General features: G+C 35.0%; 2 protein-coding genes across 8 annotated transcripts; one reads left to right on the top strand and one right to left on the bottom strand.

Moving 5' to 3' along the window:
- Positions 1–6126: 6126 nt before the first annotated feature.
- On the bottom strand, positions 6127–93008 carry LOC106087293 (histone deacetylase 4). 6 transcript variants are annotated; one of them, XM_059366548.1, is made up of 14 exons: positions 92290–93008; positions 77922–77979; positions 54490–54602; positions 24978–25085; positions 20149–20289; positions 20001–20074; positions 19796–19929; positions 17445–17594; positions 13123–13958; positions 11749–13053; positions 11562–11681; positions 10093–10527; positions 9892–10025; positions 6127–9127 (listed from the first exon to the last, which is right to left on the bottom strand). In XM_059366548.1, the coding sequence occupies exons 2-14, from the start codon at positions 77953–77955 to the stop codon at positions 9073–9075; spliced, it is 3639 nt and encodes a 1212-aa protein (XP_059222531.1). In that variant the 5' UTR covers positions 77956–77979; positions 92290–93008; the 3' UTR covers positions 6127–9072. The 6 variants fall into 6 exon arrangements, with proteins under 6 accessions (XP_059222531.1, XP_059222529.1, XP_059222530.1 ...); XM_059366546.1 differs by having other exon boundaries at positions 20149–20319; positions 77922–77980; positions 92292–93008; XM_059366547.1 differs by lacking the exon at positions 92290–93008 and adding an exon at positions 78057–78306 and having other exon boundaries at positions 20149–20319.
- Positions 93009–95391: 2383 nt separating this feature from the next.
- On the top strand, positions 95392–100753 carry LOC106087634 (protein ILRUN). Of its 2 annotated transcripts, none has more exons than XM_013252752.1 (3): positions 95392–95595; positions 95832–96195; positions 100227–100753. In XM_013252752.1, the coding sequence occupies exons 2-3, from the start codon at positions 95837–95839 to the stop codon at positions 100657–100659; spliced, it is 792 nt and encodes a 263-aa protein (XP_013108206.1). In that variant the 5' UTR covers positions 95392–95595; positions 95832–95836; the 3' UTR covers positions 100660–100753. The 2 variants fall into 2 exon arrangements, with proteins under 2 accessions (XP_013108206.1, XP_013108210.1); XM_013252756.2 differs by lacking the exon at positions 95392–95595 and adding an exon at positions 95668–95745.
- Positions 100754–106864: the final 6111 nt, after the last annotated feature.

The raw sequence follows: 106864 nt of genomic DNA, 5'->3' as shown, positions 1-106864 counted from the left end.
CCTTGTCATATCGAGTATCGTAGGCACTCAGTATTTGTGCAAGTTGCCGTTGCCGCCCAACCTCTCACTGCGACTCTCCGCTCGATACCGCTGATTGTCCACGTGTGCCGTTGCAGCTACTCCGTATGGAGCATTCCACTATCCGCAATCTGTGGACGCTCGCAGCTAAGCTTCTCGTCACAGCAGTGAACACCACATAGATCGAACCTCAATGTTCCAGCCTGTGTGGTGCTCACAGCTATCCCGTGCCGGGGATAGTACTGCACTGCACTGTATAGTACTACACTGCACTATAGTACATGTATTCAATATAGCCTTTATATTGAATAAATGTATGTGTAATTAAGATTCACGAATGCTCTTGTGCAATGTGGTACTTGAGTATACTATTAAAGTATGAACTGCAAATTTGCAAAGTGAACTTTTGTTACACGTATTTTATAATAATAAAGGTAGATACTCACCTGTCCATTATAATAGCTTTTTTTAGGTTAAGCATATTTTACCTATTTTACAGTAAGTAAGACAAAAATGTCTATGTCTAAGAAAAGTTAATGAAACACAAGTGTTTCCATTTTATGCCACTTTACTGTCGCCTACACCAAAAAGGTTGTTGTCCTAACTTCAAAGGTTTTATTAATACAAAAGATAAAGAACTGGGTCCGAATTACCGCATATGTGATCGGGTTATTTTCGTATCGAATAAACCTTAATTTCTTATTTAGCAGATGTTTTACCACTTTTATATACATTTTAATATCAAAATTTTTACAAATTATGATCGATTTAAACAAATGCGCTTTTTAATTAGAAAAATCCTCGTTCAATATAGAAATGCATAATTCATAATAGGGAGATTTCGAACGAGTTTACTCGTTCACGTATGTGGTTATTCGGTCCCTGAATTTAAAAATGCTCAATGTTCAAACCGAGGGAACATTCATTTGGTGTAAGACAGTAGTGCACAAAATTAAAATTGATGCTAAATTCACATGTATTCTTATTCTCTTGCGTTCATTCGTTGCTGTCTCAGCAACGCATCGTTTTTGTGTTTTCATTTAAAAATCAATATTTTTTCTTATTAAACGCTAGATTTAAAAGGAAAATGTATGTTTCTTCATTCACTTCAATTCTTTTGTGAGATAGATTAACTTTCATCCATCGAGAGAATTATAAAATTTTATGGAGAGTTACTCACGCATATAATCTGGGGCCGAATTACCGCATACATGAACGAGTAAAATCGTTCGAAATATCTCTTTTGTGAATGATGTATCTCTTTAATGAAAGGGAATTTTTGAAATTTAAGAACGCGAACGTTTAAATCCAGACTTCTTTATAAAAAGTTGGACACACAAATGTATATGCAAGTCGTATAAGACCCATTAAATACGAGATGAAATTTCATTCGATACGAAAGCGCACACGATTGCGTATGCGGTAATTCGGCCCCTGATTTCTAATTTTGTGCACCACTGTTGTAAGATATTCAATTTGATATTAAGGAATTTTTATCCTAAGTGGTAGCTAATTGTTACATTCGACCAAGGAAACAATTGCTGTGTTTTATTGTAGTACTGATACACAAATCGTGAATGATAAAAATAAAAAGGAAAAACTGTATCTATTGCAAGTATGTTTGTTTGACATCAGATGGCTACACCGATTGGCAACGTGTCAAACCACACGAGGTAAAAAGTGCAAATATGTGCAAAATTAATTATGAAATCTAACAAAGCCAAATAAAATTTATAAAAATTTGTGCACGTTATTTTAAAAATTTTGTCATTCACAATTGAGATATTTCTGCAGGTGGCCAAACTTAAAGCCTAGAACTGACTTCGAGTTTTCGCCCGACTATCAACTGTCAAAACGCATTACAAAAAAAATGAACAAAATAGTAACGACATGTCGCTGCGCCAATACAAATTTCGATTCAATTAATTGGCAGAGTAATTAAAAACTCATGAAATGGGCACCAATCAACTCTTTTTCAGTGAAATTGTCTTTGTTGTGTGTTGTTGTTTGACTTTTGTGTTCTAGCAAAGAATAGAGTCCGTGGGATTTCGCAATAATTTAATAGGCATTATTCGCAGCGAATGAAGTCAGTACTAGGCTTAAATGTGAAAAAAAACATATAATGACAATGCTGAATACAGATGTTCTTCATAAGCCTGCACTGGTAATTTATCCAGAGCATCGTTTTACTGGATAGATGGCATTAAATAAAACAGAGCTAATGTTTAAGAGTTCGTTTTACTGTTATTAAATTCCCAATACCGTTGCTATTGTAGCCACATTTGTATGTGGCTATGCAAATGTATATATATACCATGTAAACATTTACTATTTAGATTTTTCTCTGGCAAGATTGTAGAAAAAATGTAAATATCTTTAATATTACCAATAAAAATTCCATTTTCTTTAAATCCAAAAACATTTAGACTCCAATCCTTTGAACAGATTTCAGCTTCTAATAATTGTTATAGATTTAAATAAGTGTTTTTGTTTTCGTACAAAATATGCTTGAATTTGCATTGCATTGTTTCCAGTTTTATTATTTTATATAAAATATATAAGGTAATGGAGGGTTTTGTGTATTATGTGTTTTTGTGGAGATTCCACACATCCAATATTAGCCTTTTCACGTATAAAGATGATGATGATACATAACGATAACAATTTTGAATTACTAAAGAAAATACACATTGAGTTTGTTTAAAAAATTTTTGTTTTCACGTTACAAGTTTTGTGTGTTTTTTAGTTTTTTTCTTGTTTCAATTTCGTTTGTTCAGCCACAATAAAAAATAAACAATACTTTTTGTTTTTGTGTTTAAAATCAAACTTCTTTTTCTTCTTTAAAAGCCAAACAAAAAAAATAATAACAAGAAAATTTACCTAAACAAAAGTTACTTTGTAAAAAAATTTTGTTTATTATAATATAACAAAATTATATTTACTTGCATAAGTGTGTATAAATTAAAGTTCAATTGTGAATGTAGAGAAATATTTGGTTCATCAAAATACAGGTATTCAATTTTATTGAATTTCCTTAAAACCAGTTTTGGTACTCAATTGCCAAAGGAACATTGTTTTACAAACCAACAAATACTTATTAAACATTTACACCGGCTTGTGAATGCTTTAAAGTAGCTTTGAAATAGGATTATTTGACACCTATTTTGAGACTTCATTTAGTTGTGTGAATATGACCGTTTATTTTAAGAGTCCAAAGTAAAACTGCAAACAAAATCTGGGGCCGAATTACCGCATACGTGAACGAGTAAAATAGTTCGAAATCTCTCTATTGTGAATTATGAATTTCTTTATTGAAAGAGAATTTTTGAAATTTAAGAACGCAAATGTTTAAGTTGATCAATTTATAAAAGGGGTATAACATCCATTTAATACGAAATGAAATTTCATCCGATTCGAAAGCGTACTCGATCACGCATGCGGTAATTCGGCCCCTGTTCATAAAATGATGGCATAACCCACAATCTCTATTATACGAACAGATGATATTCATGTCAGATTTTCTAGAAGACTCAAAAAAGCAATATCGACACATTTTGTCCACTCGTCGACTACAAAGCAGAGTATTCTGTTCAGCTTTCGGAATAGTTGCGAAAAATTTTAACAAAATATCATAATTTTTTTAAACATGAAATGTTTTTTACCATCTCAATCTTACTTTTCTATTACACTAGGATTAATTGTTATTAGGTGCTCACTTGAAGCCATTAGCGTAACAAAGGCATTTATTTATTTCCCATGTTTTTAGCTTGTACGTTTTTTATATGGAGTTTGACAGTTGTTCACATGAAAAGTCGAATAGAATACCAGCCCTAAGGCAAGACTTTTGACAGCCCCATACGTTCAAAGCTATCTGTCACCATGGCGAAACAATTTAAGGTGGCCTCATTTGTACAACAACCACAAATCACATGATGCAATCTGCCATCAAGCTGATCGACGTTTTGCCAACACACACAAAGAAATTTGTGTGCGTACATAAGCAGAGAATATGAGAGAAAGAAGGTGACAACAAAGAGAATGTAAACAAAAATCGGACATCTTAATACCGTCGAACTAGGTTGGCTGTTAACAGCTCTGATCTGTCACGAGGATTGCCAAGTCATGTTTTTACAGTTAAGGGTAGTATGCACCTATTGCGAAATTTTCGTTACCATAAGAAATGCAAGACATATCCTAAGCTCAATTTTCCTATACCGTTACCTAAAATTTCGCATGCAGGTACGCAGCTCAAATGATTTTTTTTTTGCGTAACTGGGTGGCATAATAAGCATTGCAGAATTTTTTCTCGCAGTTACGAATGTAAATGTATGTTTTGAAATAAAATTATTTGCAAATAAATATATTCAATTGGAGTATATATTAGCAAAAAATGATTAAAAATCGGGCTAAATTGTAGTCTATATACAGCTATTTTCCAGTGAAGACATAAATATCTTGACTGCAACCATGACATAATTACCAGGTAATGTACCGTAAACAGCTGAGTACAATTTGGTTGCACTATCTGTCAACAAGTTTTGGCTGTGTGTGAGTATTATTAGTGACATACACAAAATCAGGGTTGCTCTAATCATTGATTTTGACAGATAGTGCACTCAATATTTTGTTGTTAGGTAACTGCCACTACCTGTAAATGAATGTCTTGGCTGCAACCGAAAATTTCGTTTGAGGTACGTACTCCATTTTAAGTGTGTCCAAGTCAACCATTGTGAATGGCAGGACAAAATTGCCGTCTTAACAAATTTCATTCAATTGTAGGCCACGCATGTTTTGCAAGCTAAATTTAAAAGTCTTACAAAAACTTTAAATTTTTTTTGAAATTGTTTTGGCAGATTGACAAACAGTCATATTCATTTTATGACTCGTGTATTTAGTGCAAAAAGAAAGCAGCACTAGAGTGGGTTTCTCCACGGCTGCCATATAATTGAAATGGCGCTTCATTATACATCGCATTTTTAAGACATTTCCATAGAGGCAAAGCAATTCAAAAATTTTAACTTCTTTGGTTTTATTCATGATACCTTATAATAAAAATTTATGAACTTTTGACACTTCTGTCGTGTGATAATAACAAGTTGTTTCAAGGAGGTGAAATTTTCCCATCAATTATTTACGATATGCGTTGATATTTTGCGTATATGCGTGCAGAGTCGAAGTTCTGTAGTCGATATATGATTACAAAATACCACCGCGTTTGGAAAATATTAGATGCAAAAATTTCGATTTTCCATAAAACTGCGGACCCTATTAATGAAATACTGACTGTCAAAGGCGATTGATCATGGACCGCCACCTAAGTGCATGTTTCTAAGTGAAAATCGATGTTTTTTTTATTCATTAGTTATTACGAAATGTAAATAAAAGAATTTTGTTTAATGATAGTGTTTGTATTAAAAATGTTCACCAAAACCCCAAAAAATCCTAATGCGAATTTGTTTTAAATATTTAACCATTTGATTATAAATATAGGTCCAAAACTATTAAGAAAAAATAATTTTTTTCATAAAAAATTGGTCCTCTTTGAAATTTTGTCAAAAATTCTCCATAATTCCTAGTTTTCGAAAAGTGAATGTAAGGTGAAACACAGAACACATACGGTCTGCCATTATTTCTATAGTTGACCACACAATTGTGAAAATGTATCATGGCGATGAAGTGGTAATTTATCCCGGGGCCCATACGTAAACGAGCAAAATCATTTGAAATCTCTCTATTGTGAATTATGTATTTTTTTTGAACGAGAATTTTTGAAATGTAAGTACGCAAATGTGTGAATCGATCACAATTTATAAAAACTTTGACATTAAAATGTGTATAAAAGTATTATAACATCCATTAAATCATGTTTTAATTTTTCCAACGGAAATTCGAAAAATTGCCTTTCCCCGCTATTACAGAACAGCTAATTTTGGCAGTGGGAAAGTGAAGTTTTCGAAAAGTGAAAATAAGGTGAAACACAGAGAACACCCGGTCTGTCATTATTTCTATAGTTGGCCACACAATTGTGAAAAATGTATCATGGCGATGAACTGGTAATTTGTGCAAGGGCCCATACGTAAACGAGCAGAATCATTTAATATCTCTCTATTGTGAATTACGTATTTTTTATTGAATGAGAATTTTTGAAATGTTTGAATCGTGCATAATTCATAAAAAATTGTACATTAAAATGTGTATAAAAGCATTTTAACATCCATTAAATAACAAATGAAATTTCAGTCGATACGAAAGCGCACTCTATGAAGTATGCGGTAATTCGTTCCAAGAACTTCGTTGTACTGGACAATTATTTCCATACAATTTTCAGCGCACTTTACTGTACAGTACTTACATAAAACAGGGCTGTTATGGTTCACAAAGTTGTTGAATTTCAAATGTGTCGTGTATTCAAAAAAGTTTACCAATATTATTCATATATAGGATAAATAAGAGAACAAAATCCGTTTGACGGAGTAACTGTTTTAATTAACTGCCTCACTAACTGCCCTCACTATGTCTAAAAGTTGGAATAGTTGCTGTATTTTATTTTAGTACTGGACATACAAGCCGTGAAGGACAAAATTAAAACGCAAAAACCATGGTAACGTGACAAAACCATACGAGGTCTAGGTTTAATTTTTATTTTGCCATTCACAATAGACGTATTTCTGCCACATGTTCTACAAAAGCCTGCACTGGTAATTTATCCAAAACTTCTTTGTACTGGCGAGATATCACCATATAGTACTAAAATAAAATTGGGCTATAGTTTCTTATCTTCACTGTTCTCGTTTTATGTTAGAGAATTTTTCAACACATTCTAGCGAGCTTAAACATAATTTTGTCTATGGTGTTCTATTAAATTTTTCGCATAGAGGAGAGATAGAACAACCTTCACTTTCCTGTTAATTATTTGTATAGAGCGGCAAGTTTTCATGGAGCTACTGTCCATGATTTGTGTGAATAAAACAGCTGGGTTTCAAAAAACATCCGTTCGATGCTGCAAATTGCTGCTGGGAGGAAAAACTTCCAGCGGAAATTTGGAAGCTCTCAATTACCAAACTCAAAATGTTGTTTGCTCTCACGCACTCTCCCGCTCGCTTCTGCTGGCAAATAAAGTACGGGAATGACTTGTAGTAAAAATTTGTGCAAATTTGCACAAATTTTTGCGTACACAAACACACTTAATGTACGCGAAAGACTTGCAGTAAAATGTTTGACCGTTTGCACAAACTGGAAGCAAATTGCGTCATCGAACAGATGTTTATGAAAACCAGCTGTTTTATTCAAACAAATAACAATAAAAAAGTAAAAGCTGGAATCGAATTACCGCATACGTGAATGAGTAAAACCGTTCGAAACTCTCTCTATTGTGATTGATATATTTCTTTATTGAAAGAGAATTTTTGATATTTAAGAACGCAAAATTTTAAATCGATACTTTATAAAAAAATTTACATATAAATGTGTATAAAAGTTGTATAACATCCCTTAAATACGAAAGATGAAATTTCATTCGATGTGAAGCGAACTCGATCACGTATGCGGTAATTTGGCCCCTATTCTTACTTTCCTACAAATTTTTACTGGCAAATTTTTACTTGAATATTTTTTTTATCGAGAGAAAATACAGGTGATTCCATTTAACCAAACGATTTATTTGAGCCTGAGTTTGGTCAATACACTTTAAACTCCATGACTGCCACAATGGAGGCCAAATTTAAACAAACATTTGATGATATTCAGCCTTGTATCTCATGTCGACGTTTTGATAGCTTTTACAAAATATTTTCTAATTTCGTTTTCACAAACAGTTCTTTTGGCAATTGATTGAAAAAATCACAAATGATCAAAAATAGATTTTGTTAAATGGACGTGTTTTTGTTTGTGTGTGGCCTTTATGAGAAAATAAAAGTATTAAATTAAATTAGTTTTAAAGCAAAAAATTCTAAGAAAAATCTCATTTTGAACGTTTGCAAGTAGACGTAAATTTTTTTTTTTTGAATTTTTATTTCCTCTAAGGGATGCAATTTTTTTTATCATTTTGTTTCCTTCGACCAGCGGTACAGCCGTTGGCCCTAGATTCGTTTAAAACACATATTGATCTAAATGTGGTATATGACATACTTAAAATCTAAAACTAAAAATTAACATATAGAGTAATAAAATTAACTTAAAATTTAAGGCATTTAAATTAGATTTAAATGCGTTATACGTATAATTAAACTAAAAATGGTAAAAGTTAGAAAAAACAAGGGTTAAAGTTAAGTGGCACAGCCACTTTTATTACATACCCAATACATATATATACAACATGTATGTACGTACGCTAGGGGCAGTGTATTCATACATACATCTTCATTGTTTAGTTTTGCAATGTTTTAACTAAGTAAAAATCAAACAAAAATCTTTATAAGAATATAGAAAATAATAATAATATACATACAAATCTCTAGGTTAAGATTCAAAATTACATTTCAATCTTTTTGATGCCCTCTGCGCATTTTTCGTTAATATTTACAAAAGTAAGAGCAACTACTAAATTGTGATTTTCGTACCATTATCTGGCCGTTTTGTACAAACTTTAGACTTGATGAGATAATGTGTATATGGGTGCGAGTGTTTATATCAAAATATATATAATAACAACAATACAAAAACCACATAAATGCCGCATAAAAATCATATGCAGTTCCAATACGTAAAAGAAAAACATAAAAACAATGAAAGTGCTTGACTCTTCATCAGCAGAGTGGCTGTGTTGTGGAAATCTTTCCTTCAGTGTGCCATTCATTCTCCTTTCGTTAATTTGAGGAATTCGAAAAGTTAACTTTTGTAAGTTTTTGTGTGTAAGCGCATTATCTTTGTCAGCTTTAATGTTTTCCCAACAATAAAAATCGATGACATCCTGCAACAGGCTACAGGTTTGTAGTTTCCAAATGTTTTACTCGGTGAAACTGGCACCGAATTTTGGCAGTATTTTTTTAAAATACGAAAAAGACTGCCTGCCAAATGTAATAACAACAATTTTTTTGCTCAATAGCAGCATTTCATCTATTTCGATTCGTCTTGATCCATTGGCTCTTCGGAATCATCACAAGAAAGTGTTCTAAAAACAAGAGAAATAAAAAAAATCAAGAAATTAAATTGCAACAGTTGCAACAGTTAATAATGTTAAGTATATCAGTTCTAGCGCTATTAGCACAAATAATATAACTCATATAGATGTTGCGTCCTTCTCAGCAAAAAAAAGTTTTAAAAGGCAACGATTAGAAATTTGACCTCATATTTTATTTCTTTTTAAAAGAAGAATCAGTCACGATAACAAATAAGAAAGGGGGGAAATGAAAAATTTGGAAAATCAAAAGTATATTAAAAAAAACTTTGCAACAATGTTTAAAAACGATATCTAAAAATAGTTTGAAGCTTAAAAGTAAAAAACGACAAAATGGGTTAAAATTACATGTTTTTCAATCGATGTTGACCCTTTCAATGTTCATTCACAAATTCAAAACTTTGAGCAACAGGATGATTGTAAATGATCACACATATTGTGAATAAACAATGCAGAAAGTTTAACAAAATTTCAACAGATTATGTAAATTTTTTCTCTATCCGATTACTAATCCTTGCAACTCATAGTAATTTTTTGCTAAAGGACACAGCTAGAAGGACAAAGTGGGAAAAGGACATGGAAAATGTCGAATATTGTGAATTATGATCTTCCTAAAGATCGGATGTCTCTTGTATTGTCCATACATTGTGATTGCAAGCATTTGTAAACGATGGATCATGGGTTAGCTCCACATCCATTGATTAACCAGTTTGTTCCATTGTATAAAATATATATATTGTATAATAAATTTTGCTTACTTGTTCAAAGATTGCATTGATAAGCCCGCCATGGCCTTAACTGTATCCGATGCATCATGCTCGATTTTCAATGCCTCCAAAGCAGACATGGCCACTGTATGCGCTAAGCGTCTAACACAAGGCCAATGTTGCAACTAAAAATATAGTTGTTTGAAAAAATAATGCAAAATTCCCTAGGAAATAATTAAAAGATCTACATACCTGTATGGCTATTGTCTTTTGCAATGTATCTATAGCATTCTGACACGGCTGACGTTTCAATTCACTCTCTGCTATGGGCGATAGGGGATCACCCAACAACGCTCGTACACATTCTTGTGCCGAATCACAAATGGCTGGTAAATCGTATCCACCTTCGAGAGCTAATACCACTTTACCTTTGGCTAGTTGCATAAGCTCGCGTGTCATATATCCAAAACAGGCGGGTGATACAAGATAGCCTCCCAGGGGAGCTGGATGTCCAGCGGCAGCATCAAAACCAGCGGATACAAGTACAAGATCAGGATTAAAATATCGTGCTATGGGCATCACAATCGTACGGAATGCAGCAATGTATTCAGCATCACCCAAAGGTGGGTTCAATGCTCCAGACCAGGAAATGTTGACGTTATAGCCTAAACCAGGGCCCGTACCACACTGTAATATAAGAATTAAAGTAATTGATATAAGTTTTTACTCAACATATAATTTATATTGTGAAAACAAAATCAAGTAGCAGTAATTATAACGGTTTTCAACAAAGTTGCGTACTTCTCTAGTAAAATCTTGCAAAAAAATCCATAAAACTTGAACATGTAATGTGTTGGAAAACAATAAAGTTAGCAAATTTCTGATATTAAAAGATTGATTTTTAACATCCGTGAAAGAGTTTATTTATGGGGTTTTAGTGAAGTGATTGGCAATTGTCACAAACCATCAGCTGTTCAACAATAATTCACAATAGAGCGTTTGTGATACTAACCGGAAGCATAAATATAGCTTATGCTGCTGTTTTATATTTACATAAAAATGCATTTGTTTTAAACTAAACAAGGACTCGTACATTCGCCAGTAAAATATGAACTTTTAGTAATTGATATAAGTTTTTACTCAACATATAATTTATATTGTGAAAACAAAATCAAGTAGCAGTAATTATAACGGTTTTCAACAAAGTTGCGTACTTCTCTAGTAAAATCTTGCAAAAAAAATCCATAAAACTTGAACATGTAATGTGTTGGAAAACAATAAAGTTAGCAAATTTCTGATATTAAAAGATTGATTTTTAACATCCGTGAAAGAGTTTATTTATGGGGTTTTAGTGAAGTGATTGGCAATTGTCACAAACCATCAGCTGTTCAACAATAATTCACAATAGAGCGTTTGTGATACTAACCGGAAGCATAAATATAGCTTATGCTGCTGTTTTATATTTACATAAAAAATGCATTTGTTTTAAACTAAACAAGGACTAGTACATTCGACAGTAAAATATGAACTATAGGTGTTTTTAAGAAATTGCCACAGCTGCATCGACATGTATATATGATGATGATGATTTATTCAAGCTTTTATTTTAGTCAATATACAACGTCTGACAAGAAGTAAAAAATTACCAATTCTACGTACCCCAAGCTTTTATTTTAGGCGAAATAATATAAAGGCGACTAGAACTCACTACTTCTACTTACCTCTGTTGGTCCACCAGTACCAGGAAAAAAGTTTCCATCGTCATGACGATGTATGGATAAATATAAAATATCTGGATTTCCATAGAGCGCCTGCTGTGTGCCATTTCCATGGTGAACATCCTAAATAGGTAAAAAAAACATAAAATTGTAAACAATCTCTCTCCTCGGCTCGTCTCCATAAACTTACCCAATCCACCACTAAAATTTTCTTAACTTCTGGAACACGTTGCCGCACTATCTTAGCTGCTATCGCTATTGAATTAAAGAAACAAAAACCCATGGCTAGATTTGCTTCCGCATGATGACCTGGTGGTCTGACCACAGCAAATCCATTCTTCAAATCACCCTTTGCTGTTTTCATTGCTAAATCTAAAACGCAACCGGCTGCCATGCGAGCTGCCAGAGCTGTATGGTGCTCATTCCACGTTGTATCCAGATCGACACCAACACCTCCACATGAAAGTCTCACAAAGCTAGCCGAAGGCGCTGCAGATTCCAGCTTCTGACGATTCGCCGCTAATTGGCATTGATTTGAACCGAAGAGCATGGCATGCGCCTCGGTGTGTACACTCTGAATTTCTTCCAGTGTGGCTTTGGGAGATCTTAAACGATGACAACGTTTAGCCAAATCGGTTTCATTCAAACGGGCCCATACACTCTGTAAGCGACCGCTGTGTTCGGGATGTATACTATTATTGCCACAAATACAGGCGTGTTTGAGCATGAGATTATCGTAAGCTAGCCCCGTGGTTATTTTGTGCGGACTCTGTGGTAAATTATTTACGCTACCAGCTGCTGGCATTGTTCCTTGGGATTGTGGTGACTGAGAGAGTTCATTTGCGACTGCAATGTGCTGTTGTGATGAGGATGCGGCAGCGGCAGCGGCGGCTGCAGCCGCATATCTATTCGAAAGATCTATTAAATGTCGCCCATGCATTGGATGGACAGACAAATTAACTGGCGGTATATGATCTGCGGAGGAGGATGTCACAATGGGGCCGGCATGCGGCACGTGAGTAGCTTGACCCGTATCGGGTATCTGACTTAAACCGTGTGGACCCAAATGGACCAAAGGGGAGGATAACGTCCGCGAAAGCGGTCTTATCATGCCACGAACCACTGAATCATCCATTTGCAGCGATTGCATGTACAACAGCTGACGTTGCTGTTCCAGGTACTCTTTGTTGCGCATCAGCTTGTTGGGTTTATTTGGTATACAAACGGGTGGTGGACCAGCGTAGGCGGGAGCTGCAGTTGCGTTTGGGAGATTTTGTGAGGTACTCGTTACCACGGTACTGGTAAGAACCGTTTTTGGAGGTTTCTTTTTGTCGGTGAGATCCATTACTTCGGCGGCATCTTCTTCTTTGAGTAGTTGTTGTTGGTGTTGATGCTGTTGCTGCTGAGTATCACGTACCGCGCCACTGCGGGTAAGAACAGTTTGTCGTATTTTCTGAGTAAGCAGCATATGTTGTTCGTACGCCTGTCGTTCAGCCTGAGAACATTGGATTTTTTTAAGGTTTTGGTATGGATGTGGTGTTTCGCAAAGATTAGGTATACTTACATCACTATTCTCATAATGGGTTTGGGCTATATTTATCTGATGACTGCTGCCCGTCAGCATTGGATGGCCCAATGGCAAGGGGGCCGATTGTGTTCGACCCAAAGGTCGATGACCCTGTTTATTGAGATGAGCTTGTGCAACCTGGGCATCTGTAATGGGTTGCCCATATATGCTGTTGGACGATGATTGTGGTGAATGGGCTGCTACTGCGTGTATGCCACCTGTGGAAGCCACGTGCATGAGGGCTGTGGCACTGCCAGCAGAGGCGGCATGAGCCAAGGGCGGAGCAACATCACCAACCAATGAAGCCTGTGACGATGAAGTGGATGTGGCCGAAGCTGAACGAACCACCGGCGATTGGGGTGGAGCTGCTGATACCGCATTCGCCGAGGCATTAGCTGCTGCTACAGTTTGTGACGGAATCATGGTATTGGGAGCTCCAGACATAGCTGCTGGCCTGCCAAATGGCACTCCCATAGGATTATAATATGTTGGTGGCTGATGGCCGCCGGATGGAGCCCCCACTGGAGGCATACCAGCCGCATGTTGGCGTAGAGCAGCAAACATGGCATAATTAGCTGCTACCGAGTTATGGGCATTTGGTAAATGGGGACGGCCCAATGATATATTCGGCATTGAGGGTGAACTAAATAGAGACAAATCGTTGATGCTGCTTCGTTGACCAGGATGATAATGACTGCCGTCTTCGTTCTCTTCTTGAATGGGAGCACTTGTGGGCGAGCCGCGACTGTGGCCCACAATGCTGCCCGTTGATGCATTCGACATACATGAGGATGGAGGTGAGTTTGGACCAGAATCCGGTGTGCTATTGCAATCTAATGGGAGATAATAATAAGCGAAGCACATAAAGTTAACAGCGGCCTTAAGACAGTCGAGACAGTATATGAAAAACTAGAATGAAACTGAATGCACCACCTGTGTACTAAAATCATACAAAGTTCCAAAGGCATTATTGTTATTTATGGAAATTGATTGAAATCTCATCTGTAGACAGTTGTCGTTGCTGGTAAACTAATATAACTCAATGTGAGAGCATCAATTAAAGGGCAAATTTTATATATTAGCATAGACAAATCAAATTATAGACTCTCTTTTTGGTAGTTGAACAACAACTTCAATAGACGTGGGTCAACTCAAAAATATTTATACGAGAATGCGCCAAATATACGGATGACAAGTAGAATCATTTTCCAGCAATTGAATTAACGAGTTTATCAACGTCAAACTTGAGTGACTCTTATTTTGAGTTTATGTACTAGACGTATAATTTTTTTATTTTGTTTTTTGTAGATCTGTTTTTTATGAGAAAAGTTCAGTCGTTAGTTCCGTGGTATTTGAGATATGCAAGCAATACAAATACAAAACCAATTTTTTTTAATTTTATTCTTTTCTCAAAACAATTTGAGATAAAAAGTGAAAATACTTATGCAATTTATAAATAAAACTTGCAAACAATGTGTGGCATTGTAATTCACTATAATTTATTAAGATTTGTTCACGCAGTTTTATAAATAATTGGTTAAAGCGTCACTTTGCCATTCACAATAGATGTATTGTTTTTAGTTGGCCACACTTATTTGTGATAAAAATAGCATGGCAATTCTAAAGGTATAAGTACTGCGGCTCTGGATACCTACCCAGAACAGAACTCTGTTGTACAGGATGTCATTTTGATACAAACCCAAACGCTCTACCCTGGTTAACTGAGCACACTACAAAATCAGTTATCTGGGAGCTGTGTTCGCTCTTATTCTTTTTTACTGAAAAGTATGTGAACGAAAATAAAATGCCCGTTTATAGTGAACGGTGTCAGATTTTTTATTTCTATCCGCATCATTAAACTTCGCGAAACTGTGTCGAAAGCATGCCCGAAGCCGCTGAATAAAAGTTATAGGTGTGTATTAATTTCTGCAGACTGTTCAATGATTATACGCAAGGCGTAAATGTGGTCGGCACAAGAACGTCCTGGCCGAAAACCAGCTTGTTCATTCCTCAAAATGCTGTCAAGTGCAGGCGAAATACGCTGCAGAAGAAGACTTGCCTTGCTAAACGCAATAAATAAAGTGATTCCGGGGAAACAGCGTTTGTATCCCAGGTCTCTCTAAATATTGGGGTAATCGCTTGAGCTGTGGTATGTGCCCAATACCACGACAGTTTGGCAGGTACAATGTTAGGACCGGTTGAGTTGCCGTTTTTTATTGAGACCAGAACGGCGTCAATATCTTAGCAGATGGGTGGGGCTGTAAATATATTCCTGCGTGAGTTTCGGCGCATAGGGAGATTAAGAGGAGCTGCAAAATTCACGCCATCGCTCTAATTGCTGTTTGGGTGTTGGTATTTCCGATTCGTGCTCATCGCCGATTTGCGCTCATCTTTTATTATTGCCGTTGGCCTTATATTGTTGCCGCTCATTTGTTTATTTGACTCGTAAACACCACATATGTTTCCAATATTAGGTGAATTTTCGGATCCGCTAGCATATTAAAATATAATCGCTTATCTCTGTAAACTAGGCGTTTGGCCAGCGAGGCGAAGGGGCGATATTCAGTCCTGGCTGCGCTTTTTGTTACACTTGATTTTGACCGTAGCAGAGCGTTGCGTAGACGTTTCCGGTGTTTTATTTCCTCTATGGTTTCGTTGCTTATCCATATGATGGAGGCGACTCCGTAAAAGCTGTTGTTATGTCGGCCCATGTTTGGTGTATTCGGGCGCGGTTTCGGGGATTTTTAGGCGAAAGAGATTGAAATTTGCCTTTATTGTTTGTGCGCTTTTCACAACGGCTGGGCGTAGACGTAATGTGGCCACTATAAGAGCATGTTTTTACATCTATCAGCGAACCCAAAAAGAGTTTGCTGATAATTACGATTGGTCGATTTGATTACGGGTGTTTCCATCGAGTGATTCCCAAGTATATTTTTAGAGAGAGAGAATTTTGTGCCTCCAATAAAGAGCTGGATTCTTGTGCAGAAATCAACCAACCTGTCGCCATTGTCATTCCTGGTATCGCACAGTCCTTGCATTCTCATGATTGATAGATTATTGTTGTTATTGTCCACCTTGGCATAGAAATCCCCATAACAAGTTTAATGTCTCCCTTTCTCAGAGAGAGTTTGGAGCAGAATTGATCCTTTGTTTCGTCGTCATCGGATTCGGTTGGCGCATAGCATTGCACAATAGATATTTTTTGGAATTTTGAATTCAATCCTGCCGTCATGATGCGTTCAGATATGACATTGTATGATAGAAGAGCTCGCTTTGCTTTTTGCGACAATTAAAAATGAAGTGGAAGTCACCTTGAAGATCCATAGTCCCGGATTTCGGCCACCGTACTTCACTTAAACCGAGGGTGTCTAGGTTGAAGTTTGAAATATCGTTTTGGACTTGGTAAAGTCTCAATGATTTTGAGAGAGTTCTAACGTTCCATGTTCGATTTGAGAATACAAATATGTTTCATTTGAAGTGGAAACATTTGTTTCCATAAAATAAGTGATCGAAAATGTGTGGGCCTTAGCCTTTACTATGTGGAAACATAAATAATATATTACATCAGTCATGCTTAATAAACGACCTACATCTATTGTGAATAACAGAGAAAGAGCTTAAACTTATTATTCACTTCATTCAATCCCCACTGCAGGGTTTACGTACCGGAATCGATTCAGGATAACTTCTGGCCAGAACTGCTTTCTCTCCGCAAATCTGCGGCTACAACAACATTCCGTCCATTAAATACACAATTTTACACGTTTTACTCATCGTTTTGACAATGAGTAATGCAAACGTCATTACCAATTGAAGTCAAATGATCTTACTTGCTCTGCATATCTTTTTGGGTCTTCTCTATGCCCTTAGTAGACTATCATATCGTATTTATCACAGTAATTATGTATATGAAAAATTACCTAAGTTTAAAATACCATGTAAAAATTTTATAATAAATTTAAAAGATATTAGTAATTAGAGTTAATACAAAGCGCAACACTTAAACAATGTAATAAAGGAAATAAAGAAGGAAAATAAAAACGAAACAAAACAACATTTAAAACAATAACTATTTTAAAACGAAATTTAAAACACAGCAGAAATAAAAGCTTTAAGAAAAATTAAGAAAACCAAACCTTTTTAGTTTTTGGAAAATTTTGAAAAAATTTTCATTTGTATTAACTCTGAACTTTGAAATGGAAATTTTTGCGGTATACGACTTATATGCATGTTTGTTTTATGGGAGTTTGGATGGATGTGGGTAACAAAGATATATGAGAGTAGAGGAGGGAAAGTATTCATAGTTATTTTATACGTACTTGTCAAAGTTGAATTCTGTTTCTGTTGCCTTCTATGGGCGGCCTGCAACAGACGCTCATGTCTCCTTAAGCCAGCTGGTCCACTTACGCGAGCCTTGCGCTCTATAACGCTTTGTTTTAGGCGCATCTTTAGTAAATTTGGTTCGGATGCTGCATGTAAATATTGTAGTATATACAGACATAGAATTTTATATTATGTAGTGTGTATACAACAATTATAGGATTTTAATTACAAAACTACATGGGAACTCTAAAACAAATAAAGATTATCATATACAAGGGATGTCTGATTTTCGAATCGTTTTATACGCGTTGAGATTTTAGAATGGACTTTGCAAAGACATGTTTCCGGTACTAACAATATGTAAAAATTCCCAAAAGTATGGGGTAAAGTTTGGGCGGGCAGAATCGCTCTGGAGTTCTATAGCATATAAGAAAAAAAACGGATTCCTCTTGAAAGATCGGTATATATGAAACAATAACGATCAAACTTGGCACTTGATCCCTGGTACGATAACAATTTAAGCTGAATCTAATAAGAGAAGTTGGACCTAGAGACTCATAAAACCAAATCTTAAATAAGGAAAATTTATGAGATTTGCGATATCTAAACATGAACATTTATAATTCCATTCGATTCCTCACAATAGTTCAGCTGTACGTATGGATACCACGTTCAGTAAAACAATTGTGGCTCTACCGAATTAAAATCGTGCACTCAAAATTGAGTGCAAATTTTTACTGGAAGTCGTTCGCTTAATGAGGACAGTCTGATTCAAGTCGTTCGCTTCTATGAGGACAACCGTATGCGGTAATTCGGTCCAAGCTCTTACCCTCCTGCAAATGTTTACTGGAAAAGTATGCAACATATACAAACTTGCCCATGAAAATTCCATTAAGGAACCTAATATTGTGTGTCCATTATAAGCTGGGTATTAAGTTTAGATTTCACAGTAAGACTCCATCAAAAACAAAACGTTTTTCAAAAAAAGGAATTTTCGTTGCATCTTCATTCAATGTCTTTTAAATAATTTACAATTGTTGGCAAATATAGCACTTTCACTTTTACTTTTTACCAAAATGAAACTGGTTGTAAAACATATGGGGGGGTTGCCAAATAGTATTTTGCTTATAAATAGCGCTTTTTTGAGATCAAGATCAGAATTGAGAGTAGACTTCACTGAACATTTACAATTAGTGAAACAACGTTTTGTGAAATATTCCATTGGTGAACGAACTTAATACCCACCTATAAGCAAAAATAGCTCAGTTGGCATCTACCAATTGATGGTGGTAGCCCGGCACGTGGTAATTATGAGCAACGCACAGGCTGGAACTTTCAGCTCCAATATGTGTGGTATTCTTCGTTAAACCGAGAATCGTAGCTACCAGACGCGTCCATAAGTTGCGGATAGTGGAATGCTCCATACTAAGTAGCTGCAACTGCAGTCGCGGAATCAGCGGTATCGAGTGGAGAGTCTCGGTGAGAGGCCGGATGGCACCGGTACCGGAACAGACATGATCGACACCGGATATTGGCGCCTTTAAATAACCTATGGTCATCATGTTCCCGCGACAATCGGTCCTATAGACCGAAACAAGCTTGCTCGCCTATAAAAGCTTGACGAGGATCGCCATCTTTACATGCAAATATGGCTACCATCGCCTATCCGGTGAGCGAAAGGAGACGTAAATGGTTCACCAAAAGAACTGACCTAGTGTACTAACTGAATTAATTAAGCCAGTGAGTTTAAGTGAATGATTACTTCAGTAAATGACATCGTGAAACACTATTTTCGTTGAGTTTTGTACAAATAAAGTAAGTAGGCATAATCCCTAAACTCTGATGGAGAATATTAAAGTATATGTAGGTATTTACAACATAAAAATTCAATGTTTCCAAAAAAATTAGCTCTACAATATTGTCATAGCTCAAATTGTTCTTTCATATGGCCTAATTAGGTAGTAGATGAAATCTTCATTTACAGGTCATTTACACTTTAAACCCTTCACGTGTTTTACCGGTTTTTTATACTTTAAATTGTTTTTAAGTTCGCCTATAAGAAGTAAAGGTAGTGGTTTTTATTTCTTATTGGTCTTCTCTATAATTTTTTCGAACGAACTAAAAGGTGTTAATAAGCATTTTATTAAAAACAACGAAAAAACGATCGATTTTGGCTTGCAAACATGCAATAGGAACAGCAGCAGCAGCGACAAAACAACACAACCAGATCTGATCAACAGATCAGGCGATCATCAGAAATTTTATTAGAAAAATTATTATATTGCTAAATTGAACACAACATTCGCGCGAGTAGTATAAAGAAAAACAAAATATAGCAAGTTCTTACCAGTTTTCCGTAGGGGAAAATCTGCTTCATATTTCAGTAATGATGATGGTGGGGGTTGGGGAATTTTGTAAGGATGAGAACTTGTAACAGCACCCGCGGGTAGAGATTCGCCTGAAGAGCTTTTAACAACACTTCTGAAATTTTAAATATTGGAAAATATGTAGTAAAAATTTGCTACAAAAAAAACTTTATCTTTTCTAAATACCTGTTGCGATAGGGCGATGAGGTTTGCATGCCATTAGGTGATGATGCCGCTTGTTTGCGATTCAAAATGAAACACTAAAACAAAGTTTAGAAAAAAAAACATTTTGGTTCATGTTTAGCTAATTCTTTTTGTTTGTTTTATGACTTACATTTAGTATTTGCTTCACTTCGGGACTAGCATTTGCACTATTCTCTTTGCGTTTGACCACAGCCTCCCTTTCTCGTTCCCGTCGCTCCCTTTGCTGTTGCTCCTCCACTGCAGCCGTGACAATCCTTCGCTCATGCAGTTCCTGGAAAGCGCCATGTGAATGCACCGCAAACTAAATTAATAAAGTACGAAAATGTTTGCATTTTTTTTGGGCTTTTATGCAGAAGTAATCACAACTTAAACATCAATAATATAATTGTATACAAGACTTCAAATGGAGAAAATATTTTGGTTCATCTGTTTTAAAAACAATTTGGAATATTGTACGAATAATCAGAAAATGTCAACGGCCCATTAACATAGATGTCAGCTTTAAATAGTGGAAACCGTGTACTAAACAAATGCAAATACAAATTTGCCCATGAAAATTCCATTAAGGATCTGCACGCAAAAACTAATACGTTTGAGACATTTTTACGAGAAACAAAATAATATTATTAAGAAGTTTTTCCTTTTCGCTTCAACATATCAAACGTTTGCCCTAAACGTAGTATTATCAAATGTTATTTACTTTGTTTATTGTAAAACCTTAAGCAACTTCGCCTATGGTAAAAGTATCTCCTTTCTTGTTGTAAAACCAAAAACTCTTTAATGGCAAAAGTGTTTTGATAGCCGCAAACGATTATTCGTTTACCGGACCAATAATTATTTTCTTGTGTCTTTACTACTAGACAGAGAGAGATAGTAAGTAAGCGTATAGACCAGTGATGTATAAAAAGTGATGGACGGATGGTAAACTCGGAAATTGACATTTTTTATAGCTTCACCATAGCTACGTTCAATGACAAAAATTATTAGAGCAATATGGAAGGCTTTAAATATAATGGTGTGTCATAACATCGAAATAAATCCAAACATATATTGTGAAAAAGTTTGAATTCCCAACTTAAAATTTGGGTTAGAATTGTGTTACAACATTACATTGAAGTTGGTAGGCTTTTCAATATGGACAATCTATTATAAAATTAAAAAGAATGTATATAAGCATGATGTTAAATTAATTTTAAAGTAAAAAAATAGTTAAAACCCATTTTTTATATCAAAAATTTATCGCAAAAAACGTGCTTTTATCGTAAACAAAATCCAAAGTTTTTCAGAAAAGAAGTTTATTTGGCGAAAATTTCTTTTATGTGAAACGAATTTGTTTTGCGTGTGGGGCAAACTTCTCACATGTCACAGAGTGATGTCCGATTCAAGATTCAAACTTAATGATAAGGGGCATCCTTTTTATAACCGAGTCCGAACGGCGTACCGTAGCGCGACACCTCTTTGGGGAGAAGTTTTTACATGGGATGGTGTCTCACGAATGTCGTCAGCATTAGGAGGCGATAACCATCGATGAAATTTTATACCTTCCATCATAGGATGGGGGTATACTAATTTCGTCATTTCGTTGGTAACACCTTCGAAATTTTGATCTGAGACCCAACAAAGAATATATATTTTTGATCGCCTTGACATTCTAAGTCGATTTAGCCCACGATAACTTTCGAAGGAATAAAGCTAGGCGCAAGAAATATTGCACGAAGACTTCCTATTAGTGTAGGTCGGTTGGATTTGTAAATGGACTATTTCGGTCCATGTTTTGTTATAGCTGCCATATAAACCGATCCTGGATCATGACATCTTGAGCCTCTAGAGGGTGCAGTTCTTATTAGATTTAACTGAAATTTTGAATGAAGTGTTTTGTTTAAACTTCCAAAAACTGTGCTAAGTAGGATCCAAATCGGGTCATTATTTGATATTTTGTGGGGTTTTTATTCACTCTAACAAAATGCACCACATTCACAAACCTATTTGATGATTATCGCCTCTGTTATGAGAATATTCACAATAGTGATTAGAAGGATCATATGAATTTTCAATCAGTGTGGTCAACATAAGTATAACAAGAGTGTCCACATTACATAATGGTATTTGCAGGGTCTCCCCTTTCGGCAGAAACTAAAAAAGGATAATGGGAGGCCATAACAAAAAATTGCAATGGGTTTTATATTTGCTTGAATAAGAATTGCTTTCTATAAGATGCCAAAACGAGAGACGGTTTTATACAGGACCTACTTAAGGTTATGGACCGATTTGGCCCGTATCTGGTTTATATATTAGAGGAAATTTCAAATTTTAGCAAATCGGATGAGAATTACACACTTTCGAGTCTCAAAGCGTAAAATCGGGGATCGTTTTATATTTTAGCTAAATCGAATAGGAATTCCACAATCTAGAGGCTCAAAGTATATTCGTATATTCGGTTTACATAGGAGTATTATCAGCTTTTGAACGTATACGGACCATCTCTTGGAGGTCATAAGAAGTCATCGTGCAACAAAATGTTAGCCAAATCGGAGAGGAATTACGCCCTCTAGAGGCCCAAGATGTCAAATCGGGATATCAGTATATATGGTAGCTGTACCAAAACGTGGATCCATTTAGAATATCAAGATTATCAAGAATATATATACTTTGTTGGGTCTCAGATCAATATTTCGATGAGTTGCAAACGGAATGACGAATTTAGGGTACCCCCCATTTCATGGTGGAGGTTGGCAAAACTAGGGAAAGCAAATGTCGGGCAGTGTCGTTGTGTACTAGATTATACTAAAAAAGTTCCTTACGAGAATATCGGACTAAATAGGGATTTACATCCAAATTTATGAAATTCAGCAACAACTTTAAGCATCTTTAATGAATTTTATGTACAAAAATGTTTGATTAATATTTGTTCAAACCGATCAATTGGCTAAAGACTCAAAAATATCCCGTGAAAGGATGCAACATTTGCTAAACGAGCTTAAGTTAAAGCTTTACATGCTTCAACCGGCACACGATTTAACGTTCTCTTATATCAATTCTTATATGCTATTCAAATTTTAGGTCAATGATACGGAGCCGCCTTGTTCTGCCGATTCCGATCGGCATGCCGTTTAGCGACACCAATTGTTAGAAACGTTTAATATGGCTGGATACCTTTTTAATGCCGCCAGCATTTTGTAAGGGGATAACAACCGCCAAACATTTTTTTCTGATGCATACGCCAGAATTTGAACCCAGGCGTTCGGCGCCATAGACGGACATGCTAGCCTCTGCGCCACGGTGGCCTTCAAAACTCAGCACAATAGTCTAGGCAAACGATGGTCATATCGAGCAAAAGTGAATGGAGTTATGAAATTTAGATTACTTCCACACATTTTTGCCATTTAAATCAATAACAAATATTTTCACACAAAAACATTGGTCGCCAAATTGGTAACACTTCGTGTAGTTTGATGATCATTCACAATAGTGTAAAAAGTTGCATTATTTGAATGAACTATCAGTCAGTGCGGCAAATGTAAATGTTATTGTTCAAAAAAGAACCCTCACATAAAATACTTTCAAAAACTATGGGGAATTCCGGATTGTGAGAAAATGAGGCTTTTACTGAAAGGATGTAGCTTTCGGTATCTTGACGGGAAAAATAGGACTACAATCTCACTTATGTATAATCGGAGCAGCAAGTGATAGCATGTGTAGGACATGTGGGCAAGATGATGAGACGTTGAAGCATTTTCTATGTCATTGCCCCGCTTTCGCGGATATGTTGGGACACAATACCAGACATGAACCTTAGAGGCTTGTGTATGGCAAACAATTAGGGATTTTGTAAGTAGAACGGAGTTTCTGACTTAGATTTTATTTTTCGTGATTACTTTTGTATTAAGAGCACACAACAAGCCGATTACTTGCTTAAGTGTTTGTGCATAATGTCATGAGACAGAGTAATATCTGCACCCTCTTTCAACCTAACCTAACCTTATAAAAGTTAATTTATTGACATTTTTTGGTATTCGACTAAAATACAATATATAATGTCTTTAAATAGTTTTTTACTACAGATTTGCTAGTTTCTAACGTGAACATAAAACGTCTTAACGAGGGCCTAATACAAACAAATATTCAAGAACAAATTTTGAATGATCTAATTAACAGCATCATGTTTACAGATGGTAAGTCCCTTCTTAGCAAAAAAAGTGTAACGATTAAAAATCTGGGACCGAATTACCGCATACGTGAGTGCGCTTTCATATTGAATGCAATATCATCTCGTATTAAATGAAAAATATACCAGTTTTATACACATTTTAATTTGAATTTGTTTAAAAATTATAACCGATTTAAATATTCCCGGTCCTAAATTTCAAAAAAATTTGGTTCAATAAAGAAATACATAATTCACAATAGATGAATTTCGAACGATTTTACTCGTTCACGTATGCGATAATTCGGCCCTGGCGTTATTTATTGTTTTTTTTTTTTTGTAAGAGCGAAAATAAGTCATGATAAGAAAGGAGAATAAGGAAAGAGAAAGACATAAGAAACGAGGAAATTAACAAAAAAAGCTATTTACAAAGTTCAAAAATGTGGTGTGGATTTGACTAAAGTGACAGACCATAGTCCTCTGTTTTGTTTGTAAAATTAATTTAAAGATAAAAAAAATCAAAATCATTTGAAAATTAGCTGAATCATTATCATAGTTCATTCACAACATCTGATTTCTTCAGTCACAATATGCTTAAAGTTTTCCCTTTTATGGCACTTTAGCAAAGAGTCCAAGCGCACTTCTTTATGTTTTATCATCTGTGATCAAGGTATGTATAATACAGATTTTTTTGTTCTTGAGCTTGGACCCTATCTTTCAGTTAATGTACATTATATTGATCATTTAAAAAGCGAAGCAATGCAATTTTGATGCAGAACTTTGGTAGTTATATATGTTATTTGTTTTTAACTTACATGGAATTTATTCTCCAGCTGGATTTTGTGTTGTAGTTCCAATTCCTTGGTTTTCTCTTGAAATGTATGAAATAACATTTGTTTTTGTAGTTCTTGTTCCTGTTTTAACTGCAAAAGAAATAGAGAAAATGTGTAAATAATTTGTGATATGTAATTTTTAGTTATTTTATACACATTATTATGAATTCTTCATCGTCGAAGACGATTTAGCTGCCTGTCCGGCAGGCAGGCAGCTAAATGCTACATAAACTAATATTCCGATTTGACTTCTACTATGATTTTTGTTATAACTATAAGCACGTTCTTCTATAAACCGCTTTCCTTATTAAAAAGTCATTGAAAAAACCGGTCAAATGCGAGCATCGTACAGGGAAGAAGATTCGTCCAGTTCACAATTATCACGCTTTTATTTGTGTTATATTTCTTAAATTTCTTTCAGTTTTGTAATTCGGTATTCATTCATCACCCTGACCTTTAGTTGAAATTCCATATTAAATCACTCAAATTGTTGTTTGCTATATGCACAAAGGAATTTTTCCAAATTACTTTTTCTACTCATGCGAAAATAGAACAAATAATTTATTATTTAATAGAATAGGCAGCATTAAGTTAAATAAAAAATGTATACAATTTCACGCAATTTAATAATAAAAGAAAATTAAAATAACATTTTCTTGCGTATCCTACTAAAAAATATTCACAAACATTTCTACACACATACAAATCCGTCTTTCGTCGTCTATATGTCAAGACAGACATAAATGTCTATTTTGCAGTTGAAAAAAAAAAGAATAACATTTCGCTTAGCGTTGGCCATTTAGTGGCCAAAAACGCTCTAGGAGGTGGTTTGTATGAATGGACAGACGAACGACCATTTGACGGTGATATATGCAGATTTTCCTTTATTTTGAGTAGATTTTTTTTCGTTTTTTTTTAAATTTATTTTCAAGTGCTACATCGTGGATATGTTTCGTTGTTTCGTTGGTTCGTTTGTTGATATTAAAGGAATACAATAAAATACTATAAAATATAATATAAATACAAGCAATAACATATAATTTAAATTGTCTATTTCGAAAATTTCAACGTTAAATTAATAAAAATACCCAAGAGTTATTTATCGCAAACTAAAAATGGCCTCTAATAAAATAGGCATTTTTATTTGCAGACTTATCTTTGAAACATATTTTTAAAATAAAAATATAACAAATATGCCTTTTCATCAAACTAGATTTAACAAAATATTTTGAATCGAATGGATTCATTCCATACTTTCTTTGATGGCTATGGTAGACTCTAGGTACGAAGCGTTATATTTGGCTGAAAACCCAAAACCTGTTATTTTCTAATTTTATTTGCCTGTTAATCCTAGTACTGACCTCATTTGAAGCGAAAATGCCTATTAAGTTATTGCGAAATTCAACGGACTTTTCTTTGCATACACACAAACAAAATTAGTGCCCATTTTGTGAGCATTTAATTTCATCGGCAATTAATTGAAACGAAATTTGTATTGGCGTAGCGACATGTCCCTACTATTTTGCTTATAGAACCCAGTACCACTTCGACGGAATGTGTTCGCATTTTCTTCGTAACCATTTTTTATAATGCGTTTTGACAGTTGTTCAGGCGAAAAGTCAAAGTCAGTACAAGGCTTTAGGACGAAGATCATTTTTACAATGTGTTAATTTCTCTTTTTTTGAGACGGGCTTAATGATCGGAAATTCAATACAATGGAAAAATGAGAGACACAGGAGATACACCACACCAACCATGATTTCGACCCCTTGGTAAGGGGGTCATCATCAGAAATCTTTAGGTGCGAGGCCTTTAAAGGTCGTACATTGGTAGGATATATTAATCTTGAAGAACATACAATACACTCACTAATCCCGACACTTTGTCCTACTTGCTGTGTCACTTGTCCAATGCATGTGTGTTTGTCTTATTGCAGCGTGGATTTCTTTTCTACACCCTAAAATTTTTCTCCAGGGCATACACAGGGTTCTGTGCACCGTTTGGAAGTTTTGTTGATGGCTCAGAACGCCAAGTCGACGGCAGCTGTTCATTGTTGCCCCGACGTTGTGATTTTATGACACTTTGTCCTACTGGATATGTCACTTTTCCAATACATGTGTGTTTGTGTCGAGATCTCCTGTGGCTATCATTTTTTCCATTGTATAAAATTTTCGATCTTAAGGTTCATCTCGAAAGAGGAATTAACACACAACTGGCTATTGTTGGCGAACTCGAACCCCTCAAAGTGAACAAAATATTTGTGTATCGCGCCATAACTGTTTATAATGATACTGGTAGCACCATGGTGGTGGTAAAAAAAAACTGCGACTACACCTACACCTGAAATGGTTCGGAGAGTGTAGGCTCGTATTCAACGAAATCCTTGCCGCATAACTCTTTATAATGATACTGGTAGCACCATGGTGGTGGTAAAAAAAAACTGCAACTACACCTACACCTGAAAGGGTTCGGAGAGTGTAGGCTCGTATTCAACGAAATCCTTGCCGCAGTGTCAATAAAATTACACTGAAAATATCCCGTGAAAGGATGCAACATATATTGACAAACGAGCTCAAGGTAAAGACTAACTAGTTCCAAAAGGCACACGATCTTACAACGAAGAAATAAAGTTAAGTCTCAAAAGAGCAAAGCACTTGCACAAACTTGTTTAATTTTCGAACGCCGTTTTCTCTGAAGTGATAGTCGCTCTTTTAACGATTTCATCAAGCTTGTCCCCAAAGTAAATGCAACTTATTATCAGGAAACATTCTGAAAACGGCTCTGTAGTCGTGAACACGCAACCATTTCAAGGGGCCTCTTTTTTATAGCCGAGCCCGAACACCGTGCCGCAGTGCAACACCTCTTAGGGGAGAAGTTTTCTATACCTCACAAATGTCGCCACCATAAGGAGAAGAAAATCACAGCTGAAATTTTTTTCTCATGTTCAGACGTCATAGGCGGACATGCTAACCTCTGTGCTGCGGTGGCCTCCATTCAAGAATGGCTCAAAAAATATGTTCTATACTTCATTTTATCCACACAGTAGTTGCCAATTTTTAGAGAGCAAGGTAAGGACTAAAAGCTATGCTAAAATACAGGCAGATTGCATTCGTGCAGCTGCAACTCGTTTTTTGACCGACTCAGAGCACAAGTCAAGGTAAAAGGTTGTAATATCAAGCCAAAAAAAGTCTTGGCATTTGAATTCATAACACCTCCTGGCAGCAATTCTGTAATAGCCAATAGACTGTTCTTTAATATATATTTGTTAATGCAGTACCATGGTAGACTGTATCTACGTTGCTATTTCAAAGTTCAAAGTTAGTTATCAGTTCAATTCAGTGTTTTCTTCGACTTGTTCTCGGCCTTTGCTGGGGCCTGCCTTGTGCCTTGAACGTTGAGTGTCACATTACTACCCGACTAACTATAGCAGATTCATTCTCCATTAATAATCTAGTCATTGCACGCTTTTATCGACTCGTGATGCCGATAAAGCAATACCTAAAGACTACGTTGACCATTTGCATGGCTGTATTTGTTAACGACTTATTTTTATCGCATGATATCTAAATGTTTGAATTCATAAGAGAGACTTAAGGGAGGGAAGATAAGCTTCTCTCACATGCCATAAAGTAAATGGCAGTCTCATACACTTTGACTCTTTAATTGCTTTAGATCTGTTTGTACACATTTTATATATTATACATTTATATATTATATAATTTTATTAATAACTTTTTATGATTTGTAATCTGACAACACAAATATATGTCAGATAATGGGATATTTTGTAGGGTATCTCTTGGGCCATTATTACGTGTGTTATGTTCTTGTTTTTGAATATAATAGAAATTAAATTCAATATACGAGTGTAAATATATTCAACGACGCAATCGGGCGGGAAAACAAAAGAAATTTCATAAGAAATAACGCACGAGTAGCACGCTTTCTTATTTGTTGTATTTGTTTTTTACAATTAGTTTTTTGTCTGAAGTAAAAAAAAATATTGGGAGAAAAGAAAAAAAAAACCAAACGAATCGAGTCTTCAAGGCACCAACCATCCATCCACCAAGCAGTCAACAAAAGCCAATTCAAATTCAAACGTCTAAACTAATCACCTAAATGTGCTTCACAGGAGACCAAAGCAGCGAAAATAGAAGGAGCTGAACGCCAAAGGCCAGCCACACAATGATGAAAACTACAATATAATAAAATTAAATTGTACATATAACAAAATAAAATCCATAAATTTTACAAATGTGTGTCTTGGAGTTGTCAGGTCAGGTGTCTATGAATAGCTAAACTCAATACATACAATAGGCACAAATAGCATGGTGAAGTGTGAAATTACACTGAATGAGGGAAAACCCCAATTTGACAAATATTAGTATGACAAAAAAAACGTAGTGTTATGGATAAATTGGTGATTAGAAGAATACAAACTTTAAAATGCAAAACAATATACTACATATGTACATTACCAAAACTCAAAATAATCCATATTTGAAATTAAATTTTTAATTAGGTCAAGTTATCGAAAGTTTGACATCTACAGTTTTCTGTTTAACCAGGTTCGTCGCTTTTAAAGCCCAATAGTTTGCGTATATTTACATGTACCAATACGTACGTACAAATCTCTACAGATATACATATCCATATATATAATCGCATATATCCAATATAACTCATTGTGTCCCGAACAAATCTCTACAGATATACATATCCAAATATATATTCTCATATATCCAATAAAACTCATCGTGTCCCTTTGGAAGCTATCAAAGTCCTGATTTACTATCTAGTGCAGGCTTATGTGATACATCTGCATCTAGAGTTGTCAAGATATGTTATCCTGGCTCAATAGAGAAATACCTCTATTGTGAATGGCAGAGTAGAGCTTATTACAATCCTATTTATTCATTTATGACATGCTCACGCATGTTTTACAAGTTTTATACACCACTTTTACACTGGTTTCCAAAATAACTTTGTCCGAGGGCGCGGAGGCGAGCACAACTTAAGAAACTTCAGGGGCCGAATTACGGCATACGTGAACGAGTGAAGTCGTTCGAAAACTCTCTATTGTGAATTGTGTATCTTTTAATTGAACGGGGATTTTTGAAATTTAAGAAAGCGAGTATTTAAATCGTTCATTATTTATAAAAACTTTGACATAAAAATGTATATACAAGTGGCGTAACTTCCATTAAATACGAGTTGAAATTTCTTTTGATACGAAAACGCACTCGATCACGTATGCGGTAATTCGTCCGCAGGCCTATGGATCGCGGTACATGATTGAGAATGTTTTAGTGTGTTGTACACCGAGGCTGCAGCCCTTGCCGATAAAGGATTCCATCGGGTCAATCCGGTACATACAGGTGGCTACCATTGGGTTGAGAATGAACCACATTAGGCCAGCAGTCTTTCTGCGACTTAATTTGAAACCAATGCCATCACACTACTCCGCAGTGTGCCGCATAACTTTTGACCAAAGAATCGGACATCGTATATGTTGTAGCATAACATGTTATAGCAAACCTTTAACTGCAATTCGATTCAGTTTTTTGATTAGGAATGTAGCAACAAATGGAGGCTACCGTGGCGCAGAGGTTAGCATGTCCGCCTATGATGCCGAATGCCTGAGCTAAAATCCCGTGAACATCAGAAAAATCTTCAGTGGTGGTTATCCCCTTAATAATGCTGCCTACACTTGTAAGGTATCCTGCCATGTTAAAACTTCTGTACCAATTGATGTCGGTGTGCGGCACCCCGTTTGGACTCGATATAAAAAAGGAGGCCCCTTACCATTGAGCTTTAATCGGACTACACTCATTGATTTGAGAGAAGTATCCCCTATTCCTTAGTGGAATGTTCATGGGAAATTTAGTAGTAGTAGTATGTAGCCACAAATAATTTCGCAAAGGCGTGCCCAGGATTCACTCAACAAGGTGTATTTGGAAAAGATGTGCAATAAAAAGGGAAATAAACGGACGGATGCGCAATATGCAGAATTTTGTAAGAGAAAAAAAATTTTACTGGCATTTTTTAAAATTCACACTAGGCAAATTTTGACAATCTTAATAATGTTGATGGGGCCTATCCACTTTATGTTTTTGTAAGTGACTTAACCTTCTATTAGTGAATCCTAAGACATTCCCAGTAATATTTTGAGGTGTTTAGTTGGGTTACTATACATTTTTAAAAACAGTAGAAAAATTGGAAGCTCAGTTCAAATAAAACAGCTGTTATCAACAGACTCACACTAAGCTTTGCCCTACAAAGTTTTCAACATAATGGTGGGTACAACATTGGAATTTCATTTATACACTGGCACTATACATAGGCACATATACCTCAAATGTAAAATATAATTAACGTTACATCCCATTATTTCTCTAAGTGTGATGAGATGCGAATAATGACGATGTAGGTAGCAAATGATCACTGTGATGATGATGATGGTGCATGTAAGCTATTTTTACCGTTTTAATGTTATTTGCGTTTCGCTAAAGTTTATTTTCTTCTACGTTTGCATGTGTGTGTTGTATTTCCACACACATACACAATACATTTCCTTCGAATGTTTCTCATATGTTAAATTTATTGTGCGTATTTATATTTATAAAGACATTGTTGTTGTACAAATGTTATTTTTATACAGCAAAAAAAAAATACAACTAAAATGTAAAAGAGTATCCTCTACATATCTATTCAAACACAAAAGAAGAAACATGAACTGGTGGTTTTCTTTTGCGTATCGTATTTTACAGTGTTGTAAAATATCATAGCTCTTAAAATACATATATTTATATCCCTTTTTAGATGTGTTTTATGACCTTATCATGTGTATGTTTGTAGGTGGGTGGAAAGCTTGTAAATCGTATACAGGGACTTATGAATGTTTGAGTTAACAAATGGTTTAAATAATATAATGTATGAACATTACAAGCATAGAATTGAATATGGAAGCGGCACGTGTCTTTTGTACAAGAATTAAAATGGCCAGAGTTGCCAATTAATAATTGTTGAAGCGACATATGTACTTCAACAGCAGACTTTACTCCACATCGGCTTAGTACTTACAGGGCTCTTAAAGACATATAATACGACATTTGAAAAAGTCGATTAAGAATAATTTTGAACGCGTAGATGGCATTGTATTCATTGAGATGGAACCACTTTCACATAATATATAAAAAATACACATATATTAGCCCAATGCATATGTGGATTAATTTAGTCGATAAATATATTTATTTAAGGGCTCACAGACGCAAATTTTAAGAAAATCGCAAAAAAATTGGGTTAATTTTGACCAAAAACAACTGTTGACCACTACGTGTAACTAAAATATAACTGAAAGATGGGGCCTATTTTAATTAGCGACATCTGGCGCAATTGAAATAAAGGGTGATTTTTTTGAGGTTAGGATTTTCATGCATTAGTATTTGACAGATCACGTGGGATTTCAGACATGGTGTCAAAGAGAAAGATGCTCAGTATGCTTTGACATTTCATCATGAATAGACTTACTAACGAGCAACGCTTGCAAATCATTGAATTTTATTACCAAAATCAGTGTTCGGTTCGAAATGTGTTCATTCACCGTAACGTTGCGTCCAACAGCATCTTTGAAAAAATACGGTCCAATGATTCCACCAGCGTACAAACCACACCAAACAGTGCATTTTTCGGGATGCATGGGCAGTTCTTGAACGGCTTCTGGTTGCTCTTCACTCCAAATGCGGCAATTTTGCTTATTTACGTAGCCATTCAACCAGAAATGAGCCTCATCGCTGAACAAAATTTGTCAAAATTTGAACACATTTCGAACCGAACACTGATTTTGGTAATAAAATTCAATGATTTGCAAGCGTTGCTCGTTAGTAAGTCTATTCATGATGAAATGTCAAAGCATACTGAGCATCTTTCTCTTTGACACTATGTCTGAAATCCCACGTGATCTGTCAAATACTAATGCATGAAAATCCTAACCTCAAAAAAATCACCCTTTACAATATCTTTACGTATTGTATGTCTTTGCTTCATCTCTCTCGCAGTAGGTGGCAACGACACAGCTGTGGAGAGTGGCCATCTATATGATCGACATCACTCATGGGGATCACGTACGTCTATCAACTTCGCAAATAAAGTTTAACATAAAATTAAAAAATTGGGTGGTTTTCTCACACTAGGGCAAACTTAAACAGTAATAGCAAAATATAGATCCCTAAAAATCACATATTGATGAAATTTAAATGAAAATCAGGGAACTTTTCTTAAAAAATGTAAATTACAAAAATTAAATTAAAAATGGAATTTTTACAAAATTAACCAAGAACATCGAATTCCAATGAAAATTTTCAATGGAAATCAAGTTTCAAAAGAATATCTATTAAAATCAAATCCGACAAAATTTTCTATAAAAATCAAATATCGACAACATTTTCTTTGAAAATTAAATATTGAAAGAATTTTCTTGAGATTCCATTGCAGGATATTTCCATTGCTGAATTGGCATTGTTGGAAGTTGGATCTGATTAAGGGAAGTATAAAACTTTACTTATTTTCTATTGCGCTTGTGAATCAAGTCGTCTTTAAGAGCCCTGTTCAAATTCAGATGTGTGCTTTGCAAATTATTCTAGTTGGGTTGGTGTGTAAAGCACCATGATCCATTTGACAAATTCTGTTGATAAAGATTCTTGGCTAATCAGAAATCGCGATACAGATAGCCGGTCAAATGCTTTCAAGCAACATTACATATTTTGCACTAATTTTGAAAGTTCTTTGCTGTGCTATTCTTTGAATAGAAAGCATTGAACGAAATGGTCTATAGCCGGACAATATCCTGCAATAAAATCTAAATAAGATTTTAAGACCAAAAAACAAAAAAAAGAAGCGTTAACAGACAAAATTAAATGTCGACAAAATTTTGTTTGAAAATCAAATTTTTTATGAGAATCAAATGTTGTGTTTGTGTATTATTGACCTATTGTGATTTCTGCAAGTTGTTTTATTCTGATCGTCTTGTCGTACATCTTTTCTTTCGACGCAATGGAAAGAATTGTGAACGATTTTTGAAAAGTTTGTTCCGACAGTTCTGAAAGAATTCTGAACGTCCAATTGTATGGTTTTTATTTACTCTTTCTTCCGACAGATCGTTAGAAATTCTGAACGATGTCTGAACTCTGTGTTGGATGTTTTTTTTTCTTTTTGTGCTTGCCTTCTCACATATCTATTTGTTTGAACCGTTAGGAATTTTTGTTCCGACACTTCTGGTGGAATTCGAAACGAACTCTAAACTCTGCATCGGATTTTTTTTGTGCTTTTTTTCCCGGCAGTTCGGAAGGAATACTGAATAATGTCTGAACTCGTGGCGAATGTTTTTTTCTTTTTTTGTGCTAGCTTGTTTGTGAATCATTAGGTGCTACCATAGTACAGAAGTTAGCATGCTCGCCTATGACGCTGAGTGGCTGGGTTCGAAACCTGGTGGGAACATCAGAAAAAAATTTCAATCGTGATAATTCCATGCTGGTGACATTTGTGAGAAACTATGCCATGTATAAACTTCCCCCGTTCCGACCCGCCTATAAAAAGGAGATTCTTAATGGAATGTTCAAGAGCAATTTTGCAATTTGAACTATCGGGAAACACATTCGAATACTGTAAGAATTCATCCAGAATTGGTTAGTATTTGATAAGACAAGTCGGAAAGTACATCCGAATTTTACAAATTTTTATTCCAGAATTCGGTCAGAAATTGATACAACGAGAAAAAACATTCGAATTCTTAAGGAATTCTAATACATTTTCGCTTAGAAATCGATAGGACAAGTATATAACGACTCAATATCAGAATACGGTCAGAAGTCTTAACGACAACTCGAATTTCCCTTCTGAATTTACCCTAAATTTTGGTTTAGAATTCTGTCAGAAACAGCAGATTTCCCTCCGACATTTCGTTCCGAAGTCGTGTCAACCGACCACTCCAAATATTTGTTGTTAGACAGACTTCGGATCCAAGTTTCGTACAGACTTGAATCAGACAGCACTCATTGTGAGAAGTTTGCCCCTGTTCCTAAATCAAATGTTTATGGGCAAATTTGCATTTGCAAATATTCCTCTAGATATGAATTGTCTTTATACTTAAATATTGACTGCAAAGTTACCCCTTCTTCTGTATGATATCAAAAAATCCTATTATTTTTAGTGTTTATAAAATTTTAATGTAAAAAAACGGAGCTATTAGATTACCAACACTATTGAAATAATCTTGTTAATCTGCTAGAATAAACGTCGTCATTTACATGGCTCAACCTTTGCCATGAGCACTTTATTTACATACCTAATAATCTAAATTTAGAGTATACAATCGCTTCTATACATCTCTATAATTCTAAAATTATTTTTTTTCATTGTTATCAGCAGTTGGCTTTACATGTTGATTGGTTGCTTACATCAATTTTTGTATATCATCAGGTTTTTGATATTCCATTCAATATAGGCTTTTACAGTGTCGTTTCACTGGTTTATATAAAGCATCAAGTTTATGAGCTATTTCATATTCCCTACCGATAGCAGAAATATTATATTTTATATACGCTCCATATTTTTGCGTACTATTAATAATACAAAATTATAAAAAAGAAGAAAAAAAACAACAACCATAAAAATACTACTCAAGCGATTTAAATTGTTTCTGTGGTAGAGCCGAGCCGCACACTGCTCCGCTATGATCCATTAGTTCAAGTTAACTGTTGTCTTGTTGATGTTTTTGTTATTGTGGTCGTTTTAAAAATAAAAATCCCACTACAATAAAAAACGACCAGTGAACAACGAAACTTACATTTTGCTAATATAATAATATATTGCTCATAAATAAATACTTCTGTGGATAAAAAATATCGTGGAAGAAATCTTAAACGAAAAACTAAAATGGCTTCAAATAATATTTGCAAGAACATTAAATTTGTAGTTACTTTCTATAGATTAATAAAAACTAAAAACAAAAATGAAATCTTTGTTTTACCTTCAATGCTTCTTAAGCTGTTAAGATGTAGCAGCAATGAAATCTGTACATCTAAACGACCCTCCAATGTTTTTTGGAGCCCCCTATATTAGACAATTACAAACGTCATTTGTCTTCCAATTTTCTTTAACTCTCAATAGGTCTGTTCGCGTACTTTTCCAATAAAAAGCAGTAAGGAACGGCAAAAGTCGGGCGGTGCCGACTCTATAATACCCTACACTTACCCTATAAGTACAATGTGGGAGCTGTACCCATTTCTGAACCAATTTTGATGGACCTCGGCGGGCAAATATGTTCAAACTGTAATAACTACGGTTGACAAATGACAACATTATTGCAAATTACCCAAAAGCTGACGACCTAGGGACAAATGGGAGCTATATCTAATTCTGAACCAATTTCGAGCAAACTTCTCAGATAATGTGGTAGTCGTCGAGGAAAGCGTTTTGCAAAATTTTATCAAGATTGGCCAAACAATGCGCTTGCAGTGGCTCCAGAAGTGAAAATCTGGCGATATACATATATGACAGCTATATCTAAATCGGGGCCGATTTCTATGAAAATCACCAGTAACATCGAGAGTCGAGTAAGGAAATCCTTCCTTACAAATTATGAGAGAATCGGTTTAAAAAATGAGCATTTTCTTGCAATATTTCTCAAAATCGGACGAACGTATATATGAGAGTTATACCTAAATGTTCGTATTTCCAGCAAATTTCTCATATGATGTGGCCGTCGACGAAAAAAGGGTTTTGCAAAATTTTGGAAAGATGGGTCAATAAATGCGCTTGCCGTGACTCTAGAATCTGAACCGATTTTCATAAAATTCACCAGTAATGTCGAAAGTCAAGAAATCTAAATCTGAACCGATTTCGAGCAAGCTTTAAAGATATTGTGGAAGTCGTTGAGGAAATCGTTGTACAAAGTTTTGGAAAGATTGGTCAATAAATGCGCTTGCAGTGGCTCAAGGAGTAAAAATCAGGCGATATATATATATGAGAGCTATATCTAAATCTGAACCGATTTTCATGAAATTCACCAGTAATGTCGAAAGTCTCAAGAAAATCCTTCGTGCCGAATTTCGAGAGAATCGGTTAACAAAAAACCATTTTATTGCAATATTACTGCAAATCGGACGAACATATATATGGGAACTATATCTGACTCTGAGCCGATTTCGAGCAAAATTCTCAGATACTGTGACAGTCATCGAGGAAAGTGTTGTACGCATTTTTGGGACGATTGGTCAATAAATGCGCTTGCAGTGGCTCTAGAAGTGAAAATCTGGCGATATGCATATATGACAGCTATATCTAGATATGAACCGATTCCATGACATTCACCAGTAATCACCAGTTAACAAATGACTATTTTATTGCATTATTACTGAAAATCGGGCGAACATATATATGGGAGCTATATCCAAATCTGAACCGATTTTTTCCAATTTCAATAGGTTTCGTTTCTAGGCCGAAAAACATGCCTGTACCAAATTTGAAGACGATCGGATGAAAACTGCGACCTGTACTTTGTACACAAATTAACATGGACAGACAGACAGACGGACATAGGTAAATCGTATCCGAATGTGATCGATATACTTATTAATGGGTCTATCTCTCTTCCTTCTGGGTGTTACAAACAAATGCACTAAGTTATAATACCCTGTACCACAGTAGTGGTGTAGTACGCGAACACAGACAATATTCCAAAAGTGTTTTTGCCCGTTATATGATTTCTTTCAACCGTTATAATGAGACAATTACTAATTTTCACTAATACTCACTCTCATCTCTATAGGGCATCCCAAAAGAGTTTTTGCCGGCTATTTGTTTTTACTATAAATATTTAAATATAAAAATAACGTTCAGTTAAGTCAAAAAGAATATAATTAAACAGAAATAATTTAGGAGGAGAACTCAAAAAGCATATACTAAGTAATTTCTGGCAATTTATTCCGTTTGTTTTGATTTTTTATTTATTTTTTTTTTTTTTGGCAGCAATATATGATGGCTGGGGGGCGTTGGTTTTTGTTAACATCGACTCGAGAAGGTATTGATATCATCATCTAAAATATTTTATGAATGTACATATATACTTCTACTTCCGCCAATTTGCTTTTGCTGATTTTATCGTCATAGAAGAAGTAGTAACAAATAAATATGTAAAAATATTTTTTTAATCCGTTCGATTAGTTATCATTATTATAATTTTCTTTTTGGAATTTCGTTGTATCTTTGTAGTAAGTTTATTTTAATTGGTTGACATTTTGTTTCTAAAGAACACAAATGTTCTTAATTTAACAACAAATAAAGGGTGAACATTTTTTTCTGATGGTCTCGCCAGGATTCGAACCCATGCGGTCAGCGTCATAGGCAAATGATTAACGCTTGCAAAGTATTTAATTTTATTATCAAAATTCGTGCTCTATTAAGAAAGTTCATTGAGTGCTTTTTCCATTTTATGGTCAGTTTAATCAACCCGACGTAATCGACGTAAATAAGCAGAATTGTTGATGTTGGAGTGAAGATCAACCAGAAGCATTGCAAGAGCTAGCAATTCATCCATTAACAGTTTGGTGCGGTTTATGGGCAGGTGGCCTCTTTAGACCGTACTTCTTCAAAGAAGATGCGAATCATAATGTAACAGTGTAAGTGCTACAGTGAGACGATATAAAACTTTTTTTTGCCCAAAATGCAAGAGCTTGTCTTTCATGACATGTGGTTTCAACAACGCAGCACGCGTAACAATGGGCTTATTGAGAGGCGAGTTCGGTGAACATTTTATTTATATTTATTTATATTTAGATCGTGTGATTTAACGCTTTTAGACTATTTTTTGTAAGGCTATGTTAAAGCTCATGTCTATACAGACAAGCCCGCTTCAACTGACGCATTGGAAGACAACATTGAAGCATTCATTCGTGAGATACCAGCCGAAATTTTCCAAAGAGTATGCCAAAATTGAACTATTTAAAGCGCAGTTACGGATCAACATTTGCATGAAATAATCTTCAAACCATTGAATTATATGGACCTTAATATCGATTCAAATAAAGATTTCATGCATTTTTCTGAATTGTACGTGTTTTTTTTTAACATGCCTAGCTCCTAAAAAATCACCATTCATAAATATTTTAGGATTTTATGCAGGCAAATCGAAACGAAAATATATGTCGATACTGCAACTAAACTGACAGACGGACCGACATGGCTACATCAATTTAGAATGTCAAGACGATCAAGAATATATACGAGGTCTAATAAAAAAACAACCGTTATTTGACATTTTTTCAAAAAGTATTTATTTATTCATCAATAATAATCTTGTCCCCTTCAAAGTAATTCCCCTCCAAAATTTTTTCCAACCATTGAAACATTTCTGAAATGAGCTTTTTGGATACACGCATACGGTTATGACCCCTGTCAAAGCACACCAAAACACGACTAAACCTTTTATCTGTCAAAAACGAACTGACAATCCGAAATGGTTGTTATTACCAACATATGTAACAGACATGTGTACCAACATAACGGAAAAAGAAAAATTCGAAAATCGAACATTCGCAACCGACAAAATTTTAAAATAACGGTTATTTCAAAGATTTACACTTAACTACGGTTCACTGTTGTCTTGACCCAAGGTCCATATCCTAACTTTCAACGATATTTTGGCCTTCATTTTAGATTCTCTTCGATAACAAGACGCAAAGTTAAGGATTTATTAACCTGCAATTTAAAATAAAAAATCCTTAATATAAAGGAAACCATTTTTCATCAAAAGTAATGTTTCCTTAAAAAGTTGGAAAATTTATCATTTTTAAATTAAGTTTGCTAATCTTTGACTCGAATCTTTCAAATTAGAACAATCATGTTTAGTGTACAATCCGAATGACCATATAAGTACGAGGACTGCTTTATTATTTTTTTCCTAATCATGTAAATGCAAATTTTAATGTCAAAAACGGTTTTATTGTTTTCAAAGCATGATTTATAATCTTTTGCATGCGTTCAAACCAATTGTCGAAGCACTTTTTCCAACTCCAGAACATGGTTATTGAACGCTTCAACAGCATTTTCTGGTGACGAAAATCATTGACCACGCATTTTTATCTTAATGTGCTGGAATAAAAAGAAGTCAATGGACGACAAGTTAGTGCTGTACGGCCATCAATTCGACGCTGGTTTGAGCATTGCCAACAGGCGACCTTTTGCGTCGAAGTACTTCTTCCACGAACAAATTTCGTAGGATGTGGCTCGACTTCCAAGATCCACAGGGTCGCATGCTGTATTGTTTCGAGCTCAAGAGCATAGATCCACAATTCACCTCTTGTGTCTTTTGAAGCAACACGATCGTATTTTTTCAACATTTCTTCGACACCACGAGCCTCTTTTGAGCAATTGTCAAAGTGTTCGGAATCCAACGAGAATAAACCTTTTTTTAGGGCAAGTTGTTCATGTCATACCGAATGTATGCTAGAGCAAGAAATGCCCAATGATATCTCTATCTTTTTAAAAAATAAATATAAAAATGAGGTATTATATAATTATAATTAGGTAAAAATTATTTTTAAGTGGTCGTTTTAAAAGTTTGCGAAAAAAATTATTTAAATTCCGACAAAAAATCAAAATCTTCAAAAAATTATTGAAGCAAAAATTTGAAAAATATTTTCGAAACATTAAAAATTTAACTCTTCGCATATCCTTCTATATATTTCTCCGATCTTTGTGGTGTTCATTGTTATCCCGAGAAGCTAAGCTGGAGATACCGGGCGCGTCCATAGGCTGCGGATGGTGGAATGCTCCAAACGGAGTAGCAGCAACTACAGTCAGCGTTATCGTCTCTTGCTTATATACTGATTGCCAATGATGCTCAATATGACGTTGAGTTGAGTTATTGGCGCCTTTAAATAACTAATGGACATCACGTTCGCGCGGCAACCGGCTTTAGGGACCAGAACGATATTTCTCACCTATAGTTTATAGAGTTTGACGGGGATTGCCACCTCCACATGCAAATAAAGCTACAAAAACAACAACAACATACTTCTGTGTCACTCCAAAAAATGTCTAGACTTTATCAAACATTTAGTTTTCCATTATGAAATCAGCTGGTTTTGTCACGCAATCAAAGATTTGAGGAATTGTACAAGATTTTCAAACTGCTTGGTCTACTTTGCTAGTAACCCCTACAGTTTAGGATCATGCATGTGTGAAACTGCCGTTTTTGATTACGGTATAATGTTTACATTTTTCAATTTTTTCATTAAATAAAAAATAATTGTTTAATTTTGACATAACGATAGCAAAAGATTAAAAACATTTTTTTATTTTACAAATTTTTTTCAATGCAATTGAACGTATAGAAATGTTTAAATTTTTCCAGAAGTCCCATAAGATAACCCTGTACGCTACTAACGATTGCAAGTTCTTCGGCAGTGATAGCGGAATCATGTAAGTGACAGAGAGAAATTTAACGAATCCCAGAGAGCCATCCTTTCGGTACTCATAGTCATGTTAACAAGATAATTTTTTATTTAATTTAACCTTCAATTTAAAATTTTTATAGTGACAAAATTTGTGTAAATATTTAATGATATAATATTTAATATGGAACAAAATTTCATAAATAAAGTATGTCCTGTACACATATATGGCAATAAGTTTATTACAAAACACTCTCTAGAGTTTGTTCAATTATTTCACGAGCGAAATTTGACAGCAATAATTTGTTTGTTTCCATACCAAAATACGTTTTTTTTATCTGATAGTTTAATATTTTTTTCGCAAATAAATAATATATCGAAAAGAAACAAAGCATTAAAATCAATAAAACAAACAAAAATAATGATGGAAACAAGCGTTGCCAATTTATTTTGTTTGCCATTTTCAAAGACCTCGAAAACAATAAGATATGGCATTTGCAAAAGTCGATTAGGGATAATTTTGAACGCATAGATGGCATTGTATTCATTGAGATGGCACCATCACATATTCTAAAAAAAGAACATATATGCTAGCCCAGTGAGTGTGCGGATTAATTTAATCCGTGAATATATTTCTTTAAGGGCTCACTGATGCAAATTTACAGTTAAAATATCCAATTTTATAAAAACCTTAAAAGAAGTTTAAGAAAATGGACCAAATTTTTTTAAGCGACCAACGACATTTTACCGAACACTGAAAGATTGGGTAAATTTTAACTAACGACATCTGGCATCTAAAAGGCGCAATTGAAATACTGTATCTTTACATATTGGATGTCTGCCATTTTGCTCAATATATGCAGACTACAACTGTTTCGCCTATTTTGTTTAACAGCATTCCGCGTGAAAAAAAGAACAGACTTCAACTTAAAGTTTTCTAACAATGGGACAATCTATTTTTTTTATTCTCCTATGTTTCATTAAACAAATCTTTGTTCTACATGTAACGGCAAATATGAAAATGTACCAGATAAGTCAAGTGTGTTTGCACATATGTTAGTCGCTCAATATTATAAATTTGTCATTGGTATTGCTATTCTGTCGATTGTTCATTGTATTTTCTAAAAATACAACATTTCAGTTTATTCTAGGCTTCTTGTGGTATTTTTGTTCACCACCAATTGCTACACACAAACATCCATACATAGTAGCTGCACACTCAAACAAATCCGCAGATGGTTATATTGAAGTAAACCAACAGATTCTATTCTTAGCCTGAAGCACTTGCGGTTACAGATTATTTTATTTTTATATTCTATTGTAGTTTAAAAATTAAAAAACAAATGTTTATAATAAATGGTTTAGAATGAGGTTTTTATAGTTTCTCAGCAATGATTATGCAATTGATAATAACCATATTTATTTTTAACTATTTTTTTATTCTATATTAACATAGTGTTTACTTGCACTTTCAACTCTTGGAAACTTTAGTGGAATTACGTTTACGTTGCCTTACGTTCGACTATTTCAACTTTAAGATATTTATTGGGCAATCATGATGTAAGTAAAAACAAACACAAGTCTCGCATGACGAACTAAGTTATATTTTTATTGGATTCTTCGTGTGTTGTAAGTTTTCTAAAAATAAATACACAAAAAAAACTAACTAACAACATTCTTTTGCCTACAAGTAACAACAATTGCAAGATAGCTGCAATATAAACAAAACAAACTGCGGGAATAATAACAAACAGAAGCAAAGTAGCCACGACAGTCGACTGACTGACTGATGGCATACTCGGCAACAGCTACGACAACTTTATCGACATTCTCATCATCATCATCAGCAATAAGAAGCAAGCAAAACTAAATATAAACTAGAAACTAATGAAGGAGATTGCAGGGAGGAAAGGTAATTGCTAATGTAACAGCTTTTTTGTTGGATCATACTATAATAATAATCACAAGAAAAAATGGAATTTCGAAAACAATAACAACAAAGAAAACAAACTACTTGAGTTAATAACAGAACTACTGAGAGAGGTTAGGAGCAGAGAAGCAGAAAAGTCACAACAAATGTAGCAGAAGTAATTCTGCAACAAATGGCAGCGATTTATAGCAACACATTTACTTTGTGTAGGTGGCGTGGTTGTGGTGCTGGTGTCATTTATTAATACAATGCATTGTTCTATTTATAAACCGGCAGCATTAGTATTCTCAACTGATTGAGCATGGCGCGCAGAACACACTTTTTCTCTTCCAACAGACCCATACTACGTAGATTCATACATGTAGGGATCAATCCGAAGTAGGCCACTCCTCAAATTAAAAAAAAATGGCCAAAGTAATATCTAAAAGATTATCATATTAAACGATTTGGCAACACTAGGCTAACATGTGTTAAGTTTTAATGTTTTCTTTTCAGCTATTTTAAAAGATTAATATGTCATAATTGAACATGTGAATGTATGTGTGTACATACAATTCATTGTGTTATGTCTATAATGTATTTTCTAATTTGTTAAATATTTAGATACGTGATAAATGTCATCTTTTTTTTTAATGGAATGCCAGATCCTACTTTTTGGGAAGATTTGGCCCAGAATTCAAGGGGACTAATATAACGCACGTTTTGTGAGAACAAGAAATCCGGAGATCGGTCTATTGGGTTGCCCAAAAAGTAATTGCGGATTTTTTTTAAAAGAAAGTAAATGCATTTTTAATAAAACTTAGAATGAACTTAAATCAAATATATTTTTTTATACTTTTTTTCTAAAGCAAGCTAAAAGTAACAGCTGATAACTGACAGAAGAAAGAATGCAATTACAGAGTCACAAGCTGTGAAAAACGTTTGTCAACGCCGACTATATGAAAAATCCGCAATTACTTTTTGGGCAACCCAATATATTGCAGATGTACCTAAATATGATCCGATCTGGATTATACACGACACGGCATATCGAGGAATTTAATGCAACTCAATGCACCCAATTTTTGGGAAATCGAGTAATAAATATCCTTTTATGGGTTTAAGACCTTTAATCGGGAGATCTGTATGGCAGCTGTATCCAAATTTAGTGCCAGCTATACCATACTCAACACTGATGTCAATGAGCTAAACATGCGACTTTATAAGATCCCTACGCTGGAGTTCGGTCTATATGGGGGCAATGTCAAGATATTGTCCGACATAGCTCATCTTCCAACAAAGCCTGACTATGGAAAATTCAGCTAAACCTAAATTTTTAGAGACTGTTTGTTTAGGTATTTTCCTCATTCAACATTATATTGCGATATCAGTTTGATAGGTTTTAGAATAACACAAGTTTGTCATGATTTGTTTGTTTACTAGCATTTTGGCCCAAAGCAGCGATCTTCGTTTGAATCGCCAATAGTAATGACAAAGAAATTGTAATCAATTGCCTGTCAAACAGTAAACCAGCAACAACGCTCTCTCTCTTTCTATTGGTAGTGGCGAATGTGAATTCTGTTAATATTGGCCAGTTTTTGAGACTGTTGCTATTTATAGAGAAACGACCGCAGCGTCGGTGTAGTACAAGGAAAACTAAAATATAAACTGCATTAAATTGTTTTATTTTAAAAATAACAAACAAACAAGCAAAAAATGCTTGCATTCGCTAATTCTTTTGACATTTGTCCGTCAGTTCATCGGTACGTTTGTACGTCCGTCAGTCCATTCATTTAATCCACGTGTGTGCAAGTATGCAATTAAATGTTTATTTTCTTTCTTATTTTCAAGAGGAAAACTATAAAACACAATATAACATTTTCCGATGTGCTCTCAATAATTTTGTATATATACATTGGTATATGTTAATATAAATATATATATATATATATATATATATATATATATATATATATATATACATATGCACATACCACAATCATCTATTTTTAAAATTGTATACATGTGCATGTGGCTATTTTTTGTTCAGCTAGTTAGCCTTCCATTCTTTTGTTTGGCAAATATAGTACAGCAGATGCTTGATTTAACGAACAAAAACATGGGCTTCTAATTAAATATTTAGAAACAAGAAAAATAGAACACAGAGAAACTGATTTATTTCTGTCCACAAATAATGTTATTGAACTCGAAGGGCACAGTGAACACATGTAACACTCTGGCAACTTTACAATGCAATGTTATATGTATAATAACAACAAAACAGCTGTTACCAACACCTGTTAAGCCGCTTAAGTACATTGTAGTGTAGGGTAAAAGTATAATATTGAAGGTGTTAACATAAAATAGTTCGGAATTGTATGAGAATGGTTTATGTTAATGTAAATGTTACTGATAACAATAATGCAACAAAAATAAGTGTAAATTATATGAGAATGTCATTGATCAAGTACAGCGTAGCTCTGGGTAGGTCTTTAATGCAGGCTTAATCATAGTACTAAGCTCATTCGCAACAAAATTGCGGAGTCCGACGAAATCCATTCGACTGCATAACATAAACAAAAGTCAAACCAGACACATTAAAAGGCAATTACATTAGAACATCGTGGCCCACTTGAGCCTAGTTTTGAGTTGAATTTTTCGACCGAATAACTGCCAAAACGCACTAGGTGCAAAATATTACCATAAAATGTATGTGCCTTAGAAAATTTTGTCGTGTTTTCTTGTACCCAACAGCCATTTTTCTGTTGTTCTAATGTTTTTGGCATTGGACATACCAGCATTTTCGTTCCTAAGGCGAAGCTTTGAAAATATTCACTTTCCGATTAACCACTTGCACTCAACCGATCTGCTCAATATACTGCCCATCACTGGGCAAAAATTCACCTTTTCTCTCTAGTAGGATAGACACAAGAGAATAATAATTGGTTCGGCAAACGAATTTTCTTTTGCGGCTAACGAAACATTTTTGCGATCAAAGAGTTTTTGGTTTTACAACAAAAGAAATGTCCTTTTACTGTAGGCGAAACTGCTCGTTTATGGCTAACGTTTGATATGTGAAGAAAAACGTTACACGGCTACAATAAAAGAAAAACTTCGTGCTTAAAGTATTTTTTGATTTTCTAGTGTTTGGCATTAAATTTTACAATTTTTGTATGTTTCTCTTTCGAGACGAGCTCAATGATCGGATATTTTCTTTACAAATGGAAAAGGAAAGCCAGAGATCACATCACACTCCAACCACAATGGGACGCTTTTCGCCTTTGGTTAGAAGACTTTTCAACCATATTAGGCGTTGCGGATTCAAGGGCCATACGTTGGTATGTTCCATTTGTATCATATTTATTGCGAAAACGCCTCTATGATAAAAATACCACATTAACCAAGCTAGACAACCCTGTCTGTTAGCTGTACTTTTCCCAATTCCCATAGGGGTTGTGTGTATTGCGATCTATGGCTTTCCTTTTCAATTTGCAATTTGTCTCGAAAGAGAAACAAAAAATAAAAGTATTTTGTTTGTCGTAAAAAAGTTCCAAACGTTTTATTTTTTTTTGCGTGTGCCAAATCGGTTAAGAATCGCGCTCTTTCTAGGCTCAATAAGTATAATCGGGAGATCAGTTTATATGGGAGCTATTGTATATCAAAACAGGGACCAATGTGAGCCATCGTAAATATTACTCAAAAATCAAAATACGGCCAGCAATCATTTTATACTCATCAGAAAAACACAATAGCTTAAAGAATTTAAAGAAGTATTTTATGTTTTGGTCGTTGAGTCGTAAGCGTCAACAAATATTGCTAGTATAAAGTGTGAGCTTGCCATTCGCTACATGTCTACCATGTGCACTTATTTTTAAGGTGATTGCTGCTGTTTTCTGGTACCCACAATGGTTTTCTAGGGTTGCCAATATAATTTGTTGCCATTTTCCTTACTTTAAGCAGAGTACTACTTTTCGCCTATTTTTCTCCAACTTTTTCCGCGGACGTTTTTTTAAATGGAGTTTGACAGCATTACACGCGAAAAGCTGAACACTAATGAAAGGCTACGTCACTTTTTGAAAGCAAAAAAATGGAAAGGCCCCATGAACAACAACATAAATGTGTGAAAATGTGTCAGTTGAAAATGACACAAATAAGAGAAAACGTGAACAAAGAATGAATGTAATAAAGGTATTTTAGAGCATGTCGGCTGATGGTTTTCTGCAAAGTGACCGGTTATAACGCTCACTTTTTTCTTAGGCTTTGTGACTTGTGTTACTTAAATGCAAGTCAAAATCTGGAGTGGTAGTGGACTTTTTTGCCCAATAAGATTTTTTTCTTGCCACACTAATCGCCCACCCTAATGTACATATGTATTTACAAAAAAGGTATCTGTGTATAAAAACCCCACAAAAACTCTAGATAAAACTAAACCAATTCATTTTGATTTGATGATAATTTTGCTTTTCAAGTTTCAAACATGAATATTAATGAAAAAGTAGAAAAAACAAAGAACCAAATCATTAAACCTCATCGTCTGTTATACATTCGTTGTGAGGTACAAAATTTTCAAATTAGAAATTTGATCAACAGCTGTTGATCGGTTTAATCATAAACGAAGACATTTTGATTTCCCGATTATTAGGCATATGATAATAAAAGTAAAATTGAAATGCGAACACAATAAAAACCGTATCGAAGGGAAAGTGGGTTGGTTAAACGAAAGAGAACGGTTCTATATTGCAACTGATTGCGATTAAAATGATGACCTTGAAAGAAATCGTACAGCAAAAATTAGGGGGGAGAAAGTAATTTAGATTGACGTTGTTGTCGAAAATGAGCAGTGGTATGATTTACCCCATAAATGCAATGGCGATGATTGGCTAAACGACTTAAAGTTCAAGGTGTTCGTGATACTTCTAAATCTGTTTCAAATACACGTATGGTATGTACACATTTAGTTATGTTTTTGTTTCCAAAGATAACGGCTTTTAAGTGGTTTATTTATAAATTAAAACGCCATACTTGAGATAATGGTCATTTCCTTGACATTTTGTATCACACAATACTTTTATAGGCTGGTAACAAAGAGTTCTTTGGTATACTTTTATTATATGTGTACGCTTCATAAAACAAATTATCAACACTCACAGTTTGATGTTAAAACATACACTCTAAATCTAAAATATTTATAGAAGAAGAACCAAAGAAAATGTTTCTCAATTAGGTATTAATGGGTTGGCTTGCATGGGCTATTGTTAATCGCATGTCTCTGTGGGCTACTTTATTAATAATGAACAAAATTTATTTCTATGAATAGAACAATGTTGTAATAAATAAATGTACATTGTTAATGCCCATCTTAAATGAGAGTAATTATTGAAAATTCAATAAAAAAAATACAATAATCAAAATGTTTCCTACTCACATGTATAGTGTAAACTACATTGATATTTATCGATTACTGGAAATATATCTACCAAGCAAGCAATCATAAATCTATATACAATTCAATAATAAAATACAACTTATATATAATAATATTTGTACGCAGAAGGTAATCTTATGTATTATACGACCAATAAATACGTTACCATTCTTAAACCTCGTTTACACTGCCCATTAAATCCGGATTTAAGGCTCTCGTCAGCTGATTTTATAAAGGAAAAACAAATGATCGAGCCATTAAATCCGGATTTAAAGAGTAGTGTAAACGGGGTTTTAACTATTTACCTCAATTACAACTACCTCCAATAACGTTGACGTTGTAATTAATTAATCATGGTATTGGCGATTAATCATGGTATTGGCTTATAAAATCTTTTCAACAAATGTATTTATAAAGACCCTATGGCTTAATGATTGTGAATAAATTTAAATTAATTTAATTGAAATGAAAAATGTCTTATAAATACTTTTAACCAATTTATTTCATGTTTTGTTCGCAAAATCCAATGCAATGCAATAAAAAGTTTTTTATTTATGTGTCAATAAACTTGGTTAACCCGAAGCCTTTAGGGTCGACGCAGTGGGCGACGAATGCGCATGCATAATTGTGGAACAGTGAAACGGTCGGTAGGACGGCGAAAATCCTATAGGGCTATTACTGCTATTACTGAAAGGAAGCAAGAAGGAGGTCAGTATAGCTATTTGTATCATAACGGGACACATAGCACTACCAGCTCACTTATGTAAAATCGGTGCGGCAAGTGATAGCATGTGTAGGGCATGCGTGGAAGATGCTAAAACGTTGGAGCATTTCCTTTGTCCGGCTTTAGCGTCTAACAGATACCGGCACTTAGGTGGAGACACAATACCAGACATGAACCCACTTAGGGGAGTGGTATTGAAAACAATTCAGGATTTTGTAAGTAGCTCGGAATTCCTAACTTAAAATTTTTTTTATAGAGGTTACTTTATAGTTTTTAGAGCGCCCAACAAGCCGATTACTGCCTTAGGTGTATGTCCATAGTGACACGGGGCGGATTAATATCTGCACCCTCTTTTAAACCTAACCTAACCTAACCATGTGTAAAATATCAATTATTTATTTTTATTAAAACAGTAAAAATGTTATTTAATAGAAATGACAAATTTCAAATGAATAGTTTATTGAGTTAATAACCACATTAATTGAATTTTTGAGTTTATCATAAATCCAAATTACAAAATTGTTAATCAATAATACAAATTCCTTTATAGGCCCGATTTCAGCAAATTTTTTAATTGAATGTACAAATTTCTTAATTGAACATAGTTTTTAATTTTTTCTGTGTTACAACAAGTTCAGACCTTTTATTTGTACCTTTTTAATACCTTAATTTGTTATGATATTCAATTTTGTAAAATGAAATAAATAAATATATATTTCAACATTTTGGACATTATATTTTATACGAAACGTTACTTAAATCATCAATCTTGTGGAGTTGTAACTATAAAAACTGTGCTTCTTCTGGAAGGCGATTGAACTAGGGAGTTCTAGAAGATGCCAACGGTTGTGTCGGAATCACGGGATAGTATTCAAGCTATTTAGGTCTATATTCGGAAATGTGCCGCCAAGGCTGCGCTTAAGCTGAAGGAGCTCGGCATGCTAAAGGAGGATGAGCCAAATTTTCATTCTGGGTTTTCTGGATGCAGAGGATACACCGAGGCAGGACTCCTACCTGACAACAAGCTCTATTCGGAATATAAACTTGGGATACGTATGCTGCGTTTGAGAACGATGAGGCCTCTGTTTGATGGCTCCAAGATGGAGTCAAGGACGGGATTTGATGTCCACTCTGAGTCGGAGTAGACGGTACTTTGCTGAGACAATTGTGCTGGTTTTCAGCAAAAGGTCTCTGGCATTACGATAGCCCGGAGATTCGAAACTAAAGTTTTATGCGATTAATATGGCGGCACTCAAGGCCTTAGACTTGAGAACAGTACAGAGATTAAAGTGCGTGGCGGAATGATGGATTTCCCAAGTTAATCATGGCATAGCGCTTACTTGGTTTACCGGATGTGATGGTGTCCCATGCAATGAGAAGGTGGCCACAGTAGTGCAAAGGTTACTATGTCCGCCTATGTCGCTAAACGCCTAGGTTCGAATCCTAGCGAGAACTCCAGAAAAAATTATCAGCGGTTGGTTATCCCCTCCTAATGCCCCCAAAGAGATGTCCCACTGCGACATTCCGTTCAGACTCGGCAATTAAACGTGGGTCTACTTTCATGGCGCTTAAACTTAAATCGGACATCACTCATTGGTTTATGAGAAGTTTGCTACTATACCATTATGCAATGTTAATGGGCAAATTTAACCAATTCTTTACACATAATTAAAATTAAATTTAATTTCAAGCGCAACAAAAAAGCCTACCTACAATCTAGCAAATAATAAGGCAAATGAGTAATACAATTTATTTCCCTTAATATCAATAATACACAAAAAAACGGTTTCAATCACAAAATTAATTGATCCAATTAATTTTTTAATTGAAAGTGCTTCAACGACGTTTTGAAACAGGTGATTGAAAAAATTGCATATTCAATTAAAAACATGATTGAAATTTTTTTAAATTTCCAATTAATTTTTTTTTTTTTGATTGATGCAATTAAAAAAAAATTATTGAAATTTTCAAAATATCCAATTAATTTTTTAATTGGATCAATTAAAAATGTAATTGAAAATATTCAAATGTTGAATTAAAATTTTTGAGAAAAGCGCGCTGTTTAGCTTTCATAATCACTGCATAGAAACAAAACACATTCGGTGGTTTTCTAAAAATGAAAAGGAAAATATTCTTTTCCGAATTATAAAAAAGAAGCGAGGCAGTATCTTTATGAATTGCAAGCATTAGGGAAGTAAACCCAACAGAAAAACGTTTACCTAGAATATGTTTTAATTAAATCAATGCCAAAGTAGCCGTTATGCCATATATGCGCATGTGTTGATCTTTAATAAGATTAGAATTGCGTCTAGAAATTTTAAAAGCTAGTCGAAAGACAGTTTTGTATGGTTTTATCTGCTATATATATAGAGTTTTTAAAGAACGGAAGTCATAAATAACAGTGCTGTCGGATAGTTTCCGATTCCATTAAAACATGATTGAATTAAATGTTATTCTTTTTGCCCCTCGATTCGTTTGCTCATTCAATAAAAACAGCTGTTTTTCCAATCTAAAATCAGCTGTTTTCAATGAATTGGCGAATTGGTCATATTGTTTAAAAAAATTAAATTTCAATCACAATTTATATATAAAATTGTTTACGATTCAATTAAAAAGTTGTTTGAATCAACTAAATTTTTAATTGAAAATGACAAACAATTCAATCACGATCGTATTTATATTTAATTAACACAATGATTGATTCAATTAATTTTTTAATTGAAAATTTCAAAAAAATCTATCACGATTGTAACTGAAAAAAGTTCAGATTCAATTAATACTATGATTGATTCAATTAACTTTTTAATTGGAAAAGTTTTATTTTTAATTACAAAAATTTTTGTGATATTTTTTTTCTGTGTATGCTCTAACAAGATCAAGAGTATTTCTAGTAGGCCAATACTCCAAATAATCGTCTAAAAAGGAATTTTTGGGAAAAACTTGAAAAATCCGCCAAAAGACTTGAAAAATCAATTTTGCGTAGGCCACTGTGCAAAAATGAAAAAGTTAATACGTTGGAACCGGTCTCAAACGACAGCTTATGAAGTCTAGTTTCTAATCCAAACAGGCCTATAATCCAAATAATCGTCTATCGAATTTTTGGGGAAAATTTCAATATTGGCCTATTTAGGTTAGAAACTATTGGGTTGCCTAAAAAGTAATTGCGGATTTTTCATATAGTCGGCGTTGAAAAATTTTTTCACAGCTTGTGACTCTGTATTTGCATTCTTTCTTCTGTCAGTTATCAGCTGTTACTTTTAGCTTGCTTTAAAAAAAGTTTAAAAAAAGTATATTTGATTAAAGTTCATTCTAAGTTTTATTAAAAATGCAATTACTTTCTTTTAAAAAATCCGCAATTACTTTTTGGGCAACCCAATAGATTTCATAAGATGTCGTTTGAGGCCGGTTTCAACGTATCAACTTTTTTCTTTTTTACATATTAGTTCATGCAAAATAGATTTTTCAAGTCTTGTAGCGGATTTTTTCAAGTTTTCCACAAGTAAGCCTATCGGCGCATCGGATAAGCCGATACTAAATGGGAATGCAAATGTATATAAGCGTAACAAATAGGCGCTTGCTACCTAATCTCTTCTTACATCTCCTCATCTTCTAATATTGCTCGCTAGGGTATGAACCGATACTGAACACTTAGGTGGGAGTAGGTCGTCGCTCCTTTCGGAATGCACTCGCATAAAGGCGTGTCGGATAGGTAAGAAGCTTCTTGATTGCTTCTTATATCTCTTCCTCTCTTTCTACTTTTTTCTAGGTTTGATCCTGTGGGCCTCACACTTTTTCATTAGCTTCTCATCTATACTTCTTTCACGATAGGGCATATCACTAGGCCGATACTGACCTGCGAGTGAATTGACCTTTGTGGTGGGCTAAGCATTCACCACAACTACTCACCTAATGAATACACTGGTTCAACATCGACTGAGCAAGGCCTTCATAATCCTATAATAATTTTTAATGTGTCCTAAACAATAAGATATTATTTCCAAATGCTTCTATGCATATTTCATTTAATATGCAGATCCACACATTTTTCGTGAAAAAAATTTTTACGAAGAATGCGGTGATCATTCTTTGTAAAATCTCTTTAGGCATTCAACAGGATTTGAAAACAGACCTCAAGCTTATAGACGGGTAAGCTAATCTATGCACCAAGCTGACTTCTATGAATTACCATAAGACATTTTCTTCTTACAAAAAAGTCGATAGCGCGAATGATAAAAATATCATATTTTCAATTATGTTTTTTTCTTCTTTCGTGCCAAAATAGAAATGCTTTGTGGGAAAACTGAATTTCAATGACAAAGACAAAAACGATTTGCCACGCCCTTAATTTGTTGAATATGTAAAAATAACAACTTTGACATATATATAATGTCTTTGTGTAATATTTGGCACAAAGCCCAAACGACTGGCCGCGAACCCACCAAAAAGCAGAAAAGAAAACAAAAAACACAAAACTTTAAGAAATAGATTGAGTTATCCCATCGTCAACACCTGCATGCATGCAAACAAACATAAATGCATGCCTCTTAGGGGTTTAATATTTAACGGTTTAGGAAGTATCCTAGGAGAATAAATGAACATACCGACTTTTTTTGGCAAATATTGGCAGCCCCTTTAATTTAACAAATCCCTCCCATTTTCACTATGTTTGTATCTTTCAGCATTAGATCAATTCTTGAGAACTTCCGTTTATTAATTGTGTGAGCTTGATAAGCAAAAAGACTACATTTGAATATTTATTAAGCATGGAAAAAAACTTAAAATCCAGTTTTCAAAAAGCGCTCAATGAAATATTAAGCTGAACCAAGAGATTATACGTCAAACAATAACTAAAAGCTTAATCTGTTTTATTTGCTACTTTTCCTCTAAGGGAGAGGCCGAAGCTAAAGTGCGAGAGAGAGAGAGAGACAGTTTAAACCCAGTATATTATACTAAAAGTCAATGAGTATGGTATATTTACTCACCTCTAAAATTTCTTTACCCAAATCGGTTGCACTTGGTGCTTGTACACGACTGAAATCCAAAGTACCCGGTGTTATGTGCAATCTTTCTGTAGGACCAGAATCGCGGGAAAGATCTGAAAAACAAAAACAACAAGCATATTCTAATTACTCAAATAGACACAATGCATATATGTATGTACGACTATATAATTGTATATGTATATGTATTGCTCAAAAACGAAAAAAAAGAATAAACAAAGAATATTTCTTATTATAAACATGACAATCTTAAGTTTAGTGCAGATATAGCGCAACATCAGCATTTTGGCTTAATGAGAAGTCTTGTCGGAGGGGAGGGAGAAGCGCCGCTGAGAGCGTCTGACATAACAGTTATAGAGAGTGTTTAGAAACAAACGAAAGTGAGTGCGGAAAATATGGCTTTTGAATGAAATACACATTTTTTCTTAGCATTTTGAAATTACCAATACCTATTATAAACAACATCAGCAAAACTAAAATAAGATCCAAATGAAATCATAAACAAACACAGCAAATGTATAAACATTTAAAAATACATGCTCGAAATTTTGTTTCCTTCATCTTTTTGTTTTTGTTATTGTTTTTGCAAATGTGTATTGTAAACAGTTTATAATTTAAAACAATGAATGAATTAATTCTTTATTGACACTGTAGTTTATGGGATATAGAAAAATCCCAACCCAAAAAAAAACAAATGTTTACAGATTTTTAGAAAATTTCGTTAAAATTTCCTCAGAATTTCCTATAAAATCGTTAGGTTTAATTTGAACTGAAAATTTTAATAAATGTTTTGCCTTTTAGAAGATATTGAAGACCTTTTAAACATGATAGTATGGAAGACTAGTCAGGAAAACCACTTTTTCCCTGCCAGTTCTCCTCCTACAAGGCCAATGGGCATGGATAGTGTAAGCATTGATGATATAAAGGGTGATTTTTTTGAGGTTAGGATTTTCATGCATTAGTATTTGACAGATCACGTGGGATTTCAGACATGGTGTCAAAGAGAAAGATGCTCAGTATGCTTTGACATTTCATCATGAATAGACTTACTAACGAGCAACGCTTGCAAATCATTGAATTTTATTACCAAAATCAGTGTTCGGTTCGAAATGTGTTCAAATTTTGACAAATTTTGTTCAGCAATGAGGCTCATTTCTGGTTGAATGGCTACGTAAATAAGCAAAATTGCCGCATTTGGTGTGAAGAGCAACCAGAAGCCGTTCAAGAACTGCCCATGCAGCCCGAAAAATGCACTGTTTGGTGTGGTTTGTACGCTGGTGGAATCATTGGACCGTATTTTTTCAAAGATGCTGTTGGACGCAACGTTACGGTGAATGAACACATTTCGAACCGAACACTGATTTTGGTAATAAAATTAATGATTTGCAAGCGTTGCTCGTTAGTAAGTCTATTCATGATGAAATGTCAAAGCATACTGAGCATTTTCTCTTTGACACCATGTCTGAAATCCCACGTGATCTGTCAAATACTAATGCATGAAAATCCTAACCTCAAAAAAATCACCCTTTACTAGTAACAACAACAACAGATGAATTAATATTTCGGATACAAAGCTGACATACTCGTACGAAATTTTACATGCTTCTCCAAAAGCCGCAAATCAAACTTTACATGATCTCTCCCAAGCCGGAGCAACCTTCTGATGAGACCTCCTCGGTTTTGATTTTGGTTGAGAGTCGCCGATCCACGTGTACTACTCGGTGTGCAAATCGGTTGGGCTATGCGTGTATAGATGTCCCCTAGCAAACCTATCCCAACATTTTTGTGTATCTGAGAAGACCTCCTTAAGGTAAATTGCAAATTGAACATGGGCATGCTTCTCACATATCAATGAGTGCGGTCCGATTCAAGTTTTAAGCTTAATGATAAGGGGCCTCCTTTTTATAGCCGATTCCGATCGGCGTGCCGCAGTTCGACACCTCTTTGGAGAGAAGTTTTACATGGCATAGTACCTCACAAATGTTGCAAACATAGGGAGGGGAAAATCACAATTGAAAAATTTTCTGATGGTCTCGCCAGGATTCGAAACGCGGCGCTCAGCGTCATAGGCGGACATGCTAACCTCTGCGCTACGGTGGCCTCCTTAAGATACAACAGGAAAATCATCAAGGTAGGAAAAAAATCGCCTCCCCAACATGTGCTTCTATAGACCGGGACAACAACAAATCAATTGCTCGATTACCTTCTCCTAATCAAGATATCTTCTGAAGTAGTTAATCATTACGGGATTACTTTGTGGGCCGCCATATGACCTATCACGCAGTAGGTGTGGATCTCAAATCTTCTATGTTTCCAATGCAGGCCAGTCTTTGCATATGTTATACGGAAGCTAAGTATGAGGCCGGACACTAGACACTAAAAGGCCGAAAGAAATACCTACAAAAATGGTGACAGATGAGAAGAGCGACAGATGGAAAGGCGCGAAAAATAAAACAAGTACACACCAAGGCTTCTACTAAAAACTCATCGAAATAAATTCAGTTTGCACTTGAATTGTTTTGAAGAAATCAAATGGGATAATGATTTAGGCGTACAGGGTCCCAATAAGTCATATCGGGGGATAGGTTCATATAGAGGCCGCATCCTTATGATGCAAAGATTCACTTTACATTGAGGTCTTCAGGGCCTTAAAAATGCATGCCAAAGGACCACTTCATATAGGAGCCATTTCTGAATATCAACCAAGTTGACCCATTTTCAATAATCAACAACCTGCATCAATAAGAAGTAATGCAGATGGCTTCACTCGTCCGAATGATTTTGGCAGACGAACTAGAACCATTTATATTAAAATGTTATTACAACCAGGAATATAGGTACGTACAAAATTTAAGCCAAATCGGATAACGTAAAATCTTGATATCGAATAAAATGGCAGCCTTATCAGGTTATACATCGATTCAGACTATATTTGTCGCGAGCTATATTTAAATCTGAACCGCTGTGGCCCATTTTCAAGAGCCAACAACTTACATCAAGTTCCAAATTTCAAGCGGATATCTTTATTCGTTCGACTGCTATCGTGATTGTGACAGACGGACGGACGGACGGGCATAGCTACAATAGATCGACTTGAAATGTCAAGACGATCGATAAAATATACACTTTATGAGGTCGCAGATTAATATTTTGTGAGTTTTACCCCATCTTATTGTGGTGGAAATGTTTGTTCTTTGAAAGACCAAGAAATAACTATTTTCATATAGATTTTTGCACATTTTTCTTGTCAATTTTATATCTGATTATACAGAAGCGCACTAAAATTATGTAATAAAATTATATTATATAAACGATTCCAAAAATAACCAGACACATGCAGATTCGCACCATACTGTCGAATCGTTACAATTTTATAGTTAGATAATTGCAAACACGCTACACCAGTTTTGTGTTGCCATATGGCAACCCTAGGACGCTTCGTATTGTGAATGCAATAAATAAAGGATTTTCTCTCCCTCTCTTTCGGAAGCGATACATAGTAATTCATAACACATTGAAATTTATAACACATATATTTATTTGACTTTGACTTACATTATAAAGTGAATTGTCTCAAAAATCATACGATTTTATAGCAAAATTTATACTATTTAGCACCACTGTGCAAAAACCCATATCCCGGGCTGGCAATTATGGCATCGCCACGGAAAGCAAAATCATTGCCTGTGTACGCCAATATGCGGAATTACAAAAGGAACAACAAATCACCACAAATATTTTTAGAATTCTAAGAAAATATTCAAATCAAATACGATTTTGCAAATCATCTTAGGATTATTAATGAACGGAAGAGGAATCTATTAATACAGTTTGTGGGCTGGTTAGATTGGTTTGTTGGTCGATAATACCGCCGCTGGCACACAAAACCCTCCGATATGTTGAAAAGCGCTAAAATAATAAATTGATATGTAGAACGGGGTGGTGCTGGTGGGTATCGGTTAGGGTATAAGTGGAAACAATGTACGACACCAGAAACGCGCCAAAGACGTAAGTGGTTATATTATATATAAATGTACATATAGGTAGATACGTAATATGGACTATGCACATACGTAAGTACGTACGTATTTATGTTTGTACGTGTACTTAGTCAAATATTTCATATAAAAACAGTAAATCGCCGCTGTTTTTCATTTGTTATTGTTGTTGTTTTTGCGAATAAATGAAATGAAAATTCGTTTTGTATGAATTGTTGTTGTCTTTCATTCTAGCTTGAAGTGATATGAAATGTATGACGACGACTATGCAGAAACACCAACAAAAGCGTATTTATTTTTAAATAGACGTATGGTGAACACTACAGTAAGGAACAAAAGTTAGAGCAATTTGGAACTGATTTACACACTTTTCTGGTAAAGAAAATATAAAAAAATATTTATATAATATTTTCATTTTGGAAAGTTTCTGTATACATTTCATTTCAATATTATCATTTCATTTAGGCAGCATTTCTTTTTACAGTACAACTTATAGGTCTATACCATGTCAAAATATTCAAAAGAAGTTTGATATATGAAAAAATTACCATTATAATTGAATATTCAACAACACAGGATGACACCACTTTGAAATACCAGGGTGTTGAACTTTTATTACTCACTGTATATTTTGTTCGTTAGTATTACAAACGTACATATGTATATATGAATGTAAATATGTTTATATATAATTCTGATATAATGTTATTTTAAAAAGATTTGTTTGAAGTACGCACCATTTACTATCTTAATGGGATATATGAATGACGTTGCCACTGTTAAATAAATTGTCAATACAATTTTATCGTTGTTAATACAAAGAAAACATAATTTTATGTTATTTAACCACTTGTGTTGTTAGCAATATTTTATTACTTGGGACAAATTACCACAGTATAAGAAAATATAAATGAATTTTCGTTTTTTAAGCTACGAAATTCCATTTCTACCAAATCGTGCAAAAATTTAACATCTAGGATTTTAGAAGTCTAATTGGGTGTTGTTGTTTTTTTTTTTTGAAGCTTTATTAAATTATATACCGATTTGGACAATATTTACCAGGAAGGTTGGAGATAAGTATATATGGGAGTTTAACCAAGTTATTAACCGATAGAAACCGTACTAGGCATTGTAGTTATAAGTCGTAACATAACACTACGTGCGCCATTTCAGCCAAATCGGATAACAATTGTGCCTTACAGAGCCTCAAGAAATAAACTCAAGAGATCGGTTTATATTGGAGCTATATCAGGTTATAAACCGATTTTGACAATGCAAATGCATATTTTGATCATAAACATTCCATTCCAAGGAAAAAGGGGCAAACTTCTCACATATAAATGAGTGCTATTCGTTTCAAGTTTAAGCTTAATGATAAGGGACCTCCTTTTTATAGCCTAGTGCAACACCTCTTTGAGGAGAATTTAGTACATGACATAGCACCTTGCCAGCACATGAAGGGAATAACCACCACTGAAATAGTTTTTTTCTGATGTTCTCGCCAGGACTTGAACCCAGTCGTTTAGCGTCATAGGCGGAACTCCGATTTGGACAATACTCAAAATAAAGGTTGAAAATCATAGTAGACCGCCACGTGTAAATTTTCAGTTTTATTTGAGAGCTGTAGCAGGCTGTACGATTATTTGGACCATACTTAGCACGGATACTTAAATTTCCGCAAAAAATTAGACTTCTAGGCGCTCAAGAAGACAAATCAAAGGACCACTTAATATGAGAGCTATATCCAAATCCGAGCCGACATGACCCATTTGGAATCCTCCAACGGCCTACATTAATAAGAAGTATCTGTGCAAAATTTCAATCAGATATCACTGCTAATTTGGCCGCTTTAGTGATTTCGGCAGGTGGAGAGACGAAAATTTCTAGATATACTTGGGTTGTCAAGACGATCAAAAATATATGCATATACTTTATGGGATCGCAGATCAATATTTCGAGGTGTAACAAACGAATGACTAAATGTATATAGCCCTATCCTACGGTGATGGTTATAACAAGTTTTTATAATACCTTACTGCCGTATTATGTCAGTTTTTTAAAAAAAATTTCCACGATCGTTCATTAAGACATAGCGGGTATACTTCTCTCGCATCAATCCTGCCTGTTAAAGTTTAGCAAGTATTTCACAAGTTTCAAAGCCGAACATTTTTTTGTTCTCGTCGGGATTCAACTAAAGGCTATCAGTGTCAAAAGGGGCATGGTAAGCTAGGCACCACGGGGGCTCCTTTTTTTAATTATCAAAATAAAAATACTTTTAAATTATTTTTTAGGCAATCTTTTTATTTTGTGTATAATTCACTTGCCCGCTCACTGAACTAATTAGTTCACTTAGCTAAATAGATCAGTGTGCTATTTTTCGTATATTTTTGGTGAAGGGTCAGTTTTTTTTTCGTTTTACATGTTGTGTGAATCACTCATGTTGGCATCACAATTGAAATAAACTATATTTTCTTAAACTATTTTTAACTATTAGCAGCACTAACAGAATCGTATTGCCATCACACATTAATGTGGCAACCTTGCGTATAACAGAAGCGTGGCAAACGAATAAGCGAATGAAGCCAAATTCAGCTGACAGAGCCTTTCTTGCGAAAAGCACCCACCTCACTGATAGTCGCAAATCAAATAGAAAGTTTCAAAAAGTTTCCCACATCATCTGTCAAAATCCTAAAAAATAAAACAATGCGTTTAATACTTAGTGGTGGAAAAAATAATAGTGACAAAAGTTACTACGAAAAATATTGAACAAAAAGAGTATGAAAACATGGTTACTTCTGTTAAAGGCTAAACCTGGTTAGTCGTACAACTGTTGAGTTTTTAACGGTGAACTTAAATAGAAATTAAATCCCATTTAATTCACGGATGATGCTCGTTATGGTGATGTTTTCGGTAAATTTACTCGGAGATTACTTATGAATTGCCTTTTTATTCGTAACTTTAAATGTAAGAGGAGAGAATAACGAGTGGTTTCTACACATTGATATACCTTATTGCAATATTTATTTCTTAAATTAAAGCATTAGCACCCAAAAATGGTTCTCGGAGTTCACACAACCGAAGAAGAGAAAAAATTGATTAAAAACTTAAAAAAAAACCATTTAAATTTTTGTTTTTGTATGCCCCAGAGGTTTTTAATAAGGTTTAGGTCCCAAGATTGCGGTAGGCCTTCCAAACTCGGTACAGAAAGCTGTTAGAACTATAATTTCGCTAGTCTGAAAGAGAGCTTTGAGTCGTTAACTTATTAACTGTCACTTGTGTGGCATTTTTTCAACAGTAAATAGAAGCATTTTATTCCTTAGGACATTCCTTAGGGTCGACGGACGTAAGTTTTCCCGTCTGATAAAGGAAGCAACAAGTACCAGGACCAAAGAATGTAATCGTAAGCACTCCTAGAAGGCCGTGAAACACGGTGGCTTCTCATGGATAATTTGTAAAATGTGTGTTATGTATTACAACGATGTCTTGGGGAATAAGATGCTTTCATTTACCTATGAAAAATGTCCCTCAAGTGACAGTAATGTAATTTAACGACTTAAAACACTCTTCCAGACCAGCGAAATTCTAGTTTCAAAAGCTTTCTGTACAGAGTTTGGAATTCCTATCGCAATCATGGGAACTTAACCTTTTTGAAAACCTTTAAGGCATACAAAAACAAATATTTGAAACTTTCCTAACGGTTTTTATATGTTTTTTTCTTACATTTTTATTCACTTTTTTCTCTTCTTCAGTTGTGTGAACTCCAGGAACCATTTTTAAGATGCTAATGCTTTAATTTTCTAAACAAATATTGCAGTAGTAGTAACCACTCGTTATTCTCTTCTCTGAAAGCCAAAACAGAACATCCGTGAATAAAATGATATTTAGTTTCTAATTTAAGTTCACCGTTAAAAACTTAACACGTTTTGGTAAATGTCCCTAGGTAAATATTATTTTTTCCAAGTAAATTTGCCGAAAAAATCACCATAACGAACATCCGTAAATTAAATGATATATAATTTCTAATTTAAGTTCACTGTTAAAAACTCAACAAGTCTACGAATAACCAGGTTCAGCCTTTAACAGAAGTAGCCATGTTTTCTTACTCTTTTTGTTCAATATTGTTCTTAGCAACTGCTGCCCACCACTGTATGTGTAAACGGTATTATAAAATATGTAGTACAGAAAATGACAATTGAAATAAATTTATTATAAATGCTTTATATCTACCTAACAAAAATATCATCAGGTGGAGAGAAATTTTAATGAATTTCCCTGTCAATGCTTGAACACCTTTCATTTACTCATATTTTCTCTCAGTGTATTATTAGTGACATATTTGTATGTTTATGTCCGTCAACACATATGGGGTATGAGTGTTTTGCGACACTGTTTGCTGTATTTTATTATTATTATTTCATTCATCTTTATCAATGGAAAACCCATACTTAAACACATGGCTCTCACATACATATGTACTGTTGTATGACCGATTAACGTCAACGGCATGACTGTTATCGCAAGCGAATAAACATTGTCATATTTGTTCCCCCGTTCTAAAAACCCAGCAATTCACACGACAAAAATTCTACTTCAGGAGGGTAGAAGCGGAGGTAACAAATTTAATGAGACTTCAAATACAAAAACGGTAAAGATGATCGCAAAAACAGAAGGTTTGAGGGGAAAAACTGTTTCCATACCACTTGCACTGTTGTGAAATAAATAGATACATGATTTTCAAAGAATTTGCAATAAGTTCTATTATATCTAGGTTTATAGTCAAGTAATATCAGTATTAGTTGATTTATATTATTCAATCAGGGTTTTGAAATGTTTACACTCTCTCTCACTCTCTCTTATGCGATCTTTTGTTATTCTTGAATGTATGAAAGTACTCCAGCAAATTTTTCACATATGAAAATAACTGCAGTGAATAAATTGTACGTAGTACGTTGAATAAATAGCATTTGTAAAATTTTTATACCAAAATCAAGATGCTATTTTTATATTAAAAAATGTTATAATCGTCACCAACTACCCCAGCATATTTGTAATGTGGTGGAAAAGTTTTTTGTATTCAATTCAAAAAAATTGATCACATCTTCTCACATGCAATGACAACAGAGCTGCCACCTTTTTTCTATCTACACCACTTAACTACTGCGATTAGGGTTTGTGACATTCACTGGTTGCATGTTCCACAAATTGACAATGTGGTGCCATAAATAATAATAGAATGATGAAATAGCCAGCCAAGCAAGCAGTCCGTCAGTCTAAGCTTTTTTGTTTTTTTTTTTTTTTTTTTGAAAAACTAAACTCACACAATTTCACTCACTATTATTGTTACTGTTTTTTCGTTTTTTTTCTATTTTGTTATAAACGTTAATGGAAATTATATTTATAACAAAGTCCACACCTCCATCCATCATCCCAAAAAAAAAAAAAAAAAAAAAAAACAATAACAATTGCTTTTATAATAACATTGCCTCGTCATAATTAAACCCTTGCACCAGTAAAGGGAAATGGGGGGTTAGCAGTACAAATGGAATGGTGCTATATGTAGTCAATATCATTTCATAACGGCTTTGTTATTATTGTGTTTCGATTATCATTGCTGTAAATCACAAGCAATAGAAATTCTTAAATTATACAAGTATATTTCTATTTGTTGTTGGTTTTGTTGTTTCTTGTACGTTCACAGTTATTTTTGTTTATACAAACAATCTATCGTTTGGCATTTACGTGTAGATTAGAGTGCTCAATCTGAGTGTTTCCAAGAAATTAAGGCTATATATAAATTTTGAACGAATATAAAAAGTTAATTTAAAATTAATATTCTGAAAATATGACACTATTAAAAAATGTATTTACTGGTAATTTGGATAATGTTAATTCACAAAACCACAACAGCTGTGAAAATATCATTCACAATATATCATTCGTTATATTTTTCAACAGCTTTAATGCATAGGTATGACTCATTGTGCTGTTTAAAGGAAAGTCGCTTGTTCGCCTTGCACCAGGCCAACATATTTTTAATGGATGTAAAATAGAAATGATAGTGCACATTTAAAGTTTGTGACATAGCGCCAATTATGTGGATAAGTCAACTTGTGCAGCCCAACTATAATAAACCACCCTGTAACGGACTGATTGTTTTTACCTTTTGTTTCCTGTCTTCTAAAAGACTTAAGACGAAAGGCGATGTGAACATAGAAGAACGAGATGGAATTGCAGAGTTTTCAGATTGAAACCTGAGAAGACAATTGATATTGAGTCTAAAACACCATTCCCAGGTATGTAGGAATGAACGTAAGGACCCCTAGCACAAAACCCAACTAGAAGGTGTTGCTTCACAGATGGCTTGTAGCTGGGGGAGAAAACGGCAATGGATGTATACATTCTGCGAGGGATTGAGAAATACTCTACCAAATGTTTAAGAACTTTTGCAGGATAGCCGGCATGAAGTGTTACCATGTTCATTCTGCTATGTCTGGCAACCGGCATCGGTAATCTGTATATTTGTAGCTGAAACCACTTTGTTTCTGCGTTAATTTGTGATGGAGTTCAATCTGGCTTTTGTTGGCGAACTCAAACTTCTCAAAGTGCACAAAATGTTTGTGTGCCGCAATATAAAACGTTATAATGATACTAGTAGCGTTGCCAAATACCATGGTGGTGGTTCAAAGAAAACTGCGAAAACACTTGAAATGTTAGGGCAAGTGAAGGCTCGAATTAAACTCAATCCTCGCTGTAGTGGCAATCGAATGCCTAAAGTTCTAAAAATATCCCATGATAGTATGCATCATATATGGAATAACAAGCTCTTTGGAAATTCCAAAAGATACACGATCTTATCAAAAAAGAAAAAAAAATAGACTCGAAAAAGCAAAGGATTTGCTGCGCTTGCACGAACTTGACGAATTTCCCAAAATCGTGTTCTCCGACAAGATTGAATAATTCGTTAACTCCCAAAATTATCGGGTTTAGTCAACAGAGTGTTTGTACAAGAATTTGAGCCTGTACGATAGTCAACGCAAAGTGTTCATATAGAGCAATGTGAATTGATTCTGAAAGTTAGATTGCAAATGCAATGAAAATTTTGCCCATGAACTAAGGAACAGGGGCAAAATTCTCACATATAAGGGGTCTCCTTTTTATTGCCGAGTCCGAACGGCGTGCCGCAGTGCGCGACACCTCTTTGGAGAGAAGTTTTACATGACATTGTACCTCACAAATGTCGCCACCATTAGGAGGAAAAAACCACCGCCGGAAATTTTTTCTGATGACCTCGCCAGGATTTGAACCCAGGCGTTCAGCGTTATAGGCGGACTTGCTTACCTCTGCGCTACGGTGGCCTCCTAAAGTTAGATTACTTTCACACATTTTTGTCACTTGAATCAATAAAAAATATTTTCACAAAGAAAAATTTAGATCGTTTGTCTTATTTACACATCGTGTTGCAGTGGTTTTTACTACCGCGCTGAATTGTCATATTTTAAAATAGAGAGAACTTTACTATATCTAAACTATGTCCTATGTTTCACCAACACGATTAACATCCTCCTCTGCTCTATGAAAATTTTTAATTTGCATACATATATCTAGCAATAAAATGGTTGGCTGTTCAAATAACCCAGTTGAAGTCAAATTTCTAGAGGTTTCAATTAAGTTTAAAATCGTTAGTTATCCACTTTCCTTGCGATTGAAAATGTTTTGCAGCGGGGAAAAGAAACGAAGCATTATTTTAAAATCAAAAATTGTACAACAAAATGTATGAAATTTTGAAAAGATTTAAAATGTTCTTCATATTCCTAAGGCACACCCTATGGTTAAAATATGGCACAACGTTTTATTTCTCAAAATCCCATGTTTTGTTAATGTTGCTGTCTCTCACCATTTAGTTGCTACTGTACAGATTTTACGTCGCAATAGTGTTGCTAGCAGGGGTCCGTCCTTCCATACATACATAGTTGTTGTCAATGTTGTTACTGCTACTGCTCCTATTGTATGTTAGTTATTTTGGTGTTGTTGTAAATTCTAAATATACCCTCAATAGTGAGGATAGTATGCAAGACATTTTATAAATTTTTTTCTCATACAAATCTAAAAATAAAACACCAGGTCATGGCCTATACTTGAAACTTGGAAGCTCTGAGCAAGGCAACCATAACAAAAAACCACCAGCAACAACAACAGCAATAACGACTACAAATAGCTGTAATAACGACATAGAACGAATCAGCAACACTTTTTTTCAGCCGGTGGTTGATTTTGTGTGTGTATGTCTATAGGTTAAGATACGAGTTGTTTGTTTGTAGTTATTTTTGCAGAATAAGAGTAGGTAATGTCAAAATTCGTGTGGTGCAAATATTATCACTGTTTTATTTTAGTGCTATACAGTGCAGTGCAGCGAAAATAAAATTGTATAGAAATTATATCTATTCAGTACAACGGAGTTGTGGATAAATTACCAGTGCAGAAATTCCTCTATTTCGAATGGTAAAATTTAAAATTGTAAATTTATGTGCACAAAGATTAATAAAAAATTATTTGACTTCAATGCCCTCACAGGATTCATTGAATAACGTTAAGCCAAGCGATCAGCCGACATATAATTTTTTAATTTTTGGCGGTACTTGTTTTTTTACATTCATTCTTTCTTTACGTTTTCTCCTATTTGATGACATTTTCAATCGGCAGATTTGACATTCTTAATGATGTTCATGGGGCCTGTCCATTTTATATTTTCGCAAGTGACCTAACCTTCTATTTGTGAATCCTGATGCCCGCACACGTTTTGCAACTTTTATTTTAAAATTTTACAAATGTTTTCTATTTTTACCTCATATTGTTTTCAAAGGTTGACAAACGGTGTTACCACCTGATGTCAAACGAACAGACTTGCATTTGATATATTTTTTAAATTTTCTGCTCTAAAGGGCTTCTGTACTAACAAAAAACACAGCAATTGTTAGTAAACTAGCCTCTCGGTTTGTGTGTGTGTATGGTTATACGATGACAACTTGGTTGATCGATAGGCTAAGGGTATGAATAAAAAAAAAACAAGGTGTTGCCAGATATCAAAGACAGCAGCTAATGGGTAATAACTAAGCCGGGGAATTTAATCGAACTATACAATATAATGCTTGTGTACGTGACCTACACTTTTGACTAGGAAATGCAATACAGTAAGAGTTTGATGGTCACAACCAATTATTACGTAACATTAATTATAAAGATAAGAATTGCACCAGCGTTTTTCATTTTGGGCTACTTTAATTTAATTTTGTAAGTTAAGGACAAATGAACTTAAAGCTGTTTGAATTTTGTTTTTTATAATGTTCTTTTATTTTATTTGAGAACTTCTATTCTTCGAAAGATATATGCTACAATAGACACCAGGTCTTGTTATGGCTGTATACTTTGTTTTTTTTATTAAAGTGGAGGGTTTAATAATGAATGTTTTCATATAGCTGCCATATAAACCGATCTTGGAGCTTGATTTCTTGAGCCAATAGAGGGCACAATTCTTATCCAATTTGGCTGAAATTTTGCACGAGGTATTTTATTTTGACTTTCAACAACTGCGCTGAGCATGGTTGAAAACGGTCCATAACCTGATATGGCTGTCATATAAATCTATATATTGGGTTGCACAAAAAGTAATTGATTTTTTTAAAGAAAGTAAATGCATTTTTAATAAAACTTAGAATGAACTTTAATCAAATATACTTTTTTACACTTTTTTTCTAAAGCAAGCTAAAAGTAACAACTGATAACTGACAGAAGAAAGAATGCAATTACAGAGTCACAAGCTGTGAAAAAATTTGTCAACGCCGACTATATGAAAAATCCGCAATTACTTTTTGGGCAACCCAATAATATAGCTGTCATATAAATCTATATATGTCATATATGGTCCGAATCGGTCTATAGCCTGATACAGCTCCCACATGAACGATTTCTCTACAATACTTCTTGAGCCCCTAAAGGGCGTAATTCTTGCTTGAATTGGCTGAAATTTTACACAATGACTTCTGCTATGGTCTCCAATTCAATTTTGGTCTGAATCGGACCATAACTCGATATAGCTCCAATATTACAGCAATTTTTTTTTTATCCTTTGTTTGCCTTAAAAGAGATTTCAGGGAAAGAACTCGACAAATACGATCTATGGTGGAGGGAATATAAGATTCGGCCCGGCCGAACTTAGCACGCTTTCATTTATATTTCATTTTTGATCGATCCACATTCGTAATTTATCTAAAAATTATCTGCTTAACACATTAATACATACATAAATGCAAATGCATCACGTGTCTAACATTAAAACATATAATTAAGAACAGAGCAGCCATTAAAAACAGGTGAGTTAAAAAGAGTTCCGACAAAACGATGATCATTCGCATGGCGGAGCATTCTTACACGAATCTAGTTACATATCACTGTATTTGTGAGAAAAAGAGCTTTAAAGAAGGAGTGAGATATCCATCTCCCGCTGTTATTTGCGTTGTTGTATAACAGTTTATAACAATGTAATTTGATACCGCGAAATACATTTAACATAACATACATAAACATTTATAAATTGCCAATAACTTTGTTAAGTGGTGCTGCTGCAATTTAAAATTTTTAATAAAATTTTTTATTATTGTTTAAAGTATAAATAATTTCTAGTAATAGTTCTCATTTGCTGACAACATCAACATCTGTATCTGATGTTGAGATAATTATAGAAAAAAGAAAATTGCAGCCACAAGTTAAACTGCATATCTTACATATTTTTATAGGATTAAGAAAAAGAAATACATTTTTAAATCACCGCAAATGAATGCCTGACAAGAATAAACACAATCTATGTTTAAGTACACTGTTGCTGTTTTTGTTTTTAAATTCAAGGTTAACATCTGAAATTAGTAACGTATATTCTACGGTGAATGACAGCAAATGATAGTGATAAAGCTGTCGGTCGCTTGCTCGCTTGTTTCATATTGCACTTTAATCATTCTGAGAATTATCAGTGGTGGCTAATGCTATATTTTAAGATTTTAAAAATACCATCGCATCGGACAAACGACTTTAGTACATCAATAAAAATAAATAAACAGCAGCTATAATAACTTTATAGTCATCTTAGGGTTTTTCTATTATTCTTATTTATCTTTCAAGAAAAAATATTTTTGATCATTATTCGATGTAAACTGACTTATAGATTAACCTTTAGGTCAAACATGAAAATTTGCCCATGAATATTCCATTAAGGAACATGGCAAACTTTTCACAACTTTTAAGCTCAACGATAAGGGGCTTCCTTTTTATTGCCGAGTCCGAACGGCGTGCCGCAATGCAACACCTCACAAATATCGCCGGCATTAGGAGGGTATAACCACCGCAGAACATTTTTTATGATATTAACACCACGATTCGAACCCTGGAGTTCGCCGTCATGGGCGGACATGTTAAACTTTGAGCTACAGTGGCCTCCAACCTTTAAGCTTTAGTCTGTTAAGATTTTCAAGCGGAATGCTGTTAAACTCCATATGAAAAAAAAGTCGGTGAAACGTTGGTTACATATAGGCCGAAAAGTAGTACTCTGCTTATAGTGAGTAAAATTGACAAAAACAAATCCAAGTGGCAACGCTGAAACCATTGCCGGCATTATTTTTGTTTGTTTCATTGGTTTCGATGGTTCGCTTTTCTTTATTTATTTGCGAAAAATAAATTAAAAAGAGAACACAATAAGTGCAGATAAAAAAACGTATTTTGGTATGGTAACAAAAACATTTGATTCCGCTCGCGGAACAATTAAAAATTTCAGCGACTATTTCGAAAACAGAATAAGATACCAACCCTTAGGTCGGGAATTACAAATATGTTCACTACATTGGAAAAACATTTTTCCTAATAAAGGCGATGAAGTTACTGTTGCCAATTAAAGGCCCATGATTTTATTTCAACCATTATCGCGTTAATATATAACATTTACTATTAACAATTCAGTAGGGCTATTATTTACGGCATTTAAAAAAAAACTCTTCTCTAGTTAATAACCTTTGTTTTATGACAACTCATATTTTAATAAACTTTTATCTACATAGTTAATAAACTTTGTTTTATGACATTTTTAATTTTAACATTATACAATTTGAAATGCATAGGTGGCAACTCCATGTTGTGAAAATAAGGGCCCTACCTTAATTATGAAGCAAGGCATTTATTGTCCGACAAATTTACGCAAAAATATCAACTTTAAAATTTGATGGTAATAGTAGAATAGAGAATAGAAAATCACTACACAGCCGCTGTGGTGAAAAGATATTCAGACATGTTAAACATCGCCTGCGGAACGCCGTTTTGACTCGTGTAAAAAAACTTAAATTTCACCCAAATCGGATGAAAGAGCATACACACCCTATATATACTAAGTATATAAAAGTTTAAAAACTCACATCCAAACTAAAAGTCGAATTTTTTACATTGCTATGCGAGTCTATGGCATGCATGAACATAATTTTAAACAGAGAAACAACAAAATAATCAAACAGGAATGTTTTTATTTCATGAAGTAAAACCAAAGTAAATATATATAATTTTTTATAATAGAAAAAAACTACAAGTATTACATTATTACGTCCCTTCTCACCAAAGGAAGACTAAGCACAACCGCACGTGTAACTCAAACTCAGACATACACAGACACAGGTTACATTAACAGCCATCAGAGATGGGAAGTGTTTTCAAAGCATTGCAGACAAATAAAAAAATGTATCAGAATCGTCTATGTATAAGAACAGAAGGAATCAAACAAAACAAAAAAGGATCTTTTAATAGGGGAAAAATAAAAAATAAAGTATTTATTTGTGCTCACATAAACTTAATATTTATTTAAGTTTAAAACAAATTAAGTTATACTCTGTTATAAACTGTAATAGATTTTGTTATTAATTTTTGCTATTATGTGAAAAATGTACATATTAGTTTTGTACACATTGGCAAATCTCAACAAGCAATCGATGGATACACGTTTTCCAAGAAAAACTCCGCCCCTTCCCAAATAACTTCTTCTACGATGTCATTACTCTTCCTCCCAAACTACTCACTCAAAAAACCCGCATACTCACAAAGCCTATTTCTTTCTTGTACAAGAAAATCCAATACAAACATTGAATTTTAAGAACAGACTAAAGAAAAGTTTTTCAACAAAGGAAAAAAGATATTGGAAAGGAAGTAGAAAGCGAAATGGAAAATAATACCAAGTAACCAAGTTCAAGAAATTAAACTAAGGACTGTCCCATGCAGAATCTATCAAAAACAAAATACTTAAAACTTTTTGTCAAGAAAACTATATGTACTATTTAGTACTTTACAGTGCCGTGAAAATTTTGAATAATTTAAAGTTTTGAATAACTATCCAATGCAGGCTTATGTATTGAGTTGCCCAAAAAGTAATTGCGGATTTTTCATATAGTCGGCGTTGACAAATTTTTTCACAGCTTGTGACTCTGCAATTGCATTCTTTCTTCTGTCAGTTATCAGCTGCTACTTTTAGCTTGCTTTAGAAAAAAAGTGTAAAAAAAGTATATTTGATTAAAGTTCATTCTAAGTTTTATTAAAAATGCATTTACTTTCTTTTAAAAAATCCGCAATTACTTTTTGGGCAACCCAATAGAACATCTGTCTTCAGGATAGCCATGCAATTTTTTTACGACAAAGTGTGGTCACCTTAAGAAATATCTCCATTGTGAATGGCAGAATAAAATTTTTATCAATTATTTAAAAAATTATGTGCCCAAATACTAATAAAATTTATTGCGGATTATGCCCGCGTCTTTTTGCAACTTTTATTTATAAATTTTATAATTTCTTTCATCTTTTTTCCCTCATTTTGTTTTGCCCGTTTTGCAAATGGTGATACCACCTGATCTCTAACAAACAGATTTACACTGGAATTATTTGTTGTGCTTTATTCTTGTCCTTCACAGCTTGGGTGTCCAGTACTTAAATGAAACACAGTAAACTTGTAGTATTTTAGTTCAATAAAGTGTAGTGCGGAGAAAATTATAGGAAAATGACATCTGTTCAACTGATAAAAATACTTTTATTATGAAACACAGAGTAATGACAAAACCAATTTTCTACAAAACTGCGCGAAAAACTATATATGTTTTTAACAATTGCTATGCCGCACATATTTTTCCAAGTGTTATTTGTAAAATTTACAACACGGTTCATTACTTTCTTCGAATTATTTCTATAGCCTGGCAAACACCATACCAACGCATGTCAAATAACCACATTTGTACTGTATAAATTTTTCTTAGGTTTTATTTTCGTCCTTCACAGCTTGCGTATCCAGTTCTTAATTAAAACGGGACTGTAAAAATATTCACAAATAAAAATTTTAAAACTTTTCATACTTAAATTGTTCCTTTTATTTTGATGAAGGACAGTTCTTAAATCTTGGGTCACAAAAGTTTGAGTTTGAGCTGCAACGAAGGCCACTGGTAGCCATGGTCAGACAGCCAAACAACCATTACAACAGACCTACAACCCATTCAGTGAAACTCAGACAAAAAAAACACCACACCATCTATACAACAAACCTATTGAGGTGACATAAAACAATGAAGTGAGTAGAGGAGGAGACAAACACGAGTTTGCAGGATAGTAAAATCTATACAAGACATACTAAAAAACAAAAACATCAAATATATATGTATGTACATATATATGTACATAAGTATTGACTTTTAGTTAGATTTTGGACATAAATATACAAGGCCACTAACGAATTACAAAAAGCCCTTTGAAGGGAATTAGTTGTGTTCTAACCCTCCCCACCTCTAAAACAAGACATGGGCAGAGGGGGTAAAGTAAGAGTCCTCAAATCATACATATTGAATGCTTTTATATATGAGAGAAAATGTAATTTGTTTCTGCTTAAATTGAGGCTTTATGTAAAATTTATATTTGTATTAATTTCAGGCAATCGATTGTAACAAACAAGAGATAAAAGTTCATCAAGAAGCAAACACAGACAAACAAATACAAAGGTGTATAGTGCCACTGACGATGGCGGCCAATGAAAGTATGCTTGTTGGCTTGCTTGATGCTGGGTTATGTATCACAAAATTTCATTTGAAATTGGCATTAAAGGCTCAAACAGATGTTGAGTTTCCTTCCGTTCTAATGGATTCTAAGAACAATCTAAGAAGAAAAAACATTGAAAATACAATAAATACCCTTGTTGTTGTTGTGCAGATAAAAGCATTCGTCAGGAAAATAAGAGCAAAAAAAATTAAAAAAACATTCATAGCGTTTTGAGATAAAATATTTCTTTAAAAAATTTTTTAACGTTTAAATTTATGTATGTATATGTTCCTTCGGAGCTTATGTGGAACGTAGATATAAAATGCATCATACGACCCGGTGTCTTCAAAGGCGTTGAGGAATAAAATACATTTATCATACGCAACCAGGTATATGTTCAAAGGATGGTCCGATGTTGATTTTGAATAACTTCAACGCGTTGCTCTATTGTGAATCTATCCATGGTTCAAATTGAGTTAGTCTGAAAATTAGAATTGTCAATTGAAATGCAGAAAAAATTGGACGTTTAGGTGTGGTTCACATTCAACAAAGGCCCTAAAAATTTAACCATCCTTTAGAACTCTTACTTTACATAATATTGTTCAAATTTGCACAAATTGTTACTGGAAGTCGTTGGCGTTTTTGCCAGCAGAAAAGAGCGGGAAGAGTGCGTGATTGAGAGCATGCAAATTTCTACTGGAGGTTTTTTTCTAGGAAGAATTTGCAGCGGTTTCATGAAACCAGCTGTTTAAATCAAACAGCTGTAAATTTTTACTGGAAAAATATGCGAACAGACCTTTTGAATATGTGATATGTTGTAACCGGGATGTGTGTACCAATTATAGCGTGTATACAGCATGCATTTAAACGAAGATGCAAGATATTTTTGTTGTCAAATTAAATAATGGGGATACGTAAAGGACCATTGACCTTTAAAATCATGATTGTAATACTCTTTCAAAATATTAAGAAAAATATCCATTTTTAAAAAGCCTGAACAACCGAAATACTTTTGCAGCGGACGGTAATTTAGTTCATTACCTCAGAGTTATTAAATATTTTAGCAAAACGCCACAAAGGTTTGAGTTTTTCTTATTTTTGTTTTAGCGGCTTTTATGTGAATTCTTATAATCGCCCAAATAACAACAGCTGTACATAAACCATTCACAATAGAGCATTTATTGATACTGTGAACAGCTAGGTTGTGACGTGGAAGTTTGGTTGTTGGTTGTAATTAAATTTCGTTCAAAAATGTTGCTGAAACTTCTTGGCTGAATATTCTGGTTTGGTAATTGGTGAATATAGAAAAAATTATGGATTAAATGAGCCAATTACTCGCGCATTGATTGAATATAACAATATCTCCAATCAAGATTTAGACATTTTTGATAAATTTGTTCGTGATTTTTCGAACATCTTCCAGCTCGACATCATATTCAATGGTTTCTATACAAAGAATAGCAATAGAAATAATATAGAAGAAATTATAAAAATTGTGTGTTATTATTCAAAACACTGGCTAGTGTATCATGGTTTCGGTTACGCCATGTTTTGTTTTGGAACAGGGCTCAATAAGTGCTTCAACACTTTAGTGCAGCAAGAGAGAAGAAAGCCTTACTTTCCACTACTGCTATACAAACTAATCAATAATACTAAGTACAACCAACACATCAGAATAGCCAAAATCTCTTTTGTTTTGCACTTGAACTTGAAAAAATTGTTGATTAATTTAATAAATTTATAGATATACTAGATTTAGTATATCTTAAATTTTAAGTTTATAGTCTGTAAGGAATGTTTGTACTTGCCATAGACTCATATAAACAAATAAATAAAATCATTGCAGAAGTTTTATTGACATATTATCTGGATGAAGTAAAGTTCGTAAAACAGGTTACCACATAGTGATCATAATGTCCGATAGAAGTTAAGACCAATGCTATTGGTCTCAATACAGAAACTCGTGAAGCTATGCGCGTGTAGCATATATTTTGATTAAAGGCAGATTAGTTAAAAGTGATGATAAAAAATGGAGACCACTGTAGCGCATAGGTTAGCATGTCAGTCTATGACGCTGAACGCATCAGAAAAAAAGAACAGAGCCGGTCTTCCCCTCCAATTCTGATGACATTCGCAGGTACTATGCGGTGCATAGAAGCCATGTTAAAACTTCTACCAAAAGAGGTGTGGCTTTAAAAAAGAGGTCCCTTATCATTGAGCTTAAAACTTGAATCGAACAACTTCATCCTTAATGGAACGTTTATGAACCAAATGGCAAAAAAAAATTATATATCTTTGTATAATAATTATTAAAAATTATACCTCTAGTTTTCTATAAAAATTACAAAGTCCAATGTTGTTGGCAACCCTAACAAATGTAAACTTGATACCCATTCATACAAACATACTCATTTATATAGATATGTATACATGATTTTTGTATACGTTTAAAAACCACACTTTGTTTTCTAACAAGAAAGGACAATAACAACTATGAAGGACAATATAAAAATAAAACTTCAACCACACTTACACACACACACACACACACACATATATATATATATATATATGCATATATATAGCATGAGTGTTTGGAATGTACCAATCATAATTATCATCAACAACATCATCGGCAATTGTTATACATTAACCTAACATTGAAAAATATTTTCCTTCTTCCTTTTTACCAGGCTAGCAGGCGCAAAGACGCCATTGTTTTCATTATTGCTGTCGCTGTTGCCGTCGTCTTTGGGGCTGTAGGCTGTTTGACTGACTACCCCACTAACGACCCGAATTGCCTTAACCTACAACAATGAAAAAACATGAGACGAAAGCACGAGAGCGGCAACAAAATAAGCATTAGAGGGAGAAAGTTACAAAACACAAAAACAAACAAATATGTATTGGGAAAGTACCGTAAAAACAAAAGCAAAAAAAAAGGGAAACAAAAACAAAGCAACTCACGGTTGTTAGCTGAAATAAAAGGTAGCAGAGCAATTCGAAGTTGAGGGCAAAAAAAAATTGGCGCTGCAAAGGATGTCAACGTCGACGACGACAACGACAACAACAACGGCAGAAAGCAAAGCTCAAAAAGCAGTATGATGATGGACGCGCCGCCTTTATTGCTTTTGTTTATGTTAAGGATAAAAACGCGCAAACAATATAAAATTGAAAGCGAAGCTTGATATTGTACAAACGATAGGAGAAAAGAGGGTGGAATTGTAAAAGGATTTGAAGGATAGCCGCATGTAGGTATATACATATTTTATTTTGTGGTTTGTGTATAAACATCTTTGAGAAGTGGGTATACAATACAAAGCGTAATATATCTCTACTACCATCTTTATAAACATGAATTTACTCGATAATAAATTGTAGAAAAAAGGAAGGAAGAAAACGTGCACACTAATACATCTTTAAAGACGGCAGCTGCCTTGCTGTTTTGTATGTGTAAGCCAATGGACTTACATACATATATGTATGTCTGTGTATGTTTTTATTATTTTTCATGGCATTCAAGTGCGCTTTCTGAAGGCAAAAGTAATATTCTAAAAATAGCTCAAAAATCAATAAACGAACGAATGAATGTCGGTTGGTTGGTTGGTTGTTTGCTTTTCTTCTCTGTTTTCCTTGGGGTAGACAAATTTGTTGTTTGGTTGTGAACTTTTGTGCATATTATGTGTGTATGGATATGTATGTTTACAGATATATATACTACATTGAAAGATATGTATGTATGTGGACATAAATATAGTATAATCATACTCTACCATTTATGCATATATTATTGTATGTACCTATGTAACAATAATATCCGTATACTAATATCACAATGTTGCCTGTCTTTGAGCTCTTTCTATCTCTACCTGTCTCTGGAAATAGCTGAACATTTAGAGCTGATCAACTTTATCTTAAAGGTAAAGTTCGTATATTGCTTCTCAGGATACATGCCAGACAGAGAGAGGGGGAAAATGTTTTACATTTTCTTCCTTCATTATCGTATCTTTCCGATCTTTTACTTTGAGTTTTAAACTACTTGCTAACACAAGCAACTCAGGATTCACTACTATTAGGTTGCGTCACTTTCGAAAACATAAAGTGGATAGACCCCATGAACATTATTAAGATTCTTAAAATCTGGCAATATGCAGCACATCGCATAATAATAGACAGTGGTATGCTGAACGAAGATTTGAAGAGTTGTTAGGAAGAAATATATAACTACATAAGGACTGAATATGAACCACACCTAAACGTCAAATTTTTTTCTGCATTTCATTTGACATAGTTTCATCATACTTAGTTTTCTTATCCGAAACTTACCATGCGTTGGTATTCGTTCTTCTGGTGAAGTCATGTTTTGATCCTATTTAAAAAAAAACCTGAAAAGAAAAAAAACTTAGTTGAATAGGCAAAAGATAATAAATAATTAATTTAATAAGCAAGAAGAATTACAGAACTTTGTTCATATCCGTTATATTTTTATGTCCCTTCTTACACTAAGCGAAAATTCACTTAACAATGTTAAGCCAAACAGTCAGCCTACATACAATATTTAGAATTTTCGTTATTAAGCTAGTCAAAATTGTCAATCTCAATGTGCGTCTGTTAACATTCAAGTTTAAATTGAATCAATAAAATATACTCGTATAAAATTTAAGTATTTTCAGCCGAATTTTATAAAGATGTTAAATAAAAAGAAAAAATAATGGGTAGATGTGCAATATGCTGCATGTTGCCAGAGAAAATCATTTTTACTGACATTTGTTAACATTCACAATAGGCAGATTTTGACAAGTTCAGTTATGCTTATGGGGCCTATGCACTTTATGTTTTTGCAAGTGACCTAAAGCTGCCATTAGACGATAAGACATGTCATATGAGCTGTTACTTTCTGTATTCATAAGACTTGTCTTACGTCGAATACGAATAGAGCGCGCTCTAATCGGCATATTTTCTCATTTGTATTATAATTTTTTTAATAGACACGTACATGTACATAAATGTGTAAGTGAGTGTTCACCAACTAAAAAACAAATATTGATTTTTGTATAAAAATATTTCGTTTTTTCAGTTGTTTGTACGCAAGATTAATTATTAAACATTTTCCTAAATTTTATAACATGGATGCCACTGTGGCGCAGACGTTAACATGTCAACCTTTGACGCCGAACACCTGGGTTCCAAACCAGCTGTTAAAATTTTCAGCGGTGGTAATCTCCTTACTAATGCTGGCTACATTTGCCTTACCAAATGGTAAATCTTCTCTATCAAATGGTATTGATATGCGGCACGCCGTTCAGATTCACGCCTTTTATCATTGAGCTTAAACTTTAATCGGACTGCACTTCTTGATAGAGAGAAGAGTCCACTGTTCCTTAATGGAATGTTCATGGCAAATTTAGTATTAGTAAATAATGTAATAAAAGCTACAATAACTTAAAATATATCAATGAATAAATTTTGTTCCAAAAATGTTCTGTTCAAAATAATAGGAATATAGATAATTAATTCAAAAATTTTAAAGCAAATGGCACAAAATTTGACTAAGTCGTCAAATCTAAAATTTACTTAAATTTGATATGTAGAATTTGGATCAAAATCCGTATATATTGTAGGAGCCATAGAGTAAATCGTTTTGCAAATTTTTGAGAAGATCAATTGATAAATACGTAAGCTTAAAATTGAAAATCGGGAGATACATATATATGAGAGCTATATCAGAAGAGTTATAAGAGAAACCTTCGTGCCAAATTTTGTGAAGATAGGTTAAAAAATTTCTAAATTATTGAGTATTATTCAAGATCGGTCGAAAATTATATGGGGGCCATATCTACATCTGAAACAATTTCTATTAAATTCAATAGCAATACAGCGAGTCGTAAGGGAATTCTTTGTGCCAAGTTTCGTGTGAATCGCTTAACAAATTACCAAATTATTGCAATACCAGTCCAAATTGGACGAACATATATGTGGGAGCTTAATCTAAATCTGAACCGATTTCTATGAAATTCGCCAATAATATCAAGACTTTTAAGAGAATCCATGATAATCGGTTTACAACTGACGATATAATTGCAATTTTAGTCCAAATCGGACGAACATATATCTATCTATCTTCCTTCTATCTATCTCTCTTCCTTGTGGGTGTTACAAACGAATTCATTAAGTAATAATTCTGTGTACCAAAGTAGTGGTGTAAGGTATAAATAGTGTTATACACATTTTAGGAAAATTCCCAAGATGTAGATTAAATACTCATGTACATAGATATATACATACATACTATAATATCACCTTGTAAAATTACAATTCATTATGATAACCACAACCAAAGTTGTTCTTTATTATTATTTATTTATTTCTTACAATGCTTATTAACACATGTGCACGTGCGTGCATATATTTGTATGTATTTGTGTATACATCGCAACACGCACATAGAACAATAAAATGCTAGATATTTGTGATAAAATTAATACCAAAAACAATGACTAAGCTATGCGTTTTTTTCTTTCATTTTATTCAAACAAATGCCGCCAACAAAACACCAAAGTCTTCAAAATGTCAAGAAAAAAGAGCTGGACTGGGAATGAGGGAGGCAGGGTCAGCTCTAATTGCCGTACATACTTGGTGGTCGATGTTAATGTCTTTAACAAATTAAGTGATGACATCTGTGATTCTTTTCTATTTGTTTAAGATTTTTATTTGACCGAATGTCGACAAAAAATATTGTGTTTACATATCACACACCCCTGTGATTTGGAGTAATGATGGTTTGATGTATATATGGGACAGTTTTTTTTATATATATCAGTCTACATTATAATACATTTATAAAGTGAAGAACACACACACCTGAAGTTTTAAAGGTAATATATTGATTATGTTGTTTATAAAGTTGTTTTTATTCTAGCATACGTAAGTCCGCTGACAACTCTAGCGATGAGAACTGCAAATTCCAAAGTTACTTATGACCATTCCATTGGGGACAGGGTGGCAAATTTCTCACATATCAACGAGTCTTTTCCGATTCAAGTTTAAGATCATTACTGCTTTTTATATCCGCGTACAAGTGGCGTGCCGCAGGGCTACACTTCTGTGGGAAGAAGTTTTTAAACGGCAAAGTACCGCGCAAATGTTGCCAACACTGGGGAAGAATAACCACCACTGAAAAATTTTTACAAGTTTCGTCAGGATTTACTAACCACGAAAAGCTTTTGCTTCTTGGTTATTCACTGAAAAATCACAACCGGCTTTTATTGGTGGAAGTGATAACGCAACACTTTTGTTAAAGTAGTAGTGAGAGAATGTTCAACTGAATCGTCGCAAAAGGCGAAAATAGTACCAAATTTCATGTGCTATGTCTCCAGGATTGCCATGGTATGATTTTTTCAAAATTAAGTGTGGCTAACCTCAGAGAAACATATATTGTGAACGACATAGAAAAGTATTCATCAATTATTTATAAAATTACTTGCATAAATCTTAATAAATTTTTGTGAACTTTTTCTTGAAGACTTGCGTACCCTGTGCAAAACTAAACAGGGCTAATGTCTAGAGACGGATATCTACCAGTTAAATACCCAACGCTTGGGTATTTATTCCCGATATCTTTGACATAAAAATATTTTCCAAACAATTTTTGATGATTTCGTATCCTTTGTATATAAACCTGATCTTCAGATCTCGATAATAGGAGCATTTTTCATCCGATTTGGATGCAATTTGGCGCAGCGAGTTCTGGTACTCCTCTCAATCTTTTCGTTGATTGTCGTCCAGATCGGACCAAATTTGGATATAGCTGCCATATAGACCGGTCTCCCGATATGGAGTATTGATCTCATACAAATATTTTTATACTCAAGATATCTGAAAAAATATAAAAACCCATCTTGTGGGTATAAATGGGTAAATATCCAGGTATTTACCCAATTTACCGGGTATATACCTTTTGGGTATTTACCCATCGGCCATCTCTACTTATGTCATTTGATGTTCTGCTATTTATTTGGAATTTCAAAAACAAAATTTTAAATTTGCCCATGAACATTCCATTAAGGAACAGGAGCAAACTTCTTACATATCAACGAATGCTGTGCGATTCATGTATAAGTTCAATGCTAAGGGACCTCCTTTTTATAGTTGAGCCCGAATGGCGTGCCACAATGCGTCACCTCTTTTGGGAGAAGTTATTACAAGGCAGCATTAGGAGGGGATAAACATCGCTGAAAAGTTCTTTTTGATGTTCTCGCCAGGATTCGAACCCAGGCGTTCAATGCCATAACTCTACGTGCAAAATTTCTGGCCAATCAGATGACAATTGAGACCTCTAGTCAATGGGAGCTATGGCAACATCTGAACCGCTATGGCCCATTTGCAATTCCCAGCGACCGGCATCAATAAGAGTTATATTTGACAAATTTCGAGCGGCTTGCTTTAAGCATTCAATCGCTATCGTGATTTTGACAGACGGACATGGCAAGATCGACTCAGAATTTGTGAGTATAAAAAGCACGCATCGACATCCCTACTAAATTCCTAGGCTTTACCCCAAACATAACAATCTTAAAGCACACACTCACACACATTTTGTATCATAAAACAAGCCCACTTTCTGATGCCTGATATACATACAGGGTGGCTGATGAAAGCCGCTACCAAAAAAAAATGTAATAACTTTTTTTCTATTTAATAATAATAATTTAATAATTAATTTAATTAATTAATTAATTAATTTAATTAATAATAATTTAATAATTAATTTAATAATTTAATTTAACATGAATAAAAGAAAAATGTATTCCATACACCGAAAAAAAAATGTAGCAATATTCATCATTGTAGCAATATTCATCAGCCACCCTGTACATATATTTCTACTTCATTGTTTGGTTCTCTTCTTTGCCTAATCGTCTACAATTGGCAACTTTGTGCAGATAAAGTAGTCCGTCTGTATGTACACACATAGATGTGTACTATGTATACAACTATGCTTTATGCATATATACATAGGTGTTAGTGTAATTTCTATTGTTGCTATTTGTGTTTGTTTTTGTTATTGCTTCTGCTGTAGTTAGTTACTATTATTGCTAGTGGAACAGATCAACAAGTTCATTGTTGCTATAGGCACATACACACGCACCATACATAAACATTTTTGTGCGCACATCTTCTGCAAGTGAGATGTAGTCAGCCGTCAGTGGCTGCTCTGGTGTCGTCTTCGTCGTCGGCAGTGCAATTTATGATGTTCCAGTGAGTTCGGCTTTTCACCAGAATCCTCATCTTCTTTGGACCAGTAGTGACTAAAACTCCGTTAGCGATAAGGTTGTTGTGTACATGCCGTTAATTTCTTCTACTTCTTCGTTTTCTTCATCTTCCACTGCGGTCAGCAGCTTGAGAGAGAGCATACCATTTTGTTTATTTATTTTGAGTGACTTTATATTGATTATAAACCCACCACTCAGTCTCCATTGAAAATATGTTATCATCGGTTTTATTTTTTCTTTTGTGAAATTCATCTGAATTTCTTTTTCATTGTTTTTAATTAATCAGCACATTTTTCTATACCCACCTACCTACCTTCCAGCAAAAAAAAAAACACTTTTAAATTAAAAATACCTATAGGTACATATTTTTTAAGTGGCAAATCAATGCATAATTTCTTAAATTTCCATACACCAAAGCCATTGATTCATCATTGTTGTTTTTGTTTTTAATCGTTTTAATAACAAAACGCCTACTGAAACGAAAAAAGAATACAATAATGCCTTCCTTGTTGTTTATGGCTGGCCGTCGTACTATTTATATTTGCCAGGGAGCAAAAAAAAAACGAACGAACGCAAAGAACAAAAAAAAAAGAATGAAAAGAAATAAATGTTTATTTTGCGTATTTAGTATTCATCTCACACAACCTCTATCTCTCACACTCTCTGTCGCTCTCCCTATACTCATATGCCAAACAACATTCCTTTCGCATGAATCCACCAAACGCATTTCCTAGAAATGGAAGACAATATAGTTAACCACCTAACCAATACCCTCGAATTGTAAGTCGAAAAACAATAATCACACAAACAAATTTCAGCATAGATAAAAAGCGGGAATGCATCCAATAAAAACGATGAATCGACATCCTGTGAACTTTACTTTGATTGTGAGTTTAGTTAAGTGCTCCAAACTACTTAAAGTGCAGCCTAATTAAAAAGTGTGCGATCACAGTAGCGCCAAAGAAATATTGTGTAAGATATTTACGAATTTCAAAAACAATCCGAAATAGATAAATTAAATTATAAATAGTTTAATGCGGATTTTGTAAGATTATTTTAGAAATTATTCTATCAATTTATATAGAGAAATGCCTATTTAAAAAAAAAAATAACTTTCCAACCCCCATTGCAGCAGTTCTTCTTAAATGTTAGCCATAAATAAGTTATCTATACAATTGTTTTTTTTTTTTTTCAATTAAGAGAAATAAATTAAGAAACCCATATATCGACCAAAACCTAAGCACCCCCTCGGAACATTTAAATGGTTATTTTTTTTTTTTTGAAAATAAAGTTATCAATTTTTTATGTTTTTTTATTTATCTATTTCTTTATTATTAAAAAAAGAAAAACTGATGGAATTTAGAATTTTTTTAAAAAAAGTTGAAATTCAAAAATCATTTTAAGTCGCCGATCTAAGCGGACGAAATGAAATCAATATTTCGTTGCGAATCCTTTATTCTGGAGGACATATGTACATCGTTTAGGCATGAAAGTTATTAAATTATTAAAAATAACAGGTGACATTGTTTCCCAGGCTATTTTTCCAGCTTCAAATAAACCTTCTTTGGATTTGCAATTTTCTTGGTTAATTTTTCCAATTTTCCAAGGGCATCAATTGGATAAAAGTAAACGCCTTAGGATGCCCTGGGGCCTTCAAATTGACTCCTACAAAAATTGTTCGGGCTGCGAAAAGCGGATTTGTGGTCCGATTTTTATATTCGATACCATTTTTGAAAGTTATAAAGTGCAAAAATCGCAACGAAATATTGACTTCAATATATTTTTTTGGTGCTTAAATTGGATATGCTTTAGTTTTGTCCGCTTACATTTGCGACTTGAAACGGTTTCTGAATCTTAACTTTTTTATTTAATATTGAACTACTTAACTTTTTGTTTTTCAACGATAAAGTTTTGCATAAATAAAAAAATTTAAATGAAAAATTTGATAACTTTGTTTTCTTAAAAAAATATAATCATTTCAAAAAAATGTACTGGGGGATGCTTAGGTTTTTGCCAATACTGTAGGTATGTAGTTAGGAAATGAATGTCCTGATATTTCAGCAGAATGTATTTTGTTGCGTATTTGGGGTACTGCATTTTAATACAAATATAAAAATCTGAAGTTCAAGTTTGGGGTCATTGCTCTGGGAAGAACTCTCTATCTCAAACACCAAATATACCATTATGGCACTTGAAGCGAAAGCTACGTATACCTAATTTTACAGCTAAAAATGTGTTTGTAGATTACATTACAAAAAAATTCATAAGGGCGCCGCTAGCTGATTTGATTGCTAGCTGAAATTAACATTGCTCGAGTCGTGGGTTCGATACCCACTTTGGTATCGCAATGGACTGAAAATTGTCTGCGTCTATAACGGAATACAACAACACAAAGTTGCCTAAAATATTCCATTAAAAAACAGGGGCAGACTTCTTACATTTCAATGCGTGCTGTCCAAATCAATTTAAAGCTCAATGACAAGCGACCTTCTTTGAGAAGAAGTTTTTATGCATATGGCTGGTACCTCGCAATTTTGCCAACACTAGGAGGGGTTAACCACAGCTGAACTATTTTTTTTATGTTCTCGCCAGGATTCGAAAGCTGGGGTTCAGCGTCATAAGCGAACATGCTAACATCTGCACTACGGAGGATTCCATATAACACAGCGACCTCCTACAACAGACTCACAACAGGTTTGATCAAAAAATTACCGTTAATTTAAATTTTTCCAAAAAATATTTATTTATTCATCAATAACTATCTTGTCCCCTTCAAAGTAATCCCCTCAGATAGTTTCCCTTTTTTCTAATCCTCAAAACATTTCTGAAACGTGCTTTTTGGTTACACAAAACTAATACAGCTTCTCTGAACCATTTTTTCGAATAGTAAAAAATCGAAGAGCCCACCAAAACACGACTAACATTTTTATCTTTCAAAATCGAATGGACAATCCCAAATGTCTAATATTAGAAATGTTTACGCACATAACAGAAAAAAAGCGACAATCGAACATACGTTACTCAAGAAATTTGAAAATAAGCTTTTTTGCAGGGGCCGAATTACCGCATACATGATGCTTTCGAGCTTTCGTATCGAATGAAAATTCATCTCGTATTTTATGAATATTACACCACTTTTAAACACATTTTAATTTAATTTTTTTATAAATTTCAAAAATTTACGTTCAATAAAGAAGTGCGTAAATCACAAAAGAGATTTTTCGAAAGTTTTTACTCAGTGTTCACTAAAGAAGGTTAAGTCACTTGCCCAGTTAATGAAATATTGCAATTTCAGAGTTGTATCCAAATACACTCTTATGTCAAATTTTTTTTTTAGATTTTTAAGTTTTTTCAACATGTTGTTTATTTTTCCAAATTTTTAGTGTTTTAATTTATACATTAATAATCACAAATCTTTTAATCTGCACGTGGCAATACAGAAGTTCGACAGAAGAGAGGGATTTTCTACCCCCATCCCACAGGGTTGTATCGTTGATTTCGTTGTTGTTGGGCAAGTGACGCTACCTTCTATAATTGTACAATGATTTTACTCGTTAACGTATACGGTAATTCTGCCCCAGACCTCGTATATATTCATTGTGAATGACAATGTTACATTTAAATCAATTATTCCTTCCATTACTGCTATTTATTTTAGTTCTATCTATTGCAATGCTATACGGGATATTTATCGATATCATGGCCGATTAATAGGCAGTTTTAGTGTATACGTAATACCAAAATAAAACACACCATAACGTACGTACTATCTGCAAGCGATTATAAGTTTTGTTTAGTCACAATAACACTCAAGTTACGGTAGTTCTTTTCAAAATTCGTGATAATTATGTTCATTTCTTTCCCGTATTATTCTCGCCGCCAACAGTGTTTATCGGGATTCTTTCCCCATTACTTTAGCATCTTCCTTTTGAAACCTTTTAATATTTTTTATGTATTGAAGTTAAAGTATTATTTTCGTTTTGTTTCTTTTTTTTTTGTTTTGTTTCTACGCAGGTATATACATATATGGGCTCCATAAAATGTTCACAATTTCTTGGAAGAAAGTAAGAAAACATAAAGAAATAACAACAAGTATTGCGTATTTGATAGTAGAGTTTATATTTCTATATGTTGTTTTTTTATTCTTCTTAATGTTCTCGTACATGCACACACATTCATAAGCAGAATGAGCAGTATGTGTTTTGTTGTTCTTGTTGTATTCGTTGGTATATCCGCACTCAGTTGCTACGAGTATAGATTAATAATTAGCACAGTTGGCATTGCCAAAGTTTGAAAAGTGCTTCGATCTTTATTTAATTAAATAATATTGAACAAACACCAAAATGTTTATTTCACATAGTAGAATCGTTTAAACTCGTTCGATAGACTTAAAAGATATACGAATGTGTGAGAGAGAAACCCAAAGAGGCAGTTAGAGGAAGGAGAGAGAGAGAGGTAAGGGAGACCGTTGAACTCGAATATGTCATCACAATCTGAGTTTTGAGTCATCAGCTGCTATGCTGAATAGTTTTAAAGCTGCATTAAATGCTTCAAAACAAAAGGCAATAGGTGCAATCAATTATATACATATTTATGTACATTGTACATACATACATATATGTATATGTGTGCTTAAAAGCTAGTATTATTGTGTATGTATATGTGTGCTTAAAAGTTAGTATTATTGTGTATGTATATGTGTGATTTAAAGTTAGTATTATTGTGTATGGACTTCGGCAGATGTATTAAAATAAGTAATAGTGGGTGACCAGTATCACATTTTGTGTAAAAAATTGAGTTCCGCCTTAAGCAGGGTTCTCTGTTTTTAGTTGGGAAAAACTTCAACAAAATGCCTATCTTAATTTACTTAAATATATTAACGCCAAATTTTTTGCACCAAAACAATTGTGCCAATCAATTATTTGCAAAGTTACGTACAAAAATAGCAATAAATTTTGTAGTTTGATATATATTACATGTTGACAGGGTGGCAAATGGTGTTACCACCTGATGTCAAACAGATTTGCACTTTTTGCATTTTATTTTTCTTCTTCATAGTCTGTGTATCCGGTACCAATATATGCAGTATATTAAAAAAAATTGTATATGGCCTAGTCATACCTAGGGACAAATAATTTGTAGCCGGTCATTTCGTCGGTTTAAACACTGGTCATTTCTCCAAGGTAAAAAATCGGTATTTTCCCGGTTTGAAAACAAAACAATTTTTCAATAATTGTTTATTATGTTAACTTATTTTTTAGAATTTTCGTTTTAAACATAACAATTGCTATTTATAAGTACCACCAAAACTATAGTAAATCTCCCAAACAAATATGCAGACAAAGCGAGGGGGTAGTGGGAAATGAGAACAGATATGTAGTGGATACGTAGTCACGAATATATTGCAAAAAGTTTTTACTGAATAGCGAAGTAAAATGCAAAAAAAAAACTAACAATGTATATAGATTTGTATGTTAATAACAGTAATAATGAATAGAAATCATGGTGATTTGTGTTTTTCTTTCTTGTGTTTCTTCCGAAATAAAATAAGAAAAAAAACTAACAAATGAAATGCCTGGAGCCATTCCATGAGTTTGCAAATCAGTGAAGGGGATTCACCAAAAATTATTACTGCGGTGATGATTAAACTATCTTTGTATAAATATGGATTGATGGATATACATATATATGTTGTATGTACATACATAAATATGTTCGCAATAATAAAGTGGAATTTTGTAAAATAGTTTTCCTTTGTTGTTATTTGGCTGAGTGTTTCCAAGAAATTCATTATGAGAAAAAAAATCAAACAAAACAATAATTTCTGATGCTACAGTGGTAGCGGCACAACTGTATTTTAAGTAATCTAACCCAGAATGCAGGTGAACTGATTAGAAACTAACATAGTGCCTGCTATATTGCATAACAAGTTACTAAGCTCTTAGACTTGTTAGCTCATGTTGAATAAGAGGAAAACAAGAAAAAACCTGGAATAGACTATGAATACGGCAGAATATAGAACACGTGTGTCAGAGAACTGCAAGCGGTGTTATTTTTCTGATTTTCGATATACTCATTTAAATGAGGTATAAGTCACTATAGTAATGCAGAGGTGTTATGCTTTGAACTCTGATAAGAGTGGTGATCATATGAATTTTCGTACAAATATATGCTTCGTGTACCAATGCTTTTAACATTGGCCCTCTTCATGGTGATATTAGTTTTAAAACGCTTCAAACATCACCAATTGAGTTTTTTTTTTTTCCCAAACTAGCGGATTCGCTAGCTTATGAGTAAATAAAACTCTATTCCCGCTAAATGCATTGCATTTAAACGTTGGCAAAACCAACAAACATACCAAATATCAACAAAAAAATAATGAGTCATTTTAATTTTAAATAAATGTTTCTCGGCCCCTACGAAATTTTATTGGATCTCAAGAGATGGCGTGAAAATAATCGCATCTGAGGACTACGTCGTACTACGGAGCAAGGCTCAGACGACTATAAGCGTGGAAGTCACTAGGAAGACAGTCGAGATGGGCTTTGAAAAATGAGTTCAGGATGACCCCAGGATAGAAAGAGGTGGTTCTCTTCACTCCGAGATATATGTTATCGGACTTTAGACTCCAGTTGCCAATGAAGACGAAATATCTGGGTGTAGTATTCTATGGGAAACTGTCTTGAAAAAGGAATACGTATAAAAGGAGCCACCGGTTGCTTAATATATGACGTAGTCTTTCGTAGTTAGAGTAGTCAGGTTGTTTAATATGCTTCCTAGCTCTCTCAAAGTCTTTAATAACTTCAATCACATTGCATTGCTATTGCTGCATCTTGGTACCGTATAATTATATTTAAATCTATATCTTTTCCTTCTTCATTTACGGTATATTTACGAGAGCCTAAAAACTTATATTCGGAGTTTTGAATAGAATGTGTCGATAACGAATGCCATAATCATAAAATGCTAAACTCGATCGTAATAAGTAAATTACGGATGCGGGAATTATGAAACAGGTTTGTTTTTCCCGAATAGGTAAGGCCAAAATGCACGCAATTTTCTAAAGTAAGTATTTGGCGAATTATTGGACATGTTGTTGTTGTTGTTCGCTTTATAATAAAGGGTAATTTTTTTGAGGTTAGGATTTTCATGCATTAGTATTTGACAGATCACGTGGGATTTCAGACATGGTGTCAAAGAGAAAGATGCTCAGTATGCTTTGACATTTCATCATGAATAGACTTACTAACGAGCAACGCTTGCAAATCATTGAATTTTATTACCAAAATCAGTGTTCGGTTCGAAATGTGTTCAAATTTTGACAAATTTTGTTCAGCGATGAGGCTCATTTCTGGTTGAATGGCTACGTAAATAAGCAAAATTGCCGCATTTGGAGTGAAGAGCAACCAGAAGCCGTTCAAGAACTGCCCATGCATCCCGAAAAATGCACTGTTTGGTGTGGTTTGTACGCTGGTGGAATCATTGGACCGTATTTTTTCAAAGATGCTGTTGGACGCAACGTTACGGTGAATGAACACATTTCGAACCGAACACTGATTTTGGTAATAAAATTCAATGATTTGCAAACGTTGCTCGTTAGTAAGTCTATTCATGATGAAATGTCAAAGCATACTGAGCATCTTTCTCTTTGACACCATGTCTGAAATCCCACGTGATCTGTCAAATACTAATGCATGAAAATCCTAACCTCAAAAAAATCACCCTTTAGTATTGTAAATGGAGTTACAGATCTTTGTCAAACTCATATATGCAAGATCATTCCGGTCCGTGGGAAAAAGATGGCCATTAGGATCGAATTTCCGCATACGTGATCAAGTGCGCTTTCGTATCGAATGAAATTTCAACTTCAACGGAAGTTATACCGCTTGTATATAAATTTTAAGTCAATGTTTTTATAGATAAAGATCGATTCAAAAGTCGTGTTTTTAAATTGTAAAAATTCCCGTCCATTAAAAAAGTACATAATTCACAATAGGGAGATTTGGAACGATTTTACTCATTCATGTAATTACTCATGCGGTAATTCGGCCGCTGCATAAATGTTCCTATTGTGAATGGCAAATTAAAGTTAAAAAGAAGTGTTTACTTTCAAATTTGTGAAAACAATTTTTTTAAAAATAATACTTATGACCACCACACGATAGTAAGTGTACAAAATTCAGTCCCATTTTAACAAACCAAAAAATTGTTCTGCGGCTCTATGAAGTATGACAACTGTGCAGTTGACGGGGAAACCCATAGACAGTAGATTCATATAGATATTCCACACCCAAAATAATGGCTTCTAGGTGCAACGATTAGAAATTTGACGTTTTCTTTTGTTTTTTTTCGCAAGAGTTAACTCAAGAGCGAAAAATAAAATGAGTGAGGCTGCGGGTAACCGGCTGACAACAGCTCGGCTTCGTTCCCTGAAAGTGACCCAAGGAGCACGAAAATGGAGATCTTTTTTGGGGCTCGAACCAAGTAAATTTCTGTTTATTTGGAATACCACATTTCCTTTATTCGTTTCCATATTCCATAATCTTATGCAAAAAAATAAAAATTTTTTTGCGATTTTCCTGTAAAGCACTCTCTATTGTGAATTTAGTATAATTTTATTGAAGGAGAATTTTCGACATTTCATTTCAGAACGCGAATGATTAAATCAATTATTATTCATAAACAGTTTTACATTAAAATGTGTATAAAAGTGGTAACATCCATTGAAATATCATTCGATACGTAAACGATACTCAACGATCACGTATGCTGTAATTAGGCCCCAGATAAAATTTACATTTTGCATCCATTTATATTTATCGCCCAATTCTGTTCAAATGGATTAATGTAACTAATTATGAGAATTTCTACCAAAGATGTTGTGCATGGAACTCTCTTACGGCCTTCCTTTCAACAATTTAAACACTTTAAATTAAAATTTAATTGTCAATTACGGGTTACTCAAGAGAATCTTAATAAATAAACACTCAGTAAAGACTTTCATAACACCAAAAAAATATGCTTAAGAATTGTTTTTACCAACTTCGTTTAAATTATATATTTATCTTCAGTTATGTCCAGTGTAATAGGGTAACAATAGGTTCGATTAAGCGATAGGCACAGATTCGACTTGAATCTGTGCCTATTCTTTTTTATTTTGAATTCCACTAAAAAATTCCATAAATGATCAGAAAGAAGAGAAATAAAAATTTGTCAAAAAAAAAAATATATAATGCCACCTGTTTTACGAAGTCTCTCTTTCTATCCCTCTCTCTCTCTCTCGGCATATTCTATGTCCGATAACCGAATTGTTTGTTTCGACTTTGTCACGGTAGGTTTATCTTTCGCTCCTTTTGTTTGTTTACTATTCTAATGCAAATTATGGTTTAATCAATGAGTAAAAAATAAAATTGTATTTACTTACAACAATAAATCCACTATGGACTATCAACAACAATGAAGAAAAAAATATTATAGAGGGCCTCCTCTCATTCCGTGCGACGTTTGTTTGTTGCTGTTGTTATTTAGGATGAAACTGTATATGTATCAATCAATGTGGGTGGAGAGGGTGGGTTGGAAATACCCAACTCTTGCTTACTCTCTTCTTACTTCTTTATTTGTATTATTTTCGATTTTAATTCTTTGTCGTTTTTTATTTTATTCTTATACCACGCTTTTTTCAATTAATTACTAACACAAGCACACACACTATCGTACGCGCGTCTTCGTTTCGTTTTGTGGTTCTCTAAAAATGTCGTCGTCGTAGTCGTACACGTTGAACGTTGCAGCGCAGTCAACGTTTTCAAAACAACAAAAATCACATACGTACAAACACACACACACGAGCGAGAAAATAAATTCCACTACGACGAACGACCAACAAAACACCAATTGGAATTTTACTTGTTATTCTTTCTTTCCTTGATAATTCTTTTTTACCACACTCATAATTTTCGTTGTCGTTGTCTCACATTATTATTTATAATTCTATTCTTTGCTTGTATATATTTTCGCAATCATTTTATCGCTTATATTTTTAATTTATTTTCCGGAATATTTCCCGAAATCCCGACGAATTCTGAAATCGTTGGACCCCGTGGACTTGTTGTTGACGCGTGAAAAAGCTGAAAAAGTCTCTCGGCTGGGTGGTTTTGCTTTTGATACACATAAGAAATAAAAACTAAGCCGATTGATAGCTAGGTCGACGCCGTCCAATAATTTTCAACCAGCGATAGAGTATTAGCCCAATGAAAGTGTTTCGAGTCAGCGCCTAATTGCTGAGATAAATGTCCTATCATTTTATTCAGATTATATTCTGTGTTCGCGTACTCAAAAATGTGTGCAAATTTGCACAAATTATTACTGGCAGTCGTTCGCGAACTTTATTTGCCAGCAGAAGAGAGCGGGAGAGTACATGAGAGCGTTTTGTAATTGAGGGCTTGCAAATTTCTACTGAAAGTTTTTTTCCCAGCAGAAATTTGCAGCATCGAACAGCTGTTTTATGAAATTCAGCTGTTTAATACAAATAAAAAGCATAAGAGTGTACTTACTCTCCTGACAATTTTTACTGAAAAAGTACGCGAATAGACCTATTGATAGCTTCCTGGTGTTTAATTGCGGAGTGATGAGTTTGATTCACATCATAACTTCTTTACCACTTTAAACTAATCTAACATTGTATGCATTTTTATCAATTTTACCACAATTTTGTTCGGGTGCTTTTCAACCAAAAATTATCGAATCTTATAGTTGGTACTATTTTCGATTGTCGCGATATGTTTTCTCGACTACTTTTGTTAGATAAAAGATTTTGAAGCAAAAATATTGCTGATTTCAGTCTCCCAAATCTTATAAACAAATTTTAATAAAAGTATTATGTTATCCAAGGCGGTTTCAAAAAGGTGATCTCACGCGAACAGCTGTTAACAGCTGACCAGGTTTGACGGTATTAAGATGTCAGATTTTTGTTTGCATTCTCTTTGTTGTCATCTCCTCAGCTCATGTATGCACACGTATTCACACACGCACACAAATTTCTTTGTGTGTGTTGGTTAAACGTCGATCAGCTTGATGGCAAGATGGAGGATTGCACCATATGATTTGTGGTTGTCGTACAAATGAGACCACCTTTAATTGTTTCGCCATGTATGTTATCATTGAAATTTTTATAGTACTTCAAAAAAGTATTCGGGAAAAAAAAAATTGTTTTAAACTTTGAAAAACGAACATAGTTCCCAAGATATATTCATTTAGTGGCAGTTTCCCAACAACAAAAATCAGTGATTAGTGCAACTTCGATTTTGAGCATGTTACGAATTCGCGCTTTTTTTCGTTGTTATGATAGTGCACTTCGCTAGAAAAATTTTACTTAGCTGTTTACGGTACACTACCTGCTAATTATGTCATGCTTAAATCCTCAAAAATGCGGGGTAAACGACAGGATTTGTTTCTGGATTTAGTAAAATCCAAATCAATGTAAACGAGCTATTACAGTCCTATCCAGTGCAAGTCAGATTTTCTGGATATTATTTCAGTGGAAAGTTATCGATAACATGCAATAAACGACATTAATATAGAGCTGGCAAAATATCGATGGCACTATCGATATTTAATTTTTTGACTGAGTATCGATTGATATTTTTCCGAAGGATACTATCACAAAAGTCATTTTTTTTGCAAAACTAAACAAAAATAATCAATATGACATTAAATGTGTCCTTTAAGACGCATTGCACCTATAGATGGGGCACTTCTAATCCGTAGGGCTAATTTTATACAATGATTTCTCTCTTGACTTCCAAATGACTTTATTAACCTTGTGTTTATTTGGTTTCTGCACTGATATTGCCTTTATAGAAATCGATCTTGTGATTTATACTTCTCATTTTCGTTTGAAATATAGGTGATGGGAAATTAACGATAGTGTCGATACTATCGATATTTATTATTAAAACTATTGAAAATATCGAATGTTGCGATTTTCGTTAGTTTGCCAGCTCTACATCAATGTCGGTCGTTATTTGCACAATATTCGTTATTCGTCGTTATTTGCACACAGTATGCACTAATAAGGTGAGGTCAGGCGAATATCTGAGTACAACTTTTTTATTTTTGTCTTGATTTTGCAGAAAATCTAAATGTCGAAGGCTTGATATTACAGCTGTGATATTTTTCTAAAATCTTAAAAATATGTCCTATTTGATCCATAAGCAATAAAACAATGTTATAATGATGAAAATACAAATTTAAAACACATTTTTAGAAGATAAGTTGTAAACCAGATTTTATTTCTAAAATAATTTGAGATTTCATCCATCCATTTGTCACTCAAGGTAGTTTCGTTGGGGGTAGATTTTTGTTGGTGTTGCACGAAAATAAAACTCAGCATTTGTTATACAAGATGGTTGTACCGTGTAAACTCCGTATTTTTTAATATAAAAATATATGCGCCCCAATAACTATGCCACCTCATTAGTGTGGCCATACTCCCTACATGTTTATCCCTCAATTTTCCCAATGAAATTCCATTAAGTTTAAGTGGCAAGACTTACTGTGTTTATTGCGTCCACAACGAAGTAATAATAAAAATAGGATTAAATTAATCTAAATAATATTTGAATATTTCTAAACGTAAATATAAGTGTGTGTTAAATCAAAGAAAAACATACACAGAAAAGCTCCAAGTCATTTTTGTCCAATACCCATTCATTCAAGGGAAATCGAAGAAGGTAAGAAATCAAAATACGAAAACAAAGGAAACAAAATAGACAAGAAAGAAATCAAATAAAAATTAAAGTAAGTACATCATCATGATGATCTTGCAATGACAGAGAGACGGCAGACAAAGAGGTCAACATTATAATAGTTGGTGCAAAATTGTAGGGACACTTTCTCAGACCTAAAAAATTTCACAATATATGTTTAAACTTTCATTAAGTGGTACAATACTTTTCTTTCTTCCCAGTTGCAATGGATATCAGTGATAATACATACGACAGCCAACAGTCTGGTGGTGGCGGTGGAGGTGGTGTTGGTGGTACACCACAGCAACAACAAATGCAATGTGATTCAGGGGTTACCTTTGGCCCCCAACAGTCATTTGATGGCTCACATGGACCGTTAGGAGGACCGATACCTTTACCTGCACCACCACAAAACTACGACAAAGGACGCTCTAATGCCGCTGTGGATTTCGATTCATTACTGCTGCAGCAATTCAGTTGTTTGGGAACACGGGATCATGAGGATCTCATTGAACAATTTCATAGCCTAATGAATAATCAAATGAATAAGGATGCGGCACGTTTCTTCCTCGAGATGAGCAACTGGTGAGTTGAAACAAATTTCTACACTTAAGGAGTGATAGGAATGTTGTTGTTTTTTCAGAATGTAATTCGACTCTATATACTATGTATATCAAATCACATTTTGAAAATATCTAGTGGAGCGTTGAGTGTTTTTTATTCATTCTCCTATTTATATTTATTTGAAGGAAAGAAGAAGAATGAAGTCTTCAAAGACAAAGCAGAATGAAAATTCTTATTAAACTGCAAATCGGCTTTGACTTCTAATAGGAAGTGAGAAACGTTTTGAATTTCTTATGCCACAAGCGCTTTGGCATTTTGTCCAAATGAAAGCTCTTAAAAGATACGATTCTGAAAAGACAACCGACATAATATGAACCAGAAGAACTATCGCACTTCAAAGAGACGATTTTTGTGACTTGTGCGAAGTCTGTTGCAGAAAGACACATTATGTACTGTAATATTTTCTAGGTCAGAATACAAGAACTCAATAATTTTTTTCTCACGTTTTTAATTTTATTTGCGCATTAATTAGCCAAGTCGTTAGATCATGTATGGCTATAGTACTACAAAAATTTGAAAACATTTCATATAAAATTTCTTGTAGGAGTTGTGAGGCGTTTATGTTTGCTGATGACATTTTCTTGCTTTTTAATGGCAGTTCTACAACACCTGATATTCTTGAGAATGATATAAATTCGGTTTTGGGCAGGGTTGTTAACTGGGCTTCTGCCAATGCTTTAAGGATTAATCCCTCCAAATCCAAGGCTCTAATGTTTGGAAACTTTACTACCACATCTCTTAACATTTTTGTTGGAAATTCGGAGATTGAGTTTGTCGACCGACATAGATGTTTGGGTGTTATTGTTGACACTGAGTTATCTTTTAGGTACCATATTGATGCCTTGTCAGGGAAGGTTTGGTCTTGCCTTCGTAAAATGTATTCTTCTATTGTTTACCTACCTTTCAAGGTGAGAAAGCTTCTGGCTTATTCTCTGTTAATGTCTCAGATACTTTACGGTTTGGAGGTTTTTTCAGGTACTATTCAGGCTAACTTTACAAAATTGAGGCGAATTGTAAATTCCGCTGTGCGGTTTGTCTACAATGTCCGAAGACGAGATCGTATATCTTGCTTCGTAAAACGTTTTCTCAATTGCTCATTTAAAAGGTTTGTTGAGTGTAGGAATTTACTACTTTTTCATAACGCTTTTGCTAATATTAGACCTGTTCCTCTAAGGAGGATTTTTGTATTCTCTCGGTCTACTAGAAACCCGCAATTATTTATTCCTAGAATTAGAAGAAACATATATGCGAGATCATATGCTGTTAGAGTAGCAAGATGCTGGAACCGACTGCCTCATGAATTACGCATCTTTTCCCATTCCAACAACGTTTTCCGTTTAAAACTTTTTGATTTTTATAACTCTTTTGCTGATGGTTAATTTTTTTCTCCTTGTTCTATTCTTACATCGGATTTTCAAAGCTGCACTATTTTTAAATATAGCTGCGCTTTTTTTAATTCTTGTGCACTTTGTTGGACCACTTTCTATTTATCGCTCTCTTCCATTTGGATTTCTTTTATATTCTTTATTTTTAATGGCTGGGGAGCCAAATATTAGGTAAATATAATAAAGTACCTCATTATGTTAAGAAATGAATTTAATTATCTGTTATACTCAGGTTACTAAAATGTTTGTATGTAATTATTTTATGGGCCTTATTGGCTTTATATTACATATTTGGTTAATAAATGAAATGAAATGAAATGAAAATAAATAGAGAATTGAATACTACTCAAACATTGATATTGAGAAGTAGTGTCTGAAGGGTGATTTACTCTCTCATGCTTATTCATGCAATTATAACAGTTTTATTCATTGTTGTTGTAGTAGCCACATATTGGCATATGGAGGTAGCGATCCTCATCAAGCTCACATAAGTGAGCAAGCCCGTTCCTGTCCATACGATCGATCGCCGAGGAAACAGGATAGCCATTGGTTTTTTTAATGCGTCAATTACACACCATTTCGTATCGAGTGCCATAGGAACTCAGTATTGGACTTGCCCGGTAGCTGAGCTTCACGTGATAACGACGTAAACCAAATCGATCGGAGTCAAAGTTACAACCTGCGTGATGCTCATAGTTTTCCTGTGCGGTTCGCTCATGTTCCTAAATGGTGGTGCTTCGATTTTACCAATTTCACTGATGGAAGTCTTCTGGTCCTTAAAAATCACCTTCCCTATTATTCCCCTTTACTATGGCTCAGCACTCAAACAATCTGAATTTTGCCATAGAGAAGGCCTTAAATTCCCTATGACTATTCAATTCCACTGCGACTTCACCGACTTTCCATTTGGGCTATAACCGCCAAGTCGTTTTATTATCGATGATCTCGCGTACAACTTCAAGAATTCTGGGTTTTACTTAGTTCCTCTGGGTCTTTAAGATAGGCCGATGCCCAAACCCATTCTTTTTCCTTGTTTTTAGCGATCCGTGTGGCATGAGCTAGCATATGGCAATACCAGTGTAATGTCAATCCCATGGCAGCCGGTTGTACGTACCGGATTGACCCGGTGCAGACCTTCATCGGCAAAGGCTGCCGATTCAGTGTACAACACACTGCGACAACAACAACCAGAGTTGAGTCAATCCAAGACTGTCCCGGAAGCAACTGTTAATAGTATTGGATACCAGAAACTAAGAAGAAAATATCTGGATGTTTGAGAATGTTATCTCTTAATATTTCGCCGGTCCACGCACAACCACCTCATACAGAGAGGGTTTGCAAGATATCCACCGGGATGGTGTAATCAATGCGAGCCTATCATACCGAAAGAATATAGTCCTTGGTGGACCTCTGTCAGAAATTTTTGAGAATGAGGAAAACTTGCATAGAAAGAACAATCACTCGTGCCCAATTGAAATCCAGATGGTGTGCCAAACTAAACTCCTATTTACTCTCCCATTGCGTTAGTATCATAGCCTCTAAGGCTGTATTATTCTTAACCTGTATGTATGTATATGAGCCAATCCCATGGCAGCCGGTTGTACATACCGAATTGACCTGATGGATTCCTTCATTGGCAAGGGCTGTGTGTGTGTGTACAACATACTACTACAACAACAACATGCATATGGGTCGGACATCTAAAAGTTTAAAAGTTGTTAGGAAGCGCAGCGCGACGAAAATCACGCCTACTGGGGTTCAGTAGGCGTCATTCGCGTCGCGATGCCCTTGCCAACAACTTTTAAAGTTTTTATGTTGAAAAGGTTCCATCACCATTCATCGTACGACATATAACCCACAAAATGGAGGGAACTTAAGATGGCTCCTCGCTTCTCACAAATGTGTCGAGTACGTGCAACCTCTAAGTAGCGTTTTAATGCGCTTGCATAGGCCCATGGAACGCTATCTAGGGTTCGGGGCTCTACAGAAAATTCATAACGGTAGATGCCTGCTTGCAGACGACCGTGGAGCAGAAGTTAGCATGCCCTGCTATGCGTACTGGCGAGAACATACGAAAAAAAATGGCATAGCATTAATGGAGGCCACCGTAGCACAGAGGTTAGCATGTCCGCTGTTTCGAATCCTGATGAGAACATCATACAACTTTTTTTTGGCGTGGTTATTTCCTCCTAACACCGGCGACATTTGTGAGGTATTATGTCATATAAAAAACTTCTCCCTTAAAAGGTGGCGCACAGCGGCACTAAGTTTGAACTCGAAAGGGTCGTCCCTTTACCCTTATCATTGAGGTTTAACTTAAATCTAACAGCACTCATTGATAAGCGAGAAGTTTGCTCCCCGTTCTTTATTTTGCATTTGCAGGTGACTGTATAATACATTGACAACTGCAAAAGATTAGTAGAAGTTGCCGATGTATTTCCAAATGGATGATGGGAAAACTTTATTGATACTTATAGATATGAAAGCAATACTACAAAAACTTTTTTGGAACGACTTATTGGTGGAATACTTGTGTAGTCGCTTGTCTTAGCTTATACCAATTTGCTCCCCTCTACTAACATTTTTCTATGCTTCCTTCCTTCACAGGAACCTTCAAACTGCAGTCGGTTGTTATCTGGATTTTTGTAATGGTCAAACTCTACCATCAATGAAACTGATGCAAGAACAACAACCCAATGTCCAACAAATGGCCTGGCGTCTGCAAAATAATGGCTCACAAACATGGCCCAATGGCTGTTACTTAATGTCTAATAGTCAAATACGTCGCCTTGAAATGCCCCCATTGCGTCCCGGCGATACATGCGAGGTGGTGGCCGACATCTGTACCCACGAGCCCATAGTGTGGCGTCTATGCACACCATATGGAGAGTACTTTGGTGATAGCCTCTGTATGGTGGCACCCGGAATGTTTAATTCTCACGAGGAGTTAAATCAACGCCTAGCTCAATTAGCCGTTAACGAACAAAATCCCGCCCAATGTCCTCAAGTTAATATTGTGATATCTGAGAGAATGGAATAAATGCAGCGAATATTGGCGTTTGTATGTGTGTGTGTTTGGCTAAGCGATACGCAAAATTAGCTTAGATTAGTAGATTTAGATTTCTTAATTTTTTTTTTTCATTTCATCAATGTGGTTGCGCATGTGTAATGAATGTGTGTTGAGCGAGAGAAAGAGAGAGAGCGAGAGAGAGAAAGTGCGCGAATGAATGCGTGAATGCGGTGTTGGCATCGCTTTTTATTTTGTTTTTGGGTTTTGTGCCTCAAACAACAATAACAACATATTTAAAGCATCAACGTTAAGTGAGTTTATTATAACTATTCAACTTTTCATTCAATTGATTTATTAACTATATTTGTAAAATCCGTTTTCCCACTCCCCCTACACTTTTTATATCTATTCATCTACTATATATTCTCTTTTCTATATACAAAAAAAAAACTTGCTTAAACTTTTTGATATGATAGAATGATATTTATCATAGCTTTTAAACCTTAAATGGTACTATATTTTGAAAATTATACAGTTATTTAGATATATACATACATACATACATACGCATATGGCGAATGCGGTATGTATGTTTGGTTGAAAAATTTTTATGTTTTCATTGTCGGTTTTTTTTTTAATGAATTGAACATTTAATTACAAATTGGAAATAATATTAAAAATTTCTAAGTTTTTATACATATACATATATACACACACATAAATTTAGATATATGTAATTTTTAATTAATATTAGAAACATAATAAAAAAAATAATAATTGTTAAAATCAATGTGCAAATTTTTTTTTATAAAATTGATTTCCAAAGAAATTTTCCTTTCCCCAATTTGAAGTTACCTGGTGACATTTAGGTTCCTTATTTGGTTGTTCTCTTTTTTAAATGAGCGCTGCTTGATTCGCATTCCCGTTAGGGACCGAGTTCGGCATCGGAGGAACACCTCATTTATGAGAAGACTTTACTAGCGACTAAAGTCGAGTATTAATTGAGCGACTGCAACTGCCGGAATGTAATTGAACTATAACTACTCTGGTTTGTCGGTTCTTCATATGCTGCGGACGTCGGATAGTCCTCAAGAACTGCATTCACGCGGTAGCTTTCCAATCATATTCTCGTGAATGGCATTTAAGCCCGCTTTATATGCAGCTTGATCTAGAGGCTACCTTTGGTAGCGCATAACTTCCCAATGTACATCATGCAGATCCATTCTGAAGTCTCTGGACGGTGATAGCCTGAGACTTTTCAACCGGCCATGGTTTCCAGATCTAGCTCGAGAAATCTGGCTCCTTCAATTGGAGCGGTTCACAGTTGTTGTTCACTGAGAAGGCAGCCCTTGCCTATTAAGGACTACTTCGGGTCAATCCGGTACTTACAACCGGCTGCCATGGGATTGACGGTTCACAGTGGCTCTGACAGGATGTCGGTGCTATAGATTCCTGTCTTATGCTGGACAGATATCAGGAATAATATCATCTAATCTCGAAAGATACGAGTTTAGGTTGCTAACCATCTGGATCTTTATTGGACCTGAGTTCTTGTAGGGGCCCTGTTACCTTTTAAATAGGAAATAAGCTATTTTTAATTTTGTAAGACTCCGTATTAGAAGCAACTTATGCTGAGGCACCCTATGGCATACGCGGGGATATTAACGACTTCCTCGGAGACATCGACTACGCGGATGCTATATGGCTCTTTGTGCATCGCTTCGAGCACATAAGGCGAAACTGGAACGATTGAATGAAAATGCTGCGAAAGTAGGTCTGAGAATAAATATAGGAAAAACCAGATTGATCAATCCCATGGCAGCCGGTTGTACGTACCGGATTGACCCGATGGCAAAGGCAGACAAACGCGTACGTATCAACAAGGCTAAGAAGTGTCTTTCTTAAACACAACAAAGTTTGGAGATACAATGACATCTCACATAATACAAATCTCAATCCCATGGCAGCCGGTTGTACGTAACGGATTGGCCCGATGGATTACTTCATCGGCAAGGGCTCCCGCTTCAGTGTACAACACACTGCTACAACAACAAAAGTCAGGATCTTCAACAGTAGTGTGAAATCTTTTTTATTATATGGTTGTATAACTTGGAGCTTGACACAAGCGACTACCCGTAAAGTCCAAGTTTTCATAAATCGTTGCTTACAGCAAATACTTCGAATTTTCTGGCCAAACCTTATTTCAAATGAAAAATTGCAAATAACAATAAATACTTGCCCTGTCAATGCTGAAATCTGGAAAAGAAAATGGACATGGTTGTGTCATATTCTACGCCGACCTCGCGATGATGTAGCGAGAAATGTGTCTACTGGAACCCGGAAGGACAGCGAGGGAGGGGACGCCTGAATACCACATGGATCTGCTGTACGAAGAGAGAGTTGGAATCAACCCATATATCGAGGAATCAAGCCAAGGCTTTGGCCAACGATAGAGGTCGATGGAGAGAGCTTTTTGATGCCCTATGTTCACACTGAACAGTTTACTATTGGCCATATTTTATTGTTGTTGTTGTTGTTGTTGTAGCAGTTTATTGTGTACTATCTTTCGTCTGCTTGATTCTGTTGAGTGTCAAGACCCAGGAACTCCGCGACTAAGATGGGGTGCGTCCACAGGGATCTGGGTCTGAGTCGAGTGGGTCTGGCCGGGCAGTTAAACAGGTGACGTGTATCGTGCGGTCCCTGGTTACAGTCGGGACATACATCTTGCACGTCGGCATCAATCCTAGCTCTGTGGGAATTGAGGCGGCTGCATCTGCCGGAACGTAATTGAGCCAGAATCACTCTGGTTTGCCGGGGGAGGTCGATTTCTTCGGGTGCAATGGGTGGCGGTCGTACTCCAAGGACTACATTCACCCGGTAGCCAGTTAACGCGTCTGCTACCGTGTCTGCATGAATGTTGTTCAGACCCGCTTGATATGCCGCTTGATCTAGAGGTTCTCTCTTGTAGCGCTGGACCTCACGCTCTAGATCATGTAGATCTACCTTAAGGCTTCTGGGCGGTGGGTATCTATCCACAAGATGATGATTTGGATGATTTCTGCGATAACAGCCCAAAAGGTATTGCTTAGACAGCATGTAGTTATGTCTTCGCACTGGTAGGATCTTTGTCTCCTGGTGGAGGTGGTCCACATGAGAACTAAGGAGGCAGCCCGTCGCAGTTCGGAGGGCGGCATTCTGACAGATCTGAATATTATTCCACTGCGTGTCACAAAGCTGACGTGACCACACTGGCGCTGCATAACTTACCACAGACCGGCCAATTGCTTTGTACGTGGTCAACAAGGTTTCTTTGTCTGCACCCCAAGTGCTGCCGGCGAGTGACTTGAGGACCTTGTTTCTACTTTTGACTTTATTGCAGATTGCTGTGGCATGTGGGGAGAAGGTGTAGGAGCTGTCAAATGTGACGCCAAGTATTTTGGGACACTTGATGGTCGGAATCAATTCTCCATCGACCATCACAGTCAGCTCAGAATTCACCTCACGCGTATTTGTAGTGAACAGTGTGGCTGAAGATTTGGTGGCGGATATCTTCAGATTTCTTGCAGCGAAATATGAGGCAAGCTCGTTGAGGTAGACGTTCAGCCTATCGCAGATGTCATCAATGGGTGGGGGGCCTGATGCCAAGATCGTACAGTCGTCCGCATATGATACGATCTCTATGCCGTCTGGAGGAGGTGGGATGGAGGAAAGGTAGAGGTTAAACAGAGCCGGAGATATCACCCCGCCTTGGGGAACTCCCTGTTTCACTCTACGGTGTTTTGACTTCTTATCCCTAAATTCCACAAATGACTGGCGGCCACACAGATAATTCGCGACCCAACGTTTAAGGCCTGGCTGGAGGGACGTGTTGGCGATGTCCTCAAATAATTTGGCATGGCTGACCGTGTCGAATGCCTTCGATAGGTCCAATGCCACGAGGACCGTCCTATCACATGGCCTGGGTTGATTGAAGCCACGGCAAATGTGTGTGGTGATGGCATGCAAAGCTGTTGTTGTGCTGTGCAGTCTCCGAAATCCGTGTTGATGCTCGGCGAATGGAAATTCTCCTACGAGGCTCGGGAGGAGTAATGCCTCAAGCGTCTTAGCCACTGGTGAGAGAAGGGAGATCGGTCTGTACGACTCCCCCAAACTCGGGTCTTTACCAGGCTTCAGTAGCGGGATCACTCTGCCCATTTTCCAGACATCGGGAACTATAAGAGTGTTCAATGACAGGTTAAGGACAGTGGTAAGGTACTCAACTCCAGGTAAATCCAGATTCTTCAGCATCAATGTAGAGATTCCGTCGGGGCCCAACGCCTTGGAAGATTTGGCGCCACGGATGACATTTGTAACTTCGCCCACGGTAAATTGTGATGGCTGTTCATCGGCTCGGAGACCACGAATACGGCGAATGGCTCTCCTCCTTGCCCTGTCTCTCTCGGGATGCACGATAAATTGACGGTTGAACAACCTGGCGCATCTCTTCGGATCAGTCACGGTTAACTCGCCAAAAGTGACTGAGGTCCTGTCGTCCCGTCTACCGGGGTTCGAGAGAGACTTAACAGTGGCCCACAATTTGCCTGCACCGGTGCCTAAGTTACATTGCTCCAAGTGTTCCAGCCACAAATTCCGCTTATGTTCGTTGACTACCCTGTTTATTTCCAGATTCAGCTCGCTGATTCTGGGGTTAGCGGGGTCCATAGCACGAATCCCATCACGCTCGTCTGCGAGTACCACTGCTTGCGCCGGGAAATTGGGTCGCACTTGCGGTATTCGACCGGCTGGTATAAAGCGAGCGGCTGCTGCGTTGATGATGTCTCGGAATTTCCTCTCGGCCACAAGCACATCAGAGGGGGGTGGCAGTTCATTGAAGCGGCGATTGGTATACTCTCTGAAGCCAGTCCAATTGGCCTTCTTATAGTTGATGAACGTTCGGCGCTCAGAGGTTATGAAGTCGGGTGGTCGGTCGATGGTGAGGATTATGGGGAGGTGGTCTGACCCCAAAGAGATGACGGCTTGCCAGGATACGTCACTCAGGAGATCAGGGGATGCGATTGAGATGTCTGGCGAGCTGCTGCACCTCCTCGTAATCCTAGTGGGGGCATCCTCATTCACCGTGCAAAACGTGGAGCTATCTATCTGCTCTGCCAAAGCTATGCCACGCTGGTCGTTGCCTAGGGGAGAATGCCATGACGAGTGATGTGCATTGAAATCCCCCAGAACCAGACGACTATGGCCAGATAGCAACCCACTTATGTCGGGGCTGTAGGCCTGGCCATTAATCGGGACACAGCTGCCAACCGGCGGTATATACACGTTGTATATCTCTATCTCGGCAGTACCAGACTTGACTGCTACCCCCATACATTCCATGTATGGGTCACTAGCGTCAAGCGCAGGCGAGATAGGTCTATACTGCACGGAATGGTGTATAACGAAGGCCAATCCCCCACCTCCATTCCTTGAGCGATCCTTACGTAGCACATTGTAGCCGTGACAACTGTGCAAGCTGCAGGTGTTAGTCAGCTTTGTCTCCTGGATCGCTGCGACCGATATGCTCTTCCGACTCATAAAATCCACAATCTCATCAATCTTGCCTCGCAGTCCATTGCAGTTTAACTGCAGGAACGATACATTTCCCGACACTGGCCTGGCAATAGTAGGGCTAGGGTGCTGTCTTTGCATAAATTGCCGTACGGGAGAGGTCGGGGGGGTCACATAGTCCGACGACGAGGACGCCGAAGGCGACGACGGCGACGCTTGTGACCCACTGCTGGCTGTGTTCGCACAGCACCTAGCGACATAGCCAGTATGACTATACTCCCGTAGCGAAGTTAGGCCAGAGCAAGAACGGAAATGTACCCACTCCAAGCACCTGTTACACCTCACCGACACTGACCGATGATGAAGGCGGTTCTGGCAAACGGAACAGAACCAGGGTCCGGGGTTCTTTTCAATCCCGGCACGGACCAAAAGCATACGGAGAAGGCACTCCGGGATGTGCCTCTCCCATGACGAAAAAAGACGAACACGTACACTGAGGCGGCAGCCCTTGCCGATGAATATTCCATCGGGTCAATCCGGTACGTACAACCGGCTGCCATGGGATTGTATTTTATTGTAATATATTTAATATACTCCAATTGTAAAGGACATATATATGTTGTTGTTTTAGTCACATTTGCATGTGGAGGTGGCGATCCTCGTTAAGCCCTAATAGGCGAGCAAGCTCGTT

Source organism: Stomoxys calcitrans, chromosome 4 (assembly GCF_963082655.1).
Source record: "Stomoxys calcitrans chromosome 4, idStoCalc2.1, whole genome shotgun sequence".
In the NCBI taxonomy this organism is placed as follows: Eukaryota; Metazoa; Arthropoda; class Insecta; order Diptera; family Muscidae; genus Stomoxys; species Stomoxys calcitrans.
The sequence above is the reverse complement of the archived record's forward strand: the minus strand, read 5'-3'. Positions and strand labels throughout refer to the sequence as shown.

What these genes read in the sequence shown, in the direction of transcription:
- LOC106087293 (XM_059366546.1), bottom strand. Translation starts at nt 77,955, where the DNA reads ATGACTTCACCAGAAGAACGAATACCAACGCATG. An exon ending in AGAACGAATACCAACGCATG is followed by an intron (nt 54,603 to 77,921) that starts GTAAGTTTCGGA and finishes TTTGTTTTTCAG; the next exon opens with ATCTTTCCCGCGATTCTGGT. An exon ending in TCAATGCAATCTTTGAACAA is followed by an intron (nt 9,128 to 9,891) that starts GTAAGCAAAATT and finishes TCTTGTTTTTAG; the next exon opens with AACACTTTCTTGTGATGATT.
- LOC106087634 (XM_013252752.1), top strand. Translation starts at nt 95,837, where the DNA reads ATGGATATCAGTGATAATACATACGACAGCCAACAGTCTGGTGGTGGC. An exon ending in TTCCTCGAGATGAGCAACTG is followed by an intron (nt 96,196 to 100,226) that starts GTGAGTTGAAAC and finishes CTTCCTTCACAG; the next exon opens with GAACCTTCAAACTGCAGTCG.